This window comes from Phyllobates terribilis, unplaced genomic scaffold (genome assembly GCF_046119375.1).
Source record: "Phyllobates terribilis strain yellow unplaced genomic scaffold, ASM4611937v1 Scaffold_4__5_contigs__length_816908805, whole genome shotgun sequence".
NCBI classification, from domain to species: domain Eukaryota; kingdom Metazoa; phylum Chordata; class Amphibia; order Anura; family Dendrobatidae; genus Phyllobates; species Phyllobates terribilis.
In genome coordinates, this window is record NW_027362764.1 from 783,599,302 (window position 1) to 783,743,480 (window position 144,179).

A 144,179-nucleotide genomic window follows, 5' to 3' on the forward strand; every position below is an offset into this window, starting at 1 on the left:
GGCAGGGGCGTTTAAGTGGAGCAATAGCGGTGGCGCGCTGATTCGAACGCCCCCACGCCACAATTGCTGGGTACCAAAGAGCGGCCAAGGCAGCCAGAGGTCTGTGCCATACTTGTGCCGACAGGCTCGTCTTAGGAGATCAAGACGCTCAAATGATCACAAGGTCAAGTCCCCAATAAAGAGATAAAAATGTATTATACTCCTCAAAATGGTACAAAGAAAACCAACAGCTCACCCGGCAAAAAAAGAAAGCCCTCATACGGCGAAGTTACGGCTTTATGAAGAGGGGAAAAAGACGAAAGCGGAAAAATTAAAATTGTCCCTATTTTTGCTTTTAGGAAATTGTCTCTTCAGGTAAATTTACCTAATGATTCACCCTGTGATTTTGCCTTAAAGGGGTATTCCCATCTCCAAGATCCTATCTCAATATGTAGTACAGTCATGGCCAAAAGTATTGAGAATGAGACAAATAGTAATTTTCCAAAGTTTACTGCTTCATTTTTTGTAATGGCAATTTGCATATACTCCTGAATGTCAAAGAGTGATCAGCTTAACAGCAATTACTGTACTTGCAAAGTCAATATTTGCCCAGAAAATGAACTTTAACCCCCAAAACACATTTCAACATCATTGCAGTCCTGCCTTAAAAGGAGCAGCTAACATCGTTTTAGTGATTGATCCATTAACACAGGTGTGGGTGTTGATGAGGACAGGGCTGGCGATCAATCAGTCATGATTAAGTAAGAATGACATCACTGGACACTTTAAAAGGAGGCTGGTTCTTGGTATCATTGTTTCTCTTCAGTTAACCATGGTTATCTCTAAAGAAACACGTGCAGCCATCATTGCACTGCACAAAAATGGCCTAACAGGGAAGAGTATCGCAGCTACAAAGATTGCACCTCAGTCAACAATCTATCGCATCATCAAGAACTTCAAGGAGAGAGCTTCCATTGTTGTCAAAAAGGCTCCAGGGCGCCCAAGAAAGACCAGCAAGCGCCAGGACCGTATCTTAAAACTGTTTCAGCTGCGGGATCGGACTACCAGCAGTGCCGAGCTTGCTCAGGAATGGCAGCAGGCTGGTGTGAGTGCTTCTGCACGCACTGTGAGGCGGAGACTCTTTGAGCAAGGGCTGGTTTCAAGGAGGGCAGCAAAGAAGCCACTTCTCTCCAGAAAAAACATCAGGGACCGACTGATATTCTGCAAAAGGTACAGGGAGTGGACTGCTGAGGACTGGGGCAAAGTCATTTTCTCTGATGAATCCCCATTTTCAATTGTTTGGGACATCTGGAAAACAGCTTATTCGGAGAAGAAGAGGTGAGCGCTACCACCAGTCTTGTCTCATGCCAACTGTAAAGCATCCTGAAACCATTCATGTGTGGGGTTGCTTCTCAGCCAAGGGAATCGGCTCACTCACAGTCTTGCCTAAAAACACAGCCATGAATAAAGAATGGTACCAGAATGTCCTCCAAGAGCAACTTCTCCCAACCGTCCAAGAGCAGTTTGGCGCCTAACAATGCCTTTTACAGCATGATGGAGCACCTTGCCATAAAGCAAAGGTGATAACTAAATGGCTCATGGAACAAAACATAGAGATTTTGGGTCCATGGCCTGGAAACTCCCCAGATCTTAATCCCATGGAGAACTTGTGGTCAATCATCAAGAGACGGGTGGACAAACAAAAACCAACAAATTCTGGCAAAATGCAAGCATTGATTATCCAAGAATGGACTGCTATCAGTCAGGATTTGGTCCAAAAGTTGATTGAGAGCATGCCAGGGAGAATTACAGAGGTCTTGAAGAAGGGGCAACACTGCAAATATTGACTTGCTGCATTAACTCATTCTAACTGTCAATATAACCTATTGGTACTCATAATATGATTGCAGTTATATTTCTGTATGTGATATAAACATCAGACAAACACTAATAAAAACCAGAGGCCAGCAGATCATGGGAAAATATCATTTTGGTGTCATTCTCAAAACTTTTGGTCATGACTGTAGGTGTAATAATAATATTAGCAAATATATACAGTTAGAAATGTAGTATAGTAGTTTTGATTCGCTGTCTCTTTCCTCATGTGCAGGCATTGCAGGACCTTAGGTATCCATGGATACGTCCACAGATAAAGTGAGTTAGCTAGCTGCTAGTGGTCGTAACCGTGGATACCTAAGGTCCTGCAATGCCTGCATATGAGGTAAGTGGCATAGCAAATCAAAAATACTATCCTACATTTCTAATTGGAGATATTTGCTAATATTAGGATAGGATCTTGGAGATGGGAATACCCCTTTAAGCTTCGCCCCCTTTCTCCTTGTTCTCTCATATTTACCTCTTCCCCCTGATTTTACCTCATGATTCACCCACTTTACCTCATCATTCGACTCTTTCCCCCTTTTACCTAATAATTCGTCCACCTTCATGTTACCTCATGACTTACTCCCTTATCTCATGATTCTCCCCGTTCCCCCATGTTACCTCATGATTGGCCCCTTCCCCTCCATTTTACCTCATGATTCGCCCCTTCCCCCCTATTTTACCTCATGATTCGCCCTGTTCCTTCCATTTTACCTCATGACTAGCCCCCTTCCCCCCATGTTACCTTATTATTGGCCCCTTCCCCCATTTTACCTCATGATTCTCCCCGTTCCCCCCATGTTACCTCATGATTGGCCCCCTTCCCCCCATGTTGCCTCATGATTCGCCTCATTTCCTCCATTTTACCTCATGATTGGCCCCCTTCCCCCCATGTTACCTTATGATTGGCCCCCTTCCCCCCATGTTACCTTATGATTGGCCCCTTCCCGCATTTTATCTCATGATTCTCCCCGTTCCCCCCATTTTACCTCATGATCCGCCCCCCATTCTACCTTGATTTGCCCCCTTCCCCCATTTTACCTCATGATCCGCCCCCCATTCTACCTTGATTTGCCCCCTTCCCCCATTTTACCTCATGATTCGCCCAGTTCCCCCATTTTACCTCATGATTCACCCCCATGTTACCTCATGATTCGCCCCATTCCCCATTTTACCTCATGATTCGCCCCTTTCACCCCCATTTTACCTCATGATTCGCCCCTTCCCCATTTTACCTCATGATTCGCCCCATTCCCCCCATGTTACCTTATGATTGGCCCCTTCCCCATTTTACCTCATGATTCACCCCATTCCCATTTTACCTTATGATTGGCCCCTTCCCCATTTTACCTCATGATTCTCCCTGTTCCCATTTTACCTCATGATTGGCCCCTTCCCCATTTTACCTCATCATTCGCCCAGTTCCCCCCATTTTCTCATGATTGGCCCCCCCTTCACCCCCATTTTACCTCACGATTCGCACCATCCCCCCTCAGATTTTCATGGCCACCAATATTTGGCGCTAGCATTTCACAGCAGTGAAACAGTGATCACCGTCCGGACTGAGAATGTTTTCTCACAGGATCACACCAGGACGGACGCGATCACCCTACCCACCCTTCATCCCTCGGCGCCATTATTGCACCGTGATCCCCTCTGCCCAGCTCTTGGCAACAAGCATTACTACGTCATCCTGTGCACCGGCTGTAACCCCGCCCAGAGAGCTCACTAGTGACCAATCAGCGTTTAGTACCTGACGTTGCCTCCTCCCCCCTCAGTATAGACGGTTACATATTATCAATAGTGTGCACCGGCTGTAACCCCGCCCACAGAGCCCGCCGGGCGACCTATCAGAGGTGAGCTTTACATCCGCCCCACCCATCCCGTACACTGCTGCATATTAATGAACTGCGTCAACGGAAGGCCGAGGTGTCGGGAGAGGAGGCCGGTGTCCAGCTCCGCCTTCACGGGATCTACACTTGTCAGCTGGCCGAGCCCTGCCTCTCGCTATATATACCGGGGACACCGCGCCTGGGCGGCCTGACTGCTGGGGATCCCGGTGTGTGTGACCTGCCCTCCCCAGACAAGGCGGAGGACACCCCTGTAACCCAACCATTTCTTGGCAGCGGAGCCCCCAGGTAGGAGCCTCCATTACTCCCCCTCCCCTCAGCTGAGCTCTGCTGCTGCTGCTGTCTCTTGTCTTCGGAGCTCGCACTCTTTCTGCTGCAGAAAATCGTCTTTTATTTTTTTTTCTAGCAGATCTTGTGATCAGATCACCGGCTGTAGCGGGAGACCTGGAGCACTAATCTCCAGCCATTGCACTTGTCTGCGGAGCTGGCAATCTAATAGCTGCCCCTGTGATGGGTGCAGAGCCTGTCCTCCACTGACTGATGGACCTGGTCATTGGTGCTTGCCATCAGTCTGCAGAGCTGGCAATCTAATAGCTGCCCTTAGACTTATCTGTAATGCTTTCAGGGCGATCTGTGCGCTTGCCTCCCGGGGTGCTGGCTCTTGCCTCCAGGGGCGCTTGCCCCCTGGGGCGCTGGCTCTTGCCCCCCCCCCCCCCGGAGCGCTGGCTCTTGCCCCCCCCCCCGGAGCGCTGGCTCTTGCCCCCCCCCCCCCCCCGGAGCGCTGGCTCTTGCCCCCCCCCCCCCCGGAGCGCTGGCTCTTGCCCCCCCCCCCCCCTGGGGCGCTGGCGCTTGCCTCCTGGGGTGCTTGCCCCCCCTGGGGTGCTGGCGCTTGCCTCCTGGGGTGCTTGCCCCCCCTGGGGTGCTGGCGCTTGCCTCCTGGGGTGCTTGCCCCCCCTGGGGTGCTGGCGCTTGCCTCCTGGGGTGCTTGCCCCCTGGGGGCGCTTGCAGTATATACCATGACCTTGCTCTTTGTTTGCATTCTAGTCACACTCCTGAGCTGGTCTGCAGAGCTTGCAGTCTATACTGCCATTGCCAGTACTTGTCTGGCACTTGGGCTTTTCTACTGCTTTTATCCTAATTGTTGCATTTACACTTGTCTGCAGAATCTACTCTATTGCTTGCTATTGCACCTGTCTGCAGATCTTGCAGTTCATTGTAAAATGATGAACTTGTCTGCACTGCTTGCAATCTATTTCCTCTGCATCGCTTCTGATGCCATTGTGCTCGTCTGCGGAGCTTGCTCTCCAGTTGAGTTCAGCCTAATCATTGCCCTTGCGTTTCTCTGCAGAGCTTGCACACTAATCCCTGCCAGAGCACTTGTCTCCAGATTTTGCAGTTTATCTGTGTAGCTTCCCATCTCCGATGCCATTGTGCTTGTTTGCAGTGCTAGCGCTCTAGTCTAAAATCCCACTGTAGAGCTTGCATTGGGTAAGAGCCTTCTTGCTATGTGCCTTGTACAAAGATTATGCTCAATTATTACCATTAGTGCACTTGTCTGCAGAGCTTGCAGTCTAACCTACAGGTGACCTTGTGCGTAGTACCTCTTACCTGGCGCTGATGCCACTAGTACTGCTACCTGCACTGAGCTGAATTGGTACCGCATTTCTCTAAGGATACAGATGTACCATGTCCAGTGAATGGTGCTCTCCAGCTGCAGGGAACCAGCTGTCCCGGCATGCTGGAACTTGTAGTGTTGGATCACCTGCAGGGCCACAGATGCAGATGGCTCAGTGGTTTCCAGTTGAGGTCAGCTCTTATCTTTCATTGGGAGGTGCTTTATAAGGTGTAGGTGCCTGGGTTTGCCAGCAGAGCTTGCAATCAATTGGGTTGTGATGACTGCGGAGTCCAGAGGTAACCCGCAGCTTGTGAAATGCGTTGCATCACACGTGCTATTCTTGCCATAAAACGGGGCCATTCTTTCATCAGTCCCAGGTTCATGACTATGTGGTTCTCCCATATATGTGCTTCTATTACAGCTGGCAGATACTGTGGATGGGGCAAATCCAAGAAGCCGGGTGCAACTGGTGACCAACTTCTTGGATTATTTTCTTACCTTGTTGATTTTTGTTGCTTTTCTCATAAAGAACATGGCTTGAACTTGATCCAACAAGTATCCCGATTTCACTTTTGCTTTTAGCGCCGGATTTATTATTGTTCTGTCCATTATTTATGTGGTGCTGACATTCCCCTGCGAGGCTATGCCCCCAGGAGGGTCACCGGCCAACCCGGGGCCTGCTATAGGATCTATTGCTCCGTGATATCTTGCCCTGGTTGGCATCTCTATAATGTCTTTGGGATGACAATCTCTCCTTTTCACTCCCTATAGGTGTTTTATATCTTAACCTCCTTGAACAGACCACCCCAGTGAAGCCCAGGGGTTTGGGTATTTGGTGCTGTGTTCACACAATGCAGGTTTATACCAAGAGTGCGGTAAACTCGACACTTCTGGAAAATTGTGGCAAAAAAAGCCACGTGTGAACACCAGCCTTAAACTTCTTGCTGATTGACCATAAGGATGGAAATGTATCTGTACCTTGTGTTGGGTCCACTGCAAGGTCTCATGGGATGAAAGCAGTGAGTTATGCACCCCTTAGATTTAGGGCACTTGGTCCACCCTGATGAGTGGTCCATACAGGGGTCCTACACCACCTGCTTTCCCTTGTGGCTCCTGACATAATGTGTCGTTTCCCTTTAACCAAATCTAAAAACTTGCGGGAGCTGAGTTTATGCCCTGGGTATATACCTGGCGCTGATTTGCCTCTGACCACTGGCTAATTATAGACCCTGCGGTCAGAGGTTTTGCTTAGAAGTCGCCACTGATCCCCACTCTTATTCCTGGACAGCCGGGTGGAATGACCCTACATTGTCCCAGTGGATCCTCTTTACCTGTCGGACAGTTTGGACCCTTCAGAACCTTCCCGGATCAGTATTTCTCGCTGCCCCATGGAGCAGAGCCCTGCTATACAGCGGTGCGGTGGTCCATGTCCTCTTCTCATTGCTGTGTCAATATTGATACGTTGTTGCTACATTGTTACATTCTTGTTACACTGAATCTATTCACTATCTAGTATCTAATGCGGTTGAGTTTGTCATTGTGCACATCTCGCGCTAATCCCATTGATGCCCATTGCATAACCCCCCCCCCACCCATCGAGATTTAAGAATGTAATTCAGCTCTGCTGCATCCACACGTGTCTGTGTGCGATGCTCTGCGTGCCGTATTGTCGATTGCCTATGCTCTCGGCAGCCCCTCTGTTTATATGGTGGGTACGTGACGGCGCACCTCCTCTTTGCAGCAGCGGCTGCACGAACATCGCCGGTGTAAGTGCTGATTCAAGGTTATACACGGCTCCAGCTGCGATTTCTGCATTAACCCCGTAAATGACGTGCCCATAGTTCTGCTTCATCACCACAGCCGGTCGTACTCTTCGTGCCGTCTGTATACCGAGGGCTCCGGTGTGAATCCCTCCAGTGTCCACAATGACCTTGACGGTGTGATCTGCACCGTCCCGCGGCTCCGGTCCTACGTCAATGGCTTTATTACAGCGGATGTTAAGTTGCTGCCTATAAAGGGCTGAGATGATGACGGCTCTGCGGTGCGCTGGATGCTGAGGAGCTGTACTGACCCTACTAACGACTCCGCTCCCGCTGCTCAATGTGTCAGCGAGGCACGGGGCTCAGGATGCCTCTCGTCATTTACTGCCTTTCAATGACTGTATCCCAGTCATCCACTGGGAACCAGTCTGGCCTCATTCCTCTGTGACTCAACCCCCCCCAGTAAGCGCGATTACTAAATCATGCATTGCTACGTAAAGCCTGAGATCAGACTGCCGATGTGCGGATACTCGCACTGGGGAGCGGAGTTCATGGGCCACAATTTAGAAAAAAAATTTTCCCCCCTTTTCCAAAAGTCCTCATCCCCCAAGAACATCTACAGATAAGTCTGAAAAGTTTATGGATTTGGGAAACCACTACTACTTTCTTCCAAAAAACAGCTCCACGCCGGTCTACAGGATGTCACTGGTACTGCAGCTCGGCTCCACTGAACGGAATGGGGCTAAGGTGCAACACCGCACCTGACCTGGGGGCAGAAGTGGCGCTCTGAAAGCAAATATCTAGTCTTATACTGCATTGAGGGTTCACTTTATTTTTTTTGCAATCTGGTTTTGGTCAGGAAAAAAATTAGAGCTCCCCACCCCATCAACCATATATAGGGAACTCTGATGTAACTTATGGTCTCGTCAATATACCATTTTGCATGTTCAGGAAGCTGAGCGATGAGATGCTGTAGGGGGGTCCCCACACTATAGGGTCCACTATAGGGTGAGGACATCACACCTACAGCTTCCTGGATCTGCAGTAACTGTGTGCTCACATGTCCTTGTGATCAGCACATTTTCACGAGGATTCTCTCCATCAGAAATGGACGTGACGCTTATTGACTGCAGAGTTTTCTGATCCGTGTGAATAAGGCTGCACAGGATGGGGAGGTAGGAGGAACATCTGCACCATAAAGAGTGGGGACCTGGAGAAGCGGAGGGCACGGACCTTGCTCACTCCGCTCCCCTATAACCTGCGTCCTCGGCATGCCTCTCTTCAGGCCCTGGGGGTGGGGAGTGGGGGGGGGGTGGGCTGGATGTCGATGTACTCTCAGCTGGTGACGTCACTGGACATGTGAAGGACGACTTCTCATCCTCCATCAGATATGATGCTCTGGACATCAAACCTCTGCAAGGACCACGTGCCCCAGCTCCTAGCATGGGTCTGTTTTGTAGGAGGATGATGGGTATAGTTGTAGTGGTAACAATGAGGACCACAGCACAGTGCCAGATCTTATAACCAGCGAACCCCTTTGACTTTTATAATGGCGTCTGTTGGGTTCAGCTGCGGCGTACGTTGCAAGGACTGTAAGAATAGTGCCGCATGTTGCACTAATCGTCCTGGCAAATACGACAGAATTTATGATGGAGGATTGTAATGGCACCTAAGACCACATTGGGAGTTGTAGTTTCGGCTGGCCCCGTCCACACTGGATTAGATTACAATATGTCCGCCTGCTCCGTGCGCAGGTGACTGTGCACTTGAAGACTTGCTCCGGCCGTCTTCGCTCTTGCTTAGTCATTTCTTGTCTGGCGATGACGACTCTTCCCAGAACGCTGTATAATATATGGTTGCTGCTTTTTGTTAACACTTCGGCACGTCTGCACCCGGCTGGCACCTTGTCCCTCTGTGTGCCCCTGCTCACGTCGTATACATCGCATTGCTATCATAACTTCCAAAAATACAGCGAGCTTTGCCGACTTTTCCAGTTGTGGCGTAATCCAATCTCTGCAGAAGTAGGTCACTAGACGAGCGGCCGGTGGGGATGTTGCGGCTTTTTCTTCTTGGTTGTTTGTTCTGGCAGTCTGTATTATTCCGGATCGGCTGCTGATAGCTGGCATCTTGCCAGAGCCAATACATGGCCACTTAAAGGGCATCTCCACCTTGTGTGAAAAACTCACTAGTAAAATAGTACTTTGACATATTTATCTCCTCTCATAGATAGAAAATCTGCAAATCACTTAATGTTTTACCCCTGAAAAATCCCTCCAAAGTGCCGGCCACTAAGGGGGGTCTCCCTTGTGTGTAACATGGTGCCCAGTGCCTGAGTGGCATCCACGCTGTCCGCAGAAATGCCTAGAAGGATAATGAAGACGAAGCGGTTTATCCTCTCTGCTCCTGCGCTTCTGTCTACAAACCTAACAGAGGCCATTGGAGACCCAAGGCATGTTTGGGGAAAGTTCCAGCACCTATAGTGCAGGGAGAATGTTGGTAAAAGTAAGCAGAAAGCTAGACTTTTAAGTCGGCAATGTCATTTCAGTAAAGTTTGACTCGTCTTATGCCCAGTGCAGAGTACTTTATTTGCCTAAAAGGTTTTGAACGTGAGAAATCTCCCCAAAGTCCCAACAACTCCTTACTGTTCCAGTGCAGTCTGTCCCTAGCAGCAAAGATGCCAAGATGGAATATACAAAGTGGTAGCTGGTCCTTATCGCTCTTGCTCTCCTACCTGTCAGACTACATGCAGGTATAACCGAGAGGCTGGCATTCAGTGGCAGGAGCAGTGACTACTGGGATCTAAGGGAGAGGAGGTCTCGGCACCTGTAGTACTGGTGGAATGTTGATGAAAATGAACCGCCCACCCATAGAATGGATGGCAAGATACGGAGCAGCCGCAGTTCTTGGACTTATTAGACTAGTATGTGCACCAAAATCAGTTTTAACGAACGGGTAATGTGAACAAGGCCATTCTTTTCAGGATTGTTGTGCTTCGTATCACCGGGGGGGGGGGGAAGGAGCGACAAACTCCAGATTTGTTTGGATTTGAACACCGGACAAGAGCATTGTAAGGTAATCTACCCACTGAGCCACTGTGCTGCCCACAGGACTCCACTCCCCTCTAAATGACCCCTGAATGGTCCACAGATATCTCAGTAGGACTGGTGCTCCCTTGTGCTTGCGCCTTGCGGTCATTGGATTGTAAGTTTCTGGGGCCGAGGCTAATGTCTGTGACTACTTTCCCTGTATTATGTCCCATAAAGATCTAAAAGGATCTTTTATATTAACCTTCATACTTGAATAAACTACTGTGACCCTCCAACTGCAGACAGTGCCTTAGTCTGTGCGGGTTCATCTTATTCTGGTTCACACCGGCAGTAGCCTCGGTGCTGTCTGCTTTGGCACGGCGGCGGTTAATACTTGAAATGCTTTTGTAATGCTGCTTTTTTAGCAAAAAAAAGTGAAGGAGTCATCGGTTTCTGTCATCCCGCCGGCCGGCACATGACTGCACACAGCACAGTTCCCCTTCTCTCCAGCCAGTACCCACGGATGAAGATTGTGACAGAAGGGGCTTGGGAAGAGCAGCCGTCACCCCCCCCCCCCCCAAATATGCAGAATCGGATCCTGGTACTAGTCATTCTGTCCTTCATCTGCACTGAGCAAAGAGGAATCGGGAAAGAGGTGACACGCAATCTACAGCCCGAAACGCGTCATTGGGGTTCAAACACCTGTTTGTTTTTTTGTTGTTGTTTTCCAGAAGGTCTATACAGCAGGATGTGAGTGGTGCACTTGTCCTCTATAGCCTTGAGGGTAGTTGAAATTCGCTAGTACGACCCAAAATGCGTGAGTGCTGCACGGACATCTGGTTGCTTAGTGATCTTTTCTAGAAGGCCTATATAGCAGGATGTGCTGCACCTGTCCTTTATAGTCTGGAGGGTAACTGGAATGTGATATGCAGCCCAAAATGCATCAGTGGCTCAATGTTTTATTTTTTTTTACGAATTTTTAGCCTGTAAATTGGATATGCAAATGCAGAACATATCCCTTATGCCCCCAGTCCGCACTATAACGCATTTTACATCAATATTACATCGGCAGAACTTGCATTCCCTACAGTTCGGCTGAGCCGTAATTGGATCATCATAGAACTATAGATGTGCTACTAGGACCATGGGGGTCCTGTGTATTAACTCTGCGGTAAGAAAGCTAAAATGCACTCCTATGATTGATCTGTAAAGCAGGCTTTAGAGCTGGTGCAGCCCAAAACGCGTCAGTTGTCCACCATGATGTGGATCAGGAGCTCTGAGTATCTGTAGTGCAGCCATTTTCAGTTTCTCTCATCCGCTTTTGTATCTGGATCTTTAATGTTACATCTGCAGAGTCATAGGGCTGATGCCAGCGAGGGAGCTGATTAGGCCTCTTGTTTTTCCTATCTATATATCACAGCCCTGAGCCTCCGCAGCTACAAGTCCCAGCGTGACCTGCGTTAGACGCAGTGCCAACGCCTGAAGAGCCAAGACGTGCCGTGCAGCGTCCTGGGATGATGGGATTAGTGGTCCCCGTGTACGCAGGATGCATGAGACGTGCCGATTTCATTTATTTTGCACTACTTTATAATATCCCTTTTAAATGACCGGTTCAACACTGCTACATACAAGATCTCTGCTACCTGTCAGTGTCTCTAGCTCCTCTCGCAGGTGCACCCGTGGACCAGGGCTCTCTTCTGCTCACATGTCTGCTTTCTAATGTGGATTTTTGCATCACAAATCTGAGGCTGACACCGGATCTGTGCGTCTGCTGTGCAGCACGTGGATTAGCCCGATTATCATTCGGCGAGGCTAAACGTTGCTTTTTTTTTTTTAGTAGCGCTCTACTCAATTCTGCAGCATTTGTTTTCTGCGGTACAGATCCTAATCCGGTCGGGTTTTAGAAACCCCTATCACATGGGTGGGATGTGACATCCAAGCTTACATGTATACCATGGCGTAGCCCTGTTGATGGATCAAGCTCTGCGCACTGAGGCCCAAATCGATCGCCCAGACTACGGAGCAGGAACTTTCCCTATGTTCGAGCCTGCTGAGCGGTGTCCGGACCCCCGAGACGTTCTCCTGAGCCCCTTCACCACTTGGTGTAAATGGCGCTCTTCTCCTAAATCGGCGCTGTTTTCTCTTGATCCTGCTCCTCTCCATTCCTGTGATATGGGCCTTTCTTCCCTATAGAGAAATCTGCTCTCTCTAGCCAAATGGGTGTGATCATCTTGCAGAGAAATTGATCACCACACCCATTTGGCTAAAAGGACTCCATTTTTGTACAGCAAAGAAGGGACCATAACTCTGGAACGGAGAGGCACTGTAGAAAAAGAAAAAGTACACCGGATTCAGGAGAACAGCGACATTTACACAAAGTCAAAAAAATAAAATATATTTATGGCAAGTGACCCTATCCTATTAAAAAGGGCAAACAGGAGTAGAACAAAAGCCGTTTCTCTCCATACCAGCCCCACACTTGTCCACGGGTTGTCTGGTGTTTTGTAGCTTCTGTGGAGCTGACTTGTAATACCAGACACAACCTGTGAGCAGGTGTGGTGCTACTGGAAGAAAGTAGCTATGTATTTGAGACTTGGGGAACCCATTTTGACCTACTGGTGTGTCAGGTGATTGGCGTGCATGATGGATTGGTTTCCGGGATCGATAATCGGTGCCACCTGTCCCGCATGGCAGCTTGACATCTGTCGGGGAAAGCTTGTTGCCTGCGTAATGGCAGACGTGCAAATGGGACTGATTCCCATGGTGGCCTCCTGGTGTTTGGCCTGTGTAGAGATGGGTTTTATACGGGGTGGGGGGCATCACTCCAGGGGACGGTCCTGCTTCAGCTATCCGAATATTATCAGCTGACGGACATTAACTCTTCCCATTCCATTCCTGTAGTGACAGGTGGCAGTGTTGATCATGACTGGCTACACTACTCCAAATTATTTTTTTTAATTTTTCAACCTTTTTACAATCTCAATCTCCGCTTGCTGCCAGCAAATGAGAGCTTTTCTTGCTGACCTAGAGCTTAAACCCTGTCCTGACAACTCTTGCCTGGACTAAAACGTCAGGCACTTGGATAATGAAGGTTTTTCTTTAAGGAAATTCTCACGAAGGCCACCCCTTTATTTTTTATAAAAGGAGTCGGTGGATGACAGAAATCTGGCGATCAGCTGGTGTCGCTAAGAGTGGCTGCTTCTAGGTGTACGTTTATCCAGCAGTGGCCACTGCAGGTGAAATGTGGTATTACAGCCTGACGAGTGCAGGTCTACTAAAGCGAGTGTGCTTTCTGGTACATGGGTTCTTCTCAGGACTCTCTGAGGCCACGGCCCCACTATCGGTATTCGGCCCCACTATCGGTATTCGTCCAGTATGTTGTTTTTTTTTCCTCAGGAGTGGGAGCCAAAAACTGGTGAGGAACAATCCGAGAAAAGGTATAATGGAAACAAGTCACCAATTCTGCATTTATCACCCACTCCTGGTTTTAGCTCCCACTCCTGAGAAAAAATACTGATAGTGGGGCTGTGGCCTAACAGGCAATGAGGACTGAGAAACCTGTACTAGTGCCCCTCCAGTTACTGGGTATATTCCTATTTGGAAAAGGGGTCCTTGGGTCCCTACAAGCCTTCTGGGAGTGGATGCCCCCCAATATCTACACTAGTGGCACAATGCAGTCAGCTGCCAATAGGGGGTCCGTTATCTTGGTTTGGGGTCTGTGATCCTCGCATCATCCTGACACGGTGCTGTTTTCTCGCTCATGTTCAGGCTCGCTCGCCGGTTTGTCATCTTATTGTTACAGGCACACATGTCTGTCCCATGTCATTGCCGAAGAATGCAGCTGCTGGATCGGACACCGGTGACTGTGCCGCATTGGACTCCCCGGGGCGACTGACCTCATGTAGTCAGCAGTTGCCTGCGATGTGTCGGGATGACCCCAGCGCTGTGTGGGCCGGGCTTCCTGGTCGGGGTACAGCTGGGTGATGGCCGTAACGGGCGGTGACCCGGCTTCCCCATGCTACTTGAGGGTTAGTAATCCAGCAATAAACCAGTAATTTTTTCACAGAGAATCTGCAGCTTCTTTCCGGTGTGTACATGCTGTAAGCCTTCGCTCCCATATGACTTTTTTCCATTGTGACACTTCCGCACAAAATCCGCGACGGGGAATATCACGGCAGATTTGTCGCACATTTACCCGAGTGAAATTTACATGTTCGCTTTTCTTTGTGGACTTTCTTGGCAGCAAATTGAAATTTTTGTGAAACCTCAAATCCACAATGGAGAACGTTGATGCCCGTTTCTCCTGTCAGCTGCTGTTGATTTCTGGAGGGCAAATCTACCTCTGTAGTGAGTGATACTGTCGGCTACACCTGTATATTGCCTCCCCGGTGCTGGTGTATGCTGGTGTCTGCAGCTCTGGTGCTGTGCGCAGCTGGTGGTGCTGCAGTGCAGATGTCCTCGCTGCACTTTCCAGGCGACGCTCTGCCGACTAAGTATTATTACACCGGCTCTGCAGCCTCAGATCCATTCATTGCTGCGCCGCATGATCACAGGTTCACCTGGAAAAATAAAACGCCTGTGTGCAAGAGGATTTTATCTGCATTATTGCACTATTTATTGAAGCCATTAGTGCACTTAATTCTGCTTTCCAGAATGACAAATGCACTTGTTTCTTCCCTGCACCCCTCCTCTAACTGGGTGTCAGTCTTCACTGTTTTTGGCTCTTCTATTCATGAACCCGGGAGAGCTGGATGAACACCTCTATGGATGCTACAACCTTTTCACCTTATGTTGCCTATACTATTGTGACTATTAACTACGGATCTCTAAAATCCGTCACTGTACAGATTATCCAGTGGTCCCCAACCTTTTTTGCACCAGGGACCGGCTTGAAGCAAGATCATTTTTCCATGGCCCAGCAAGGAGGGGGTGGGGTGGGCGGGGCTTTGGTCATATGGGGGCGGGGTAATGGAGGGATTTGAAGTTTAGTGCATACTTATCATATAGTGTAGACCAGGTCCCCGCCAGGAGCTATGCCAGGAGCCCCACATAATGTGCTGTGCCAGGAGCCGCATCACTGAGGCCCCATCACGCCCTGCAGCAGGACAGGGCAGCTGTCCTGACAGCTGCTGTTCAGCTGCATTTACTTCATCCCAGGGGCGGACACAGACTGTAGTGGGCCCCTGTGCAAGAAATTTTTGGGGGCCCCCCCCCCGCCCTTCATAAGGCAACAAAGTTATGTAAACATAACCCCCCCCATGTGCATCTCTCACCCCCCCCATGTGCAGCTCACCCCCGTGCATCTCTCATCCACCCCCCGTGCATCTCTCATCCACCCCCCGTGCATCTCTCATCCACCCCCCGTGCATCTCTCATCCACCCCCCGTGCATCTCTCATCCACCCCCCGTGCATCTCTCATCCACCCCCCGTGCATCTCTCATCCACCCCCCGTGCATCTCTCATCCACCCCCCGTGCATCTCTCATCCACCCCCCGTGCATCTCTCATCCACCCCCCGTGCATCTCTCATCCACCCCCCGTGCATCTCTCATCCACCCCCCGTGCATCTCTCATCCACCCCCCGTGCATCTCTCATCCACCCCCCGTGCATCTCTCATCCACCCCCCGTGCATCTCTCATCCACCCCCCGTGCATCTCTCATCCACCCCCCGTGCATCTCTCATCCACCCCCCGTGCATCTCTCATCCACCCCCCGTGCATCTCTCATCCCCCCCCCGTGCATCTCTCACCCCCCCCCCCGTGCATCTCTCACCCCCCCCCCCGTGCATCTCTCACCCCCCCCCCCCGTGCATCTCTCACCCCCCCCCCCGTGCATCTCTCACCCCCCCCCCCGTCCATCTCTCACCCCCCCCCCCCCCCCGTCCATCTCTCACCCCCCCCCCCCGTCCATCTCTCACCCCCCCCCCCCCGTCCATCTCTCACCCCCCCCCCCGTCCATCTCTCACCTCCCTCCCATGTGCATCTCTCATCTCTCCCCACTCCTAGTTAATTGTATTTAAAAAAAAAATAAAACTTGTTATACTTACCCCCATGCGATCCCTGCAGAATCCTGGCGCTCGTCCAAATCGCTGACACCAGGTTCTCCTGACTTCCGGCCATGTGACGGCGCCGTCACATGACCGGAAGTCAGGGGAATCATGAAGGCGCTGCTGCAGCAGCGCAGCGCTAAGATGTCCCGGACCCGGCGCCTAGCATGCGGCCGGGGGCCCCATGAGGAGAGAGACTCACAAGAGGGGGGCTCCGAGGGGGCTCCTACCGGCCGGGCCCCATACTGGAGTCAGGGCAGTCATGCCCTGATGGCGGCCCTGCTGGAGGCTGGAGGGGCCCCCTCTCCCCGCGGACCGGCTGAAAAACCCCAACGGCCCAGTCCTGGTCCGCGGACCGGCGGTTGGGGACCTCTGGATTATACAATGTAGAAAATGTGACCTTACGACTTATACCTGGCACTCTAGTCACATTCAAAGCTGCATCGAGGTTTGATTTAACGTGCCTTTTCTATTCTCCTCTTTGACCTGTCTGAGCCCTTTATTACAAATCGTCCTACATTGTCTGATGTGAAAATCTTTTATTACCCATGATGCACTGCTCCAGCACGGCCGTGTTCAGACACAATGGACTTGTGCGGCTGACGGTGCGATCTGGTGTTCTGTTTACTGGAGATAATTATACTTTAGAAGATGATAACCGCGTGTCACGTGTCTGCTTAATACACTTCAGGCCACATGCGTGTTTTACAAGACTGCAGCAATTATACAAGACCGAGCCTGCAATGGCGGGTTTTTTCTTCTTCCTTTTCTGGGAAGGAAGGGTGAATGTGTGGTAATTATAATGGTGCAGTGATGTCAGTCTGTGATTTGGATGATGTCACAATGAGTGTTGTGAGGTCACTCAGTCTGATTGGCTGGTGATGTCACTGAGAGCAGTGAGATCAATCTGATTGGATGCTGATGTCACAATAGGGGTAGTAAGGTCACAGCCTTTGATTGGATGGTGAGGATGTCACACTGAGAGCAGTGAGGTCACAGCATGTGATTGGATGGTGAGGTCACATTCTGGATGGTGATGTCACACTGAGAGCTGTGAGGTCAGTCTGTGATCGGCTGGTGATGTCACTGAGAGCAGTGAGGTCACACACTGTAGGTGACCTCTGACGTTCTTATCTAGATGACCCTCACCCATATGGTAAATGTCAGCAGAGACGCTCCTGAGCCGCCTTTGTACCTGGGGTGTTTTGGGCTCATCGGAGGGGTTTCTCCTCTCACGTGAAGCGCTTCCTTTTTTTCTGAGAAATCTTCCAATGTGCAGCGAGCCAGAAGAGATCTGGAATAATTGCGGAAACCTGACTCTGTCCTGGATTTGTAAGACATTTGTAAACCACAAGCCCTGGCAGACGTTCCTTTATTTGCTCTGGTCGATTCTTGGGACTCATCACAGATTGTGTTGCGAGCCTCTGGCCGTGTCCCATCCTCTGGCATCTGGTCTTGGCTCACCTGCACGTCGGGCCGCTCAGTAATGCTGCGGGTTAATGAAGCTTCATCGTTTAATGTGAACATGATTGTAGAATAGGCAAATATTATTATTTCATTACTTTTTGCTGTTTTTTATATCTGGATAACTCCTTATGTTTATTCACCTAAACCTGTAAAACCATCTTTAGGGTTGTTTACGTGTTTTTGCCTTCAAACTTTTTTAAAGAATTTTTTAATTGTGCAGGGTCCTCAGTACAGGACCCTCCTCTATTATCCAAAATGCAGAGCGGCTGCAAAGTGTCTTTTCTCTTATGTCCTCTTGTTGTAGCGATCGATGATCTAACTAGCATCTACGTCATTTCCATCTTTTGGGTTCCCCTATGTTGAGTACGGGGTTCTGCCGTTTCTGTAACTTTCATACAAATGGAATAGAGGAATAGAGAGAGACATGAAGTTGAACAAAAACCTTCCCAGGAATCTGGTCCATTGGCCACGTGAAGAGCCATCTCTGGAATCCTCGTGGTGCCCATCTTTTCTGCCATGGAGGACCATTAATGACTGAAAAGTCCCATATTTTATTTTTGTTTGTTTTGCATGTGGCAATTTTTGTTGTACCCATAGAAATGGAGAGCCATGTATGTGTGTCCACCTCAATATCTGACCGTCCCCGTCGGGGGCCCGTTTTCGAGATTGACATGGCCTATTGACGAGAGTTTAATGGTCCAGATACGATATTTGTGAATGTCGCCAATCCCTTTTGCCGCAGCCCCTGGCACCCTGACAGGCATGTGCCCGGCACATGATGAATTGCCGGAGTGAGCCGGTTATTGGGGATATAATCAGAAGGGATAACGCTGACTCTTCCCATCATCAGGTTATCTGGTTGTGTAATAGTCTGAAAAGCTCCACACAAGCCGTCCTGACCCCGAGAAGAAGATCCTGGCATTTTGGTGAACTCCATGTGCCCTCTACTAAATTTAACCCTCTGATACACAGCAAATATAAGCACCTTCTTGTCTCCGCACCTGAGTTTTTTTTTTTTTTTTTTTTTTTCTTCATTATTCGGAAGCTTTTAGCAGACGCTCAGCAGACGTCCGAGAGCTGCTATCTGCCGAAGACGAATATTCAATTACTTCAGATGGAAAGCGATGACCTCATACAATGCAAGAAATGATTTCCAGTGCGCGGCACCGGCACGGACACTGCAGCGTTCAACTGATTGCCCTTGTGTGCAACCGCTCACCTAAACGTAGATTGTCAGCAGATTTCTCCCTATGAAACCTGTAACCGTGCCGGGTGATAAAAATTTCTTTTCACGTAGATAAAGTCTGTTTTTTTTTTTTTTTTTTTTTTTGGGTCCTGCTGAACAAACTGTAACTAATTTTTTTTATTCTTCATACAAATTGGATTGGGCTGGTTCCTAATTGGGCAATGCAACACTGAAAACCCACTACTGCGCGGTGCAGTCTGAAGTGGCGCATGCGTAATGACTCTCTACTGTGGGCAATGGCCTCGCTGAGGTACTGGACATGCGCCACTCCAAAATACCTGGGGTATATCAGTGTGGCTTTGCACTCCCATACCTACACAATGCAGTCTGAAAATGGTGCATGCGCAGCACCTCCTCATTGCCCCCAGCAGAGAAAACCGCTGCGCATGCTCCACCTCTCCTCATGATGGTGCTCGGTACCACTGACTGACACTGGTGGGAGTCGGGGAGGGTTTAGTAAGGAGGCAGAATATTGCTTGGATTCACCCTATATCCCCTCCACTGGGTACTTGTGAGCAAAGTGCATGAAGGAATTTTCTTTTCAAAATATATCTGCTCTGAGAAAAGATTTAAAGGAAATTGACAATTTTTTTTTTCTCCCTTAAATATGTATTTGGGGCTAAAACTTTTTTCGCAATTGGGTTACATTAAAAACTTCACACCGTTTGCCTTCTGTAGCCCATGTGCTGCAATAACTACTGCTGGCTGCAGAACAAGTTATCTGCGAATCTGTCAGTGAGTTTGTTCTGACAGTAGTTTAAATATTGTCTGTCCCTTTTTTTTTTTTTTTTGTTGGTCTTCTTCTTCTGAGCTTTTCTGTGATTTCTGACCTCCAGAAAACATCAAGGTTGAGCTGCTCTTTGTGGTCATAAATCAGCAGAGAGGAGCTCTGAACCGTCCATCAGAAGGGGCTCACTGATGAATTCTCAGTTACTTCATTCTACAGCCAGAATTTTTACCCTAAGATGCATGGATTTAAATGGGATCTATGATTTCAACAAACTTTGCAAAAGTCAATAGTACAAGCGATTTTTATATGTTTGTAATATATCTCATCAGAGAAATGTTTTCTCCACTTATGAGTCTCTTCGTCTTGGGTTTTACCTAATAGCTCTCGCACAACCCTTCTGAAGTCATTGAATTAAGGAACAAGGGTTACTCTCCCATGAGGACTGATATGGATGAAGATCTTCAGAGCTTTAATGCCTGCTATATCTTGCCATCATGCTCCATGACTGTGTACCTCCTCATGCCTGTGTTCTTCTGTCTTGCATAGCCTCCTACTGTCATTTTCCAAAACCATTTTTTAAAACCATATATTGCAATCTGCCTTTTCTTTTTGACTCCCCACGTTTTTTGATCTGATATGTGCAGAAGTGGAGCCTTATTTCGATCCACGGTCTGCATACGTTGAGAACTTTCCCAATTCCCACAATGCAAAAAATTGCAGTTCTAGCAAACTCTGCTTCCTGACCTCACTACAAACTAATATTTATCTGAGGAAATATCTTAAAAATGCCAGAGCAGGGCTTTCCCGCAGCGAACTCCATTCCTGTGTGAAAGCCCTCTATTGTCCGCTGGTAAGCGGCGGCTTTACCGCTGGTAATAGCCGCATTGTGCTCTCGGCTTCGGAACTTTTCATTCAAGAGTTGTTTTTGTCAACAGATTAATTGTTTGGATTATTCTTGTAAAGGCCTCTTTTCACACATGTTGGTTTTGGATCTGGGTGTTGGTATTTGACTACTAAGAGGAGTGGGAAGATTAAAAGAACTTTCCAAATGATCTCCGGAGAGGTCGCTGTCCTCTTGTCAACAGTCCTTCACTTCATTATTAGGTTTAAAAAATACATCTATTAGGACCTCAAATAGAAATGTTTTTACAACCTCCATAGAAATGGAGCAGAAACCTCAAATTGCCAACGAAGGGCTGTAATGGCCACTCCAGAATCTGAGGTTGATTTCTTAACCCCAACCTTTTGGTCACCACCTTTGGACTTCTCCATCATGGTATTGTGCTCATCCTTTGGTCTGTGACTTCCATCATTGGTGCTCTGCAGAAACTTTCAAATAAGGGCTTATATTGTAAAGGCAACCTCTGTCCATCTGCCAATTTGGTTCCTTTACATATCCTTTTATAAGGGGATCCATGCTCCGCAACCTTCCCTCTAAAATTAGAGGTAAACATGGCTCCTGTGTCTCGCTAGGTGTGGGAAAGACTATCTAAATGCAACGCGAAGGGAAGAGGGAGAGGAAGCCCAAACACTAGGGCAAAAGGGAGAGTGGAGACACCTAGGCAGATCTAATATCACCCTGCCTACCCTACGTCCCTATATCTGTTCCACACTTATCGCCAAGCGGGACCCTAAACCCTGGATGACTCTAGCACTTGGGCCTAGATAGGGAAGGGGAGGGGTGAGCACTGGTCAGGCCCCACTAAAGACAACAAGATAGACAGACAAACAAAGAGGATTAACTTGGCTTGAGCAGACACCAGAGGAGTAACGCCAACTGTCCTCCAAGGGCACCAGAGAAGATGCCAGCCGACTGCTAGTTCTCCAAGCCTGTACATAGAAATATCACCGGCGATTGCCTGGAGCAAACTGAGGGTTTTTAATTCCCATGCATGGGTGTGTCAATCAGCTGCAGGAGGGAGGTTGCTGCTGGGTCTTAAAAGAAGGATTAAGAAGGTGTCTGCAATTCCAAGCGCAGTGACCTTCTACAGCTAGATCCAGAGCGACTGTCTATTACACCTGTGACATCCTGTTCGGGAGGGCTTCAGTGGCTTTTTTTTTTTTAATACATGGACAGCCATACTTTTGCATGGCTTGTCGTGACTTTCCCTGGCAAGGCCAGTTAAACACAATTAATGCTAACTAATAGAAATCCATAGGTTAGACCCGAGGTACTGCAAAAAAAGAGATCTACATGCTGCTTCGGCTTAAGATGACCGTACCCTCCTCACACATTAGATCATTGGTGGTCTAACTTGTCGGTTGACCATCTGATTTATATGGGGCTGTGAGTATCAGAAGGTCTAGCGATTGGTCCTGCTTTAGCACAGAAATTCTCTCTAGGCTGATACAACGGCCATACCCTCTGGTGGGAAATCTATTCCAGCTTTGTTCTAGTCTCAAAGTTTCTTTTCATTTTCTGCATTGCAAAATATTGCATATCATCCACCGGAAGTGTCGCGGGCCGTTCCGGCTTGTTGGGACTCCTCACCTGGTCGGAGGTGTTCAGCAAGAACCCGTAGTGAAATGTTTGATGGTAATGAGACCTGACTCGGCAAATGGGCTGGAAATAAAATATTGTGATTAGCAGAGCCCTCCTGGACAGGACTCGCGCCCCCACTATGAGGCTTGTGCCGCGGCCTGGAGCTGGTTCCCAGATGCTCCGTGCATATCAAGCCGTCACATAAGGGAGGAATTGGCTGATAGCTGTGCGTTATAATGCAAAGAAGGTACAGAGGAAGCCTGCCAGGGGTGCAACATTTCTTCATGAATAAACTCAATTTTATTTAAATTTTTTTTTTTTTTTTTCCTTTGCCTTAAACTGATTGTACAAAATTCTTCTACAACCTCTGAATGATTACTGAAACTTAAAACTTAAGAGTAAGAAGTCCCAGGAGTGTGGGGACAATTCTGCTGATCCTTGCAGAGAACGGCGCAATGGATGGACTTTTGGAGACTGGAGACCATTTTAGCCACATGGGACCGTAAGAGGCTATGTTCACACTAAGCGTTTTTTTTTTTTATGCATATTTTCTGCTGTATCTTACAGTACCAGCAAAGTCTGAGATTTCAGAAATCTCATGCACACAGCTTGGGTTTTTTTTTATCAGGATTTTGTGCTTTGCGTGTTTTTTTTTTTTTTTTTGCAGAATAGAGCATGTCCCTTCTTTCAGTGTTTTTCGCCCATTGGAAGTAATGGGTGGTGAGAGAATGCACCAAAAAAACCGCAGGTGTCAGGTTTTGCAGTGTTTTTATTGTGCCAAAACCTGATGGAATAGAAATGAGAGGTGTTTTTTTTTTTTTTTTTTTTTCACTAAACTTTATGTACATGCATAAAGAGACAAAAGGACAGTGGAGGGGGGAAAAAAAACGCAACAAAATCCTGAACAAACCTTCCTGGCAAGAGATCAGGTTTTGCTGCTGAAAAAAAACGTGAACATGGCCTAAGGCTGCTTGCAGATGGAAATGCTACCTGTCCCTTATTACACTTGTCGGGTGGACATGTGATAAAGATTATATTTCCTGCCCAAGTCTGGACCCTCAGATATTGTAATGTTTGTCGGAGCAGCCATAAAGGGGGAGCGGTGTGGGGTAATTATTTCTAGATTATTTTCTTTACTACTTTGGAACTTGTGTATTTTGAGTCTCATCGCAGAACACTATCTGTGAGCACATTATATTTTTTATTTTTCCTCCGTTCTTTAGCAGCACAGTGACAATCGCCCTTGAGTCGTTCCTGCGCGTTGAGTCCTGGACTGCGTTACATGAATCTGTTTCATGCCCGACCTCCTGTGTCTCGTTTCTGCCTTATTAGACAAAACTTAATTACTGCGCTGTCATATTGTCTGCTGGAAGCAGAGGAGCCGGCACAGAATGTTCTCTTCCTTTGTGAAGGCGCACATCTCATGCTGCTGATTATTTGTTTTTTTTTTTGTGGTCATTTTATCAAATGGTCGCAAACACTTGAGGTTTAACTCGCATCTTCATTTTCTACAGTAGTGGTCTCCAATCAGAGAGGCTTACTGAGAATTGTATTTTTTTTTTTTTTTTGCAACCACAGGTGAACCTTGGGTTGGAGACCACCACCTTAAAGAGTGCTGTTTAGCTTCTCTCTACCATTTGCTCCTTGACTCTTCAGCCCAGTACGAGTATATAGAGGGAAAATTTGGACACGTAGGGAGGTGGTCTAAGGGGTAACGTTTCTCCTTGTAGAGCGTGAAGAGACTTCTAAGCCGTGCAATGCTACTCTGGGAAATTAAATATGCAAATTGTCTCTTCAGAGAGGAAGAAGACTAGAACTCTAGCGCCACCTATCTGGAAGCAGCGATCCTAAAAGTCAATATCGACTTTTTAACGAGGCTTACCACATGTCTTCGGATAAAAGCCAAACCCGAATCTCAATTTGCAGACAGTGTTCCCCTCATCAGTGCAAAGTATAAGATCTGATTGGCTAGGTGAGAGACTCTGGACTGGGGTCTAAGGGGTAACTTTTTTCTTTGTGGAGAGTGACAAGCCAAGCTTGGCATGTCAATGAGGAGATGTCACATAGGGAGACAAACAAACAAACATACTAAACTTGTCTACAAATTGAAGACTGAGCCAGACTCCCCGTTGACGCCATTTCCCCAATTGGTGACATTGGTGTCCTGTTAACAGTGGAAATGGTGACCGCACATGCTCAATGGTCATTGTTTGATGCTCAAATCCATGTAAGGTGCAGGATCTACTGGAAGGTTCAAAAAACGTCTGCGAAATGAAGCCAAGTCCATGCCAGCGTCGCCTCGGCTGTTAGTATTTAGATTTGTTGCAGAACTTTTTTCTCTTTTGCAGATCATTATTTGGTCATTTTTTGAACATCTACAATTACAGGAGATTATAGAAGAGAACCCAAGTTCTTGTGAGACCAGCAGTCGGGGGCCTAAGGGACAAACTAGGTCCTAAGTGAACTCATTATAGGGCTAGATAGAAATGTAACCGTTGGTTAATCTGTAATGAAGGCAAAATAAGTCAAAAAATGTTCAACTTTTTCAGAAAACTGATCTCCAACTGCTCAAAATAAAGGCTGGGTTCTCTTCCACCCATTCTCTCCTTGCATTGATTTGTTGTAAATTGGCTGTAAGCGGCATTTTAAGAAAACGATGCATAAGGATTTGGCGCTCCCCTGACCATTTTCTATTTTCTACGCTGTCGTGTTTGCATTCATAATTCAGCCACAGCTCACTCAGCCGTGATCGGAGACGCTGGTCCCTTGTGGATCACCCTCAACAAAGCTTCTCTGCACAGCGAATATACACAAGACCTGCTGTATTGCATGTCCTTCTACACATACTGAGAACTGAGCCCACTATACTGACGTCCTGCTGTCCCCCATCATTGTTCTGCGGTATGCTTGTAGTAATATGGGGCGATTAATACTAAATACCTGCAGCAGAGATTACCTAGAACAATAATGCTCTCTTCCTAAAACCTCTTTCTATTACTGGGGATAGGATGGCATTTTGCCCCCTACTTGGCAAAAGAACTGAAAAGTTCATGTGTATATGGTTTGGCAGGACTTCATCTGTATATTAAACTGGATATGTCACCTGCGGGCTTGTGCGGTCGACAAAATGTAAATGCATGTATGATCAAAGGGAAGTTACAATTGGTACACTTGCCACAAAAATCCATTTTAGAAGTCCTGAAAAGCTAAACTTGTTACTACAATAGAACTCTACTACCCTATGGCATAGACAAACTACAACTATAAGGATAACGTACAGAGAAACGGCAATATACTCACTATATAAATGTGTACACTGGTATAATCCATCTTCAATGCTGCCCATATAGGACTAAATAACCGGATCATCATATTACAATGAACAGAGGGAGAAGGCCAAAGGCCAACAAGGATGACCCAAAAGGCTTGTGGATGTAATAAACAAACATAGAACATTTTTATTAAAATTCAGTAACAGGTATGGAGGATATACGAAACATACAACAATACAAATGTGAAAAAAACGAAGCACATGGCAGTTCTTGATAGATAATGGACACAAACCAACCTCTCTAAAAAGAGGGTATAAGTAAACCATAAGACCACTAGTATATATGTATGTAAATGGTAGCTAATCTATATTGTAGGGCAAAAAGCAGGAAAAAGCACCTATATTAATATGCACTATATTGTCCAGGTGGTGGCCATATGGTGACATACCTGTATTGTATAGCTGCCACTATAGCGTTAACAGCACCCACGCTCCGACGCGCGTTTTGGCAATGAGCCTTTGTCAAGGGGCAAAGAATATAACTACTATAATACTGCTCCTATGTCCAAGAATATAACTACTATAATACTGTCCCCTACGTACAAGAATACAACTACTATAATTCTGCTCCCTGTGTACAAGAATATAACTACTATAATACTGTGCTCTATGCACAAGAATATAATTATGATAATGAGGAAAGACTATTAAAATAATTTCAATCATTCTTGAAAAGGGATGTTTGTGGGGGGTGGGGTGGAGCATGATTAATGTATACAATTACAAAAGTAGTGTCATGTAGTTCCTCCTCCAAAAGACAAGGTATCACTCCATCCACCTGGAGAAAGACAGGTTCAATCTCCAGAAGGGACAAGGCTTCTTTATCATGACCTCTATTAATCTGTGGAGCAGTCGACCTCAGGAGCTGCTCACAGTGGGAACCATTGATGGTTTCCGAAAAGACATTCACTAGCCTTATTTATATACAGTCTAAACCAGAAGTTTCCATACACTATATAAAAAGACACATCTGCATGTTTTTCTCAATATCTGACATGAAATCAGAATAAACCTTTCCTGTTTTAGGTCAGTTAGGATTACCATAATGTTTAATGAGAGAGGAGAGAGATTGATTTAAGGCATTTTTATTACTTACTGCAAAGTCAAAAGTTTACATACACGAATATTACTATGCCTTTAAACAATTCTGGACTGCCCATATGATGTCATGTGTTTGGAAGCTTCTGAGTTAGCGACACACCTGTGGATGTATTTTAATGCACACCTGAAACACACTGCTTCTTCATCACTGCTACTTCATCATGGGAAAGTCTAAAGAAATCAGACAAGATATCAGGAAGAAAATTGTGGACTCTGGCTCATACTTGGGTACAATGTCAAGATACCTGCCTTTTTAATGGTAACTAAGTGGCTTAAGGATCACAAAGTCCATGTTTTGGAGCGGCCATCACAAAGCCCTGATCTCAATCCTATTGAAAATTTATGGGCAAAGCTGAAAAGGCCGCGAGCAAGGCGACCTACAAACCTGGATCAGTTACACCAGTTTTGTCAGGAGGAATCGGCCCAAATTCAGACCAACTATTGTGAGAAGCTTGTGGAAGGATATCCCAAACATTTCACCCAAGTCATTCAGTGTAAGGGCGATGGTACCAAATACTAATGACATGTATGGAAATGTTTGACTTTGCAGTAAGTAATAAAAATGCCTTAAAACATTCTCTCTCTCTCTCATTATTCTGGCATTTGGCAAATATCAAAAATTATGGTAATCCTAATTGACCTAAAACGGGAAAGATTTATTCTGATTTCATGTCAGATATTGATAAAAACATTCAGATGTGTCTCTTTATATAGTGGATGGAAACTTCTGGTTTCATCTGTATATATTTGTATGCATATAATTTTGTTTAAGAAAATAACTTTTTGTAAAGGTGTTTTTTTTTGCGTTTTTTTCTTTTTCTAAATGTTTGATCCAGTGGATCGATATCTGGGATCAGGCGGGATAGGCGAGCTCTTCTGGGGCGGACCGGCCGTTGTACTTGTGCATAAACCCCTTCCTTTTATCCTTTCTCATCCCTCCATTGAACTTTATGGACATTTGTATTTTTCAGGCTTATTACCGATGTCACTAATATGTACAGTAATCCTAGATGTGAATGAACCGTTTCGGGTCTGTGTAGGGTTATTTCCTTGTGTACAGGACATTATTGGATGGTTTTCAGGCTTGTTCTGCCTATTATATGACGGATGTGATGAGCTGCTGCTGTCTCCTAAGGGGTTAACCCTGCTGATCAGCAATCACGTCTTGTTGTTGCGCCTTGCACGTATTCGCGAGCATCCTCCCCTCGGTGAGAAATGTCCCGCAGGCTCCCAGCAATGATCGGCTGCGGCCTCTATTCATTGTATGACTGATCTCATTCATCGTCATTGTGCAGCGTGTCTCTTGTTTTTCACATGGCATGTCCTGTGCGGCAGAGGTAGGAGGGCAGTGCGGACCTCCTGGCCACTCCAGACCCTCCCTTTAACCAACAGCCAATGAGCTAGTGCGCTCTCTGCAAACAAACAGGGGTCCAGATCAGGACCTGGGGCTGGACAGTGGGACCACTAGGACCCTTTTCCTGCTGGGATCGGATGCTGCCGGGCTGAGGTGTCGGGGACTTCCTATTCTGCGGCCTGCTTCCTGATGGTGGATCGGTAAGATCTGCACGTGTCTCGCTCTTTCATAGGGTTTATGAGACAGATGTTCTTTGTAATTGGACCCACGATTCCCCGTAAGTGACTTTTTTTTTTTTTTTTATCCGTGCAGATGGCGCAGAGCTGAATTTGTCATTTAACTCCTTGCTCGCGTACGGTGGGAACTGTTTAGGTAATAAAGCAGGTCTACCTGCAGTCCTATGTAAGCCACAGATATTATATGGTTTGGATTATTGACTAACCTGCAGTCCTACGCAAGGCCAGATACACATGACATGCACTGCTCTGCTACATCTGCAAGTTTTGGATTGCAGAATCCAAACTACATGTTCTCACATTTTTAATTGGTTCATAAGTGGGTAATATCCATAGGAAGTAAATCCCATGGCGCTTCCTCCCCTCTGAGTGATCTAGTAACCCTGCAATCTCATCTACCTGCTTAATAAGTCCACAGAAGTGAGTTGACTGCAATGATATGTGGACTGAGTGCAAGGTTGCTCTTTTCTGCTTTTCTTTAGCACCATTTCATCACAATTTGGCTGACATCCTTGCATTAGAGCAAGATTTTCTAACTCAGAGGACCAAAATAAAAACTTGGACAAAGTCGCAGTCCATCCAGTATGCAGAATAACGGGCCCCACGTAGCCCTCGGTGCAGAATAACGGGCCCCACGTAGCCCTCGGTGAAGAATAACGGGCCCCACGTAGCCCTCGGTGCAGAATAATGGGCCCCACGTAGGGGTGGTGGTTCTAGTGGTGGTTCTACTGTCGCAGGCAAATAAAACCACCCTATGGGCCAGATTTTGACATGTATGCTCTAACGGGATTCTCCGTGTTAAAGGGCCAGAAACAACAATTCACAATATCTGAAGTATATAAAGAATTGTGACTAAATGTGTTACATCCCCTTTTCTAAATCGTGATATGTAGCTGATCCGCTCGATAGGGATCCAACAGCCAAACTATTCCCCTCCACCTTCCACTTATCATTTTGCATGGTGTCCTATACAGTGCCTACAAGTAGTATTCAACCCCCTGCAGATTTAGCTGGTTTGATAAGATGCAAATAAGTTAGAGCCTTCAAACTGCAAACGAGAGTAGGTTTTATGAACCGAAGCATAAATCTTACAAACCAAAAAGTTATGTTGCTCAGTTGAATTGTATTAAATTTTAAACATAAAAGTGTGGGTCAATTATTATACAACCCCTATGTTTAATATTTTGTGGAATAACCCTTGTTTGCAATTACAGCTAATAATCTTCTTTTATAAGACCTGATCAGGCCGGCACAGGTCTGTGGCGTTATCTTGGCCCACTCCTCCATGCAGATCTTCTCCAAGTTATCTAGGTTCTTTGGGTGTCTCATGTGGACTTTATTCTTGAGCTCCTTCCACAAGTTTTCAATTGGGTTAAGGTCAGGAAACTGACCTGTCCACTCCAACACCTTGACTTTTTCCCTCTTGAACCAGGCCTTGGTTTTCTTGGCTGTGTGCTTTGGGTCGTTGTCTTGTTGGAAGATGAAATTACGACCCATCTTAAGATCCTTGATGGAGGAGCGGAGGTTCTTGGCCATCTTCCCATGGATGCGGACCAGATGGCCAGGCCCCTTGGCTGAGAAACAGCCCCACAGCATGATGCTGCCACCCCTATGCTTGACTGTAGGGATGGTATTCTTGGGGTCGTATGCAGTGCCATCCAGTCTCCAAACGTCACGTGTGTGGTTAGCACCAAAGATCTCGATCTTGGTCTCATCAGACCATAGAACCTTGAACCAGTCTGTCTCAGAGTCCTCCAAGTGATCATGAGCAAACTGTAGACGAGCCTTGACATGACGCTTTGATAGTAAAGGTACCTTGCGGGCTCGTCTGGAACGGAGACCATTGCGGTGGAGTGCGTTACTTATGGTATTGACTGAAACCAATGTCCCCACTGCCATGAGATCTTCCTGGAGCTCCTTCCTTGTTGTCCTTGAGTTAGCCTTGACTCTTCGGACAAGCCTGGCCTCGGCACGGGAGGACACTTTCAAAGGCTGTCCAGGCCGTGGAAGGCTAACAGTAGTTCCATAAGCCTTCCACTTACGGATGATGCTCCCAACAGTGGAGACAGGTAGGCGCAACTCCTTGGAAAGGGTTTTGTATCCCTTGCCAGCCTTGTGACCCTCCACGATCTTGTCTCTGATGGCCTTGGAATGCTCCTTTGTCTTTCCCATGTTGACCATGTCTGAGTGCTGTTCACAAATTTGGGGAGAGTCTTAAATAGTCAGAAAAGGCCTGAACTACTTCTTAATACTTTAGGGGGACCAAACAGAATTCTTGTGGTTTGAGGGGTTGAATAATAAATGACACTCTGAATTAACTTTTAACGTTTTAAAAAAAACAAAAAAAAAATTTGCTGCAGTGCATTTCCCACTTCCAGGCTGATCTACAGTACAAATGTCACAATGCCAAGTTAATTCCACATGTGTCAACCAGCTAAATCTGCAGGGGGTTGAATACTACTTGTAGGCACTGTAAATTGGTAGAGCTGTGGGCACCCTCTGCATTGGCTTATGGAGAGACGGTCCTAAGCAGGGGAGTTCCTGTAATGACATACACGTACCATATTAGGATATGTGGGCAGGAGTTAACACTCTAGGACAACCCCTGAGGATTATTTTTGTAGAACTTCATGTTTTTATCTTTTTTAATGGCTGCCTGGAGATCCGCACATCACACTGATTGGTTTCTTTTTTGTAGGACTGTGTTTTATAAGAGATGCGAATGCTCTAGGCCAATTGGCCAAACTGGACTCAATTATTCCCTAACTCCAGGGGATCAGTGTGCTACCTCCACGCATGGAAGACCACTTAATCCAACCTCAATCTGGAGAGCAGTTATGAGCCACTGTAAATGGCCTAAAAAATAAAATCCGGACATGTTGGGATTATATTGTGCATGTCACCATGCAAAACTGCAATGCACCCGATATAGGCCAATCTGGCTGCTTCCTTTATGGCTGTAGAATTGGTTCCGAACCAGCTTGTGACCTCGTAGACCATTGGTATTTGTGCATTGCTTTAGTTTTCCATTGACTGCACTTAGCCTTGTTTTATAGTCTATTTGCCCTACAGCATCTGTGCAAAATGATCACTGAGGGGTCTCTGCATTAGCCCCTTCCTTTGTTTAGTAGACCAGCAGCCAAACCAGTTAGTCCATGGACTCCATGGCTCTGGCCCTGTTCATCACCTTCCCTGTAGTAGTGGATGTCTTATGTCTCGCACTCCTTTTTACTAGTCCCTACAAAGTCCAGACAAATGTCTTGCCGTAAACCAATGACCCCAGAGTAGCGAGACTCTGAAGTATGGCATCTGGATTTCTTGCCGCCCGTATACTCGGTGATGTTGGTAATCGCCAAGTTATTAGCGACTGTTGAAACTCTCGTATACTCTACATGAATATTGTATGATCAGTGCATTAGAAGACGTGGACTACTAAAGTGCTTTTTATATACAGCGTTCACAAAGCGTTTTCCATGAACCAACAAAATCGTAGTCATCAAATGGTGCTCTGAGTGTTGTCCAAGATTTCCAGCGACAAATCCTTCCAAACGTGGTCCAAGTGGGAAAATGGGTTTGATACATCAGGGTTCCCCAACTCCAGTCCTCAAGGCCCACCAACAGGTCATGTTTTCAGGATTTCCTTAGTATTGCACAGGTGATAATTCCATCATCAGCACAGGCAATAGTTACATCACCTGTGCAATACTAAGGAAATCCTGAAAACATGACCTGTTGGTGGGCCTTGAGGACTGGAGTTGGGGAACCCTGTGATACATGACCCATTTCCATCTACAATTATCACTGAACTGATAGACCGACCAGAAGAAAATTAATAACCATCTACGTCTTTGCAAGCGTAATAAACTTGCAGGCCGAAAGCCTGAGGCTACATTACTGAGAGATGTAGACTTGTTCCGGTCTAGGGCTTTTTTTAACTCCAAATCACCATCTGTCAATTTTCATACGTGGCTCAAGCCAACCGCACTGCCATTGAGATTTGTCCTTGGGGCCTTGCTGGAGGACCACACCTTGAGGCTGCACTACTGAGACTTTATCTCTTACCCAAGCAAGATAATAGTCTTCACAGTTTCAGCGTCTACTTTGTACCTGGTTAAAAGATTTCAATTCTACATTTTTGTCATCACTAGCCGAATTCTCCTTCCCCCGAAAATAAAAAGGTTTGCAAATTTGTTCTCCTTCGAGAGTTCTGTTTGGATAGTATTAAAGAAAAATGCCCACCAACCGTACCATCAGGATTCATTGCCTCCCAAGGATGTGGGGGGGGGGGGGGGGGGTGAATTGTTCTGGGGCGAAGATGCTCCAAAGAGGATCGATTTGGCTTTTCCAGCTGACCACTTCATTGCTGGTGCTTCTGTGAATTATGAAGCCCTGGAGATGCTTCATTCTGGACGCCAGGTCATGGGTCCTCACCACTCTCTTGTGTGGTGTCTCAGACCCTTCTCCCATGTTAGTTGGCTTATTTAAAGTGTTCTTGATGTGAGTTTGGATCGCAGAATGGTCCCTGATCCAGAGTTGCGTTGTAGCGTGACCCACTCTCCAGTCTGACCCCCTAGATCCCCCTGTTGAGGTTATATGTACATTTCGGAACTTCCCATAGACGTATAGAACTTGTGACTTGTCCTCAGCGTGACTTCTTACCTCCGCTCACCAGCTAGGTCTTTAAGTTTCTACTGCATTTTTTTTTTTCTTATATAAAAAAAAAAAAAGAGCATTTTTGAAATATTTTTCCCTTTTTAGCTCTTTGTGCTGTAGACACAAACAGAAGCAAATGCTCTCTCTTCCTTGTCGTCCTTCTTCTGCTCGGACAATTTACTCTGATTTAGCGATTACATATTCGAGCCCCCTTTCCACGATGATTACAATTACCCATACTAATTCTCTACAGTCGGCGACCATGTCCACTGCTGGTTCTACCTTCCCTGGAGCCTAAGATTGGAACAACCAAAAGGCAAAGGGGGCACATTGCCAGTCTCGAAGGAGGAATAATTCAGAAGAGGATTCAAGGTTGCTCTGTCTCAACATTTTGCTTCTTGTAGTAATTGGATGTTCACTTGGGTCCTGTTGCCAACAGGAAATGGGGGGGCTTGTATATCTGCTCTTATAAGGAAAAATAATTATATTATGTTAATAAATCTATAATATAATATATTTCTCCCTCTGGGGTTCTAAAGATGGTCCATGGTCAGCAAGCAATTGGTCCAATGTTAAGCTTAAAGGGGTATTACTGTCTCAAAGATCTGATCCCAATATGTAGTTAGGTGTAATATCAAACACCTCCAATTAGAAATGTAGTATAGTTCTGATTTGCGATGTCTTTCCTTATGTGCAGGCATTGCAGGACCTTAGGTATCTATGTCTGTGACCGCTAGCAACTAGCTAACTGTCACTATATCTGTGGTTGTGACCATGGATACCTTAAGGTTCTGCAATTTCTGTACATTAGGAAAGAGACATGGCAAATCAGAAAAACTATACTACATTTCTAATTAGAGGAATTTGCTAATATTTATTAGTATTATTATATTGGGCTCAGATTTTGGAGATGGGAATACCCCTTTAATACACATAATATAATAAAAGCAGAATGAGCTTCATAGACCAATTAGACTAGATTACACTTTTTGGGTTATGCTAAGAGCATAGCGCCCATCGGAACTTGGCAAAAAAAAAACAACCCCAAAACTAATCAACAGCATAACTTCCACTCTCCGATATCCCGTTTTAGTTTGATGGTCAATGATCCAATAGGCAATAGAAGAAAAAAATAAGAAATGTAATGGGCAGTGCCAAAGTATTCCTAAAAGAGGGCTTCTTTATTATAGGTGCAAATTGATCAACGCATTTCAGAGACTAACTGTTGCCCATAGAAGTTACAAACACCAACCAATTGGTGTTTGTGAAAGACGAAGAGGACAGTTTGTCCATGAAATGCGTTGGACGAATTTCCCCTAGAATAAAGGAGCCCTCTTTTATGAATGTCTGTCTTGACTCTCTTTGGATCTGGGTCTGCCCGTCAAATTTTTCATCGTTGAATTGCTGATTGAATCAATGGTAAACATTTGGCTTTAGTCTACCTCCCATACACACTAGACTGTCAGCCACACCAGTCATGTCTGTCTAGGGGTTCGACTGATACTGTGTATGGAGGTGCCAGCCAACTGTTTGTCAGGTGAGATGTTGATCGGGCATGTCTGATTCCGGACTGCCGATCGCTTTATTCTGAGATAAGCCGTCGGCAGAGATTTCACATTTGCATTCAAGGGTCCAGTCTGGGAGAAATGGCTTGCTACTCTAATATTCAAGAACAAATGACTGAAAGCCACAGACCGACTGTGGGAAGTCAGTAAAATCCATCTGGCACATGTGACCTGTCCGTACAATGGAATGATCCTGAGCCTAAATACAACCAAGTGCGAGATCTGCTTACAGTATTTTTTTATATTTTTCCTATTTTTGCAAGGGTTTTCTCCAATGGGTAACTTATTACCCTTAGGTCCCAATCTACAGATTTTTCTAGACTGTATAGGCCAGTTAGACTCCTCCAGGCACTAGTTAATTTTATTTATTTATTTTTTCACTAGACCGACAATATACCAAAGTTAGACCCCAGCACCAAAGCAGTAGTCCTCCAGTGCACACTCCCATTGTAATACGATGGCACCCGGAGCCCCAGCTCTGTGCTGGACCGGGCAAATTTACTACCTGGCTTGCAGGAAGTGGTCTACGCTGTTCTGTATATGCCATGTCTAAGCGGCATGTTGTGGTCATCCCCTCTGACACTCCCTGTCATTCCAGTAAGAAATGCTCGCTCTGGGGTCCGTTGTCTCAGAATTGAATGACGCTTATTGCCTTGGGTGTCCAGCCTTCCTCTGACCATCACGGCTTCTGAATTGCCATGAATATAGATGTTTTTTTTTTTTTTTTTTTCCTTCTTAAAGGCTCCTTTCACCAGGATTCCTGATGATGGGTCTGATTCGGCATCATGTAAAAGATGCAAATTATTGACGGTGTATCGTAAACCATGACCTATAGTTAATGCCAAGATTAAAGGAAGACTCCAACAGTGGCCAAATGGGAGACCCCTCTTGTAGGCGACGAGCCTTGATCGGGCTTCAATCTTGTAGAATGGGGGAAGTGCAGACGCCTTCCTTATTTTTATTGTCCCATGATGCATCATTTATAGGCACATACGGCCATGTGACAACTGACACCTGCAGAGGAAGACTAGCATGACACAATGATACGGAGAGTTGTGGGCATGCTCCGTAACCTGCGCAGAGGCCATCATTGATTGTGAATGGGTTTCTCATATCATTTCTCTTTTTTATTTTTTGCATCTTGCCTGTGATGGCTGCGGAGAAGTGATCTCTATGGAAGTGTCTGTGGCCAGCGTGACGGCTGCAAATTCATTTCAGAATAATATATAATTTTTTTTTTTTTTTTTGAATAGTGAAATGGATTAAATTCTTAACACTTTTTTTTTTTTTTTTTTTTTTTTGCCATAAAAACTTGAAATCATTTGTCCTTTTTATGATAATCCATTTGTTTAACTGCACTTATACCATAACCGTGACTAACTGCGATTCCCCAATGTGTGCCGATTATCAGATTTACACTCATTACAAGGGATTGGGATAAGATGTCGATACCACAGCGAATTCCTATGACTGTTCCCTGCTGTCACCTGTCAAATCCATCAACCGGATAAGTTCCGCTATAAATGACAGCTGATGAGTTTTTTAAAAATAAATAAATTAATAAAATAAAATTCTAAGACTTTGTCCACATTGAGTTTATTTTTTTTTTTTTTTAACAGATCCTTTATAAAATCTTCCTCAAAAACCTTTTCATAAGACTTGGGAAAACTTTTCCTATTCTTTTTTTTGTGTGAAATCCACTTTGCTCTTCATGAGGATTTAAAGCGGATTGTGATTGGAACCTTTACCAAAAGGCACTGTCCAATCAAAAAGCTGCAAAGAACGTATCCGGGGGAGGGAAGGTGGGGGGAATTTTTTAAAACAATTCTTTTGGGGAAAAACTCCCCAAAGAAGCAGCGGTTTCTACTAAAAACAAACAAAAAAAACTCCAACGGTGTATACCCTAAACCTCTTTAGAAGACTTTCCTTCTGTTTTTTTTTTTTATTTTTTAAGCTCTGCCCCTTCCGCACGCAGCTAATATCAGTGACTCCAGATCAGCGGCTTTCTCTGTTGGAGACTGAGGTAGTCTGAAGCCTAGGCTATTGGTTTGTCCTCCATGCTTTACACTGTAGCTCTGCTTGTTTAGCGCACACACAGCTGTATCCATTCCGGCACCTTATCCTATCACTTCATACACAGTAGCGCACCTGCTGGACCACCGCTCCATTCATACTCCTCCTTGCCAGCAGTCAGACGCCCCTATACAATGGATAAGGGGGTTCATATTTGCGCCAGTCTCTTTAGAGCCTCGGTGCTGTGCGGGCAGGACGAGGTCAGAATTAAATGAGAATTCTGTCATTCGTTGAAAACAAACAGGGATTTTGACCAAAAGTGAAAAATTAACACACTAGGCCTCGCTTATCTGAATAGTTGCCTATAGCAACCAATTGGAGCTCTTCTTTCATTTTTTTTAAATGGCTCTGGTAAAATGAAAGCTGCTCTGTGATTGGTTGCAATGGGCAGCAACAGACAGATTAGAAAGATGGAGGCCTAGTCCTGTGACCGGACTCAAAAATCAGCAGTAATTTTACTACATACTGCAATGTTATAGTTTATAGTACAGTCACTAAACCTACTGGAGTAAAGGGGTGGGCTAAAAAATTATAGTAAAAATTACTAAAAAAAAGTGTTTAAATCGCCCTCTTTCCAAATTCAAGAAAAAACTTATTTGGTCTCGTCTGTAAATGTCCGAAGTATGAAAATTGAAAATGTAAAATTAATTAACATGTATAATAAACACCATAAATTTATACATTATTTAGTTTTATCGTTGAATATAAAATGACTGCGCCATTTAATTAACATTACTATCTGCCGCCTCTGTCCCTCTTGTAATGTTGACCCCCAGGCGACAGACTTTATCACCCCCTCCCCCCCCAGATGCCGGACATTTGAGATATTTAGCCGGGTCCCCATAACCTAAGAAGGCCTGATTCCCGCCGTATTTCCATGTGCTTACAGCTTGTAATTAAATCGGAGAGCTAAGCGGCTTTTAGAAGAAAATTTTGCTCTGTTAATGAGCTGAGCAGATTAAGAAACGTTCTGCATTTGTGCCCTGCTAATAAGCGGAATATTCTGCAGAAAGTGTATCGAGGCTCCGATCATACCGCCAGCCACGTGTGAGCGCTGACCTCCAGGGCCACATACAGGGATTAATCCCCCCCCCCCCCCAAAAAAAACACCCTTCAAAAGCATTAAGGCTTAAAGGAGTAATCGGTGAGGATTTGGCCCCCAGGAGCCCCTCAGCTGACCGTCAGGCTGTGCCCCTTCACTGTACACGACTCTCATCATGCTGGTACAGCAGATTGGGCCCCAGTGGTTGAGCCTCCACCTCCTCCAGTAAAATGGACAATATACACCATCTGAAAACTCATTCTATAGGCGCTGGAGATGCTCCTCTACTAAATGGCTTGGGGACCCTTATTAATTTAGTATTCCCCCTCTTTTTTTTTGGCTCTTTATTACTGCAGTCTAAGGAGACTGTAGCATCTTTACATTTAGGCGATCTCCTAAGAGCGGACGTGCTCTGGAGAGCCCTACATGTCCTCGTAGCACAAAGATGACCCTTTAAAGGGGTTGTAGAATGAAAAGTTTTCACCTTTCCACAGGATGGGTGATAACTTGCTGATCGGTGGAGGTCCCACCATTGGGATCCGCACAGATTGGGAGATCAGGGAATTTTAATCCCTGACAGAACTTTTATTTCCGTTAAGGTATGAAGCGTCGGGTTGGACGCCTGACCACCGATCCATTGGCAATGAATGCAGCCGCTTTAGTCGGTCATTCTCCGGTCTAATGGGGATAAAAGTTCCCTTATTCTGCCAATCGATGTAGGTCCCAACGGTGATCCTCAGACAATCTTTTTAAGTTATTTAGGTACTATAGAAGTTTTATTTTCTTTTTGTCTTTTTCAGTGTGTCAGACCGTTGTCCCTCAAAATTATCAGCTGATCCTGGGTAGTCTGAGAATCGGCCACTACAGGACTAAGCATCCTGTCCAGAAAACCTAGGATGCAAATTGCAGTTCTTCCAGGTCTCATGGATCTGTTCTTAATGATCAGTTTGGATATAAATTGAACTGGACGGGGGGGAATGACTCCTAGGAGAGGTGTGTTTTTTTTTTTTTTTTTTTTTTTTTTTTTTTTTATATATATTAGCTAGGAAACATTCCTTCAATAAGTCAGTTTCTCGTGGATGGTAAAATTTACACAAATGTGTGATTGTAGCCTAAGAGGGGCTGCCAGGAGATTAAAAAAAAAAATAGTATTTTTTTTTTTTTTAAAAGATCTCTTAACTGATTGGCAAGAAAGTAGTAGTATTTCCCCCCATCAATCCCACATTTGATACTTGTCATCTTCTCTACTTCCTGATCCCATCTCTGTACACTGAAAAAAGGCCACAAATGCCAGTTTGGCCAATCAAGGGCCTCCACAGTGGCCCACATCAGCCAGTAATAGGCCGAATGGGCATTTCCTATGTGTTGAGATGGGAGAAGTAGAGACCAGAAGGAATTGGGAAAACCATGGAACAGTAATGCATTTCTGTGCTGTTTTTGGTTCTCTTTTATACATTTCTATCCCCCTGAGAACCTTTTGGGATTTGCTTTTAAGGATCCAAGAATGATTGATTCATTGGTTCATGCCCAACATACTAGTACTGCAGGGACCTTTTATAGACTTGTAAGGTAACAAAGTTAACCACCTTTTTAGGGACCCAGCTAGCCTCGTAGTAATTGGACATTTTTCTTTCCTTTCTTTGGCCCCCCTCCCTAGAAAAAAAATTAATCAGTTGATCATCGCAGAGTCGTAGAATCGAGCTTTACTACGAACTATGAAAATTCAACCATAATTCAGACTGTTGAAGTTGAGCTGATCCTTGATCACCCTTTCTAATGCTTACTCGGTCCTCATTGATTGTCCCTTTCCTTGCTCGGCTCATTACCGATTCCCTGCAGCTCCAATTGTCTCAATTTCTGTTCCTGTTTTGACACGCGGGAAATGCCCACTCGTGATTGGCTGAACCAGGTAGTGAAGATCAGGGGATGGGGTAAGCATTAGAAAAGGTAATTGGGGAGGGTATTACACTTTATTTATTTATTTTTTTTAAATCTGAGCCATTTAAGATATTGGGTTTTTATTGCCTGGGCTACCCATTTAAACTTCTAGGGTTTCAGAATGATTGGTCCATGTCCAACAAAGTTATACTTCTGTAGGGAACTTTGCAGACTCTTTGACTGTTTAGTATCTGAATGAACATGGCTACCTCTTCTTCGGTTTGGAACTGAGACCACTGGAAACTAACTGTTCTTTGGAGACCACCTTAGGGCCACCTAAATTTTGGCTGCTAGGTCCATTTTATAATGACAATTTGGTGAATGAAAATATTCAGGATTGCTCAGTGGCTTCCTTTAAGGGAAGCATGTATGACACTTGGAGTACATTAGAATCTATCCTGAGACCCACATACTTGGCATTTTGGAGGATATGTAATATACCCTTTGTCCACCCACGCTTCACCGTTACAAAGATGGCTCATCCTATGTTCATTGGAGATCCTGGCCATGACATTTCTCCATAGTCTTGGTAGTGAATAGAGTTTTTTAATGTGCTGAAATGTCAAGTAACCTGAAGACGCTCACTGATAACTGCCCTCCATTCTAATGAAATGCCAAGAGCAGCCAATGTCATTCAAGGGCGAGCACTTAACCTTTGCGGCATTGTCTAGGGAAGACAGTAGGAGCATAGACCTGGTATAACAATGAATGGCCGAGACCGTCACGTGGATCGGTAAAATTGCCATTATAAAAGGTGGCACTAATAAGTAGCAGGTATTTTGGCTTCCAATCGGCCCCACTCCTCTCTCTCGGCATATGGAGGTGCAGTATAGCCATGGCATGGGTAAGCCGAATGTCTCGTCCCTCAGTTTAAATGCCAGTGGTTGGAAATGGCATTGGTGCCTCTTGTATCTTTAGAGCTGCTTGTTTTCCTGGCCACATAATGGACCATAAATGGTGGCCTTGATCCTGCAGAATGGAGGACATGTTATACTCCTGATAATCCAGGAGAGAGAACATTAATTATTTTAAGGGACATTTTTAAACTTGCAGATATGTCTCCTAGATTACACTCCAGATCTGCAGTGATTAGTCGGTAGACTTCAGAGCCTAAATGTATCCACGTCCCAACTTGTTCTGTGCCTCAAGTATCAGCTTTAGAGGTTGAGGTCTCTATTAGCAAGCTTATATGATTTCCAATGGCAATGTCTGAGTGCAGCTCTGAGGTATAATACAGGACCAGTAATGTATGTACACAGTGACTGCATCAGCAGAATAGTGAGTGCAGCTCTGGAGTATAATTCAGGATCAGTAGAGGGGAAGTATTTATTTAGCATGTGGTCTATGTACGGCACACTAGAAATCTGCTTATCCTCTATTTTACTTATGGAGACCTGACTTATACCATCATTGCCCTCAGTTTTTCCGATATTTATACCTATAACAATAGGGGTCATATAGAGTTTGTGCCCGTCCTGCATTACAGAAACTTTAAATCCACTTTCCAGGACCTTAAATATCTATGTAGTCATTTAAAATATGGAAATCGTGCCGTGTAACCAGAGCCTCAGGTCTGCGCTCCTGTGCATGCATTGTTTATGTAGCCGCACGAGTTTTGGCAAGAAGCAGCCGTCTAATATCATATAATCAATTCCCAGAGGAGCTCGGCGTATAAGACTGCTGTACTGTAAATTGCGCATGGTGGGGGAGGGGAGCGCCTCTTACACTGGGTGTAGCGCTAGGTAATAATCCACGTTGATATCTGTATTAGAAAGATGCACTGACCTGCAGGTCATCCTGTTGGGTTGGTGCAAATTTACACAAAGAATGTAGAGGGGAAAAAATCCAAATATAGAGCATGCAGCACACTTTCAGAACCTCTGCATCCTCAATGTGTTGGGAGGTTTTATTTTTCCTGCAGCTTTCACCCTTTGCAGCGCAATCTGCTGCTAATGCCCAATATTACTGATGTGCATATAGCAGAACATGGTACACGGCTCGTTATTCCCAAGCTGCAATTACGTGGGAGAACTCTGCCTGACTCAGGAACGCTATGTACCAGACATCTCAGCCCTCCAACCAACGCCGCCATTATCTGACACTACCTTCCTACATTGTTTAAATGTCAATCATTTAATGCCGCTCTCGAATCTGCTACAGTCACAACCGGAGCAGCTTTAACTGTTAACTTCACATATTGGGAGTAACCCTGTAAACTCTCTGATCACCTATCCATAATAAAATGAGGGACAGCCTTACTTGTATGGGTCTGCAGACATGGCTGTCAGTCACTCGTTAGCACCGCCCACTGGACTCCTACAGCCAGAATTTGAGAACTGGTCTTACAGAACAGTTATTTAAAGCACATTGGTCCCAAATACAAAATTTGTAATGGGTCTCTAAATATGGAGGCCTGGATATGTTGGGCTCCACTCCGGGACCAGAGTAAAGACACAGCCTTTGCACCCCTTAGCACCTAGCCCATGTCACAGTATGGCAGAATCCCTAAAAAAAACAGGACCATGTTGTGTGCGCATCTGATAGATGACCACTGCCAGGAAAGAGGGGCCAGACTGTGTCCAGAGTGACTCCATCGGCCTCTTAATGGTGAATGGATCTGTTCGGATTCCTTTTGGAACCCTGTTTTTTTGAGGATTCCGTCAGAATCCTCCTAATGTAAAACTGCGTGATGAACACTGGATGTGTGTAAACCTAGGCTTACAGTTTGAGCCTAAGGCCTCCTACTTCTCACAGCTCAGGATTTTAGTCATATCAAGCATATGGAAGCTTCAACAGCTGCACGCATCTAATCTTCTATTCTGGTAGTTTGTTACAATGTGTCAGTGCAAATAAAATGTGGAAGCCTGGAGCATAGCTTGCTAACCCCAGAATCTAATACATAACGCCGCTCTGCTGTAGCGCTACACAAGATCAGTGAGGAGAGGAGGGCGTGTTTTTTTTTTTTTTTCTCCCTGTATGTTGCTGCCTGCTTATGATTGGTCAGCCTCATGCAGGGGAAGAAGTACACGCCCCCAGTGACAAATCTCTAATGCCCAGTTGAATCATAGCATAAATTGTAATCTGAACTTTACAAGCTAATATTTCCACAATGGAGACAAATAAAAAAAACAAAAAAAAAACTGTTTTACTCCATCTGACCGCATCATGGAATAGTGGCTGCAGAGCTAACTTGCTCAAACTGGTGAAAGGTCTTCTTTAAAGTCAAGATCCCCGTTAGCAGAAACAACATCTTAATCCCATTTTTCAAGGCTTCAGACGGAGCCACTGAGAAGTGGAGAAGACTTGATGTGAACATAGCCTTACAGTTATGAGTCTGATCCTTCACACAGCTGAGGGTTTGCAACAGCTGTGGCAAGTGAGGGGTCCCATTTTGCTGTGATCCCCCTCCAGGCCGCACACTGCCATCCACCATATTCTGGTTTTGTGCAGGGACGCGGAGGGAAGTCATGTGGGTTGGCAGCTGTGATGGTCATATTAATAAACCGGACAATAGAGGAAGTCGTTTATTTCAGTGCTCTGGTTTCATGTGTTATAATGGTAACATCCTAATCTTCCTCTGACCTCCCATAATCATCAAGACTCCTGGAGAAGCGGAAGACATTATTCATGTTTTATAGATGACCCTGGTGTCTTCAGCGCTGCGTCTTCTTATCTATGGCTTACAATAAGTGTAATGCATACACTAATAATGTGTTAGCATTTTTAGGAATTTCAGTGGTTCTGCATCTTCATGAATTACAATGTGCTAATTATTCTTAAAGAGAAGCTCCTGGAGGAGGCAACCACATAGAAATGTTTTCTATAGGTTTTAAAGGAACCGCTACTTTCACTATTTGAAATTTGGGGTCAAATGCATTTAACATTGACAAGTCCAATGAGAGTTGGTATAATACTGCCCCTATGTACTATAATATTACTATAATAATGCTCCCTATGTACAAGAATATAACTACTATACTACTGCTCCTATGTACAAGAATATAACTACTATAATACTGCCCCTATGTACAAGAATATAACTACTATAATACTGCTCCTATGTACAAGAATATAACTACTATAATACTGCTCCTATGTACAAGAATATAACTACTATAATACTGCCCTCTATGTACAAGAATATAACTACTATACTACTGCCCCTATATACAAGAATATAACTACTATAATACTGCTCCTATGTACAAGAATATAACTACTATAATACTGCCCTCTATGTACAAGAATATAACTACTATAATACTGCCCTCTATGTACAAGAATATAACTACTATACTACTGCCCCTATATACAAGAATATAACTACTATAATACTGCTCCTATGTACAAGAATATAACTACTATAATACTGCCCTCTATGTACAAGAATATAACTACTATAATACTGCCCTCTATGTACAAGAATATAACTACTATAATACTGCCCTCTATGTACAAGAATATAACTACTATAATACTGCCTCCTATGTACAAGAATATAACTACTATAATACTGCCCCCTATGTACAGGGATAGCACTACTATAATACTGCTCCCTATGTACAAGAATATAACTACTATAATACTGCTCCTATGTACAAGAATATAACTACTATAATACTGCTCCTATGTACAAGAATATAACTACTATAATACTGCCCTCTATGTACAAGAATATAACTACTATAATACTGCCTCCTATGTACAAGAATATAACTACTATAATACTGCCCCCTATGTACAGGGATAGCACTACTATAATACTGCTCCCTATGTACAAGAATATAACTACTATAATACTGCCCTCTATGTACAAGAATATAACTACTATAATACTGCCCTCTATGTACAAGAATATAACTACTATAATACTGCCCTCTATGTACAAGAATATAACTACTATAATACTGCCCTCTATGTACAAGAATATAACTACTATAATACTGCCTCCTATGTACAAGAATATAACTACTATAATACTGCCTCCTATGTACAAGAATATAACTACTATAATACTGCCCCCTATGTACAAGAATATAACTACTATAATACTGCCCTCTATGTACAAGAATATAACTACTATAATACTGCCCCCTATGTACAGGGATAGCACTACTATAATACTGCTCCCTATGTACAAGAATATAACTACTATAATACTGCCCTCTATGTACAAGAATATAACTACTATAATACTGCCCTCTATGTACAAGAATATAACTACTATAATACTGCCCTCTATGTACAAGAATATAACTACTATAATACTGCCCTCTATGTACAAGAATATAACTACTATAATACTGCCCCCTATGTACAAGAATATAACTACTATAATACTGCCTCCTATGTACAAGAATATAACTACTATAATACTGCCCCCTATGTACAGGGATAGCACTACTATAATACTGCTCCCTATGTACAAGAATATAACTACTATAATACTGCTCCTATGTACAAGAATATAACTACTATAATACTGCCCTCTATGTACAAGAATATAACTACTATACTACTGCCCCTATATACAAGAATATAACTACTATAATACTGCTCCTATGTACAAGAATATAACTACTATAATACTGCCCTCTATGTACAAGAATATAACTACTATAATACTGCCCTCTATGTACAAGAATATAACTACTATAATACTGCCCTCTATGTACAAGAATATAACTACTATAATACTGCTCCTATGTACAAGAATATAACTACTATAATACTGCCCTCTATGTACAAGAATATAACTACTATACTACTGCCCCTATATACAAGAATATAACTACTATAATACTGCTCCTATGTACAAGAATATAACTACTATAATACTGCCCTCTATGTACAAGAATATAACTACTATAATACTGCTCCTATGTACAAGAATATAACTACTATAATACTGCCCCTATGTACAAGAATATAACTACTATAATACTGCTCCTATGTACAAGAATATAACTACTATAATACTGCCCTCTATGTACAAGAATATAACTACTATAATACTGCCTCCTATGTACAAGAATATAACTACTATAATACTGCCCCCTATGTACAGGGATAGCACTACTATAATACTGCTCCCTATGTACAAGAATATAACTACTATAATACTGCCCTCTATGTACAAGAATATAACTACTATAATACTGCCCTCTATGTACAAGAATATAACTACTATAATACTGCCCTCTATGTACAAGAATATAACTACTATAATACTGCCTCCTATGTACAAGAATATAACTACTATAATACTGCCTCCTATGTACAAGAATATAACTACTATAATACTGCCCCCTATGTACAAGAATATAACTACTATAATACTGCCCTCTATGTACAAGAATATAACTACTATAATACTGCCCTCTATGTACAAGAATATAACTACTATAATGCTGCCCTCTATGTACAAGAATATAACTACTATAATGCTGCCCTCTATGTACAAGAATATAACTACTATAATACTGCCCTCTATGTACAAGAATATAACTACTATAATACTGCCTCCTATGTACAAGAATATAACTACTATAATACTGCCTCCCATCTTGGTGTACCCAAGTCTTTGCACAGTTTTTTCCAGAATGTGGCTGGCTTTTCTGTAATGAATCTGTCAGCGCTGGGTCTCCTCTGAATACCAGACTTGACTTTCTCGCCCTTCCTACAATAACTGATAAAATAATTCTCCGCTTCCTGAACACACCGACTTAGGAAAGAACAAGGCGGGTAGAATTTTTAGACAGCAATGAGTCCCAGCGGAAAATGGTGTATAGCTTCTATTTTGAGAGATTTTCACTCCATACGTCAGAGCTTTGCGCTCAGGAAACTGGTAATGCTGCCCTCCACGCTCCTCCTTGCGATTCTGTAGACAATGGTGACGTCACCAGGATTGCTGTATATAATGGTGGCACATTCAGGCGTCGCTCACTCTGGAGGACCTGTCCTGCATTACACAGATACCTCATTGATATGAATGGACACTCTGCAAAGCTTCATCTCTCCTGTGGTGGCGCTGCAGGGAAATGTTAGTTACTCGGAGGGTTCTCCATAGATTACAAGTGATCGCTGGTGTTCTCCTTACTGTCGAGGGACCCGTCGACCAAGTAGGGATTCTCTAAAGAGAAAGATCCTTTTAACCTTTTCCTGTTTTTGGACTTGTATGATCAGCTTAATGATTCTGAAAACAATGCGCCACCAGACTAGTATACATCTAGAAACCCTGCAAGGATACACTTATAAAGGTGTGGAGCGTGTTACTAAACTTACTAATATGAGCAAAGCATAGAAGGGGTCTGGCTTAGCGAGAGAAATGAACAGTCTCAGACAGCCCCCTTAACTCAGTTTGCTGCTTCTAGTTTCCTGTTTTTGCATCTGACAAATGACTCCTGGCTGAACTACCCGTAAGTTATACACGAATGAGAATTATAAAGTAATCTAGTAGTATAGATTGCTGATATCATTCAGTCACTCTGGTGCCCTGATCGTCAGGTTGCCATGCTGGTCATAGGTCCTGATAGTCCCTTCTGGTCCTGTGCCTTATACAGGACAGCATTTCTTAAGTTGATACAGGACCAGAGCGATGTGTGAAGAAAGCATGCATGCACATACATACAGAGGCATGCATTTCACAGGCACATACATATATTATATATAATTTATTTATATTCTATTTACCAGCCACCTCTTCAGTTCTTCTCAACTCCTGCACAGTACAGGACCTGTAGTGACATCAGTCACATGATCGTGATGTCACCAAAGGTCCTGAAGTCCTGCAGAGTACAAAAGCTGAAAATCCCCCTAACCATTAATGAGCGTGGATCGCAATTATGGAAATCCCTGAAATGGCGGGGGATTGTCTTAAGTTCTGATGCTTCGGTCACTTGCCTGGCAGCGCGAATGTCTGACATGTTCGTGGACTCTGAGCTCTGGAGGTGAGCCCCACATAAATGAGTTGGCAACCACATGTGACGTAATAGATAACGTTAGTACTAACACATGAAATCCAATGTTTGGTTTTAAACTGGCGCTCACCCCCAGCAGAGTCAAGTCTTACAGCGAAGGACATTGGCGCATGCCAGGCAGTGACCGCACGGGAAACACCCCACTGTGGGTGTGAAAAAAGCCAAAAAAGTATTATTGACTGGAACATAATGGCTCCTAACAAGAAGATCACTAAGATTGCGTGAACTCCTTGGTGTCATAGACGGTTTGTCTCCTAGTAGTGGATACAGCGAAGGTTCCATACTGAGAATGGACCAATGTTTCATTAGAATTGATCTCATTGTGTTCCACTCTTTGTATGTGGAGATGAACCCAATCTTATTGTCACCCATGTCCTCTCGCCCACGTGGGTACAAGAGTTGTGATCTCTAAGTTCTTTTTGCCCTAGTGTATCCTCTTTTGATAGCCCGCCAGCTATAACCCCACTGTATGAAACGGGTCCGAAGATCCCTAGCCTGTGTCTCAAACCGTTGGCTAGAGGAACAAATCCGCCTGACCCGGAGAAACTGTCCGACCGGGACGGCCCTAATGGTAGCGGGCTCATGGGCAGACGAGGCATGGATCTATGCGTTGACTGCAGTTGTCTTTCTGAAGACGTCAGTCTGGACGGCCGACGCTGAGTCCACCTCCAGACTGACGTCCAAGAAGTCAATCCTGGTGGTATCACATTTGTAAGTGAAGCGAATATTTTTATCATTACAGTACAGGACCTTTGGTGACATCAGTCACATGATCGTGATGTCACCAAAGGTCCTGCAGAGTACAAAACCTGTGGTCACATGACTTCGATGTTACCAAGGGTCCTTTAAGCAGTTTCTTTATCTTAAATTTGATTCATAATGGCTCTCTATTATCAATCTCCTTTTTGCTGGGGGCCCTGGGCAATTGCCCTGCTTTCCGTTCCCTAACACTTACCCTGGTTGTAGTAATATATAGTTCATTTACCCAGGCACCTTGATCATCAGGTTGTGGGTCCCGTCAGTTTTTGTTCTGGTCCTGTGTTGGCACGTGAAGGGGGCTGGCTGACCGCTTATTATAATAGAAAGGAAAGGGTGGTTGACTTTAGCTAGGTGTAGGACATTAGACCTGAGACACTTATTTTCTTTTCCCTATGTTTATGGTGTGACGGAGAGGGATTTCTACCGTCTGCCACTTTCTATACCAAGGTCCCAAACAAATTGTATTTCTATGACTTTGGATTTTTAACTGCATCCCACAAAGGCCGGTCTGATTTACCCCGCAGCTTCCCATCAAATGTTTTATTTTTTTTATGTCATCGTAGATTGTAAATGATTATTTCTGCATTTTCTCCGATACGATCATAGATTGTTTTCATTTTTATGAAATTCACTAGTTCCGCGTTTCTTCCGCCAACAGCCCGGGGCGTCCCATCGGGACAACGCCCTCTCGCCCCTTTACCCGCTGACACGTTGTGTTTTTTGTCTTTTTTTCAGATTAATCAGCCACTCGATGGGGATTAACAGTGCATCACCTATGTGTGTCGCCTTCCCAGCCTGCAAGCACCAGACCAAGAGTTTTACCACTTCTTCTATAGAAATTATGAAACTGGTATTAACTGAATGGCAATTATGGATTTTTAACTCTAATTCACAGTAAAGCCATTAAGCCATATGATTGAATTAGCACCAAATAGCGTTCTCTCCTGCGCACCCTCCCGAAGCTGCGGAGACACCTACACAGCGGAGCCTAAAGTATTAACGCGTGGAGAGCAGAGCGCACAAGAAGTCTTTATTTATCTTTGCAGATATATAGTATTAATATTTATATAGAAGCTCTAAGAATATAGGTATATTATATAAATATATATTTTTGTGGTGATGAAGATGGCACCCCAAAATGCCGACTCGGATACTATGCAAGTCCAGGACCTTCCCTTGGCCAAGCTGAAGACAGGCGAGCCCAAGGAGAACGAGAGCCGGGATGAGACAATCAGCGAGGGCTCTATAGACCGCATCCCGGTGCGCCTCTGGGTGATGCACGGCGCCGTTATGTTTGGTAGAGAGTTCTGCTACGCCATGGAGACTGCCCTGGTGACCCCGGTTCTGTTGCAGATTGGTAAGTGTGTGTTTGTTTCCTTGTGGACTTTTATTTAGAAATTAAATGGGGGGGGGGGGGGGAATGTTGGTCGTGTGGATTGAATAATCCTGATTTTATTTTAAGGTTCTCGTGAATATTTTATGGTTAATAAAGAGCACCAGTAACTTGCTATAAACCTGTAATGTTTTTATCTGGTGTTAACGCCTCTCTTCTCCTGAATCCGGCTTTGTTTTTCTTTTGTTCCTACACCTCTCCATTCCTGAGATACGGCCTGATCTTTCCAGGGTGAAGAGCTAGTCTTTTTAGTCAAGTGGGATGATCCACAACTATTTTGTGGGTGTTTCTTTAAATGACCATGCCCTCTTGGCTAAAAAGACTAAATTTGTGTAGAGGGAAGACTAGGCCATATCTCAGGAATGGAAAGGAGCAGGAACAAAAGGAAAACCTCTCCAGATTCAGGAGAACAGCAGCGTTTATACCAGGGGTGGAAATACATATTTATGTCAAGTGCCACGTCCTCTATAAAGGGAATGTCCAGTATAGAAAACCGGTTTCTGTACACGCCTATCTGAGGGGGCTCTCTGTTCAGGATCCTCATCTTTTTGGCCAGAATGTAATGGTTGTAACAAGTGTCTTTTGGGGTCTCATCAGTTGGCATTGAGGTTGGATGGGGGCCAAGTTGTTATGCATCTCATAGATGGATGGATGATAACTTTAAAGGGAAAGTGTAATCCCAAAATACCCTGTTTTCAATCAGCGTTGTTAAATATATATTTTTTGTACAGTATATAGAGGTGTTATCAGTCATTGTACAGGAGGAGGTGAGCTGTGACATAACATAAGATCCACCATTCTCAATAGGTTATCAGTCACTGTAATTCTTGTCTAATGTGTGGGATTCCCCCCCCCCCCCAGTATAGAGGAAAAATATTTCAATTGTTAAAAAAAAAAAAAAAAATCCTTCTCCATAAAGACCTAACTTAAACGCTAATTCTCTGATTCCCTTTAAATGCTGGGAATCCTTCTGTATCTGTTCCCTTTAATGATTTCTTGGGGAAGGAGCTTGCCCAGCACTCCTTGCCTGCCCCCTTCTCCCTGAGCGGTGATAGTCTGTGCTGGCACCACATTATTTTATCACCATCAATAACTCAGGTTATCTGCTCTGTCAAGGCCAAAAAGCCTCTCCTGCTGAATAGGTGATCTGTTATTACTATATATCCCTCCTGGCAGCGCTCCATTTAATAAGTTAATAAGTTGCTTTCATTATCCGGTGTGGAAAATGCTGGAAGGAAATTCGTCAGTTTAGAAGAGCCAAGAGGGAGACCTGATACCCTGTGTACTGGCATCCGAGCCCTGAATGTGATACCCGCTGGTGCTCATTACATGGGGGCGTGCGGGGGGTGGTGTGTGCGCCAGTCACTGCGGCCTCACTCCCCTGGTATACCAACTGCTGGGACTTTAGTAATGTATGTACACAGTGACTGCAGCAGCAGAATAGTGAGTGCAGCTCTGGAGTATAATACAGGAGGTAACTCAGGATCAGTACAGGATCAGTAATGTAATATATGTACACAGTGACTGCACCAGCAGAATAGTGAGTGCAGCTCTGGAGTATAATACAGGATGTAACTCAGGATCAGTAATGTAATGTATGTACACAGTGACTGCACCAGCAGAATAGTGAGTGCAGCTCTGGAGTATAATACAGGAGGTAACTCAGGATCAGTACAGGATCAGTAATGTAATGTATGTACACAGTGACTGCACCCGCAGAATAGTGAGTGCAGCTCTGGAGGATAATACAGGATGTAACTCAGGATCAGTAATGTATGTACACAGTGACTCCACCAGCAGAATAGTGAGTGCAGCTCTGGAGTGTAATAGATGATTACAGGTGGAGTTCCTGTTTGCTGTCATGCAGTTGCACTATGGTGGACCTTTGTCCTGTCCTTCGCTATGACTTGTGCTCGCTGATGGCGCCGGTCACCAGTGATCGGATACTGGGCCTGTTGTGATCACGTTCAGTGTTGCAATGTCAGATTTGTGTCATCCAGAAGACAATGAGTCACGATCGCGTTCTCCGAGCCTTGGAATTTTCCGCTGTCGCACATTCTCTTATCAGGTGCCTGGAGATTCTTTCATCTAGAGCACTTTTCCCCTCCCCCATGACAGCACACCTTGAGAGAGAGGATCCGCCCCACCAAGGACAGGAAACCGTCTGAAATAAAAGGGCGGTACCTCTCCCTCGCTTCAGTTGGTTTCCTGTCCTTGATGGGGAACCTGTCTGGAAGAAAGAAGACTTACCTGGGGCTGTCCCGGTGTGGAAGAGCGGGCACTGGCCTGTGCACCGGGTTCAGTATCCCAGACGCGCCGTCCGCAGCTTCCCCTGGGGTCTCTGCGCCGAGCGGGGCGCACGCGGTGAGGCAGGCTCTGTCCTCCCGGAGACCGCGGCGCCGTCCTCCCCCTGCAGTGTGGAACGCTTCCGGGTGTGACGCGCCTGACGTCACAGCGCAGGGCACGCTGGGAGCGGCGCGCTGGGTGACGTCAGGAGGCGGCGCCGATCCAAGATGGCGGCGCCCATCGGAGCGTCCCAGGCCGGTTTTTTATTTTTATTTATTTTTTTTTTTTTTCTCAACGGAGCTCCGGCCTGAGGAAGGGGGAGGGCCCACAGACCGGAGGAGGCTGGATGGCCCTATATTTAAGGGGGGGGGAGCTATCCTGGAAGCGTGGTGCGCTTCTGAGACATGGCTGATCCAGATAGCCAGGAGCAGCAGCAGCTTACCCCCCCCCCCCACCTCAGCAACAGAAAAAGCAGAGGGATGCATCGTATACAGACAGCCGCTCGAGTAATCGTAGTGGCAGCCGCAGGAGTAAGGCTTCGAGTGCCTCGGGACCATCCAGAATGGAATCATCGGTTCTGCGACAGCCTCCGAATCCGGTACCCGTTTGTGACCTCCGAGGGTGAGTGAGCTTCGTGAATATCACTGGTTAATAACGGGAAGTCTCTTATGTGCTTCCTTTTTTTAGGAGCCTAAGAAGAGTAGTGCCAAGCAAAAGCATAGAATGTGTGCCCTTTGCCAAGCTTCTCTCTCAGTAGAGTGGCAGAAACCACTTTGCCAGGGCTGTGTGACCAAAACCATAGCTGAGAATTCCCGGGATTTTGCTGCAGATTTAAAGTCCATAGTACATGCAGAAGTTCAGGGGTCCCTGAAAGGGTTCCTTAGAGGGAAGAAAAGGCCCCGTAGAGAGGTTTCCCCCGTCTCTGATTCCTCCCAGTCCGAGGAGCAGTGGGATTCATCGTCCTCTTCCTCATCGGGGGGCGGTAGACCCTGCTTCCCCATTGAGAATACAGACAGACTGGTTAGGGGCGCCACACGTGGGAGGCGGCGGCAGGTGGCCTAAAACCAGCGGTGGCTAGCACCTGTGTGGCGAGGTCCTTGATGGTGTGGCTCCAACAGCTGGAAGACCAGCTTAAAGATAAAAAGGTCTCCAGACAGGCAATACTTGCAGAGCTACCTCTAATACAAACAGCATCGGCCTTCCTGGCCGACTCTTCAGCTGACTCGGTCAGACTGTCAGCTAGGGCAGCGGGACTATCCAATGCAGCCAGGCGGGCCTTGTGGCTCAAAGGTTGCCCAGGCGACCTACCTTCGAAACCGAAACTGTGCTCCCTCCCATGTGATGGTAGACTCCTGTTTGGCCAAAAGTTAGAAGACCTGTTGGAAAAAGCAGGCGATAAAACCAAAGGGTTCCCGGGATTTTCGGGGGAACCAAGAAGATTTAGTTTTCGGAGGAGAAAATTTAACCGGGGTCGTCCTCCGGGAGACAAAAAGAAATGGGAAGCCAAGTCCAAAAAAGAATCGGGCTACATGTTTGGAGGACCATCCTCGAGTTCGAAGAGATCCTCCCAATGACGCCAGGCTGGAAGTGGGTGGAAGGCTTTCCCACTTTCTTCCAGCTTGGGATGCGATAACAGCAAACCCCTGGATTCTGAAAATTATCAGTGGGGGCCTGAAGATCCGGTTCAGCCAGACCCCCTGGCGGACCTTTGTGGTTACCCCCCTACGAAAGGTCCAGGAAGAACAATTAGCCCTGGAAACAGAAGTGTTAGAGTTAGTAGGAAAAGCAGGTCCTTCTCGAAGTACCAGCAACACAGAGAGGGAGGGGGTTCTATTCCCCACTATTCATGATAAAAAAAACAAACTGGTCCTTAAGGACCATCATCAACCTCAGGAGTCTGAACCAAGTAGTAGAAAACCAGACTTTCAAGATGGAGTCAGTAAGCTCGGCAGTGAAGCTCTTACATCGCAACTGCTTTATGGCTGTAATAGACTTGAAGGACGCATATTATCACGTCCCAATCCATCCGGAGTATCCGAAGTATCTGAGAGTAGCCCTGTTTATTCAGGGGAAGCTGAGGCGTTTTCAGTTTGCTGCCCTACCCTTTGACCTCTCCATTGCCCCGAGAATATTTACGAAACTAATAGCAGAAGTGACAGCCTTCCTACGGATCAAGAATGTAGTGATCGTGCCATATTTAGACGACTTCTTGATAATAGGGAAAACAGAAGCCCACTGCTCCAGTCAGCTCCTAGTGGTCACGGAAGTGTTGCATCAGCTGGGGTGGTTAGTAAATTTCCAAAAATCAAGACTAACCCCCTCCAGGACTCAGACCTTTCTGGGTCTAATCCTAGACTCTCGTCGCCAAACCTGCTTCCTCCCAGAGGACAAAATCTGCAGGTTGATTGCCTCTCTCAGAGACATCTCTGGAGCTTGAATGGCCTTCGAGACTAATGCAATGTCCCTCCTGGGTTCTATGACGGCCTGTCTCCCAGCAGTAATGTGGGCCCAGGGGCATATGAGGCGGCTTCAGTGGGAGGTCCTGTCAGCACAGACGTCCTGCAACGGGCATTTAGAAGGCAGGCTCTCTCTCCCCACAAGTAGTAGATTCCCTTTCGTGGTGGACAGTCAGGGGAAATCTAACCGCAGGCGTTCAATGGTCCAGACCAGTAGATCGGGTAATTACGACCGACGCAAGCAGTTCCGGATGGGGGGGTCATCTGGCAGAACTCGCAATACAGGGTCACTGGGCTTACCACGAGGGGGGAGCATCCTCAAACTTAAAGGAGCTTTGGGCCGTAGAAAGATCCCTCAGGGGCTTCCTCCCTCACATCCAAAATCACCATGTCCAGGTCAGGTCCGACAACCGGACCGCAGTAGCCTATGTGAATCCCCAAGGAGGGACAAGGTCACGCCCTCTGATGGTGGTGGCAGACAGGATCCTTGGTCTAGCAGAGCGAAACCTCCTATCCCTCAGCGCCCTTCACATAAAGGGGGATAGAAAACGTGAAAGCAGATTTTCTAAGCCGCCATACCCTAAGACAGGGGGAGTGGGGGTTGAACCCGGAGGTCTTCCATCAGATTGTCCAGTTATGGGGGCAGCCAGACATAGACCTGTTCGCCACAAGGGCAAACAGAAAGGTGCAGAGATTTTGCTCCCTAAATCCGGCAGAAAATCCCCATGCCGTAGATGCCCTCCAGATTCCTTGGGGGTTCAGGAAGGCCTACGCCTTTCCGCCATTAGTGATTCCAGTAGTGGTGAGGAAGATCCGGGAGGAAGGCGCCAGGGTGATTTTGATAGCCCCTTTTTGGCCCAAGAGGCCTTGGTTCTCTCTGCTTCGGCTAATGTCGGTGTCAAATCCCTGGATTCTACCAGAGAGGCCGGACCTTCTCATGCAGGGACCAGTATTCCATGCCCAGGCCAGGGGGTTCCATCTTTCGGCATGGAATTTGAGAGGTCGCTATTGAGTAGCAAGGGGTTTTCACCAGGCTTAGTTTTTACTTTATTGGGGAGCAGAAAACCAATTACAACTAAGATTTATAGCAGGGTTTGGGGTAAATTCCTAGAGTTTATAGATATCCCGCTATCGAGCAAACCTCCGATCAGAGGGATCCTGGAATTTCTGCAAAAGGGGCGGGACCTGGGTCTAGCTACAGGGACCCTTAAGGTTCAAGTTTCAGCTTTGGGAGCACTCTACTATTGTAATCTGGCTGGGAATAGGTGGATCTCGAGGTTTATCAAGTCCTGTGCCAGAGCAGGACCGGTTAGATCCTTGGGTGTTCCTCCTTGGGACCTGAACTTAGTCTTGAACGCTCTTACTAGTGAACCATTTGAACCTCTACACAAGGTTTCTCCAAAAATTCTCACCCTTAAGACCATCCTCCTAGTGGCCTTAACGTCAGCCCGTAGGGTGGGTGATCTGCAGGCCCTTTCGGTTAATCCTCCTTACACACAAATCTTTGAGGATAGGGTCACCTTGCGGCCAGATCCAGCATACCTTCCCAAGGTGGTATCTAGATTTCACCGTAGTCAGGAGATTGTGCTACCCTCGTTCTGCAGCAATCCCAAGAACTCAGGGGAAGTCAGGTTCCATAACCTAGATGTTAGGAGGTCCCTGCTACAGTACATTCATATGACTAGTCTGTGGAGGAAAGACGGTTCTCTGTTCCTGGCCTTTCAAGGGTGTAGGAAAGGTCACGGGGTGTCCAAGGGTACCATCTCTAGGTGGCTCAGGGAGGCCATTTGCTTAGCCTATACGTGCACAGGGGTTCCAGCCCCGGACAATGTGAGGGCTCATTCCACCAGAGCCGTTGCAACCTCCTGGGCAGAGAGAGCAGACGTCTCGATCGAGCAGATATGTAGGGCTGCTACTTGGTCTACACCATCCACCTTCTTTAAGCACTATCGGTTGGATCTATCCTCTTCTGATCTCACCTTTGGGAGAAGGGTACTTCAGGCGGTGGTCCCTCCTTAGGGTGCTCATAAATTCTCCAAAATTCTCTCAAGGTGTGCTGTCATGGGGGAGGGGAAAACACCAAGGTTACTTACCGGTAGCCGGTTTTTCCTGAGCCCATGACAGCACCCGTAGTTTCCCCCCCTTATTTTTTCTATGTTTCTCACACCCTGTTTGGGGTGGTGTGTATATGTATATTGTGGTGTTGGTTATGTGCCTAACCTGTTTAGGGAGGTCCTCTCAATGCTCTGTAAACAACTGAAGCGAGGGAGAGGTACCGCCCTTTTATTTCAGACGGTTTCCTGTCCTTGGTGGGGCGGATCCTCTCTCTCAAGGTGTGCTGTCATGGGCTCAGGAAAAACCGGCTACCGGTAAGTAACCTTGGTGTTTTCGGCTGGAAGCCCTGAAGCTGCAGGCGGTGTTAGGCCCGGTACTAATGATGCATAATAAGAAGCCTGGACTGAGCTCCTCCCAGCAGTGCGCCCCCATCTGGCCGAGGCTGCCATGACACATGCCTAAATGTGACCTGTTCTGGTCAGAACTTTTATTGGAAGCGTTTTATAGTTTTGTTTTATAACTTATCAATTGTTTGTGTTCTACTACAATTGTAACAATTTGGGGATCGGAACAAAAGTCCTTTAATGATTTGTCCAGAAAATTCTGCTAATCCAGCATAACTCTTGTCATCTCCTACTGGAGTACAGGAAAGTCCTGCGGAGATCTGGCAATGACAGCAAAGGACTTTGAGCCTAGAATGACTTCTCCGTACCGTCAAGCCGCCTTAAAGGGGTGGTTCCATCTGGCAAACTTATGGTATATCAGCCATACACACTACATGGTCGCCCAGCCTCCTTTTGTGAATCCTCAGAATGATCCCAATCACTTAGCCTGACATACTTGTCCTGCAGGAGTCCAGGAAAGCTGGGTGAGATGTCTGTTGGGAGCTGTAGCGCCCCCTATGGGTTGTCACCCAGCTTTTCAATCTCTTTTCTCTCCGGTCCTTACAGGGTGACTCGGGACTTGTGATCCGGGCTCTCGTTTCTGCGGTTATTTTTGCAGCCTCCTGACCTGCGGCGACATCTTTCCTCGTTCTCTTATCTCTGGTATGTTGTTTTTGTTTCCACAGCCGCCTCTTTCCCAGTTACACCATTCGCTCTCGGCACTGGGGCAATTTTTCTGCCCAGATCTAAATCGGTAGCAGATATGCCCGTTATGTGAAGTGTATCGGTCACAGCCTGGCACATAGTCACTTGGAATTAATTCCCTGGGCGCCAGGACGTCGTCCCCTTTAACTTTTTTTTTGTTTGTTTTCTTTCATCATCTCTGCTTTCTGTCAGTGAATGTGAACAGTTTTCTGTTTTTTTTTATCTTTAAAACCGTACAAACTAAGGCTGTGTGCCCACGATGCATTTTTTAAGCCTTTCCGCAGTGGCAAAAACGCTTAAACGCATGGTAGAAGGCCTGCCATGTTCCCCAATGATAAGCCGCATGTGCTGTGCTCATGCTGCGGAAATTTCCACTGCGGATTATCATTGTGGAAAAGAACGCAGCACTACCAATTTTGCGGAAGCGCTGCGTTTTCACCGCCATTGACTTGCATTAGACCGCATGGATTACGTATCACTGTATATGTAGATGGGCATTCCATGCGTTCCAATGTGCGGATGGTACCCGGGTGTAGAGATGAGGAGACTCTCCTCCAGACCCGGGTACAATAGAAACTGTGAAAAAAAGACTAAAATAAAAAATAAAATGTTATACTTGCCTTCTGGCGGCCCCCCGGTGCGCTCGTCCTCCCATGCTGGCAGCTAGCGATCGACTGAAGGACCTGCGCTGACGTCAGTCATGTGACGGGTCACACGTCCGCTGACATCGGCAGGTCCTTAAGTGTACGCGATCTGCTGACAAGGGAGAACGGAGGGAAGCAAAACTCTGGGGGCCATCGGAAGGTAAGTATAGATCTATTTTTTTAATTTTTAACCATTCTTTGGGATCACACTATATAAATCCATGCCGGTTGCCGGTTGCATGGCTTTATATAGTGTGACCGAGTTGTCAAGCACTTTCCAAGTGATGCTAAAATCACTTGTCAACCCGCATGCGGAAATGCAAGTGAACGCTTCACATCCGTATGTCCCTGGCAGGAAAACGCATGTACAATCCGCATGCTTTTTTTTTGCCAGGGAGATGCAGAAACACTCAGGGAAAAATCCAGAGCATTTCTGCATCGTGGGCACATAGCCTAATAATACTAGTTCTCACAGCTGGGGGTTTGTTACAGTTGAATGTAAGCTCAGCATTCCCTGCAGAGATGCACTGTATAGAGCGATTTGTTCCTGGCTGTGCAGCTTGGATACAATTGTGACAAACCCTCTTGTCTGAAAAGTAGGAAGTCTGGTTTACACCCAGAGCTTGAAAACCTGAACATTCACATTAACGGACCGCAAGCAGAGGACCTGATTATAGGGTATTCCCACCTCCAAGATCCCATTCCAATATATAGTAGGTGTAATAATATTAGCAAATTCCTTCAATTAGAAATGTAGTATAGTTCTTCTGATTCACTATGTTGCTTACCACATGGGCAGGGCATTGCAGTAGCTTAGTTGCTAGTGGTCGCAACTATGGAAATCTAACGGTCACTAGATAAGTAATTGTAACCATGGATACCTAAGCTACTGAAATGCCCTGCACATTGAGTAAGCAACATGGCTTATCAGAAGAGCTATACTACGTTTCTAATTGTATTTGATAATAATATTACACCTACTACATATTGGGATAAGATCTAGGAGGTGGGAATACCACTTTAAAGGTACATAAGACCACCCACTAGTAATTCCGCCACCTTGTATGTTCTTGTAATGAATCTCTCTGACGGAGGCCCCTGGCTGGCAGGAGACTGGCATACCCCACATGCCTGATGCCCGGCCTCGGCCATGTTTACTATGGGTATATCTTACATGTTAATTCCTGGCTGGTGGCGGTGTCGGCTGTGCAATGCTATAGGGGGTTTATTGACCTTGTCGTGTATGGTGGCGGCTTTATCTGTAGCGGGGGCAATGCTCTTGTTTTTTTGTTTTTTTTTAATTTATTTTTTTTATTTAGCTTTTATAGACTCTGGTGCTCGGGGGTCCACAGCTGGGTACCCCTCTGCATTCCCAGGTCTCATGGCCCCTTTCATAGTTTCCTATTTTGGGCAGTGCTTTTAAGGCAAAACTAGGGGTGACTCCAAAACACAGGGATCGCGCCTCTTCTGTCCTATATCTAAGATTTTTTTTTTTTTTTGTTTTGGCTGATGTGAAATAAGGAGCACAATTCATCTGGGTGAGATGAGCCCAGATATATACAGTGTGTGTGTATGTACAGTACAGACCAAAAGTTTGGACACACCTTCTCATTTAAAGATTTCTCTATTTTCAGGACTATGAAAATTGTACATTCACACTGAAGGCATCAAAACTATGAATTAACACATGTGGAATTATATACTTAACAAAAAAGTGTGAAACAACTGAAAATATGTCTTATATTCTAGGTTCTTCAAAGTAGCCACCTTTTGCTTTGATGACTGCTTTGCACTCTCTTGGCATTCTCTTGATGAGCTTCAAGAGGTAGTCACCGGAAATGGTTTTCACTTCACAGGTGTTCCCTGTCAGGTTTAATAAGTGGGATTTCTTGCCTTATAAATGGGGTTGGGACCATGAGTTGTGTTGTGCAGAAGTCAGGTGGATACACAGCTGATAGTCCTACTGAATAGACTGTTAGAATTTGTATTATGGCAAGTAAAAAGCAGCGGAGTGAAGAAAAACGAGTGGCCATCATTACTTTAAGAAATGAAGGTCAGTCAGTGTGAAAAATTGGGCAAACTTTAAAAGTGTCCCCAAGTGCAGTTGCAAAACCCGTCAAACTGGCTCACATGAGGACCGCCCCAGGAAAGGAAGACCAAGAGTCACCTCTGCTTCTGAGGATAAGTTTATCCGAGTCACCAGCCTCAGAAATCGCAGGTTAACAGCAGCTCAGATTAGAGACCAGGTCAATGCCACACAGAGTTCTAGCAGCAGACACATCTCTACAACAACTGTTAAGAGGAGACTTTGTGCAGTAGGCCTTCATGGTAAAATAGCTGCTGGGAGACCACTGCTAAGGACAGGCAACAAGCAGAAGAGACTTGTTTGGGCTAAAGAACACAAGGAATGGACATTAGACCAGTGGAAATCTGTGCTTTGGTCTGATGAGTCCAAATTTGAGATCTTTGGTTCCAACCACCGTGTCTTTGTGCGACGCAGAGAAGGTGAACGGATGGACTCTACATGCCTGGTTCCCACCGTGAAGCATGGAGGAGGAGGTGTGATGGTGTGGGGGGTGCTTTGTTGGTGACACTGTTGAGGATTTATTCAAAACTGAAGGCATACTGAACCAGCATGGCTACCACAGCATCTTGCAGCGGCATGCTATTCCATCCGGTTTGCGTTTAGTTGGACCATCATTTATTTTTCAACAGGACAATGACCCCAAACACACCTCCAGGCTGTGTAAGGGCTATTAGACCAAGAAGGAGAGTGATGGGGTGCTACGCCAGATGACCTGGCCTCCACAGTCACCAGACCTGAACCCAATCGAGATGGTTTGGGGTGAGCTGGACCGCAGAGTGAAGGCAAAGGGCCAACAAGTGCTAAGCATCTCTGGGAACTCCTTCAAGATTGTTGGAAGACCATTTCCGGTGACTACCTCTTGAAGCTCATCAAGAGAATGCCAAGAGTGTGCAAAGCAGTCATCAAAGCAAAAGGTGGCTACTTTGAAGAACCTAGAATATAAGACATATTTTCAGTTGTTTCACACTTTTTTGTTAAGTATATAATTCCACATGTGGTAATTCATAGTTTTGTTGCCTTCAGTGTGAATGTACAATTTCATAGTCGTGAAAATACAGAAAAATCTTTAAATGAGAAGGTGTGTCCAAACTTTTGATATGTAGATAAAAAAGTTCTCCAACTTCTCATGGTATCAGCGGAGACGTGGATACAATTGTATCCAATGAGCTATACATGTCTCTGCTAGCTTGTTACAGTGTGTCAGTCTGGAGTCCTGCTTTAATAAATGAGAGCTGCTTCAACTTTTTTAAAGGGGTTTACTGGGACCTTTATTATTGATGCCCTGTCTGTAGAGTGACATCGCTGGAGCGCCCTCTCCTGGCTCCAGTATCGATCAGCTGCTTCACTGTGTAGTGGTCATGACTGGTACTGCACGCTTTCTCCCATTCACTTGTATGCAGAATGTATGCAGTACCATTCACGGCCACTGCATCATGTGCTGTGGGGGTACCAGGAGGAAGACCCTCCCCCGTCCACCAATTAACTATGAAGGATGGTTCATCAATTACAGTCCGGGACTCCTTTCAAGAGGCGAACAAAAACCCTTAAAGGATATGTGTATATTGTATGGGGGAAATCTTTTTGCAAAAATTATGTTTAGCCCAAAATACATTCAAATAAAAAGTTAGCTTAGTTTGCCCACTCTAGCTGCCTTGTTTATGCTGCTCTTTGGTGGCTGCAGAGTGAGTTAACTGAGAATCTGTCAGTGAGCTCAATCTCATGGAGATTTTCGGTCCTTTCTCTTACTGAGCTCCTCTCTGCAGATTTATGATCATACCGCAGTTTAGCTCCTTTCATACGGACCGTAGTCATAAATTTTGGACAGAGGATCACAGAAAAAGACAGTGAAAACTCTCTAAGGCTATGTGCCCACGATGTAGAAAATTTCTGCAGCATTTCTGCATCTCCCTGGCAGAAAAAAAGCATGCAGATTGTACATGGAGATTGTGCATGCATTTTTCCTGCAGAATACATGCGGATTTAAGAAGAGAAAAAATTTCCACTAAAGTCTATATCCTTTAGCAAATCTCAAAACTTTTTAATTATTTTATATTGATCAGTGTTTTTTGGGAATTTATAAAATAAAAAACCAATAAGCCCATTGCCTTGGTTTCAATACGAGCGATCTTTTCATCACTGCTTGCTGTCAGTGAATGGCCAAGTGCTTTTTTGCATTCACCATTCTCAGACTGAGCTCGTACCTCACAGCTGAAGGGTTGATACAGTTGTATCCTGATTTATTATGGCAGAGCAGCTTTCTTAATGAATAGAATACTACAGAAAGGCGGTGAAGACTGACACAGCTGGTAAGAGGACAATATACTTGAAGAATGAATTTCACATGTTTTTATGGACCCCTGGAAGCAGCGAGTGGTTAATGTTGGGGCGTCCAGACGGTTGACCCCCAGTGACTGCAGCAGCCGCCTCTCTAACTGTGCAAAACACTGATCGTCTTTCACCAACGCTCGCTCACAACAAACTGATCAGATCTCAAAACTGTGGGGACGGAGCAGCGAAGGCCTGCGCCACATGGCGGGGGCTGGGATCAGCTGCAGGGAGGAGGCTCTGCACCCCCCCCCCGGCCGCAGCCGCCTCCATAGCTTCACCTGGATTCACCTCCTTCAAGTTCAATTCTATGTCAATAAAGTTTTATCATATAATGAAAAGTTTAGTTGACTTGCTAATATCCTGCAGCCCCGAGTCACTGTTGCATTTGTGCCTTTTTTTTGTTGAGATTTTAGACTTTTTTGTTATATGCAATATTCATCTTTGCATTTGTGTGTGTTTTAATTTTTTTTTTTTTTTTTTTTTTTTTTAGGATTTCCAGATATTTTCTGCTGATTCTTGATTAGCTACTTTTCGGATAGTCATAAATGCATTTCAGGTCAAACACTCCCCCCACCCGCAGTGATTTTTTTTTTGTGTTCCCAAAATCTCTGTGCATTTATTGCCATTTTGCAGAAAGTGCAAAAAATAAATTTGCACTAAAAGTCACAACTAAGTTTAAAAATAAAAACCTAATAAACTAGAAACAAATACCCCCAAGACAAAAAAGGGGCCTGAGCATCTGTACTGACATAATGATTTTCACAGCGGAGGGTTTGTTAGTTTTACCCGGTCTAGACACTCATCTGGTGGCTGTGGGACCCCAGCAGCAGCACCCATCTTTGAGTTCTGTTTCAGTGTGTCAGTGCAGATTTCCTCAGCTTATTTTTTATTTTTTTTTCTCTCTCCTGCCCTATTAAAAAAAAAAAAGCAATTTTTTTTATTTGCATTTTTTTTTTCTTTAATTTTTGAGTCATTTTGCAGGTTTTTGTTTATGTTGTATCGACAGACAAAATAGTGACTAGGATGTTTTTTTTTTTTATAGCGCTAATGTATGTACATTTTACTCTTTTGGGGGGTGGGTTTCAATGCATGCACCATCGGCATAGCCGCTACATACCTCCTACATTTCTGTGACCCGTTATTTACCCTACAAAGTGTCCTATTGGAATCCGTCGGGCTTGTACCATTGAGGCCTATGTGCAGTGAAACGCGTGGCATAAACCGTAGTCTGATGTAAGCCAAGAACCACATTGCACCAAGACATTGCAGCGGCTTCTACTTTTAATTTAGTTGGGAAATAAAGTGAATTTTTCTTAGATTAGGAGGACACAGAGGGTTTGGCGTCTCCTCTTCACATGTTGGTTTGCAATCCCACAATTCAATCACAGTAAAATGACTGTGACAAATGTGATTTTTCCCGGCAGCAGCTCCGCAGACACTTATCATTGCCTTACTCAATAGATCGGCCGGGCTGCGCTTGTCTCCGTGTAAAGTGGGGTGTGAAACTAGGAACAAAACAAAAAATCATATCTGCGGACCCCCCCCCCCCACCGGGTCCTTGTCTCTGTGGGAAGCGGGGGAGGGTCAGTGTCTCTACGGGAAGCTGGGACAGGTCCTTGGCTCTACGGGAAGCTGGGACAGGTCCTTGTCTCTATGGGGGGCGGGTCCTTGTCTCTATGGGAAGTGGGGATGGGTCCTTGTCTCTACGGGGGGCGGGTCCTTTTCTCTACGGGAAGCAAGGGCTGGTCCTTGTCTCTATGGGGGGCGGGTCCTTGTCTCTATGGGAAGCGGGGGTAGGTCCTTGTCTCTGCAGGAAGTAAGGTGGGCCATTGTGGTTCAGCTCTACTCTGTCACACTACATACAAGTAGAACAGAGGGGCGGCTTTCAGTTCAGGGAAAGAAAATGTGAGAGAAAGGAAGTTCATGCACTTCTAGTTCTGTCAGAATGCTGATAAACAGGAACTGCCCACTGAAAGAGAGTGGCCAGCAAGTTACAGAGCAGGAGAATCAGGATAGTCCCCAGACATATTATACTGGTATGTGTACCAAAACCAGTTGTACATTTTTGGTAAAAATGACATCAAGCCCGTGCTAAGAGTATAATCCAGTGAGTTATTAGCCAGCAGCTCCCTGCTTAGAGGACAGCTGAGACCTGCAGAGCCCACCACTGCGCCCACCACGGCCTCCACCTTGGATGATTTTCTGATCAGGACACATCGCTGTTTCCCCTGCAGAATATGATTTTATAGGATGTGTGTTGTCAGATTTAGTAACCTTATTAACGCTTAATCGAGGCTTGTACCGATTCTGGTCCGCTTCCCCTTTTAAGGCTTAAAGGCGTTGTCTAGTTTTATGTGCATATAGTTTAATCATTGATGAAACGTTTTATAAATCACATTATACTTGAATCTTTCCATTCCTCATCCTGTGGCAGGCTGCTTCCTGCTGGCAGTACCTGCCTTGTGCTAGTACTTCTCACAGCTGGGAAGTTTGCTACAATTGCATCCAGTCTGTGGGCTAATTTCTCTCCTGTTCTGATAGTTTGCTACAATGTATTATTCATACAAACTATCAGAAGTATTAGACCTGATAAATAATGGAGATAAATAAGAATGGTTTCATTTGCTGACAGCAAGCAGAGATCTTGAAAAAGGAATGAAAGAGTCACAGAACTTTGCACTAAAACAATCTCACTAGATGGATCCCGGGACGCTCCAAGCTGTCACGGTTCCCCTCCAATTTTGCTGTTGTAGCGTCGCTGCTGAGAACGGCCCCGTGTGGCTCGGACTCTGGGCTTTTGGCCGCCGTCCATAGGTAGAAGCTGTGTGAAGATCTGAGGAAAGGTCACCCGCTCTGCCGCCCTCTGAAGATGTGACCCGCATACACTATTCATGGCCACCCTCCTCCTGACACCTCCGTCATTGATATCCAGCAGCACGCCGCGATTTGATTGGCTGAAAGCTCCTCTGCACGACCTTAGCGATGCCTAGTGACCCCAATATACAGTACAGGGCAATCCATCAGTGTCGGGGGCTTTTTATGTTCTTAGGACGCTCCGACCGAGACTGTGACTTTGTTAGAGATGCGCATATCACGAGGATCTGGGGAAATCTATCAGCCGCATTTCTGATTTAATTTACAGCAAATTTAAAGGGAAAAATGTCACCATGACGGACCGCTTTACGGTACCGCATCCATCTAATACCCTAATAGAGAAAGCGCCATCTAATCTAGAGAGAGGTATAGAAGCCTCATTTCAGTGCAGAAGTCGAGACATTTAAACCCTAGGACACGCCCACTTCTGAGCGTTTTGATAAGCTCCTCCCCTTTTGTGAACCATTTCGATAAACCGTTGGCAAGTATAGCAGTGGATTGTAAAATTTGCAGATCGATGATGATGATAGATTTGCGGTCCGGCCGGGTTGGAATTTGGCCTTTTTATGTTGGTGAAGAAAAGAGGAGGAAGAGCTTTTAAAAAAAACTTCCTCGCTGAAAAGGATCACATCACTTATCTGTGTCACGTGATCCTTTTCAGAGCTGCTCACTGGCTGAGAGAGGTCATGTGATACAGCACATAACTTCAGAGACACAAAGCGCTTTCTTGTCTGACCTGCGTTATTTTGGGGGGCTCCTTACGGGGGTGTCATTGTAGCCACTAGGTATAACTTTCTGATGCCCTAATTAGTAGATCTGTAGGAAGGTGGGGACGATGTGTCTTCACAGATACAGTGTGACAGACCCCATTAGCAGTCATGAGCCCCAATTTTAGGTGGGGTATTTCCGAGCTGGGAACCTCTGCTTCCTTTCTTCAGTCCAAAGCAAAAAAGGAACTGAGCGAAGAATGGTCAGTGAGGACTGACACTACTGAAACCACACTTCTTTTTATCCTGTACAAAGGTGTAGTTCCCCTTTAAATCCATAAACTGTGCAGACACAGAGCAGCATGGAGGCTGCGGCGTGCAGCTTGTTCTCTGCGGCGTGCTGCTTGTTCTCTGCGGCGTGCTGCTTGTTCTCTGCGGCGTGCTGCTTGTTCTCTGCGGCGTGCTGCTTGTTCTCTGCGGCAGACGCCTCCCGTCTTTTCCCCACTGTCACCGTGTTGCTTTTTTCTCAAGGACATGGAATCAGCGGTAACCTGTGAAATGCGTCGGTTCTGATTCCTGCCGCATCTTCTGCATCGTTTCCTCTATTGCTTCCAGGGCTGAATTCATCAGGAGCGACCTAGATGTTCCCACCGGGGGCCACACGTTACTATAGAGGAGCAGGCACGTTATAGGGGCAGGTAGAAGAGGTGAGGAATTTCAGAAAAGTGCAGAACTAACAATTCCCTAATACACCGGCCCCAATATGAGCCGCCACCGAAGAAAACATGTCGGCTCACTTGGATTTACCGGGATTCGCCCTATTCTTAGCCCCCTCATCCTGTGCCCAGTAATGTAGAGTTTTCAGCTGGAGACTAAAAGTCGTATATAGTCCGGTCTGAGTCAGAATATATTTAAGGCTCTGAATATGTGTGGGGTCAGGGATGTGCCTGAAGTTCACGGTATGCAATACTGGGTTAAAATAGGGGTCTGATATTGATTTTGAGGGGTCTAAATATGTTTAGGTGTCTGGTCATGAGTCTAAATATGTTTTGGGGGCATTTGGTATAGGGTCAGGGGTGTGATATTAATATAGGGGTCTTGTCTGGGCTCAGACATTAATATAGGGGTCTGATATTAATCTAGGGTTCTGGTCTGGTGTCTGATATTAACATAGGGGTCTGGTCTGGGGTCAGATATTAATATAGGGGTCTGATATTAACATACGGGTTGTTCTGGGGTCAGATATTAACATAGGGGTCTGGTATGGGGTCAGATATTTAATATAGGGGTCTGATATTAATATAGGGGTCTGGTCTGGGGTCTGATATTAATATAGGGGTCTGGTCTGGTGTTGGATATTTATCTAGGAGTCTGGCCTGGTGTTGAATATTAGTATAGGGTCTGGTCCGGGGTCTGATATTAATATAGGGGTCTGGTCTGGGGTCTGATATTAATATAGGGGTCTGGTCTGTGTTCAGATATTAATATTGAGGTCTTGTCTGGGGTTAGATATTAATATAGGGGTCTGATAATCATATAGGTATCTGGTCTGTGGTCACATATTTATATAGGGGTCTGGTCTGGGGTCTGATATTTATATTGTGGTCTGATATTTATATTGGGGTCTGGTCTGGGGTCTGATATTAATGTAGGGGTCTGGCCTGGGGTCTGGTATTAAAATAGGGGTCTGGTCTGGGGTCATATATTAATTTAGGGGTTTAGTCTGGGGTCTGATATTAAAATAGGGGTCTGGTCTAGGGTCTGAATATATTTAGGTGGTTCAGTTCAGAGTTTGATATTTATTTAGGGGTCTGGTCTCGGGGGTTGATATTAATATTAGTAATCTATTTGGGTTTGAAATGAATATAGAGGTTTAGTTTAGGGGTCTGATATTATTGGGGGTCAGATTATATTAAAGGGGTTTGATCTGGAAATTTGAAATTGAATATAGGGGTTCGGTGTGGGGTCAGCGATTATTGAGATGTGATAATAATATAGAGGGTTTAAATATATTTCTGGAGGGCCGGCAGCTTTTATTTAGGGGTCTAGTCTGAAGTTTGGGGTGTCTGGATGTATTTAGGAGGACGGTCTTGGGTTTGGATTGTGCTCTCTGGTTAGATATTAATTTACAGGTCTGAATACATTGTGGGGTCTGAAATTAATATCGAGGTCTAAATATGTTTTGGGGGGGGAGATCTGATATTAAAATAGGGATCCGGTGTATTAATCTGCATGTAGGCGCTTCCTTTTCTATAGGCCACGTTGACCCGCTGCCTAAGAGCAGGACTGTCTCAGGGACCCACCGTCGCTCTGTTTGTGGAGTTGCCCTCCATGCAGTTGTCCACTTCTGCCCGATCTGATTTCCACTGCGTCTTCCAGGAATAGTGCGATAGCGCTGCCCCCCGTGACCTTGCGTACCCTCACACGCAGTCAGCACTTCCTGTGAAACACGACCGGAGCGGCTCTCACTATTGTTATGCGACGTTTCATTGAAGAGGGAAAAAATTAAAAAAAAAGCAATTATTTACTATGAGCGGTGTCCTGTTTGTTTGGGACTGGCTGGGAATCACCAGCCCGGCCGAGTCTCAGTGGTCGCGCCGCAGACTTCTAGTAATGGCCATTGGACAGGGGGGTGAGACTTCAGAGCAGGTAAACAGGATCAGAGGTGCCAGGGAACGGGTCAGAGAGTCTGATAAGTCCCGGAATAATAGCAGCTTCCTTGGGAATGTTGTCAACACGATCTGCATGGCGGCCGCTCACTTTGTTTGTTCCTGTTCCGCTCGGCTTCCGGACGCGCGGTGGAAGGTGCCGGGCTAAGAACGCAGACCAGACTTGGCTGACAAGGTGAAGGGAAGAGAAAAAAAACCCAAAATCTTCACACACTGCCTCCATCCAGACGTCTCCGAGAGTGGAAACGACTCGTACAGGAATTCTCCATGTCCGACGTGATACAATGCTACAATGTTATTTGTTTTGATGCAGATTCCGCCTCTGGGAAAGGTGATTGCCCACCAACGTGAATGTTATTACAGATTACACACGTCACACAAGTAACATCTACAGCCAGGAGAAAAACTAAGTACACCCTCCTTTTGGATTCAATGGTTTTACACATCGGGACATAATAAACATCTGATCTTTAAAAGGGAAATATGACCTGAGATCCAAATTTACACCGTGCCATTATTTATTTACCAAAAGACTAGGACAAGTACAGAAGCAATGTGTGAATAAATAAGTACACCCCTTAATAGCAGCAATAAAGTGAAGTAATGGTTTTCTGTATGACTATTCCTTACAGTGTTGCTTCAGTTCATTTGTGTAGGCCAAGCTCTCTTAAAGGGATTATTCCCATCTTCATAAATGGGTATTGTTGGACAGTGCTTGTAAATACAAGCAATTTTGTAATTTACTGCTTGTTCAAATTTTTATCGGTTCATGAGATATTTAACGCTTTTGTATTAGAGCTCGTTGCCTCGGAGACCGACCACCGCTGCTAGACAGCAGAACGTGCTCAGTGACAACAAGAGCTTTCCTATAGAGCTTGTAAACACTGCTATGAACCTGAACAGGATCTCTGGAAAACAATATTACCTCCTAAACCTGGCCAGCTTTAGCGCAGCACTTACAATCTAGAAAGCAGCAGTGGTCGGTCTCCTAGGCAACAAATTGTAAACAAAAGAAAAGCATTAATATCTAAAAAAATGGCTGCAAATTTTAACAAGCAGTAAAGTGCTTATTTTTACAGGCCTTATCCAACGTCACCTGTCACAGCATGTCTATTGGGTTGAGGTCGGGACTGTGACGGAGACATTGCAACATTTTGATTTTTTTTCAGCCATTCTGATGTAGTTTTGCTCCTGTTTGTTCTGTTACATGACCCAGTTTTGGCCAAGTTTCTGCTTTTTGATAGATTTTGATAGCTATCCATTTGACTCTGGTCTACGAGGGGCTCATGGTCTGCAATTATGTCACATTTGGCAAAAAATATAGTTTTTTTAATTTGTAACAGTTCACATTTAAGCGCTTTGTGGAATAAATCAGCAAGGTCCAGCCACAGAAGTCACATAGTGCATCTATACCAATGTTAATGTCTGTGATCACACAGTGCATTTGGAAGCAGTAACTATCAAACACAAGTTGCTCGACCTTGCTTCTCTATTCCACATACCAAGCGCTAAAAGACGACCTGTTACCAGGTCAAAAGTGTCCAGTTTTTCTTATTTTGATGTATTTGTATGGCCTTTACAAAGAGGGCGTGGCTTACAGGATCCTCGGAGGCGTGTCTTTAGAGTGCCGCATAATTATAAAGACCATTAAAAGTAGCAGTAAATAAAATGGCTCTCATCTCTGGATCTGTATGGCAGATTTACAAAAAAAAAAAAACACAACATTTAGGGACGCAGAGGGGATAAACTAAGAGCAAAAACTGTCTCCTTTAGTTGCCCTTGATGCTGCCCAATCACCACTCGGCAGCATTTGAACCTGGCTGAACAGCGCGATTGTGCGACTTTACGCTCTTCCGCCCAAGTTCAGATGCTGTCGAGTGGTGATTGAGCAGCACCATAGAGGGGGATGACCACACACCCCAAGAGAAAACACTTGTGAAACGGCCTATATGACTTGGCGCCCAAAAAATAAAAGTCAAGGGAACAAACTCATTTTTTTGACACTTGACAGGTCTATAAGTAAACGAATCATGTGACTCAGGATAGCGGTTTTTAGGAAAAAAAATTGTTTCGTTGTTTTAGGCTACAAGTAAGGACTTGTCTGAAACGAGTAGGACTCCGGAACTTTCATGTAAATTGCATGAACTGGATGTTTTATAAGGATATTTTTTTTTTTTTTTGCTGCTGCAAGTTTAATCCACCCGAGTCTCGGATGTCTGTGCCCAGGAGTTCCCGGAGCGGAGACTCAGCTTACCGCTGACTGCTTCTTTTGTTTTCAGAAGTCTTGTGGTTTGTTCAGATGCAGCTTTTCAGACTTTAGCTATGCTGACATGTTCTTTTTTTTTAGAAATAAGAGGCTTTCTCCTGGCAATCCTATATAAAAAAAACAGACTTTGTTCAGTCTTTTTCTAATTATACTGTCACAAACTTCAACATTTAACGTGCTGAGGCCTTTAGAGTCCGAGCAGTAGCTCTTGTTTTTGCTTTTAGAAATTTCTCCATGCATTGCCTGCTCTGAATGTGGGGTGAGATTTCCACTCCTGAAACTTTCTTGAATGTTTTACTCTTCGGAATAATCTTTCTAACTGTAGAATCATGGATTCCAAAGTGTTTGAAAAATGCTTCGTAACTGTTCCATGATTGATGGGCAGCAACAATTTTCCTCTCTGAGATCAGTGCTGATTTTCTTGCTCTTGGGCATTGTCTTAATACACAGCTTGAATGCTCCAGACCAGCAAACTACACAAACTTCTGCTCTTATAGAGGTGGTCACACTTACTGATGAAACAATTTATCAAGGGCATTTGATTAGCAGCACCTGGCTGCTACTTTCCTTCTTAATTCCTTTGAAAAATTAAGTACACCCTTACTTTTCCAAACATTGCTTCTTCAATTTGACCTAAGTTTTGGTAAATAAAGAGCGACACAATGTAATTTGCCATGTGCTGTTGTTCATTTGAGGTTGCATTTATTTAATTTTAAGACTTTCTGAGGGCCAGATTTATTTTTTTATCATGTCCTGATACATAAAATCATAGCATGGAAAGAGGATGTACTTAGTTTTTCTCATGACTGTTTGCTAGGAAATGCTCAATGCATCCACTACATGTACTCGGCCGTTCATCAATAATTGTGACTGGCACCCATGTGCCATAGAAGGCGATTGTGCTGCCAGAATATTTGGAGTAGTCATTCTGATATTATTATTCGGGGGTCTATCTAGCTGCTAAAGTCCAACGGGGAACTATCTGAGCACCCTTTTAACTTTTATAGGGGCGCATTAGTCATGAGCTCGCCTTCAGGAGTCCGTCTAGGTAACCGTTCCACTAAAATCAATCTTTTCTCCATTATTGTGATGCTTTACATGCAGACCAAAACGTACTCTTGCCCTTAACCTCCGCCCGTCATGTGACCGCGTCTTATGACCGAGAATTGCAGATCCTGAATATCTCACTTGTGCTATCCGCCGAGCCCAACAATGTCAGCAGAGTTCATCGTCTTCTTGCCTCCAGGCTGCAAATCTTCCAAATGTCAGAGACAAAAACACATTTCAGCTTTTCCCAACTTGTTGACTTTTGCATTAACTCTAAACATTAGAGAGAAGAGTCTTCAATCTCAGCTGTGTTATAGGATGTGTTTCTCTTTATTTGAACTATATACTAAAGTTTAGAGCTTTAAAGGAGATCGGTCACTTACCGTAAATATGTCATTTTCTTACCTGGTGTAAATGCCGCTGTTCTCCTGAATCCGGCGCTGTTTTTCTTTTGCTCCTGGGACTCTCCGTTCCTGAGATAAGGCCTCATATATTTTTTTTTGTGCATAATTCTAGCCTTGTTAGACAATTGGGCGATGCCCACAGAGAAGAGCTGAGGACTACGCCCACTTAGCAACCAAACTAGATTTGCATGCAGATAAAAGGGGTCATATCTCAGGAACAGAGAGGCGCAGGAACAAAAGAAAAACATCGGCGGAATCAGGAGAACAGCGGCGTTCACACCAGGTAAAAAAAAATATAATATTTATGCTGCGCTTAAAAAAAAATATTTGCATTGTTTTATGTATACAACTCTAATGCAAACCTGTGCGTCTCTATGGTTATGGGCTAAAAACAATATAATTTTTGATCAATTTTTCTGCATCTTACAAAATCTGTCATATGACAGGGTCCGCAGTTGGAATGTTGTACGGTGACACATGGGAAAGCGATAGATACCACACGCGTTTTACAATCAGGCGAAAGATAAAGCAAATATTTAGTTTATGGCTTTAGTGTTTTTCCCAGGCCGGGATAATCCGCACAGTCCTTACCTTGAAATACCTCCTAGGACAGGTCATCGGGATTTACACAATGTGATGACATCCTACATAGCAATGAGGTGACAGCAGCGGCAGCAATGGAGCAGCGAGCAAGTGCCGCACTGCAGCTGATCAGGACATTCTCCGGGCTCATTCATCTATCGCTGCCCGCGTTCATTCACACCAATAACAATGGACGGGGCTTTTTATCCGCATCCTTTTTACGGCTAAATAAATCAAAGATGATCCAGCCGCTGTTTATCTAGAATTTCCTGGAAGCCGCACACAATCAGGGGCCTCATTCCAGCGTAGGATGTGGAGCTTTGCTTATTGACAACAGGTTTAGTGCATTGTCCATGTGAATGTGCGGCCGGCTTATCCAGAGAATGGCCTCCCGCAGGGAGATCACTGTCACTGGCCTCCACACCATCGCCTGCCACGTGCGGATGTCACCATGTGACAGTGCCGAGAAACACATCTACTGGCCTGAAAACACAAAGCAGCATTCCATTCACTGATACAGAATATCTCCACTGACAGTGTACCCCGCCTGTATCAAGCTCACAGCTATTACTGCTATAATACCCTATATACTAGTATTGAATTACCATAATACTGCCCCTATGTGCTAGAATATAACTGCTATAATACTGCCCCTATGTACAAGAATATAACTACTATAATACTGCTCCTACGTTCAAGAATATAACTACTATAATACTGCCCTCTATGTACAAGAATATAACTACTATAATACTGCCTCCTATGTACAGGAATATAACTACTATAATACTGCCTCCTATGTACAGGAATATAACTACTATAATACTGCTCCTATGTACAAGAATATAACTACTATAATACTGCCCCCTATGTACAAGAATATAACTACTATACTACTGCTCCTATGTACAAGAATATAACTACTATAATACTGCCCCCTATGTACAAGAATATAACTACTATAATACTGCCCCTATGTGCTAGAATATAACTACTATAATACTGCCCCTATGTGCTAGAATATAACTACTATAATACTGCCTCCTATGTGCTAGAATATAACTACTATAATAGTGCCCCTATGTACAAGAATATAACTACTATAATAGTGCCCCTATGTACAAGAATATAACTACTACAATACTGCCCCCTATGTACAAGAATATATCTACTATAATACTGCTCCTATGTACAAGAATATAACTACTATAATACTGCCCCCTATGTACAAGAATATAGCTACTATAATACTGCCCCTATATACAGGAATATGACTACTATAATACTGCTCCTATGTACAAGAATATAACTACTATAATACTGCCCCTATGTACAAGAATATAACTACTATAATACTGCTCCTATGTACAAGAATATAACTACTATAATACTGTCCCTATGTACAAGAATATAACTACTATAATACTGCTCCTATGTACAAAAATATAACTACTATAATACTGCCCCCTATATACAAGAATATAACTACTATAATGCTGCTCCCTATGTACAAGAATATAACTACTATAATATTGCCCCCTATGTACAAGAATATAACTACTATAATACAGCTCCTATCTACAAGAATATAACTACTATAATACTGCCTCTATGTACAAGAATATAACTACTATAATACTGCCCCTATGTACAAGAATATAACTACTATAATACTGCTCCTATGTACAAGAATATAACTACTATAATACTGCTCCTATGTACAAGAATATAACTACTATAATACTGCTCCTATGTACAAGAATATAACTACTATAATACTGCCCCCTATGTACAAGAATATAACTACTATAATACTGCCTCTATGTACAAGAATATAACTACTATAATACTGCCCCTATGTACAAGAATATAACTACTATAATACTGCCCCTATGTACAAGAATATAACTACTATAATACTGCTCCTATGTACAAGAATATAACTACTATAATACTGCCCTCTATGTACAAGAATATAACTACTATAATACTGCCCCCTATGTACAAGAATATAACTACTATAATACTGCTCCTATGTACAAGAATATAACTACTATAATACTGCTCCTATGTACAAGAATATAACTACTATAATACTGCTCCTATGTACAAGAATATAACTACTATAATACTGCTCCTATGTACAAGAATATAACTACTATAATACTGCTCCTATGTACAAGAATATAACTACTATAATACTGCTCCTATGTACAATAATATAACTACTATAATACTGCCCCCTATGTACAAGAATATAACTACTATAATACTGCTCATGTGTTCAAGAATATAACTATTATAATACTGCTCCTATGTACAAGAATATAACTACTATAATACTGCTCCTATGTACAAGAATATAACTACTATAATACTGTCCCTATGTACAAGAATATAACTACTATAATACTGCTCCTATGTACAAGAATATAACTACTATAATACTGCTCCCTATGTACAAGAATATAACTAGTATAATACCGCCCCTATGTACAAGAATATAACTAGTATAATACCGCCCCTATGTACAAGAATATAACTACTATAATACCGCCCCTATGTACAAGAATATAACTACTATAATACTGCTCCTATGTACAAGAATATAACTACTATAATACTGCTCCCTATGTACAAGAATATAAGTACTATAATACTGCCCATATGTGCTAGAATATAACTACTATAATACTGCCCCCTATGTACAAGAATATAACTACTATAATACTACTCCTATGTACAAGAATATAACTACTATAATACTGCCCCCTATATACAAGAATATAACTACTGTAATACTGCCCCCTATGTACAAGAATATAACTACTATAATACTGCCCCCTATGTACAAGAATATAACTACTATAATACTGCTCCTATGTACAAGAATATAACTACTATAATACTGCCCCCTATGTACAAGATTATAACTACTATAATACTGCCCCTATGTACAAGAATATAACTACTATAATACTGCTCCTATGTACAAGAATATAACTACTATAATACTGCTCCCTATGTACAAGAATATAACTACTATAATACTGCCCCTATGTACAAGAATATAACTACTATAATACTGCTCCTATGTACAAGAATATAACTACTATAATACTGCCGCTATGTACAAGAATATAACTACTATAATACTGCTCCTATGTACAAGAATATAACTACTATAATACTGCTCCCTATGTACAAGAATATAACTACTATAATACTGCCCCTATGTACAAGAATATAACTACTATAATACTGCTCCTATGTACAAGAATATAACTACTATAATACTGCCCCCTATGTACAAGAATATAACTAGTATAATACCGCCCCTATGTACAAGAATATAACTACTATAATACCGCCCCTATGTACAAGAATATAACTACTATAATACTGCTCCTATGTACAAGAATATAACTACTATAATACTGCTCCCTATGTACAAGAATATAAGTACTATAATACTGCCCATATGTGCTAGAATATAACTACTATAATACTGCCCCCTATGTACAAGAATATAACTACTATAATACTACTCCTATGTACAAGAATATAACTACTATAATACTGCCCCCTATATACAAGAATATAACTACTGTAATACTGCCCCCTATGTACAAGAATATAACTACTATAATACTGCCCCCTATGTACAAGAATATAACTACTATAATACTGCTCCTATGTACAAGAATATAACTACTATAATACTGCCCATATGTACAAGAATATAACTACTGTAATACTGCCCCCTATGTACAAGAATATAACTACTGTAATACTGCTCCTATGTACAAGAATATAACTACTATAATACTGCCCCCTGTGTACAAGATTATAACTACTATAATACTGCCCCTATGTACAAGAATATAACTACTATAATACTGCTCCTATGTACAAGAATATAACTACTATAATACTGCTCCCTATGTACAAGAATATAACTACTATAATACTGCCCCTATGTACAAGAATATAACTACTATAATACTGCTCCTATGTACAAGAATATAACTACTATAATACTGCCGCTATGTACAAGAATATAACTACTATAATACTGCTCCTATGTACAAGAATATAACTACTATAATACTGCTCCCTATGTACAAGAATATAACTACTATAATACTGCCCCTATGTACAAGAATATAACTACTATAATACTGCTCCTATGTACAAGAATATAACTACTATAATACTGCCCCCTATGTACAAGAATATAACTACTATAATACTGCTCCTATGTACAGGAATATAACTACTATAATACTGCTCCTATGTACAAGAATATAACTACTATAATACTGCCCCCTATGTACAAGAATATAACTACTATAATACTGCCCCTATGTACAAGAATATTACTACTATAATACTGCTCCTATTTACAAGAATATAACTACTATAATACTGTCCCTATGTACAAGAATATAACTGCTATAATACTGCTCCTATGTACAAGAATATAACTACTATAATACTGCCCCTATGCACAAGAATATAACTACTATAATACTGTCCCTATGTACAAGAATATAACTACTATAATACTGCTCCTATGTACAAGAATATAACTACTATAATACTGCTCCCTATGTACAAGAATATAACTACTATAATACTGCCCCCTATGTACAAGAATATAACTACTATAATACTGTCCCTATGTACAAGAATATAACTACTATAATACTGCTCCTATGTACAAGAATATAACTACTATAATACTGCTCCCTATGTACAAGAATATAACTACTATAATACTGTCCCTATGTACAAGAATATAACTACTATAATACTGCTCCTATGTACAAGAATATAACTACTATAATACTGCTCCCTATGTACAAGAATATAACTAGTATAATACCGCCCCTATGTACAAGAATATAACTACTATAATACTGCTTCTATGTACAAGAATATAACTACTATAATACTGCTCCCTATGTACAAGAATATAACTAGTATAATACCGCCCCTATGTACAAGAATATAACTACTATAATACTGCTCCTATGTACAAGAATATAACTACTATAATACTGCTCCCTATGTACAAGAATATAACTACTATAATACTGCTCCTATGTACAGGAATATAACTACTATAATACTGCTCCTATGTACAAGAATATAACTACTATAATACTGCCCCCTATGTACAAGAATATAACTACTATAATACTGCCCCTATGTACAAGAATATTACTACTATAATACTGCTCCTATTTACAAGAATATAACTACTATAATACTGTCCCTATGTACAAGAATATAACTACTGTAATACTGCCCCCTATGTACAAGAATATAACTACTATAATACTGCCCCCTATGTACAAGAATATAACTACTATAATACTGCCCCTATGTACAAGAATATTACTACTATAATACTGCTCCTATTTACAAGAATATAACTACTATAATACTGTCCCTATGTACAAGAATATAACTGCTATAATACTGCTCCTATGTACAAGAATATAACTACTATAATACTGCCCCTATGCACAAGAATATAACTACTATAATACTGTCCCTATGTACAAGAATATAACTACTATAATACTGCTCCTATGTACAAGAATATAACTACTATAATACTGCTCCCTATGTACAAGAATATAACTACTATAATACTGCCCCCTATGTACAAGAATATAACTACTATAATACTGTCCCTATGTACAAGAATATAACTACTATAATACTGCTCCTATGTACAAGAATATAACTACTATAATACTGCTCCCTATGTACAAGAATATAACTACTATAATACTGTCCCTATGTACAAGAATATAACTACTATAATACTGCTCCTATGTACAAGAATATAACTACTATAATACTGCTCCCTATGTACAAGAATATAATTAGTATAATACCGCCCCTATGTACAAGAATATAACTACTATAATACTGCTTCTATGTACAAGAATATAACTACTATAATACTGCTCCCTATGTACAAGAATATAACTAGTATAATACCGCCCCTATGTACAAGAATATAACTACTATAATACTGCTCCTATGTACAAGAATATAACTACTATAATACTGCTCCCTATGTACAAGAATATAACTACTATAATACTGCTCCTATGTACAGGAATATAACTACTATAATACTGCTCCTATGTACAAGAATATAACTACTATAATACTGCCCCCTATGTACAAGAATATAACTACTATAATACTGCCCCTATGTACAAGAATATTACTACTATAATACTGCTCCTATTTACAAGAATATAACTACTATAATACTGTCCCTATGTACAAGAATATAACTACTGTAATACTGCCCCCTATGTACAAGAATATAACTACTATAATACTGCCCCCTATGTACAAGAATATAACTACTATAATACTCCCCCTATGTACAAGAATATAACTACTATAATACTGCCCCTATGTGCAAGAATATAACTACTATAATACTGCCCCTATGTACAAGAATATAACTACTATAATACTGCCCCTATATACAAGAATATAACTACTATAATACTGCTCCCTATGTACAAGAATATAACTACTATAATACTGCTGCCTATGTACAAGAATATAACTACTATAATACTGCTCCTATGTACAGGAATATAACTACTATAATACTGCTCCTATGTACAAGAATATAACTACTATAATACTGCCCCCTATGTACAAGAATATAACTACTATAATACTGCCCCTATGTACAAGAATATTACTACTATAATACTGCTCCTATTTACAAGAATATAACTACTATAATACTGTCCCTATGTACAAGAATATAACTACTGTAATACTGCCCCCTATGTACAAGAATATAACTACTATAATACTGCCCCCTATGTACAAGAATATAACTACTATAATACTCCCCCTATGTACAAGAATATAACTACTATAATACTGCCCCTATGTGCAAGAATATAACTGCTATAATATTGCTCCTATGTACAAGAATATAACTACTATAATACTGCCCCTATATACAAGAATATAACTACTATAATATTGCTCCTATGTACAATAATATAACTACTATAATACTGCCCCTATGTACAAGAATATTACTACTATAATACTGCTCCTATTTACAAGAATATAACTACTATAATACTGTCCCTATGTACAAGAATATAACTACTGTAATACTGCCCCCTATGTACAAGAATATAACTACTATAATACTGCCCCCTATGTACAAGAATATAACTACTATAATACTCCCCCTATGTACAAGAATATAACTACTATAATACTGCCCCTATGTGCAAGAATATAACTACTATAATATTGCTCCTATGTACAAGAATATAACTACTATAATACTGCCCCTATATACAAGAATATAACTACTATAATACTGCCCCCTATGTACAAGAATATAACTACTATAATATTGCTCCTATGTACAATAATATAACTACTATAATACTGCCCATATGTACAAGAATATAACTACTATAATACTGCCCCTATGTGCAAGAATATAACTACTATAATATTGCTCCTATGTACAAGAATATAACTACTATAATACTGCCCCTATATACAAGAATATAACTACTATAATATTGCTCCTATGTACAAGAATATAACTACTATAATATTGCTCCTATGTACAATAATATAACTACTATAATACTGCTTACTATAACAAGATACCTAGAATTGTATTGATCCAAGTACATTTTGGGGTTGCTGATAGAAGGGGGTGTACATGTAGCACTAAGGCTCTAGCCTGGGATAGTTCTCTTTGCCTCAGTTTCAGGCTGTCAGATATTGCTCCGCTTGGTAATACTAATCATTTTTCTCTCATTTTTGAGGGACAACTTCTTTAAGCTGGGACTAAATCTGTTGAGGGCTAATTCCCCCCTTTGTTCTGCATACAATGTTAGATCTGACCCTCACTACTATAGATGTAATCTACAATGTAGGTGCACAGATCGCTGCTTTATTTAAGAACTAAAATTGATACGAGTAAATAATAAATTTTCTTTTCTTTTTTTTTAATTGAAATAAATGAATAAACTAGACCTCGTCTCCCTCTCACCCTCTGACTAGTTGTGTCCTTGTCTTTCCCAGGTCTTCCTGAACAGTACTACAGCCTGACCTGGTTCCTGAGCCCCATCCTCGGTTTGATATTTACCCCTCTCATTGGTTCAGCCAGTGATCGCTGTACACTTCGATGGGGCCGCCGGCGGCCCTTCATCCTCGGCCTCTGTGTCGGGGTTCTGCTGGGTGTTGCACTTTTCCTCAATGGCTCTGTGATTGGTAAGAAACAAATTCTCAATGTTTGGCATATTATTGTTTATGATGTGTATACCGCTTTAAATGATAACGCTCTGATTATTTACAGTCACCACTAGAGGGATCATAAAAGATGGATTTATTATTTAATGGGAGTATGTAAATCTGTGAGATTCCCCTAGTGGTGGCTGCAGACAGAATCTTATCATGTATCTCTGTATACAGGGAGCTCCCCTAGTGGTGGCTGCAGACAGGATCTTATCATGTATCTCTGAATATAGGGAGCTCCCCTAGTGGTGGCTGCAGACAGAATCTTATCATGTATCTCTGTATATAGGGAGTTCCTCTAGTGGTGGCTGCAGACAGGATCTTATCATGTATCTCTGAATATAGGGAGTTCCTCTAGTGGTGGCTGCAGACAGGATCTTATCATGTATCTCTGAATATAGGGAGCTCCCCCTAGTGGTGGCTGCAGACAGAATCTTATCATGTATCTGTATACAGGCAGCTCCCCCTAGTGGTGGCTGCAGACAGAATCTTATCATGTATCTCTGAATATAGGGAGCTCCCCCTAGTGGTGGCTGCAGACAGAATCTTATCATGTATCTCTGAATATAGGGAGTTCCTCTAGTGGTGGCTGCAGACAGGATCTTATCATGTATCTCTGAATATAGGGAGCTCCCCTAGTGGTGGCTGCAGACAGAATCTTATCATGTATCTCTGAATATAGGGAGTTCCTCTAGTGGTGGCTGCAGACAGGATCTTATCATGTATCTCTGAATATAGGGAGCTCCCCCTAGTGGTGGCTGCAGACAGAATCTTATCATGTATCTGTATACAGGCAGCTCCCCCTAGTGGTGGCTGCAGACAGAATCTTATCATGTATCTCTGAATATAGGGAGCTCCCCCTAGTGGTGGCTGCAGACAGAATCTTATCATGTATCTCTGAATATAGGGAGCTCCCCTAGTGGTGGCTGCAGACAGAATCTTATCATGTATCTCTGAATATAGGGAGTTCCTCTAGTGGTGGCTGCAGACAGGATCTTATCATGTATCTCTGAATATAGGGAGCTCCCCCTAGTGGTGGCTGCAGACAGAATCTTATCATGTATCTGTATACAGGCAGCTCCCCCTAGTGGTGGCTGCAGACAGAATCTTATCATGTATCTCTGAATATAGGGAGCTCCCCCTAGTGGTGGCTGCAGACAGAATCTTATCATGTATCTCTGTATACAGGGAGCTCCCCTAGTGGTGGCTGCAGACAGAATCTTATCATGTATCTCTGTATATAGGGAGCTCCCCTAGTGGTGGCTGCAGACAGAATCTTATCATGTATCTCTGAATATAGGGAGTTCCTCTAGTGGTGGCTGCAGACAGGATCTTATCATGTATCTCTGAATATAGGGAGCTCCCCCTAGTGGTGGTTGCAGACAGGATCTTATCATGTATCTCTGAATATAGGGAGCTCCCCCTAGTGGTGGTTGCAGACAGGATCTTATCATGTATCTCTGAATATAGGGAGCTCCCCTAGTGGTGGCTGCAGACAGAATCTTATCATGTATCTCTGAATATAGGGAGTTCCTCTAGTGGTGGCTGCAGACAGGATCTTATCATGTATCTCTGAATATAGGGAGCTCCCCCTAGTGGTGGTTGCAGACAGGATCTTATCATGTATCTCTGAATATAGGGAGCTCCCCCTAGTGGTGGCTGCAGACAGAATCTTATCATGTATCTGTATACAGGCAGCTCCCCCTAGTGGTGGCTGCAAACAGAATCTTATCATGTATCTCTGAATACAGCGAGCTCCCCCTAGTGGTGGCTGCATACAGAATCTTATCATGTATCTCTGTATACAGGGAGCTCCCCCTAGTGGTGGTTGCAGACAGAATCTTATCATGTATCTCTGAATATGGGGAGCTCCCCCTAGTGGTGGCTGCAGACTGAATCTTATCATGTATCTCTATATGCAGGGAGCTCCCTCTAGTGGTGGCTGCAGACAGAATCTTATCATGTATCTCTGTATACAGGGAGCTCCCTCTAGTGGTGGTTGCAGACAGAATCTTATCATGTATCTCTGAATATGGGGAGCTCCCCCTAGTGGTGACTGCAGACAGAATCTTATCATGTATCTCTTTATACAGGGAGCTCCCCCTAGTGGTGGCTGCAGACAGAATCTTATCATGTACAGTACAGACCAAAAGTTTGGACACACCTTCTCATTTAAAGATTTTTCTGTATTTTCTTGACTATGAAAATTGTACATTCACACTGAAGGCATCAAAACTATGAATTACCACATGTGGAATTATATACTTAACAAAAAAGTGTGAAACAACTGAAAATATGTCTTATATTCTAGGGTCTTCAAAGTAGCCACCTATTGCTTTGATGACTGCTTTGCACACTCTTGGCATTCTCTTGATGAGCTTCTAGAGGTAGTCACCGGAAATGGTCTTCACTTCACAGGTGTGCCCTGTCAGGTTTATTAAGTGGGATTTCTTGCCTTATAAATGGGGTTGGGACCATCAGTTGTGTTGTGCAGAAGTCTGGTGGATACACAGCTGATAGTCCTACTGAATAGACTGTTAGCTGCTTTTTTCTTGCCATAATACAAATTCTAAGTAAAGAAAAACGAGTGGCCATCATTACTTTAAGAAATGAAGGTCAGTCAGTCCGAAAAATTGGGCAAACTTTGAAAGGCTGAGTTCACACGATGCGTTTTTAATACGTTTCCGCGGCGGTTTTGCAGCTGCGTAAAACGCCGCGGAAACGCATTAAAAACGCATGGTAGAAGAGCAGCAATGTTCCCCAATTGAAATCCGCATGTGCTGTGCCCATGATGCGGATTTTTCCGCAGCGTTTATGCTGCGCTCAAAAATCCGCAGCATGTCAATTAATTTTGCGTAAACGCAGCGTTTTCGCCGTCATTGACTTGCATTAGAACGCGCCAATTCCGCAAGACTGCATCTGTACTTGCGTTATTGGCGCGTTCTAATGTGCGGATAGTACCCGAGTGTGGAGGAGAGGAGAGTCTCATCCACACCCAGGTACCATTAAAAAAGCTGTAAAAAAAGTATAAAATAAAAAATAAATGTATTCTTACCTTCTGGCGGCCCGCGCTGCGCTCCTGCTTGGTTCCCGGCACTTTGCAGTGAGTTGAAGGACCTGCGCTGACGTCAGAGTCATGTGACTGGTCACGTGACGCTGACGTCGGCAGGTCTTTCAATTCAATGTTGCCGGCAAGGGAGAACGGAGTGTAAAGCAGGACACCGGGGGCCATCGGAGGGTAAAGTATACATTTATTTTTTATTTTTACCATTCTCTCGGGTCACACTATATAAATCCATGCCGGTTGCCGGTTGCATGGATTTATATAGTGTGACCGAGTTGTCAAGCACTTTTCCAAGTGATGCTAAAATCGCTTGTCAACCCGCATGCGGAAATGCATGTGAAGAACGCTTCACTTCCGCTTGTCCCTGGCAGGAAAAACGCATGTACAATCCGCATGTGTTTTTTCTGCCAGGGAGATGCAGAAATGATGCAGAAATTTTCTGCTTCATTTCTGCATCGTGTGCACATACCCAAAGTGTCTCCAAGTGCAGTTGCAAAAGCCATCAAGCGCTACAAAGAAACTGGTTCACATGAGGACCGCCCCAGGAAAGGAAGACCAAGAGTCACCTCTGCTTCTGAGGATAAGTTTATCCGAGTCACCAGCCTCAGAAATCGCAGGTTAACAGCAGCTCAGATTAGAGACCAGGTCAATGCCACACAGAGTTCTAGCAGCAGACACATCTCTACAACAACTGTTAAGAGGAGACTTTGTGCAGCAGGCCTTCATGGTAAAATAGCTGCTAGGAAACCACTGTTAAGGACAGGCAACAAGCAGAAGAGACTTGTTTGGGTAAAGAACACAAGGAGTGGACATTAGACCAGTGGAAATCTGTGCTTTGGTCTGATGAGTCCAAATTTGAGATCTTTGGTTCCAACCACCGTGTCTTTGTGCGACGCAGAAATGGTGAACGGATGGACTCTACATGCCTGGTTCCCACCGTGAAGCATGAAGGAGGAGGTGTGATGGTGTGGGGGGGCTTTGCTGGTGACACTGTTGGGGATTTATTCAAAATTGAAGGCATACTGAACCAGCATGGCTACCACAGCATCTTGCAGCGGCATGCTATTCCATCCGGTTTGTGTTTAGTTGGACCATCATTTATTTTTCAACTGGACAATGACCCCAAACACACCTCCAGGCTGTGTAAGGGCTATTTGACCAAGAAGGAGAGTGATGGGGTGCTACGCCAGATGACCTGGCCTCCACAGTCACCAGACCTGAACCCAATCGAGATGGTTTGGGGTGAGCTGGACCGCAGAGTGAAGGCAAAAGGGCCAACAAGTGCTAAGCATCTCTGGGAACTCCTTCAAGATTGTTGGAAGACCATTTCCGGTGACTACCTCTTGAAGCTCATCAAGAGAATGCCAAGAGTGTGCAAAGCAGTCACCAAAGCAAAAGGTGGCTACTTTGAAGAACCTAGAATATAAGACATATTTTCAGTTGTTTCACACTTTTTTGTTAAGTATATAATTCCACATGTGGTAATTCATAGTTTTGATGCCTTCAGTGTGAATGTAAAATTTTCATAGTCATGAAAATACAGAAAAATCTTTAAATGATAAGGTGTGTCCAAACTTTTGGTCTGTACTGTATCTCTGTATACAGGGAGCTCCCCCTAGTGGTGGCTGCAGACAGAATCTTATCATGCATCTCTATACAGGGAGCTCTCCCTAGTGGTGGCTGCAGACAGAATCTCATCATGCATCTCTGTATACAGGGAGCTCCCCCTAGTGGTGGCTGCAGACAGGATCTTATCATGTATTTCTGTATACAGGGAGCTCCCCCTAGTGGTGGCTGCAGACAGAATCTTATCATGTATCTCTGTATACAGGGAGCTCCCCCTAGTGATGACTGCAGGCAGAATCTTATCATGTATCTCTGTATACAGAGAGCTCCCCCTAGTGGTGGCTTCAGATTGGATCTTATCATGTATCTCTATATACAGGGAGATCCCCCTAGTGGTGGTCCCAGACAGGATCTTATCATGTATCTCTGTATACAGGGAGCTCCCCCTAGTGGTGGCTGCAAACAGAATCTCATCATGCATCTCTGTATACAGGGAGCTCCCCCTAGTGGTGGTGGCTGACAGGATCTTATCATGTATCTCTTTATACAGGGAGCTCCCCCTAGTGGTGGCTGCAGACAGAATTGTATCATGCATCTCTGTATACAGGGAGCTCCCTCTAGTGGTGGCTGCAGACAGAATTGTATCATGCATCTCTGTATACAGGGAGCTCCCCCTAGTGGTGGCTGCAGATTGGATCTTATCATGTATCTCTGTATACAGGGAGCTCCCCCTAGTGGTGGCTGCAGACAGGATCTTATCATGTATCTCTGTATACAGGGAGCTCCCCCTAGTGGTGGCTGCAGATTGGATCTTATCATGTATCTCTGTATACAGGGAGCTCCCCCTAGTGGTGGCTGCAGACAGGATCTTATCATGTATCTCTGTATACAGGGAGCTCCCCTTAGTGGTGGCTGCAGACAGAATCTTATGTATCTCTGTATACAGGGAGCTCCCCCTGGTGGTGACTGCATGCAGAATCTAATCATTGGGTCGTACCCGAGATGCAGTGCAGAATGCAGACTTGGCTTTGATGGTAGAGCATGTGTACATCTGTCCTACAGCTTTGGATGTGACTGGAGTATAAGACGTGATGTGTGTACACTCTCTAGGTGTCTGTGTTTGCTCTCGCAGAGTGTTGTGTGACTCAGTGGAGGGAATCGCTGCCAGCACTTGGCATGAGAAACCTCTAGGAACCTGTTCACAGGGGGATGTTTCCTGTTGTGAGCCGTTTTCCCTTTATTGCATATCTCACAATGCATCCTGTTTCCAGTATTATTTCATATATTATCTCCTTCCACGCTCTCTGTTCTTTTCTGAGCCCGCTGTGGGAAGAAGTGACTCCTTCCCAGCAAATAAATAACCACCAGCACAGAACACCCCCATTCCATGGGTCCCCATAGAGGACCACCACCTAGACAGGGGGACATTCTGAAAAATCTGGTAGTGCTGTTCAGCCTGGACCTCCTGGTTCATGAATAGAATACTAAAACTGCAGTGATGACTGACACAGGCAGTGAAGTGATGAGTTGGATACAATGCTGCTTTTAGGCACTCTCCTTTTTAGCTGGCTCTTAAACGGTGTTCAGACGCAGCCCCCTAGTTCCTACATAGAAGGCTGATGATTGTCAGAGTAGTGGATCTGTGGCTGATGATTGGCAGAGTACTGGATCTGTGGATGATGATTGGCAGAGTAGAGGATCTGTGGCTGATGATTGGCAGAGTAGTGGATCTGTGGCTGATGATTGGCAGAGTACTGGATCTGTGGCTGATGATTGGCAGAGTAGTGGATCTGTGGATGATGATTGGCAGAGTAGTTGATCTGTGGCTGATGATTGGCAGAGTACTGGATCTGTGGCCGATGATTGGCAGAGTAGTGGATATGTGGCCGATGATTGGCAGAGTACTGGATCTGTGGCCGATGATTGGCAGAGTACTGGATCTGTGGCTGATGATTGTCAGAGTACTGGATCTGTGGCTGATGATTGGCAGAGTACTGGATCTGTGGCTGATGATTGGCAGAGTACTGGATCTGTGGCTGATGATTGGCAGAGTACTGGATCTGTGGATGATGATTGGCAGAGTAGTGGATATGTGGCCGATGATTGGCAGAGTACTGGATCTGTGGCCGATGATTGGCAGAGTACTGGATCTGTGGCTGATGATTGTCAGAGTACTGGATCTGTGGCTGATGATTGTCAGAGTACTGGATCTGTGGCTGATGATTGTCAGAGTACTGGATCTGTGGCTGATGATTGGCAGAGTAGTGGATCTGTGGCTGATGATTGGCAGAGTACTGGATCTGTGGCTGATGATTGGCAGAGTAGTGGATCTGTGGCTGATGATTGGCAGAGTAGTGGATCTGTGGCTGATGATTGGCAGAGTAGTGGATCTGTGGCTGATTGGCAGAGTAGTGGATCTGTGGCTGATGATTGGCAGAGTAGTTGATCTGTGGCTGATGATTGGCAGAGTAGTGGATCTGTGGCTGATGATTGGCAGAGTAGTGGATCTGTGGATGATGATTGGCAGAGTAGTGGATCTGTGGCTGATGATTGTCAGAGTAGTGGATCTGTGGCTGATGATTGGCAGAGTACTGGATCTGTGGATGATGATTGGCAGAGTAGTGGATCTGTGGATGATGATTGGCAGAGTAGTGGATCTGTGGCTGATGATTGTCAGAGTAGTGGATCTGTGGCTGATGATTGGCAGAGTAGTGGATCTGTGGCCGATGATTGGCAGAGTAGTGGATCTGTGGCTGATGATTGGCAGAGTAGTGGATCTGTGGATGATGATTGGCAGAGTAGTTGATCTGTGGCTGATGATTGGCAGAGTACTGGATCTGTGGCCGATGATTGGCAGAGTAGTGGATCTGTGGCTGATGATTGGCAGAGTAGTGGATCTGTGGCCGATGATTGGCAGAGTACTGGATCTGTGGCTGATGATTGGCAGAGTAGTGGATCTGTGGCTGATGATTGGCAGAGTAGTGGATCTGTGGCTGATGATTGGCAGAGTAGTGGATCTGTGGCCGATGATTGGCAGAGTAGTGGATCTGTGGCTGATGATTGGCAGAGTAGTGGATCTGTGGCTGATGATTGGCAGAGTACTGGATCTGTGGCCGATGATTGGCAGAGTACTGGATCTGTGGCCGATGATTGGCAGAGTACTTGATCTGTGGCCGATGATTGGCAGAGTACTGGATCTGTGGCTGATGATTGGCAGAGTAGTGGATCTGTGGCTGATGATTGGCAGAGTAGTGGATCTGTGGCTGATGATTGGCAGAGTAGTGGATCTGTGGCTGATGATTGGCAGAGTAGTGGATCTGTGGCTGATGATTGGCAGAGTACTGGATCTGTGGCTGATGATTGGCAGAGTAGTGGATCTGTGGCTGATGATTGGCAGAGTACTGGATCTGTGGCTGATGATTGGCAGAGTAGTGGATCTGTGGCTGATGATTGGCAGAGTACTGGATCTGTGGCTGATGATTGGCAGAGTACTGGATCTGTGGCTGATGATTGGCAGAGTAGTAGATCTATGTCCACCTTGCAGATACTTGTTTCATTCATGGTCTCTGGAAAGCTGGGTGCTCCTGTGGGCACTGCAGTGCATTGGATAGTCCACCATCTGTTGCCACCTGTAGGATTGTTCATCCTGAGGCCCCTGGTTCATGTCTGTTGCATTGTGGGTATTCTGTGTAATGTATATAACCATATATCGTTGTCCCCAGGTCTTGCCATCGGAGATGTCCCGGAGAATCAGACTATTGGGATCGTCCTCACAGTTCTGGGCGTCGTGGTCTTAGACTTCTGCGCCGACGCCACAGAGGGGCCGATCCGCGCCTATCTACTGGACGTGGCGGACAATGAAGAGCAGGACATGGCGCTAAACATCCACGCCTTCTCCGCCGGTACGTGCACGACCTAATCACCTTTTTTGTTGACTCTTTGGTTCAATTGCTCATCGTTTTGAAGATTCTCTGCTTGCTGTCTGGAGACGAGTGTGTGCTAATACACAGCAAGCAATCAGAGAAAGCTGTGCTGCAGTGTAAAGCACTGGTGACGAACACAGGAATACACTGCTCAGACTCCGGTAGACGATGCTATGGTAATACACAGTAATCAATTTAATTAAGCAGTGCAGCAGCAGCACTGGTGAAGAACACTGCAATAAACTGCTCAGACTCCTTTAGGTGAGGTTATGAAAATGCACAGCAACGAATTGACATGCTGTACATCCATGTTACCACTGCAGCCAATCACTGGCTTTGCATGTTGCTTGCATTCACGGCAGTCCACCTTTTCTAGAGTCCGTATGATTGGTGATTAAATACATTGGTCTAAACATACGGCACCGACAGGGGGCATAGAGGCCGTGGGGTCAGCAGGCGCCATCCCGTCTGTGGGGATCACAGCAGTCCGTCCTTCCTGGGGTAATCCCTTTTAAAGGATTATTCCCAGCATTAAAAATTAACTACTGTTAGGACCCCCAAAGATTCAGAGAATGGGGCTTTAATATGCCCTGTAAGAATTTGGCGTCTTTCACTAATTAGGGATAACTTACTGATCGCCGAGGGTCCGACCACTGGGACCACCAGTGATTCGAAGAAGTCCCTGCAAACGCACCGTGAACGGAGGAGCTGTGCACAAACGCAGCCTCCGCTCAATTCATTGTCTATGGGACTGACGGAAATAGCCGAGCACCGAGTCCCAAAAATGATGACTGGAGCGGAGGCTGCACATGCGCCGTCCGATCCATCCAGCCCCGTTTTCATGATCGCCGGGGGTCCCTTATATGCTGTGGATAACTTGATTTTTTGAGAATAACCCCATAACTAATGGTTGACTTGTTTTCTCTTCCTCTCCGCAGGCCTCGGCGGGGCCATCGGTTACATGCTCGGCGGTCTGGACTGGACTCAGACTTTCCTCGGATCTATTTTCAAGTCTCAGCAGCAAGTCCTTTTCTTTTTCGCAGCCATCATTTTTAGCGTATCTGTCGGCCTTCACCTCTTCAGCATCGAAGAAGAGCAGTACAGCCCTCAGCAAGACCGGCTGGACGACGAGGCCGACACGCTGTCGAGCGTGAAGCTGAACAGCACCCTGGCGCCCATGTCCCGGCTGAACGTCATCAACGAGGACGAACCCTACTCCACGTTTCCGGACGAGGTCCAGTCCGAGAACGATCTCAATCTCGACTTCCTGGAGGTGGATATCGTAAGGAGCAAAAGCGACTCTGTCCTGCACATGCCCGACGCCACGCTGGATTACGAGTCCGAGTTCCTACATTATATCGAGCCCTCCATTTTCCAGGACTGTTCCTATCCCAACACGCCGCGCAGCACCAGCCAGGAACTCCTCAAATCCAAATTCAATCGCCTGTCCGCTTTCCTCAGGGAGAACGAAAGGGAAGAGGAGATGTTGCTCGATAATCACATTAACGAAGCTAAAGTTCCCAACGGCGGAGACGTCCTACAGAAGGAGAACATGAACGGACACGCCAGGATCGGCATGAAGCCGTCCTGCACCGCCAGCTCCATGCGCCGCCGCAGGCACATGTTCTATCGCCAGCCTTCTTACACCTTCTCCTATTACGGCAAAGTAGGTTCCCACCGATATCGTTTCAGGAGAGCCAACGCCATCCTGCTGATCAAGTCGTCCCGCAGCATGAATGACATCTACGACATGCAGAAGAGACAGCGGCAACGGCAAAGGCACCGGAACCAGAGCGGCACCACCAACTCCAGCGGCGATACCGAAAGCGAGGAAGGGGAGACGGAGACCACCGTCAGCCTGCTGTGGCTCTCCATGTTGAAGATGCCCAAGGAGTTGTTACGTCTTTGTTTGTGCCACCTACTGACCTGGTTCTCCATTATTGCGGAAGCGGTATTCTACACGGACTTCATGGGTCAGGTCATCTTCGAAGGTGATCCTAAGGTAAGTCATCTTAAGGCTGGCAGGGTGGGCTACTTTACTAGAAGAGTAGGTGGTCTTCTGTGAATAGTGGGAAGGTAAGGGGCTTCTGTAACTTCTGGGGATGTAGAAGACTGCTGTGACTACTGTAGGAAGTAGTACGGATACTGTGACTTTTGGGGAGGTGGGGGCTGCTGTCGCTACTGGAAAAGCTGCTGTGTCTAGTGAGGATCTAGAGGCTGCTGTGTCTAGTGAGGATCTAGAGGCTGCTGTGTCTAGTGAGGATCTAGAGGCTGCTGTGACTAGTGAGGATCTAGAGGCTGCTGTGACTAGTGAGGATGTGGAGGCTGCTGTGTCTAGTGAGGATCTAGAGGCTGCTGTGTCTAGTGAGGATCTAGAGGCTGCTGTGACTAGTGAGGATGTGGAGGCTGCTGTGTCTAGTGAGGATCTAGAGGCTGCTGTGTCTAGTGAGGATCTAGAGGCTGCTGTGACTAGTGAGGATGTGGAGGCTGCTGTGACTAGTGAGGATGTGGAGGCGGCTGTGACTACTGAGGATGTGGAGGCTGCTGTTACTAGTGAGGATGTGGAGGCTGCTGTGACTAGTGAGGATGTGGAGGCTGCTGTGACTACTGAGGATGTGGAGGCTGCTGTGACTAGTGAGGATGTGGAGGCTGCTGTGACTAGTGAGGATGTGGAGGCTGCTGTGACTAGTGAGGATGTGAAGGCTGCTGTGAATAGTGAGGATGTGGAGGCTGCTGTGACTAGTGAGGATGTGGAGGCTGCTGTGACTAGTGAGGATGTGGAGGCTGCTGTGACTAGTGAGGATGTGGAGGCTGCTGTGACTAGTGAGGATGTGGAGGCTGCTGTGACTAGTGAGGATGTGGAGGCTGCTGTGACTAGTGAGGATGTGGAGGCTGCTGTGACTAGTGAGGATGTGGAGGCTGCTGTGACTAGTGAGGATGTGGAGGCTGCTGTGACTAGTGAAGATGTGGAGGCTGCTGTGACTAGTGAGGATGTGGAGGCTGCTGTGATTAGTGAGGATGTGGAGGCTGCTGTGACTAGTGAGGATGTGGAGGCTGCTGTGACTAGTGAGGATGTGGAGGCTGCTGTGTCTAGTGAGGATCTAGAGGCTGCTGTGACTAGTGAGGATGTGGAGGCTGCTGTGACTAGTGAGGATGTGGAGGCGGCTGTGACTAGTGAGGATGTGGAGGCTGCTGTGACTAGTGAGGATGTGGAGGCTGCTGTGACTTCTGAGGATGTGGAGGCTGCTGTGACTAGTGAGGATGTGGAGGCTGCTGTGACTTCTGAGAATGTGGAGGCTGCTGTGACTAGTGAGGATGTGGAGGCTGCTGTGACTAGTGAGGATGTGGAGGCGGCTGTGACTAGTGAGGATGTGGAGGCTGCTGTGACTAGTGAGGATGTGGAGGCTGCTGTGACTTCTGAGAATGTGGAGGCTGCTGTGACTAGTGAGGATGTGGAGGCTGCTGTGACTAGTGAGAATGTGGAGGCTGCTGTGACTAGTGAGGATGTGGAGGCTGCTGTGTCTAGTGAGGATCTAGAGGCTGCTGTGACTAGTGAGGATGTGGAGGCTGCTGTGACTAGTGAGGATGTGGAGGCTGCTGTGACTAGTGAGGATGTGGAGGCTGCTGTGTCTAGTGAGGATCTAGAGGCTGCTGTGACTAGTGAGGATGTGGAGGCGGCTGTGACTAGTGAGGATGTGGAGGCGGCTGTGACTAGTGAGGATGTGGAGGCGGCTGTGACTAGTGAGGATGTGGAGGCTGCTGTGACTAGTGAGGATGTGAAGGCTGCTGTGACTAGTGAGGATGTGGAGGCTGCTGTGTCTAGTGAGGATGTGGAGGCTGCTGTGACTAGTGAGGATGTGGAGGCTGCTGTGACTAGTGAGGATGTGGAGGCTGCTGTGACTAGTGAGGATGTGGAGGCTGCTGTGATTAGTGAGGATGTGGAGGCTGCTGTGACTAGTGAGGATGTGGAGGCTGCTGTGACTAGTGAGGATGTGGAGGCTGCTGTGACTAGTGAGGATGTGAAGGCTGCTGTGACTAGTGAGGATGTGGATGCTGCTGTGTCTAGTGAGGATGTGGAGGCTGCTGTGTCTAGTGAGGATGTGGAGGCTGCTGTGACTAGTGAGGATGTGGAGGCTGCTGTGACTAGTGAGGATGTGGAGGCTGCTGTGACTAGTGAGGATGTGGAGGCTGCTGTGATTAGTGAGGATGTGGAGGCTGCTGTGACTAGTGAGGATGTGGAGGCTGCTGTGGCTAGTGAGGATGTGAAGGCTGCTGTGTCTAGTGAGGATCTAGAGGCTGCTGTGACTAGTGAGGATGTGGAGGCGGCTGTGACTAGTGAGGATGTGGAGGCGGCTGTGACTAGTGAGGATGTGGAGGCTGCTGTGACTAGTGAGGATTTGGAGGCTGCTGTGACTAGTGAGGATGTGGAGGTGGCTGTGACTAGTGGGGATGTGGAAGTTGCTGTGATTAGTGAGGATGTGAAGGCTGCTGTGTCTAGTGAGGATCTAGAGGCTGCTGTGACTAGTGAGGATGTGGAGGCTGCTGTGACTAGTGAGGATGTGGAGGCTGCTGTGACTAGTGAGGATCTAGAGGCTGCTGTGACTAGTGAGGATGTGGAGGCTGCTGTGACTAGTGAGGATGTGGAGGCTGCTGTGACTAGTGAGGATCTAGAGGCTGCTGTGTCTAGTGAGGATGTGGAGGCTGCTGTGACTAGTGAGGATGTGGAGGCTGCTGTGATTAGTGAGGATGTGGAGGCTGCTGTGACTAGTGAGGATGTGGAGGCTGCTGTGACTAGTGAGGATGTGGAGGCTGCTGTGTCTAGTGAGGATCCAGAGGCTGCTGTGACTAGTGAGGATGTGGAGGCTGCTGTGACTAGTGAGGATGTGGAGGCTGCTGTGACTAGTGAGGATCTAGAGGCTGCTGTGACTAGTGAGAATGTGGAGGCTGCTCTGTCTAGTGAGGATGAGGAGGCTGCTGTGACTAGTGAGGATGTGGAGGCGGCTGTGACTAGTGAGGATGTGGAGGCTGCTGTGACTAGTGAGGATGTGGAGGCTGCTGTGACTAGTGAGGATGTGGAGGCTGCTGTGACTAGTGAGGATGTGGAGGCTGCTGTGACTAGTGAGGATGTGGAGGCTGCTGTGATTAGTGAGGATGTGGAGGCTGCTGTGACTAGTGAGGATGTGGAGGCTGCTGTGACTAGTGAGGATGTGGAGGCTGCTGTGACTAGTGAGGATGTGGAGGCTGCTGTGACTAGTGAGGATGTGAAGGCTGCTTTGACTAGTGAGGATCTAGAGGCTGCTGTGACTAGTGAGGATGTGGAGGCTGCTGTGATTAGTGAGGATGTGGAGGCTGCTGTGACTAGTGAGGATCTAGAGGCTGCTGTGTCTAGTGAGGATGTGGAGGCTGCTGTGACTAGTGAGGATGTGGAGGCTGCTGTGACTAGTGAGGATGTGGAGGCTGCTGTGACTAGTGAGGATCTAGAGGCTGCTGTGACTAGTGAGGATGTAGAGGCTGCTGTGACTAGTGAGGATGTGGAGGCTGCTGTGATTAGTGAGGATGTGGAGGCTGCTGTGACTAGTGAGGATCTAGAGGCTGCTGTGACTAGTGAGGATGTGGAGGCTGCTGTGACTAGTGAGGATCTAGAGGCTGCTGTGACTAGTGAGGATGTGGAGGCTGCTGTGACTAGTGAGGATGTGGAGGTTGCTGTGATTAGTGAGAATGTGAAGGCTGCTGTGTCTAGTGAGGATCTAGAGGCTGCTGTGACTAGTGAGGATGTGGAGGCTGCTGTGACTAGTGAGGATGTGGAGGCTGCTGTGACTAGTGAGGATCTAGAGGCTGCTGTGACTAGTGAGGATGTGGAGGCTGCTGTGACTAGTGAGGATGTGGAGGCGGCTGTGACTAGTGAGGATGTGGAGGCGGCTGTGACTAGTGAGGATGTGGAGGCTGCTGTGACTAGTGAGGATGTGGAGGCTGCTGTGACTAGTGAGGATGTGGAGGCTGCTGTGACTAGTGAGGATGTGGAGGCTGCTATGACTAGTGAGGATGTGGAGGCTGCTGTGACTAGTGAGGATGTGGAGGCTGCTGTGACTAGTGAGGATGTGGAGGCTGCTGTGACTAGTGAGGATGTGGAGGCTGCTGTGACTAGTGACGATGTGGAGGCTGCTGTGACTAGTGACGATGTGGAGGCTGCTGTGACTAGTGAGGATGTGGAGGCTGCTGTGACTAGTGAGGATGTGGAGGCTGCTGTGACTAGTGACGATGTGGAGGCTGCTGTGACTAGTGACGATGTGGAGGCTGCTGTGACTAGTGATGATGTGGAGGCTGCTGTGACTAGTGAGGATGTGGAGGCTGCTGTGACTAGTGAGGATGTGAAGGCTGCTGTGACTAGTGAGGATGTGAAGGCTGCTGTGACTAGTGAGGATGTGGAGGCTGCTGTGACTAGTGAGGATGTGGAGGCTGCTGTGACTAGTGAGGATGTGGAGGCTGCTGTGACTAGTGAGGATGTGGAGGCTGCTGTGACTAGTGAGGATGTGGAGGCTGCTGTGACTAGTGAGGATGTGGAGGCGGCTGTGACTAGTGAGGATGTGAAGGCGGCTGTGACTAGTGAGGATGTGGAGGCGGCTGTGACTAGTGAGGATGTGGAGGCGGCTGTGACTAGTGAGGATGTGGAGGCTGCTGTGACTAGTGAGGATGTGAAGGCTGCTGTGACTAGTGAGGATGTGGAGGCGGCTGTGACTAGTGAGGATGTGGAGGCTGCTTTGACTAGTGAGGATGTGAAGGCTGCTTTGACTAGTGAGGATCTAGAGGCTGCTGTGACTAGTGAGGATGTGGAGGCTGCTGTGATTAGTGAGGATGTGGAGGCTGCTGTGACTAGTGAGGATCTAGAGGCTGCTGTGTCTAGTGAGGATCTAGAGGCTGCTGTGACTAGTGAGGATGTGGAGGCTGCTGTGACTAGTGAGGATGTGGAGGCTGCTGTGACTAGTGAGGATCTAGAGGCTGCTGTGTCTAGTGAGGATGTGGAGGCTGCTGTGACTAGTGAGGATGTGGAGGCTGCTGTGATTAGTGAGGATGTGGAGGCTGCTGTGACTAGTGAGGATGTGGAGGCTGCTGTGACTAGTGAGGATCTAGAGGCTGCTGTGACTAGTGAGGATGTGGAGGCTGCTGTGACTAGTGAGGATGTGGAGGCTGCTGTGATTAGTGAGAATGTGAAGGCTGCTGTGTCTAGTGAGGATGTGGAGGCTGCTGTGACTAGTGAGGATGTGGAGGCTGCTGTGACTAGTGAGGATGTGGAGGCTGCTGTGTCTAGTGAGGATCTAGAGGCTGCTGTGACTAGTGAGGATGTGGAGGCTGCTGTGACTAGTGAGGATGTGGAGGCTGCTGTGACTAGTGAGGATCTAGAGGCTGCTGTGACTAGTGAGGATGTGGAGGCTGCTGTGACTAGTGAGGATGTGGAGGCGGCTGTGACTAGTGAGGATGTGGAGGCTGCTGTGACTAGTGAGGATGTGGAGGCTGCTGTGACTAGTGAGGATGTGAAGGCTGCTGTGACTAGTGAGGATATGGAGGCTGCTGTGACTAGTGAGGATGTGGAGGCTGCTGTGACTAGTGAGGATGTGGAGGCTGCTGTGACTAGTGAGGATGTGGAGGCGGCTGTGACTAGTGAGGATGTGGAGGCGGCTGTGACTAGTGAGGATGTGGAGGCTGCTGTGACTAGTGAGGATGTGGAGGCTGCTGTGACTAGTGAGGATGTGGAGGCTGCTGTGACTAGTGAGGATGTGGAGGCTGCTGTGACTAGTGAGGATGTGAAGGCTGCTGTGACTAGTGAGGATGTGGAGGCGGCTGTGACTAGTGAGGATGTGGAGGCTGCTGTGACTAGTGAGGATGTGGAGGCTGCTGTGACTAGTGAGGATGTGGAGGTGGCTGTGACTAGTGAGGATGTGGAGGCTGCTGTGACTAGTGAGGATCTAGAGGCTGCTGTGACTAGTGAGGATGTGGAGGCTGCTGTGACTAGTGAGGATGTGGAGGCGGCTGTGACTAGTGAGGATGTGGAGGCTGCTGTGACTAGTGAGGATGTGAAGGCTGCTGTGACTAGTGAGGATGTGGAGGCGGCTGTGACTAGTGATGATGTGGAGGCTGCTGTGACTAGTGAGGATGTGGAGGCTGCTGTGACTAGTGAGGATGTGGAGGCTGCTGTGACTAGTGAGGATGTGGAGGCTGCTGTGACTAGTGAGGATGTGGAGGTGGCTGTGACTAGTGAGGATGTGGAGGCTGCTGTGACTAGTGAGGATCTGGAGGCTGCTGTGACTAGTGAGGATGTGGAGGCTGCTGTGACTAGTGAGGATGTGGAGGCGGCTGTGACTAGTGAGGATGTGGAGGCTGCTGTGACTAGTGAGGATGTGAAGGCTGCTGTGACTAGTGAGGATGTGGAGGCGGCTGTGACTAGTGATGATGTGGAGGCTGCTGTGACTAGTGAGGATGTGGAGGCTGCTGTGACTAGTGAGGATGTGGAGGTGGCTGTGACTAGTGAGGATGTGGAGGTGGCTGTGACTAGTGAGGATGTGGAGGCTGCTGTGACTAGTGAGGATGTGGAGGCTGCTGTGACTAGTGAGGATGTGGAGGCTGCTGTGTCTAGTGAGGATCTAGAGGCTGCTGTGACTAGTGAGGATGTGGAGGCTGCTGTGACTAGTGAGGATGTGGAGGCTGCTGTGACTAGTGAGGATCTAGAGGCTGCTGTGACTAGTGAGGATGTGGAGGCTGCTGTGACTAGTGAGGATGTGGAGGCGGCTGTGACTAGTGAGGATGTGGAGGCTGCTGTGACTAGTGAGGATGTGGAGGCTGCTGTGACTAGTGAGGATGTGAAGGCTGCTGTGACTAGTGAGGATATGGAGGCTGCTGTGACTAGTGAGGATGTGGAGGCTGCTGTGACTAGTGAGGATGTGGAGGCTGCTGTGACTAGTGAGGATGTGGAGGCGGCTGTGACTAGTGAGGATGTGGAGGCGGCTGTGACTAGTGAGGATGTGGAGGCTGCTGTGACTAGTGAGGATGTGGAGGCTGCTGTGACTAGTGAGGATGTGGAGGCTGCTGTGACTAGTGAGGATGTGGAGGCTGCTGTGACTAGTGAGGATGTGGAGGCTGCTGTGACTAGTGAGGATGTGAAGGCTGCTGTGACTAGTGAGGATGTGGAGGCGGCTGTGACTAGTGAGGATGTGGAGGCTGCTGTGACTAGTGAGGATGTGGAGGCTGCTGTGACTAGTGAGGATGTGGAGGTGGCTGTGACTAGTGAGGATGTGGAGGCTGCTGTGACTAGTGAGGATCTAGAGGCTGCTGTGACTAGTGAGGATGTGGAGGCTGCTGTGACTAGTGAGGATGTGGAGGCGGCTGTGACTAGTGAGGATGTGGAGGCTGCTGTGACTAGTGAGGATGTGAAGGCTGCTGTGACTAGTGAGGATGTGGAGGCGGCTGTGACTAGTGATGATGTGGAGGCTGCTGTGACTAGTGAGGATGTGGAGGCTGCTGTGACTAGTGAGGATGTGGAGGCTGCTGTGACTAGTGAGGATGTGGAGGCTGCTGTGACTAGTGAGGATGTGGAGGTGGCTGTGACTAGTGAGGATGTGGAGGCTGCTGTGACTAGTGAGGATCTGGAGGCTGCTGTGACTAGTGAGGATGTGGAGGCTGCTGTGACTAGTGAGGATGTGGAGGCGGCTGTGACTAGTGAGGATGTGGAGGCTGCTGTGACTAGTGAGGATGTGAAGGCTGCTGTGACTAGTGAGGATGTGGAGGCGGCTGTGACTAGTGATGATGTGGAGGCTGCTGTGACTAGTGAGGATGTGGAGGCTGCTGTGACTAGTGAGGATGTGGAGGTGGCTGTGACTAGTGAGGATGTGGAGGCTGCTGTTACTAGTGAGGATCTAGAGGCTGCTGTGACTAGTGAGGATGTGGAGGCTGCTGTGACTAGTGAGGATGTGGAGGCTGCTGTGACTAGTGAGGATGTGGAGGCTGCTGTGACTAGTGAGGATGTGGAGGCTGCTGTGATTAGTGAGGATGTGGAGGCTGCTGTGACTAGTGAGGATGTGGAGGCTGCTGTGACTAGTGAGGATGTGGAGGCTGCTGTGACTAGTGAGGATGTGGAGGCTGCTGTGACTAGTGAGGATGTGGAGGCTGCTGTGACTAGTGAGGATGTGGAGGCTGCTGTGACTAGTGAGGATGTGAAAGCTGCTGTGACTAGTGAGGATGTGGCGGTGGCTGTGACTAGTGAGGATGTGGCGGCGGCTGTGACTAGTGAGGATGTGGAGGCTGCTGTGACTAGTGAGGATGTGGAGGCTGCTGTGATTAGTGAGGATGTGGAGGCGGCTGTGACTAGTGAGGATGTGGAGGCTGCTGTGACTAGTGAGGATGTGGAGGCTGCTGTGACTAGTGAGGATGTGGAGGCTGCTGTGACTAGTGAGGATGTGGAGGCTGCTGTGACTAGTGAGGATGTGGAGGCTGCTGTGACTAGTGAGGATGTGGAGGCTGCTGTGACTAGTGAGGATGTGGAGGCTGCTGTGACTAGTGAGGATGTGGAGGCTGCTGTGTCTAGAGAGGATGTGGAGGCTGCTGTGACTAGTGAGGATGTGGAGGCTGCTGTGACTAGTGAGGATGTGGAGGCGGCTGTGACTAGTGAGGATGTGGAGGCGGCTGTGACTAGTGAGGATGTGGAGGCTGCTGTGACTAGTGAGGATGTGGAGGCTGCTGTGACTAGTGAGGATGTGGAGGCTGCTGTGACTAGTGAGGATGTGGAGGCTGCTGTGACTAGTGAGGATGTGGAGGCTGCTGTGACTAGTGAGGATGTGGAGGCTGCTGTGAGTAGTGAGGATGTGGAGGCTGCTGTGACTAGTGAGGATGTGGAGGCTGCTGTGACTAGTGAGGATGTGGAGGCTGCTGTGACTAGTGAGGATGTGGAGGCTGCTGTGACTAGTGAGGATGTGGAGGCGGCTGTGACTAGTGAGGATGTGAAGGCTGCTGTGACTAGTGAGGATGTGGAGGCTGCTGTGACTAGTGAGGATGTGGAGGCTGCTGTGACTATTGAGGATGTGGAGGCGGCTGTGACTATTGAGGATGTGGAGGCGGCTGTGACTAGTGATGATGTGGAGGCGGCTGTGACTAGTGAGGATGTGAAGGCTGCTGTGACTAGTGAGGTTGTGGAGGCTGCAGTGACTAGTGAGGATGTGGAGGCTGCTGTGACTAGTGAGGATGTGGAGGCTGCTGTGACTAGTGACGATGTGGAGGCTGCTGTGACTAGTGACGATGTGGAGGCTGCTGTGACTAGTGAGGATCTGGAGGCTGCTGTGACTAGTGAGGATGTGGAGGCGGCTGTGACTGAGGATGTGGAGGCGGCTGTGACTAGTGAGGATGTGGAGGCTGCTGTGACTAGTGAGGATGTGGAGGCGGCTGTGACTAGTGAGGATGTGGAGGCTGCTGTGACTAGTGAGGATGTGGAGGCTGCTGTGACTAGTGAGGATGTGGAGGCTGCTGTGATTAGTGAGGATGTGGAGGCTGCTGTGACTAGTGAGGATGTGGAGGCTGCTGTGACTAGTGAGGATGTGGAGGCTGCTGTGACTAGTGAGGATGTGGAGGCTGCTGTGACTAGTGAGGATGTGGAGGCTGCTGTGACTAGTGAGGATGTGGAGGCAGCTGTGACTAGTGAGGATGTGGAGGCTGCTGTGACTAGTGAGGATGTGGAGGCTGCTGTGACTAGTGAGGATGTGGAGGCGGCTGTGACTAGTGAGGATGTGGAGGCGGCTGTGACTAGTGAGGATGTGGAGGCTGCTGTGACTAGTGAGGATCTGGAGGCTGCTGTGACTAGTTAGGATGTGGAGGCTGCTGTGACTAGTGAGGATGTGGAGGCTGCTGTGACTAGTGAGGATGTGGAGGCGGCTGTGACTAGTGAGGATGTGGAGGCGGCTGTGACTAGTGAGGATGTGGAGGCTGCTGTGACTAGTGAGGATGTGGAGGCTGCTGTGACTAGTGAGGATGTGGAGGCTGCTGTGACTAGTGAGGATGTGGAGGCTGCTGTGACTAGTGAGGATGTGGAGGCTGCTGTGACTAGTGAGGATGTGGAGGCTGCTGTGACTTCTGAGGATGTGGAGGCTGCTGTGACTTCTGAGGATGTGGAGGCTGCTGTGACTAGTGAGGATGTGGAGGCTGCTGTGACTAGTGAGAATGTGGAGGCTGCTCTGTCTAGTGAGGATGTGGAGGCTGCTGTGATTAGTGAGGATGTGGAGGCTGCTGTGACTAGTGAGGATGTGGAGGCGGCTGTGACTAGTGAGGATGTGGAGGCGGCTGTGACTAGTGAGGATGTGGAGGCGGCTGTGACTAGTGAGGATGTGAAGGCTGCTGTGACTAGTGAGGATGTGGAGGCTGCTGTGACTAGTGAGGATGTGGAGCCTGCTGTGACTAGTGAGGATGTGGAGGCTGCTGTGACTAGTGAGGATGTGGAGGCTGCTGTGACTAGTGAGGATGTGGAGGCTGCTGTGTCTAGTGAGGATGTGGAGGCTGCTGTGACTAGTGAGAATGTGGAGGCTGCTGTGACTAGTGAGGATGTGGAGGCAGCTGTGACTAGTGAGGATGTGGAGGCTGCTGTGATTAGTGAGGATGTGGAGGCTGCTGTGACTAGTGAGGATGTGGAGGCTGCTGTGACTAGTGAGGATGTGGAGGCTGCTGTGACTAGTGAGGATGTGGAGGCGGCTGTGACTAGTGAGGATCTGGAGGCTGCTGTGACTAGTGAGGATCTGGAGGCTGCTGTGACTAGTGAGGATCTGGAGGCTGCTGTGACTAGTGAGGATGTGGAGGCTGCTGTGACTAGTGAGGATGTGGAGGCGGCTGTGACTAGTGAGGATGTGGAGGCTGCTGTGACTAGTGAGGATGTGGAGGCGGCTGTGACTAGTGAGGATCTGGAGGCTGCTGTGACTAGTGAGGATCTGGAGGCTGCTGTGACTAGTGAGGATCTGGAGGCTGCTGTGACTAGTGAGGATGTGGAGGCTGCTGTGACTAGTGAGGATGTGGAGGCGGCTGTGACTAGTGAGGATGTGGAGGCGGCTGTGACTAGTGAGGATGTGGAGGCTGCTGTGACTAGTGAGGATGTGGAGGCTGCTGTGACTAGTGAGGATGTGGAGGCTGCTGTGACTAGTGAGGATGTGGAGGCGGCTGTGACTAGTGAGGATGTGGAGGCGGCTGTGACTAGTGAGGATGTGGAGGCTGCTGTGACTAGTGAGGATGTGGAGGCTGCTGTGACTAATGAGGATGTGGAGGCTGCTGTGACTAGTGAGGATCTGGAGGCTGCTGTGTCTAGTGAGGATCTGGAGGCTGCTGTGACTAGTGAGGATCTAGAGGCTGCTGTGACTAGTGAGGATGTGAAGGCTGCTGTGACTAGTGAGGATGTGGAGGCGGCTGTGACTAGTGAGGATGTGGAGGCGGCTGTGACTAGTGAGGATGTGGAGGCTGCTGTGACTAGTGAGGATGTGGAGGCTGCTGTGACTAATGAGGATGTGGAGGCTGCTGTGACTAGTGAGGATGTGGAGGCTGCTGTGACTAGTGAGGATGTGGAGGCTGCTGTGACTAGTGAGGATGTGGAGGCTGCTGTGACTAGTGAGGATGTGGAGGCTGCTGTGACTAGTGAGGATGTGGAGGCTGCTGTGACTAGTGAGGATGTGGAGGCTGCTGTGACTAGTGAGGATGTGGAGGCTGCTGTGACTAGTGAGGATGTGGAGGCTGCTGTGACTAGTGAGGATGTGGAGGCTGCTGTGACTAGTGAGGATGTGGAGGCTGCTGTGACTAGTGAGGATGTGTGACTATAGGAGTCAGTAGTGGGCAGGTGTAGTAATTATAAGAGACCTGCTGTGACTGCTGGGGTAATAAGAGACCTGCTGTGACTGCTGGGGTAATAAGAGACCTGCTGTGACTACTGTGGGTAGTAAGAGACCTGCTGTGACTACTGTGGGTAGTAAGAGACCTGCTGTGACTACTGTGGGTAGTAAGAGACCTGCTGTGACTACTGTGGGTAGTAAGAGACCTGCTGTGACTACTGTGGGTAGTAAGAGACCTGCTGTGACTGCTGGTCGTAGTAGGAGACCTGCTGTGACTACTGGTCGTAGTAGGAGACATGCTGTGACTACTGGTCTTAGTAGGAGACCTGCTGTGACTACAGGGGGTAGTAAGTGACCTGCTGTAACTACTGGTCGTAGTAGGAGACCTGCTGTGACTACTGGGGGTAGTAAGAGACCTTCTATATCTGCAGGGGGTAGTAAAAGTCCTGCTATAACTACAGGGGGTAGTAAGTGATTTTCTGTGACTACTGGGGGTAGTAAGAGACCTGCTGTGACTACTGGGGGTAGGAAGAGACCTGCTGTGACTGTTGGGAGTAGTAAGAGAACTGCAGTGACTACTGGGAGTAGTAAGAGGCCTGCTATGACTATTGGGGGCAGTAAGAGGCCTGCTATGACTACTGGGCACCACTGCAGCTGCGTTCATCCTTTGCCCCCGCTGCTAGTTTAGGAGTCCTGTAACCTCTTACTCTCTTTTAGGGCCTCTCTAATTCTACAGAACTCCATCAGTACAACGCCGGGGTGCAGATGGGCTGCTGGGGTCTGGTCATCTACGCTGCTACCGCCGCCGTCTGCTCAGGTGAGGCTTTCCCCGGCTCTGGTATACGGGGTCTTCTCTCTGTACCAGTATGTACACACTGTGTAGGGATACACCGTGGGGAGATACGTGAGCGGCCCCTGACTGCGGGTCAGACGGAGGGAGCAGTAATTAAGTGCTGTATGATGCTGGAGCGGGATAAGCTGCAGCAGATGTTGCTGCTTTCGTCCTCTCCTCTTTGGCAGATGAATAGGGTTTATGAGGAGCTGCGGCGGCCGTGAGCCGGTGACTGTACGTGGACGTCCACGTGTTACCGGAAACAGAGCAGGAAGTATGACCCTCATCATCACCAATGTGTCACTGATTTATAACATTCTCTATAAAATGTCCCCTCCAAGCCTCCGTATCTGCACACAGAGGACGCACGTTCTTGTTCTCTACCCTTTTTGTCCTAAAGATGCATGATTTTCTCTGCATTCCTCTCATGCTTCTTACTATAAGGGAGCCAAAAAACAAGTCTGTGCAGCAAAAAGAGGCAGTATATTGTACAGCAGACCGAACTTCTAGTGGCTCCTCCAGAGCCTGAAGTTACATGACCTCACATAATGGTCATCCATATAGGAAGACTGGTAGCTGCTAGTCAACCTAAATGACCTCCGCCACGGTCGTGGGTGGGGGGCTGGCCATTGTGTCATCAGTCCACTTCATATAAAATAGTCATTGGCTGCGGTTACATGTACAAGTCAGGCTGTTACCCATCCTAACTCACTGCATACTAGTAAAGACCACTGCAACAAAGTATGGTTTCAGGGGGCACAAACAAAGGAGGAACCTGTGCACAGACCCCCTTTCACAAGGAAACCTGGCGACAAAATAATTGAGATACCTTCCTTTATGAATTTTGGAAATTATGGAGTTTATTGTTACTACTAGAGCAATGACATGTTAAAGATAACATCCCTGGTGGCCCAGAGCAGTGGAAGGGTTAATGGTAACATTCCTGATGGTCCAGAGCAGTGGAAGGGTTAATGGTAACATTCCTGGTGGTCCAGAGCAGTGGAAGGGTTAATGGTAACATTCCTGGTGGTCCAGAGCAGTTAAAGATTACTTTCCTGGTGGTATAGGGCATTGGTTGGGCTAATAGGTACATTCCTGGTGGTCTAGAGCAGTTAAAATACCTTTAACTGCTCTAGACCACCAGGAATGTACCTATTAGCCCAACCAATGCCCTATACCAACAGGAAAGTAATCTTTAACCTTTAACTGCTCTAGACCACCAGGAATGTGCCTATTAGCCCAACCAATGCCCTATACCAACAGGAAAGTAATCTTTAACTGCTCCAGACCACCAGGAATGTTAATATGCCTGGTGGTATAGAGCAGTTAAAGGTAAAATCCCTGTTGTAAAACGTACTTTCCTGGTGGTCTAGGGCAGTAAAGTGGTTGATGGTACATTCCTGGTGGTCTAGGGCAGTAAAGTGGTTGACGATACATTCCTGGTGGTCTAGGGCAGTAAATTGGTTGGTGGTACATTCCTGGTGGTCTAGGGCAGTAAAATGATTGATGGTACATTCCTGGTGGTCTAGGGCAGTAAAGTGGTTGATGGTACATTCCTGGTGGTCTAGGGCAGTAAAGTAGTTGATGGTACATTCCTGGTGGTCTAGGGCAGTAAAGTAGTTGATGGTACATTCCTGGTGGTCTAGGGCAGTAAAGTGGTTGATGGTACATTCCTGGTGGTCTAGGGCAGTAAAGTGGTTGACGGTACATTCCTGGTGGTCTAGGGCAGTAAAGTGGTTAATGGTACATTCCTAGTGGTCTAGGGCAGTAAAGTGGTTGATGGTACATTCCTGGTGGTCTAGGGCAGTAAAGTGGTTGATGGTACATTCTTGGTGGTCTAGGGCAGTAAAGTGGTTGACGGTACATTCCTGGTGGTCTAGGGCAGTAAAATGGTTGATGGTACATTCCTGGTGGTCTAGGGCAGTAAAGTGGTTGATGGTACATTCCTGGTGGTCTAGGGCAGTAAAGTGGTTGATGGTACATTCCTGGTGGTCTAGGGCAGTAAAGTGGTTGATGGTACATTCCTGGTGGTCTAGGGCAGTAAAGTGGTTGATGGTACATTCCTGGTGGTCTAGGGCAGTAAAGTGGTTGATGGTACATTCCTAGTGGTCTAGGGCAGTAAAGTGGTTGATGGTATATTCCTGGTGGTCTAGGGCAGTAAAGTGGTTGATGGTACATTCCTGGTGGTCTAGGGCAGTAAAGTGGTTGACGGTACATTCCTGGTGGTCTAGGGCAGTAAAATGGTTGATGGTACATTCCTGGTGGTCTAGGGCAGTAAAGTGGTTGATGGTACATTCCTGGTGGTCTAGGGCAGTAAAGTGGTTGATGGTACATTCCTGGTGGTCTAGGGCAGTAAAGTGGTTGATGGTACATTCCTGGTGGTCTAGGGCAGTAAAGTGGTTGATGGTACATTCCTAGTGGTCTAGGGCAGTAAAGTGGTTGATGGTATATTCCTGGTGGTCTAGGGCAGTAAAGTGGTTGATGGTACATTCCTGGTGGTCTAGGGCAGTAAAGTGGTTGACGGTACATTCCTGGTGGTCTAGGGCAGTAAAATGGTTGATGGTACATTCCTGGTGGTCTAGGGCAGTAAAGTGGTTGATGGTACATTCCTGGTGGTCTAGGGCAGTAAAGTGGTTGATGGTACATTCCTGGTGGTCTAGGGCAGTAAAGTGGTTAACAGTAAATTCCTCAGTGGTTTAGGGCAGTGAACTGGTGAAATGGGTTTTCCACTTCCAGCTGCTCCAGTACTGCCTCCCCCGATGCTGCCCCTAGTCTTTCTTGACATGGCTGCAGTGATGATGTTATAACCACAGCAAGTGACCACTGCAGCCAATCACTGGGTCCAGCAGTGTTGTGTGAGTCCAGTGATTGGTTGCGTGATGTAGTCATGACATCCCCTCTGGAGCATTGTCAGCACAGATCGGGGGCAGCACCGGAGAAGCAGGTGGTAAGTAAGGTTCTTGCCCCCTGAGGCCAGACCGGGCCCCGTCCCCCTCAGGGTCCCTGGAATGATGGATCAGTTCTGTGTTTCTTCTTGCAGCTTTGCTTCAGAAATATCTGGACAATTACGACCTGAGCATCAAAATCATCTACATCCTGGGGACGCTGGGCTTCTCCATCGGCACCGCCGTGATGTTCATCTTCCCCAACGTCTACGTGTCAATGGTAATGATCAGCACCATGGGGATCGTCTCCATGAGCATCTCCTACTGTCCCTACGCCCTGCTCGGACAATACCACGAGATGAAAGAGGTGAGAGGAAGTCGCATTAGTAAAACATGGCTGCCTTTTTCCCAAAACAGTGCCACACCCGCCCACAGGCTGTGCATGGTATTGCGGCTTGACCCCATTCATTTTGATGTTTCTAATTGAACTTTTTCTAATCCTTTTTTCTTTCTTTTTCCCATACAGTACATACACCACAGTCCCGGGAACTCCAAGAGAGGTTTCGGCATAGACTGCGCCATCTTATCGTGCCAGGTCTACATCTCGCAGATCTTGGTGGCCTCCGCCCTCGGCGCGGTGGTGGATTTTGTGAGCACAGTCCGAGTCATACCTCTGGTGGCGTCCATAGGATCCTTCTTGGGATTTCTCACAGCTGCGTTCTTAGTCATATACCCCGAAGTCCCAGACGAGAGTAAGGAGGAAGCGAAACGTCAGCAGGTGGCGCCAGAGGCTGCCGTCAGTAACGGAGCGAGTCCCGAGAAGCCTCTGGTGTTGAAACTCTCCCCCAAAGGGCAAGCGGCCATTACTCCGGAAGTAGAAAGCGAATCCGCAGTTTAGAAAAAAAAATAATAATCCCGACACATTCCAGACCCTACAGACCCGACCGTAGCGGCAAAACCGCAGACTGCGCTCAACCCACGACCCGAAAGCTTCACGTGTGAAAAAGAAGTGAAGTCCGCGGTCGCTTCCAAATCCAAACCTCAAAAATTAGATGAACATTTTTGACGGAAAATTCATATTTTTACGGATTTCCTTTTTTTTTTTTTCCTGCATGTTCTGCGAAACACTTAGGTTTGCGGTTGTTACGGCACTCGATTAATTAAGTATTTTACTATAGATTTTCTGTCTAGATTTTAAAACCGCGCTGATTTACGAACGCGCCCATTAAAGTGCATCTGTCGGCGGCACGCACAAACCTTTGCGGCAACAATTTTAGTTCGTCGCCAAATATTTACTCTATAAAAATAAATATAAATAATTTTAGGAGAAATCTAGGTTGCACTTTCATCCTTGTACTTATGAATCAGACAGCTCTGGATGAAAAAGCTGCGGACAGATTTAGGAAGCTTTTTGAGAAGACGCGTAGGTAGATCCATGGCCGTTGCGTGCCGGCGGCAGATGCACTTTCATCTCAGAGTTTCCTTTAATAGTTGCAGCTTTTACTCCGCGTCCGAACACCTGACAAGTGAAAAAAAAAAAGCGTAGACTTTATTTTATTTTTTTTCTGCTTTCTAAGTTCTATACGTTTTGCGTGCGAATGTTCCAGTTGTGACAATTCCGTCCGTTTGCGGGACGCGTTGAGAATGCGCTTGCGATTCGAGTTTTCGTTCCTTTTTTCACTTGACATCAGGCGTTCAAGATTTAAAGCAATACCGCCCCTAATTCCTCGGTCCAATCATCCGTCAGGAAATTATTGGATCTATTACATTATATCGTTATATTGCACCAGAAAAGAAATCTGCTTTATATCCATAGCGGTTACTGTAAAGAAGTTTGTTTTGTTTTTTTATTATTATTTGCACCCTTTATTTTTTCAAAACTTATTTTGGGGTTGATTGTGTCTTTTTTTTTTTTTTGCATCTTAAAGGTTAGTTAAGGAACTCATTCACGTTCCCATCGACACTGACGCGTTTCAGGCATCTGGGTTCCGCTTAGGCCGGATTCCGACAGGGGGAGGGGAAAAATAGTTGAAAGCATTTTATTAAAATTATGTTTTCTTAAAGGAACAGAAAATTGAAAATGCGGTCAAGAAATTTTCACGAAAACGTAAGAAACGCCCTGTGTGAAGCCGGTCTAAGCGCATATTCACACTGCCGTATTAATGGTCTTTGAGCTACTTTTGGGATCTTATCAAAATCATAGCAGATCTGAAAAGTTTTAGCCCCATAATTTTTTTTTTTTGTTGTTGCAATTGGCCACCTCTACCTTCATATATGGAGCTGTAGAGGAATTCTACCCAATGCCAGTGTGCTGCACGTAAGCCCAAATTAATGCAGAGTTTTATGTGTTTTGTATGGCACAGAATCTTCAGTTTTTTGGCACATGCATTGGAAATTTTTCGCTCCAAGCATCAAATTTTTATTTTTTTTTTTTCCTCTTCTTCTTTGCACTTTGTGATAATCGATCATCAGTCTGAATCCTCAGTAGTTGTACTGAAATGCATGGTTTATAATCTGTATATAGTAGATTACTGGCATGTGAAAAATCTTTTTCTTTTTTTTTTTTTGCCTTAATTACATCTTTTTTTTTTTTTTCTAAGAATGTAAACGCTGTACCGCCGCCGGTCTATCGCTGCCGGGTGGGGGGGGAATTTACCGAAACTTGAAGGAACAATAGATTGGATAGAAAAAAATAATAAAAAAAACAATATCTATATATTTTTTATCTTCATAGCTGCACGGTACAATGCCGTTAATCCACGTCCGGATTTATAAACATTCCGGATTGTCGGATGATAATAGATCCATAATTCTAAAATATAATATTGTCAATTTTTTTTGTAGTATTCCTATTGGTTATTGCTTCTCAGTCTTCCATTTTCGGGTTTTTGTGAGATTCCGAATCAGGTGGTTCTGGGAATAAAATGAAAAAAAAAAATGTTCTGAATGCTGAGAAATGCTGGATTAAAGGAATTTTACTGTACTTAGAGGACCTGTCGCTCCATTTCTTTTTGTACCTGGTGTAAATGCCGCTGTTCTCCTGAATCCGGCGTTGTTTTTCTTTTCTTCCTACGCCTTTCCTTTCCTACGATACGGCTTCTTCTCCCCTGTAGGTAAATTTAGTCTTTTTTTTTTATCCAACTGGGTGTGTTCTTCAAGGAGACGTCCCCAGAGGAGTCAATGATCACGCCCTCTTGGCTAAGAAGATTAGATTTACATGAATGGAAGAAGAGCCTGTATCTCCGGAACGGAGAGGCATAGAAACAAAAGAAAAACTGCGTTGGATTCAGAAGAACAGCGGCGTTTACACCAGGTGAAAAAAATACATATTTTTTGACAAGTGACAGGTCCTCTTTAAGGTAAACTGTTCACCAATTTGCAACTAATATATAAACATGTTGTGTGACTTTACAAATGTTTAGGGTATACTCTAGTCACATCCAGAGCTGCATCCAAGGCTGAGCTTAGGATGCTGTGCAAAGGATGAAAATAGAGATTGGGTCGCTGTGCAAGGCCAGTAAGGAAAAAAAAAATTGTAAATGCAGCTCTGGTTGTGACTGTAGTATAACCCTGAGAGGTAGAATGTATCTAAGCTGATAAATGGCGTGGAAGGGAGAACCTAGGCCTTAAGGAGACTTTCCGAGCCCGCTCCCTGGCGATGCAATAAGAATCTATATGCAGAGTGTAATAATGTATTACCGTTCTATGCGGACAATAATCATGTGATGCCTGAACTAAAACACATCTGGCAGGTTTTTTTTTTTTTTTTTTGCAATACTAAAATGTTTCAGAAACTTTATTTCAACATTACTTGTTCCACAATCCGTCAGGAATGTGATCGATCCCCTTATGGAGGGTTGATGGCCCGTGCATCATCCAGGACATGCAGAGTCATGCGAGTCTTAGCTGCTGATTTTACATAACTATAAGACAGTGATCATCCAGACTACTGAGCTTCCTGCAGTTACAACCATAAAGCAAGCTGCTGCAAAGTTGTGATCAGTGAGATCGGCAATCGTAACGCAGCTCTTAGGAATCGCCCTGAATCCCTCCATTTGTCTGTGTTCACGCTATACTTAGGGTTATAGACTGTGGTGGAGTCCCCGTCCTACAGGTTCACCGTAAGTCCCTGTTCACTTGTTCTGTCGCCAAATCAGCAATTAGTCAGCATCCAGTACATGGGAAAGGGGTTTCCGAACCCGGTTCCCATGCTATGGAATATTTGTGCTCAGAATTATGACTGCATGGTGGTGATCAATAGTATGCAATTTATTATCATGGATGCCATAGAAAAAAAAGCAGACGATTATGCTGCACAAGAGACTGACTCTCCATGCTGCACAAGAAATTAACTTTGTGCTGTGCTGCCACACAAGAGATTGCCTCTTTATGCTGTGCTGCTGTATAAAAGATTAACTCTCTGTACCTGGCTGAACAAGAGATGGCCCCTCCGTGCTGTGCTGCTGCACAAGAGATGGCTCCTCCATGCTGTGCTGCTGCACAAGAGATGGCCCCTTCGTGCTGTGCTGCTGCACAAGAGATGACCCCTCCGTGCTGTGCTGCTGCACAAGAGATGGCCCCTCCGTGCTGTGCTGCTGCACAAGAGATGGCCCCTCCGTGCTGTGCTGCTGCACAAGAGATGGCCCCTCCGTGCTGTGCTGCTGCACAAGAGATGGCCCCCTCCGTGCTGTGCTGCTGCACAAGAGATGGCCCCTCCGTGCTGTGCTGCTGCACAAGAGATGGCCCCTCCGTGCTGTGCTGCTGCACAAGAGATGGCCCCTCCGTGCTGTGCTGCTGCACAAAAGATGGGCCCCTCCGTGCTGTGCTGCTGCACAAGAGATGGCCCCTCCGTGCTTTGCTGCTGCACAAGAGATGGCCCCTCCGTGCTTTGCTGCTGCACAAGAGATGGGCCCCTCCGTGCTGTGCTGCTGCACAAGAGATGGCCCCTCCGTGCTGTGCTGCTGCACAAGAGATGGCCCCTCTGTGCTTTGCTGCTGCACAAGAGATGGGCCCCTCCGTGCTGTGCTGCTGCACAAGAGATGGCCCCTCCGTGCTGTGCTGCTGCACAAGAGATGGCCCCTCCGTGCTGTGCTGCTGCACAAGAGATGGCCCCTCCATGCTGTGCTGCTGCACAAGAGATGGCCCCTCCGTGCTGTGCTGCTGCACAAGAGATGGGCCCTCCGTGCTGTGCTGCTGCACAAGAGATGGCCTCTCCGTGCTGTGCTGCTGCACAAGAGATGGCCCCTCCGTGCTGTGCTGCTGCACAAGAGATGGCCCCTCCGTGCTTTGCTGCTGCACAAGAGATGGGCCCCTCCGTGCTGTGCTGCTGCACAAGAGATGGCCCCTCCGTGCTGTGCTGCTGCACAAGAGATGGCCCCTCCGTGCTGTGCTGCTGCACAAGAGATGGCCCCTCCATGCTGTGCTGCTGCACAAGAGATGGCCCCTCCGTGCTGTGCTGCTGCACAAGAGATGGGCCCTCCGTGCTGTGCTGCTGCACAAGAGATGGCCTCTCCGTGCTGCTGCTGCACAAGAGATGGCCCCTCCGTGCTGTGCTGCTGCACAAGAGATGGGCCCTCCGTGCTGTGCTGCTGCACAAGAGATGGCCTCTCCGTGCTGTGCTGCTGCACAAGAGATGGCCCCTCCGTGCTGTGCTGCTGCACAAGAGATTGCCTCTCTCTGCCGCTCAGACTTGTTTTCGGTCCCTCCCATTATGAAGCATGAGATTGATCATGCTGCTAAACCTTTCTTGTGGACAATCATGTTTTCTGGCTGCTCATGACCATAGTGGAGGAGAGATTGCGCTCCTATACGGACCAGTATGTGACCTTTCATGGTCCACTACAATAGATGCTGACAATGTCCAGGACTCTCTAAACAATCACGAGCCCTGGTAGCCAGATATGTGCAATCAACGGAGGCTTAATGTTTCTAAACCGTTGATTCAAGAGATATTTGATTAATAATAGACTTAAAGGGGTTAGAATAATATGGCTGCTTACTTTTGAATAGCACCCCACCCATCTACAGGCCATGTGTGGTATTACAGCTCAGCCCTATTGACTTCAATGAATGCAATTTCACATTTGCCGAGTGCAGGACTTTGTAGCCGGAATTTGGGCGTAGAGAAGAGGGGTTTTTTTTTGGAAATTTTGATAGAGCATCCTGTAAATTTCAGTGCACGACGAACACCATGGAGTCAGCATATTGTAGATTTCTAAATGCCCAATGTCTCTACATGTAAAGTCAGATATTGAGTTGTCCCCTCCGCCTGCAATGACACATTGTCACAGTATGGTGTCTACATTGTAGCAGCTTGTGGCTTCCTCGCATGTTCCCACACGAGCCGGCTCCGTTCTGCCCCCCCCGTTGGCTACGACACAGCCATGTGTTCCACCTAAACTCCCGCCCGCTCCAAACTAGAGCTGTATCCCCATTTTTTGACAACTGGAGTTGTCCTTTCAGCTTTCGCTAGTGCCTACTGCTTGGTGATGAAGTATTAATGGTTGATGCGAGGTGAAGTTGCAGTGTTATTTTTTTTATGCCGATTGTGACATTTGAGGTTTTTTAGCCGGGTGCGCCCCCGGGGAGCTCGGTTTATACATGCTTTATGACGTGCTTCCGTGCAAACTCTCACCTTTCTCATCCTACCATCGTACATCCACTATGGGAACATCAATGAATACTGTAATTGCCGGGCGTGTCATAATGAGAGATGGACCTTCCCCTGCTGCCGATTTGGAGATCATTTTGGCACAAGGATGAATCTCTTTTTATATAGCCCACAGATTTCGGGGCATCGGTTCCCGTTGGCTGTTTTGGTGCTGATTATTTTGGCACCTGATATGTCAAGTCCTAACCACTTGCTTCTAGGGCCGGGGTCAGGAGAAACCCTACGTTGAGGTCTGTCCTTCGGTGATGCCCAAACTTTAGCTACCACTTGTGATACTGGTGCTAATCAATAGGTTTGATCCTTTTCGATTTCTTGGCGACGGGATATTGAAAGTCAACCATATGCAACAAGCTTGGTCCTCCTTTCACCAGCAGTACCGGTGATTAGGTGCATCTCAAGGGCTTTGGCACCAGGTATGCCTCACTCCTCTAAAGTCTCGTGGTGCCCCGAGAACCTGTAGATCTTCATCACCTTTCATTCTTCCTCCAATCTCCTGCGAGGGTCCATCGCACCGTACGGTGCCGCGCGGATTCTGTTTGGCGTCAGACGTAGCTCAATAAATTGGCAGTATGGGGTCTCATCGGTTGATCTGTCGTTGGCCACACTACTGGGTTTGGCTTGCCAAAAGGGATGATGGAAGCGGTAGTAATAGTTGACCATTCGGCGACCTGGATCGTAGTATTTTTTAGTTTTTTTTTTGGCATACGCCATAATATAAGAGCAATATAATATCCCTGACAGTGTGGCGCTCAGGGAAGAAATGGATGATTTATGTAAGATACGTAGGTGACTGATTGACCACTGCATGGCGCCATGTCCCAAAGAACGGTCTCAATAGTGCCCTTATTCACTGCAATATAAAGATGGGAAGGTTCACGTGCCCTTTATACCTGGCTATTTCCTACACGATGGGCCCCTGCAGTGGTGACTGCTGTTATTTTTGCTTTTTAAACGATAGCCCCCATGAGAAAATAAAGCCGGCGCGCATCACCTTGCTGATATTTTTTATCTGAAAATGTTGTAGATTCGTCCAGTGACGTCTGCACATCTGCGGTGGCCGGACATTGCACAAAGTCTGACGAGGGAACTGGCGCCAGTGTAAATTCAGAGACCAAAGGGAATGTGTCATCGGAAAATGACCTAATCTTTACATCAGGTTTTTGAGTTTAATGTATTTTTAAAAATGTTTGCCAATTCTTTTTAGTTTTTCCGTATCGTAATTCTTTTAAATTAAAGTAAGATCTCTCGCAATTCTCACACAGGCCACCGAAGCTTTTATTTTTAGACTTTAACTTCCTGTTGTTTTAAGGAAATGCACATGTAAATTAGCTGCACTGAACCTATCTTTTGTATTGAAGCATCAAATGAGCGTGTGCAAAGGTCATGGTGAAGGGAAAGGGAGCTATGAGATCGCCTATTGTCATTGGTGGATCATGTGTTATCAGCTGTATATAGAGGTGTTATCAGTCATTGTACAGGAGGAGGAGGAGGTGAGCTGTGATATCACCTATTGTGAATGGTGGATCCTGTGTTATCTACTGTATATAGAAGTGTTATCAGTCATTGTACAGGAGGAGGAGGAAGAGGTGAGCTGTGACATCACCTATTGTGAATAGTGGATTCTGTGTGTGTTATCTACTGTATATAGAGGTGTTATCAGTCATTGTACAGGAGGAGGAGGTGAGCTGTGACATCACCTATTGTGAATAGTGGATCCTGTGTGTGTTATCTGCTGGATATAAAGGTGTTATCAGTCATTGTACAGGAGGAGGAGGTGAGCTGTGATGTCATCTATTGTGAATGGTGGATCCCGTGTTATCTACTGTATATAGAGGAGTTATCAGTCATAATTCTAGAGGAGGAGAAGGTGAGCTGTGACATCACCTATTGTGAATGGTGGATCCTCTGTTATCTACTCTATATAGAGGTATTATCAGTAATTGTACAGGAGGAGGAGAAGGTGAGCTGTGACATCACCTATTGTGAATGGTGAATCCTGTGTTATCTACTGTATATAGAGGTGTTATCAGTCATTATACAGGAGGGAGAGGAGGTGAGCTGTGGCATCACCTATTGTGAATGGTGGATCCTGTGTTATCTACTGTATATAGGTGTTATCAGTCATTATACAGGAGGGAGAGGAGGTGAGCTGTGGCATCACCTATTGTGAATGGTGGATCCTGTGTTATCCGCCTTGTATAGTGATGTTCTCAGTCATTGTACTCCTGCCTCTGATGATAAGGAAACTGCTGAAAACACTTCCTGAAAGGACTTCTGAAAATTGCAAAATTACTAATTTTGGTATTTTTTTAATGCAAAAAAAAAAATAAAAAAAAAAATACATGTAATACAAAACCCATATGTAAACAGTAGTTCACCTTCTGACGATACATCCCCTCCATGTGGATCGTTACACTGGCAGAGAAAAATCCGGAGAATATTTCTGCTGCTCGGCACCAGTTGCAGCAGACTCCTAAGCTTAATTTACAGTCATGTCTGTATACCTGGTCTATAGTGGGGTCTTGTATTCTATATGTTATATGTTATGTAAATGTCTTTATAAAAAAAATACAACATTTCTAATCTTGATTTTATGGCCTAGACCCAAAGCCCACATAAGGCTGTAAGCTCCAGCATGGTGCCCTAGCGCCGGAGCCTGGGACTTTTTATTACCTCCAGTCACTTTTTTTTTTTCCATTTTTTTTGTTATAATGGAAGTAATGAAACTTTATTCTTAAGTTTCATAAATGTTATTCTTATTTGTGTCTTCTGGGGAGGAGATGGGGACATGTCCAGTGCTCATTGGCTGCTCCGCTTGGCGCCAGGTTATATTGGAAGCGTAACGTTAATTCTCAAAGTTGCAGAAATACAAAATGTATCTACCCTCCTTTCTCCCCAATTTTCCTGCTTCGGGGTCCAGTGATGCCTCGATCCATGATACGTTGGGGTTCCCCAAGGTGCAGACATGATTCTCGCAAATGGACCCCTACCGAAAAGGCCTCCGAGTCAGGGTCCTGTATGGCTGATACTTCTGCACCGCCCCTGAGGAAGGTCGCCCACTGTCTCCATAGAGCTCAATCAGCCGTGAATCCGCACTTTTTGTTAAACGTTTAACACTTTCGCTCCCAAAATGATTCCTCTAGCACATGGTAGCCACTGATCATGGGCCACTAATGGGGACATCAATTTTTGCTTTGTGTATAAAGTTTGGACACAGGCCTTAATAGGTGTAGTGTTACCTTTATAATACACCAAAAATGACGTTACTGCGGACGGCAGAGACAGTGGCCCTCCTCGCTGGCCCCTGTAGAGCTCTATCTGTAAAAGCCTACATATATATATATATATATTTATACCTTCCAAAATTGTATGAAGTTTTATTTCACATTCATTATGTGCCTCTTTTATGGTGAGTTATGTATTCGCGAGCTGCCTATATGCCTATAAGACCCTAATCCTTCCCCCCGAGGTTCAAATGAACCATGCCAAGATCACCACAGGACCCCATAGTGATCTAAACTCGGTTCACTGTGACGGCGGGGGTGTCCGGATCTTAAATATGGGCTTCTGAATGACACCTAAGGTTTCAATGGGCACCTGCTTTACTTTCCGCTTGCACTAATTTTAATGAATCTCCCCTATAACATGTATCAACCTACTTTTTTGGATACGGTCACCATGTGGAGGTAGACAACACGAGGCCCTCTGGCAGCTCCGAAAAAGTTGTCTAGATTTTTAACGCCTATGTTTTTTGAGATTTTTTATTTTTTCAAAGTTTTCTTTCCTACCCCACCACCTACTTCCCTTTATATAGAGAAATTCAGTTTTATGAAGAGTTGACTATTTTGGTATGTGGCATTTAATACAGAGAAACGTGTTGGAACTCTTATCAACGTACACAAAGAAATATATGCGAAACGATTTACACATTGGTTACAAAGCGCGACCGCCGTTGTAACGAAACACTGAAATGACACGCAACTTTTTTTTTTATTTTTAATGCCTGGAAAGCTGCACTTTAGGCATCTCATAATGAAGAAAAAAAAAAAGATTCTGGTTCTATAGTGAACTGCCCGTATAAGCAACTACTTTTTTATCAACTTATTAAGTTGAGCACTATCGTAGCTCTTGCTGAGTTTAGCAGATCTTTATAAGCGTGTGTTAAACACATGAAGTCGTTTTGTTTTTAAAAGAGGGTGAAAAGGGATTAAGCGCGAGTGACGTCACGAGCGACCGATCGCCGAGTGATTTGGTTTTGTCGTTTTACTATTGTTTTTGATTTGTTATTACACTGTGGAGCTTGTATTATTATATTCTTTTTTTTTTCTTTTTTTTTTTTTTTCCTGTTTTGATCATTTGCATGATTTTCTTTTTTTTTTGCTGTAATATGATTGAAGCCATGTTCTTTGTTATTTTCTGTTCGATTTATATGATCTGGTTTAATTTAAAAATAATATTGATAATAATAATAATAATAAAAAAAATTAAAAAAAAAATTGGGGGATTTTTCCCGTTCTGTATTACAGTGTTTTTCCATACGTTGTTCAACAATTCGATCTTAATAAACATTTCAGTAACTGATTGCACTCGCTGTTCGCTCCCGTTATTTACACCTTCAGCAATGCTTCTTTCCTTCTCTTGTATTCAGTGTTCTTTCCATAAATAGCTGCCATGTAACGCTATATCCTGAAGTATCTCGCAGCCATCTTGATCAGAATAATGACCTTCAGGGGTTCATATTCATCCAGGCTGACCACTGCTCTAAAAAGTTTTGTAGTTAGTCAAAATTATTCAAACTTTCTGCTGTTTGTTCTTGTTTCATTGGTTTATTGCAATATTAATAGCATAGTGGTTTCTACAAATCTAGTACAACATGCCATTTTTACTGACTACTGCAGTCTTTGTTTTATTCATCCCTTCATGACAAACGTCTTTAGTAATTAGTAGAGCCCCATCTGACTGTCAGGACCTGCTGCCTCTCTGGCTGTCAGGACCTGCTGCCTCTCTGGCTGTCAGGACCTGTTGCCTCTCTGGCTGTCAGGACCTGTTGGCTGTCAGGACCTGCTGCCTCTCTGGCTGTCAGGACCTGCTGCCTCTCTGGCTGTCAGGACCTGCTGCCTCTCTGGCTGTCAGGACCTGCTGCCTCTCTGGCTGTCAGGACCTGCTGCCTCTCTGGCTGTCAGGACCTGCTGCCTCTCTGGCTGTCAGGACCTGTTGGCTGTCAGGACCTGCTGCCTCTCTGGCTGTCAGGACCTGCTGCCTCTCTGGCTGTCAGGACCTGCTGCCTCTCTGGCTGTCAGGACCTGCTGCCTCTCTGGCTGTCAGGACCTTCTGCCTCTCTGGCTGTCAGGACCTGCTGGCTGTCAGGACCTGCTGCCTCTCTGGCTGTCAGGACCTGCTGCCTCTCTGGCTGTCAGGACCTGCTGCCTCTCTGGCTGTCAGGACCTGCTGCCTCTCTGGCTGTCAGGACCTGCTGCCTCTCTGGCTGTCAGGACCTGCTGCCTCTCTGGCTGTCAGGACCTGCTGCCTCTCTGGCTGTCAGGACCTGCTGCCTCTCTGGCTGTAAGGACCTGCTGCCTCTCTGGCTGTCAGGACCTGCTGCCTCTCTGGCTGTCAGGACCTGCTGCCTCTCTGGCTGTCAGGACCTGCTGCCTCTCTGGCTGTCAGGACCTGTTGGCTGTCAGGACCTGCTGCCTCTCTGGCTGTCAGGACCTGCTGCCTCTCTGGCTGTCAGGACCTGCTGCCTCTCTGGCTGTCAGGACCTGCTGCCTCTCTGGCTGTCAGGACCTGCTGCCTCTCTGGCTGTCAGGACCTTCTGCCTCTCTGGCTGTCAGGACCTGCTGGCTGTCAGGACCTGCTGCCTCTCTGGCTGTCAGGACCTGCTGGCTGTCAGGACCTGCTGCCTCTCTGGCTGTCAGGACCTGCTGCCTCTCTGGCTGTCAGGACCTGCTGCCTCTCTGGCTGTCAGGACCTGCTGCCTCTCTGGCTGTCAGGACCTGCTGCCTCTCTGGCTGTCAGGACCTGCTGCCTCTCTGGCTGTCAGGACCTGCTGCCTCTCTGGCTGTCAGGACCTGCTGCCTCTCTGGCTGTCAGGACCTGCTGCCTCTCTGGCTGTCAGGACCTGCTGCCTCTCTGGCTGTCAGGACCTGCTGCCTCTCTGGCTGTCAGGACCTGCTGCCTCTCTGGCTGTCAGGACCTGCTGCCTCTCTGGCTGTCAGGACCTGCTGCCTCTCTGGCTGTTAGGACCTGCTGCCTCTCTGGCTGTCAGGACCTGCTGCCTCTCTGACTGTTATGACCTGCTGCCTCTCTGGCTGTCAGGACCTGCTGCCTCTCTGGCTGTCATGAACTATTAAAGACAAGGAGATAAATTGGCATGCACTCTTGTCATTAGACGAGGTGGTGATGCAATGGACTGGTGAGCCCAAGACAATGTATTAGCGTTAATTCATCGCACTCTCTTAGTTGTGATAAAGTGTAATTTATTGATGCAGCATAAATCAGATTAATCAGACCAGTGGTGGGTGGCGACTATATATTGGGACGTTTCGGCCTAAATTGGCTTTATTCAATCCAGTCGCTACTGCAAAGAGAGGATAATTGTATGAGTACAACGTGAAAATGATAAACAATAAATCGTGAAATTATATAGGAAAATAACACATTAAACAATAATTAAGCAAATCATACAAAATCATAGAAAAAAAAATCCAAGTTTGTTAGGTGGACGTATAGAGCACCAGGAACTCCTACAAGAAAGATATAAAGTAGTCATGGTACAGAGTGCATAGAGATTCACCAGAAAACCTTACTTGCTGCTGGCTGATGCAGGGGTCGAGGATTTAGGCTATCCTTAAGGCCAGGAGTGAGATCTCTGTAGGGATAGACTGAAAGAATATAGGTGTTATGGTATAATAGGAGCTGGATCTGCTGCTGTAGGTTAGGTAATGGAAGGAGGGTACCTCTTAGTGGTCCAGGTAATGCTGGTTTCAGTAGTTCTAGAGAGGAAGGGGATGGTGGCATTAGGTGTCACTCAAATTGCACTGTGCAGATGATGTATCGTAAATCCTTCAAACAGGTGTACTTACTAGTAGAAGTCAGTGACTGGCCGACGGCAGGGCCGAGCTGGTAGTGGTGGGTAGTGGCGCGGGATGCGCCTTGCTTATGGGAGGCCGCGCTCAGGGACTGTGACTGGCGCCCTTCTTAAAGCCCGCAGTGTGATTGAACAGGAAGAGGCGGGGCCGCTGGACAGAAGGGGCGGGGCCATGGAGACCAATCAGACAATGTGTACTGTGGTGCCTGTGCAGTGTGGGTAATAGCGCTATCAGATGGGCTCTTATGCAGGATGCTTGCAGGGGTGGTCGGGCCATAGAGAAAAGAGTGGGATGGCGTGTAGTTACAGGGGTATAATAGATGGAGGTACCAAAGATTTTTAGGTATGATTAAAGGGGTGGTTATAGATAGAGGAGGGGCATATGGTCAGTAGACACAGTACAGGGGCGCGTTAGTAAGGAGAGGGTTAGTGTTAGAAAAGGGTTAATGTTAGTAAAGGGACGGGGTAACCTTGGCTACTTACCCCGGTGAGGACACGGATTAGTGTGTCTGAAAAGGAGAGATTCATATGATTAAACTTTAATAGATCCAATCTATTTCCCTATTCAGACCTTTAGGAGCGAGTGTCTGTAAGGTATAAGTCCAGTAAGCCTCACGATCCTTCAGTAACCTGATACGATTACCCCCACTCCTTGGTCTAGGGACCTGTTCAATGACCTGATATCGTAATTGCGCTACGGTATGTTTATGCTTAGAGTAATGGTCTGGTATTTGGGAGCCAGTTTTTTCCACAGCGAATCGTGGACTTGTGTCTAGCAATGCGATCCCTTATATGTTGCGTGGTTTCTCCTACATAAAGCAAGCCACATGGGCATTTGATTACATATATGACAAAGTTTGAATCGCATGTGAAAAACCCTTTAATATGGTAGCTTTTACCCGTCCTGGGGTGCGTGACAGTATCAGACTTCGTGATATTTGAACAAGCTGCACAGAACTATTAAGACGTCACTTCTGCCGACCCAAAGAAAAGTCTGCTCCAATATGCTCAAAACTGTAGAAATTATTATTATGGGATTCTATTATGTAGATTGGTGTAAAAAAACCTGGGACTTTTTGGGTCTATAGATAAGCAGTATGTCTAGAAGAGATGGAATGAAGTAGACACTAAAAAGAACACCCTGCTTACAGTGTAGCATGGTGGTGGATCAGTGACTTATACAACGAAGCATGGAGGTGGCTCAGGGATGCCTACAGTGGTGAAGCATAGCAGGGGCTCGGTAATGCCTACATTGAAGCATGGTGGGGGTTTGGTGTTGCCTACAGGGAAGCATGGCAGTGGCTCGGTGATGCCTATAGTGAAGCATGACAATGCAGGGATCTGTGGATGATGTACTGTTATGGGGGATCTGTGGATGACGCACTGTTATGGGGGATCTGTGGATGATGCACTTTTAAAGGGGGTCTGTGAATTATGCACTGTTAAGAGGGATCTGTGGATGATACACTGTTATGGGGAGGATCTGTGGATGATGCACTGTTATGGGGAGGATCTGTGGATGACGCACTGTTATGGGGAGGATCTGTGGATGACGCACAGTTATGGGGGATCTGTGGATGACGTACTGTTATGGGGGATCTGTGGATGATGCACTGTTATGGGGGATCTGCGGATGATGCACTGTAATGAGGAATTTGTGGATGATGCACCGTTATGGAAGATCTATGGATGAGCAGTTGGCTGTAGTATAGGGGTATTCAGGAATTATATCCATCTATAGAACAGGCACATCTAGAAAGACAGCAGAAGTTGGCACCAGAGGGACCCCGCAGAATCCCACTGTCGCTACCACTTGTGATGGATCCATACCCTGCCACCTGCCTGATGTCACAATTACGTCAGACAGAGCACATGGTACGGACCTGCCCTCTGCATCTATGTGACGTTCCACACCCCCTCGAGGACGCGTAAGGTCAGATTGATACAGTTCTACACGGACACCCCATGTCCACACGGGTACAGGAAGGCACCAGGGACTGAGAAGTCACTGATGTGGCACCACACTCGCCCACAACCTGACAGGCTGAGAGGCCCCTTCACTAACTCCAGTGAAACAGAGCCTGATCGGCCTGGGAGAGCTTCCACCAGTTTCACTTAGATATAACGGACTTATATCGGGCTAGAAACCCTCCCGGTATCGTGTTCGTTGGAGCGAACAGTAGATGAGGTTCGTGGATCGAGATAAAAGAACAGCCCAAGGTTAAATTATATATTTAATCGCCTTAGGGGTGCACTAAACGAACGCTATATAGACAAGGGTTATACATACACAATGGTCAGAGTTGCAAGTACAATAGTAGTGGTACAACAAGTATTAGCAGCACTTAAGAGTCAATTACCAGTCAGATGAAAAGGCCTGGATTGTGGGAAAGGGCTGCCACATGGGAGGCTGTGGGCCCTCTCTTGTTGAACGGACTCCTTCCATACGACGTGATGTCATGGCCTCCCCAGGAAAAAGACACTGGGCTCTGGCAGCAGGGACTGTTAAACTCTGGATCATTCCCACTCCGGCCTCCTGGCTGTGCCCAAATCTCCTCCCCCTGGTATCTCTCAGCTAAAACTCCCAAAAACTAAAGTGGGCCATATCTCCTCCAGTCCTAGGGAGCCGGTTCTGGTGTCATCGGACCCAGCCGGGCCCCTGCTATGCGTGGATACCAAGCACCGGGGCCCTAAGGGCCCCCGCAAGGCTCTGCCGGGTATCTCCTTTTCCCTACATGCTAGACTGTGTTGAAAGCCTTGGTGACATTCTCCCGTTTCGTGTGTTTCCAAAAATCTAGTTTGTTTGTCACAGGGATATATCATATTCCCATAACTCGATGTTGAATTATAGTACCTTACATAAAAGAAGCACATGGCTGGGGGAGGGGCCGCCCTGTGCCATTCACAGCTGCTGAAAGGTAATTTTCACTCACTGTCCCTCAGCCCCCTCCCTTCTGCTTTCTGCAAAAGGTGTCGATTTACGCTGCATTGGAGTTCTCTGTAAAATCTCCCAAACATTGCACAGTGATTGACATGGGATTATCTTGAATATTCTTCATACCTCCCCCCTTTAGAGGGCGTTAGGGGGTAGCATCACCCGGTGTTCCCCGCGCGCCCGTCTGCAACTTCTCCTTGTCAGGATAAGCCATCGGCATTCCCATGTTCGCAGCCCTTTTTGTGGCAAATGGTGAAATGGTACTGATGGAGCACGAGGCTCCAGCGTAGCAGCCTCCCATTCGTCCCGGATATGGTGTGTAACCAGTTGAGGAGGTTGTGGTCTGTGCAAAATGGGGTGTTCGGGCCTTTAGTGTCGACCTGGCTGAGCACAGCACCGAGGCCAAAGTCACTGGCGTTGGTCTGCACTACAAACAGCCGCGTGAAGTCCGCTGCCTGTAGTACTGGGGAGCTAGAAAGGGCGGTCTTCAGCGCCCGGAAGGCCATTTCATAGTCATTTGTCCAATCGACTGCGGAGGGCAGCTTCTTCTTGGTGAGGTCCGTCAGGGGCTTCGCCAGGCTACTATAGTGAGGGACGAACCTCCTGTCAGTTCCCCGGGACCTGTCTCCTGGCCCCCATCTGACCCTGCAGCCACTTTGTCGGAAGTGGAGAAGCCGTCGGACTCCCGAGGGGCCCCCGGGGCCCGGGTGCCACCTCTGCGCGTGACAGTGCTGTGACCACGGGTAGCACCTGCTTCTCCACTTCTGACCAAGCCTCCAGTCTAAACAGACTACTCTGGCTCTCTGACATCCCGGTTGTGGAGGAACCCTGCATTACCTGGGAGCCTTACCTCTCCTGGGACTGCCCCGCCCCCATGGCATGCTCCTCCTCCTCCGCTGTTTGCCCCCCCCCTGTCTGTCCCCTCTGTGACGACCTCACAGGACAAAGTGTTCCAGCGTGCCGGCTGGCCACACTCTAGGGCCTTATCACAGCCGACTTCATTAATCTCGCCCCCCTAACCTGAGGGGAGAGGGACACAGTACATCACCCACCCCCACATCCCCATCAGTAGGCATGTTAATAACATTACCAGCAACAGGGGTGGACTTGACGTTGTCTGGAGAGTTACGCCTTGGGGGTTCAGTGGCCACATAGTGGGACACTAGCCGCCCGAAGTCTCTCCCAAGTAAAACACTCGTGGGAATGTTCAGAGTTACCCCCACCTCCCGCACTCCCCTCCCGGCGCCCTAGTCCAAATACACCTTAGCGACGGGCAGAGCCGGCTTGACGCCGCTAATCCCGGAGATGGCAAGAGTTTTACCAGGTATCAAATCCTGGGGTGACATCAGTTCGGGCCGCACAAGGGTCATCTCAGCGCCAGTGTCTCTCAGTCCCATGGCCCCGGCATGGCCTCCCACCACCCCCACTCGCACACAAAACAGTGGATGGTTTCTGGGATGGGGATGGGCCCATCTGTTGCTGGGGACACATGGCTTTGAAGTGGCCCAACTGTCTGCAAAGGTGACACAGCTGGGGTTCCCCTACCAGCTTGGAGAGGTAAGCATAAGTAGGTGGCCCCTTGGGGCAGGGACAGCAGGCACCGCGTTCGTCTTACTCCCTCTCCAGCCGGCAAGTTTCTTGGCCTCTGGAGTCATGTTGTTTGAGTACTCATCGGCAAGTGTCGCTGTTGCAGAGGCCCCCTTCGGCTTCCGGTCACAGAGGTACTGTTGGAGGTCCTCCGGGCAGTTCCACAGAAACTGCTCAGTCGCGATGAGCTCCTTCAGCTGCTGGACGGTGGTGAGCTCAAGTCCTGTGGTCCACTGATCAACAGCTCTCAGTAGGGCCCGCATGTGATCGACCCAGCTGGCTGCAGGACCCCGCTGCAGACTCCGGAGCTTCTTCCAGTACGTCTCAGGGGTCAGGTTGTACTGCCGGACCAGAGCCTGCTTGATGTCCTCATAGCTCACGGTGGTCTCACTGAGCAGGTGCCCAAAGATTTCCAGGGCCTTACCCATAAGGCGAGGGGTTAAGAACCGGACCCTCTGGTCCTCAGGCAGATGGTACTGATGGCAGGTTTTTTCAAATGCCAGCAAGAAAGTGTCCAAGTCCCCTCCTTTGTCTAGTAGGGGGAAGTCCTCCGCTCGTAGCTTCGGGACTCGGATCTCAGGGGACTCTGGACTGCCTGGGACCGGCAGCCGGAGCTGGAGCCGAAGCATATTTTCCTGTTGCTCGCTGCGGCTGTTGCCTCGCGACGTTCCACTGCAGCTGTGAGGGTCTCAGAGGTGGCCTTGTCTCCAGCCATTAGACTGGCCAGGGCAGCTCACACAAGGTCATCCAAGCCTGCCTGCCTGCCTGGGTGGATGGTCAGGTGGTGGGCGGTCCACTGTGGGACTGAACGCCCGCGACTCTATCTCTGGGGGGCTTGAGTTGGACTCCCCTTCTCTTAGAGCGACATCGTCTTCCACCTCCTGAACATCATTTGTAGCATTGGCCATCTTTTTGGTTTTGGCCCTGGTGCCACTGGCCATCCTTGCACTCTATGGTCACTGACAAGGAACTGCAACGTGATGCACCCACACACCTTACAGTATTTGCACTCTGACTGTATAGTGCTGAGCTGATCTTAAGATCCCAGCAGCAAAAACTACTACTGGGAGTCTTTAGTGTTTGTGAGTATGCGTTCCACACTCACACTATTATCTCGATCCCACACCGCTTGCCACCAATGTGAAGAAATGGCACCAGAGGGACCCCGCAGAATCCCACTGTCGCCACCACTTGTGATGGATCCACACCCTGTCACCCGCCTGACTTCACAATTACGTCAGACTGAGCACGTGGTACGGACCTGCCCTTTGCACCTACTTAACGTTCCGCACCCCCTCGAGGACGCGTAAGGTCAGATTGGTACAGTTCTACACGGAGGACACACCCTGTCCACATGGGTACAGTCAGGCACCAGGGAGTGAGAAGAGGAGGCCCAATCAGTCACTGGTGTGGCACCACACTCACCCACAACCCTGACAGGCTGAGAGGCTCCTTCCCTAGCTCCAGTAAAGCAGAGCCAGGTTGGCCTGGGAAAGCTGCCACCAGTTTCTATTAGATATAACGGAGTTATATTGGGCTAGAAACCTGCCCTGTAGCACGTTCGTTGGACCGAACAATGGACGAGGTTCGTGAATCGAGATAAAAGAACAGCCTAAGGTTAAATTATATATTTAATCTCCTTAGGGGCACACTAGACAAACACTATATACATAAGGGTTATACATACACAATGGTCAGATTTGCAAGTACATAGTAGTGGTACAACAAGTATAAGCAGCACTTAAGAGTCAATTACCAGTCAGATTAAAAGGCCTGGCTTGTGGGGGAGGGCTGCCACATTGGAGGATGTGAGCCCTCTCTTGTTGAACTGAATCCTTCCACACGACGTGACGTCACGGCCTCCCCAGGAAAAAGACACTGGGCTCTGGCATCAGGGACTGTTAAACTCTCTGGATCACTCCCACTCCAGCCTCCTGGCTGTGCTCAAATCTACTACCCTGGTCTCTCTCATCCAGGCTGACCACTGCTCTAAAAGGTTTTGTAGTTAGTCAAAATTATTCACAAACTTTACAAACTTTTTGCTGTTTGTTTTTATTTCATTGGTTTATTGCGATATAAATAGCATAGTGGTTTCTAGAAATGTAGTACAACATGCCACTTTTACGGACTACTGCAGTTTTTGTTTTATTCACCCCCTCATGACAAACGTCTTTAGTAATTAGTAGAGCCCCATCTGGCTCTTATGACTGCTGCCTTTCTAGCTGTTATGGCCTGCTGCCTTTCTAGCTGTTATGACTTGCTGCCTCTCTGGCTGTTATGACCTGTTGCAGACCTGATGCATAGCCAGACACCAGCTTCTTCCAACGTTACTGAGGAATCTTAGCCCATATCTCATGGGCAATGGCCTTCAGGCACTAATATTCTTAGGTTGTCAAGAGAGTGGTCCAAAAAGGTAGGAGAAGAAATAATTGCCTTGTACACACTAGGAAAAAATGACAAAGACAATGATTGTCCCTAGACACATCTAGAGGCAGAATTCACATAGGAACACCGGCTACATCAGTTGGACGTGACAGAAAGTGGAAGCTGCCACCGGCTGTCACTAAATTTCTGAGGAGGAAAGTGGTCAAAAAACTCTGGAGTGACTGCAACCCTGCAGTGGCAGCAGTGACTGTGGTTTCAGTGTGCACAGTATGGCTTTTTAAACTCTGCAGGTCTCTATGTCTGAACTCTAAGACGTCACCTCTGCCGACCCAAAGAAAAGTCGGCTCCAATATGCTCAAAACTGTAAAAATTATCAACAGAAGTTTTGGGATTCTATTATGTAGATTGATCTAAAAAAACTGGGACTTTTTGGGTCTATAGATAAGCAGTATGTCTAGAAGTGATGGAATGAAGTAGACACTAAAAAAAACACCTTTCTTACAGTGGAGCATGGTGGTGGATCGGTAACTTATACAATGAAGCATGGTGGTGGCTCAGGGATGCCTACAATGGTGAAGCATAGCAGGGACTCGGTGATGTCTGCATTGAAGCATGGTGGGGGTTTGATAATGCCTACAGGGAAGCATGACGGTGGCTCGGTGATGCCTATAGTGAAGCATGACAATGCAGTGATCTGTGGATGATACACTGTTATTGGGGAATCTGTGAATGATGCACTGTTATGGGGGATCTGTGAATGATGCACTGTTATGGGGGTTTGTGGATGATGCACTGTTATGGGGATCTGTGGATGACGCACTGTTATGGTGATCTGTGGATGATGCACAGTTATGGGGGATCTGTGGATGACGCGCTGTTACGAGGGATCTGTGAATGACGCACTGTTATGGGGGAACTGTGGATGACGTACTGTTACGGGGAAACTGGATGATGTACTCTTATGGGGGAACTGTGGATAGCGCACTGTTACAAGGGATCTGTGGATGACACACTGTTACTGGGGATCTGTGGATGACGCACTGTTATGGGGAAAGTGTGGATGACGGACTGTTATGGGGGGATCTGTGGGTGATGCACTGTTATGGGGGGATCTGTGGGTGCCGACTGTTATGTGGGGATCTGTGGGTGACGCACTGTTATGGGGGATCTGTGGATGATGCACTGTTATGTGGGATCTGTGGATGACGCACTGTTATGGGGGGATCTGTGGGCGACACACTGTTATGGGGGGATCTGTGGGTGATGCACTGTTATGTGGGGATCTGTGGGTGACTCACTGTTATGGGGGATCTGTGGATGACGCACAGTTATGGGGGATCTGTGGATGACGCACAGTTATGGGGGATCTGTGGATGATGCACTGTTATGGGGGATCTGTGGATGACGCACTGTTACGGGGGAACTGTGGATGACGTACTGTTACGGGGAAACTGTGGATGATGTACTCTTATGGGGGAACTGTGGATGATGCACTGTTATGGGGATCTGTGGATGACGCACTGTTACTGGGGATCTGTGGGTGACATATTGTTATGGGGGATCTGTGGATGACGCACTGTTATGGGGGATCTGTGGATGACGCACTGTTATGGGGGATCTGTGGATGACACACTGTTATGGGGGATCTGTGGATGATGCACTGTTATGGGGATCTGTGGATGACGCACTGTTATGGGGTCTGTGGATGACGCACTGTTATGGGGGATCTGTGGATGACGCACTGTTATGGGGGATCTGTGGATGACACACTGTTCTAGGGGATCTGTGGATGACGCACTGTTATGGGGATCTATGGATGATGCACTGTTATGGGGTCTGTGGATGACGCACTGTTATGGGGGATCTGTGGATGACGCACTGTTATGGGGATCTGTGGATGACGCACTGTTATGGGGTCTGTGGATGACGCACTGTTATGGGGGATCTGTGGATGACGCACTGTTCTAGGGGATCTGTGGATGACGCACTGTTATGGGGGATCTGTGGATGACGCACTGTTATGGGGGATCTGCGGATGACGCCCTGTTATGGGGGATCTGCGGATGACGCCCTGTTATGGGGGATCTGCGGATGACGTACTGTTATGGGGGATCTGTGGATGATGCGCTGTTATGGGGATCTGTGGATGACGCGCTGTTATGGGGGATCTGTGGATGATGCACTGTTACGGGGGAACTGTGGATGACGTACTGTTATGGGGGATCTGTGGATGATGCCCTGTTATGGGGGATCTGTGGATGACGCCCTGTTATGGGGGATCTATGGATGAGCAGTTGGCTGTAGTATAGGGGTATTCAGGAATTACATCCATCCATAGAACAGGCACATCTGGGCAGACAGCAGAAGTTGTAGGAAATTCCAGTCTCCTTGGAGAAGGTGATAATTTTGCATTTTATTCCTGATGATAGTTTGATCTTCCCTCCCTTACAGGAGGAAACAGTGAGTGAGCGCTGGAGAGTCAATGCTGCAACAGGTCGGTCAGATTGCGATATAACCCTACTGTGGGAATTCACAGTGCAGGGCTATGTCAGAAAAAGGCTTAAAAGAAACATAAAAAAATGAAAATGCAATTTTGTATATAAAAATAAGAAAAAAAGAATACAGGAAAAAAGTAAAATAAAACAACTTTTAAAATGTTCTAGAAATGGTTTTCACGCAATTTTCTTTCATTTTTTTAATATAAAATTTCCATAAAACAAAAACGCCACAGGTCCTGCATGGCCCCATAGTAGTCCACAGGTCCTACATGGCCCCATAGTAGTCCACAGGTCCTACATGGCCCCATAGTAGTCCACAGGTCCTACATGGCCCCATAGTAGTCCACAGGTCCTGCATGGCCCCATAGTAGTCCACAGGTCCTACATGGCCCCATAGTAGTCCACAGGTCCTACATGGCCCCATAGTAGTCCACAGGTCCTGCATGGCCCCATAGCAGTCCACAGGTCCAGCATGGCCCCATAGTAGTCCACAGGTCCTACATGGCCCCATAGTAGTCCATAGGTCCTGCATGGCCCCATAGTAGTCCACAGGTCCTACATGGCCCCATAGTAGTCCACAGGTCTTGCATGGCGCCATAGTAGTCCACAGGTCCTGCATGGTCCCATAGTAGTCCACAGGTCCGGCATGGCCCCATAGTAGTCCACGGGTTCTGCATGGCCCCATAATAGTCCACAGATCCTGCATGGGCCCATAGTAGTCCACAGATCCTGCATGGCCCCATAGTTGTCCACAGATCCTGCATGGGCCCATAGTAATCCACAGGTCCTGCATGGCCCCATAGTAGTCCACAGATCCTGCATGGCCCCATAGTTGTCCACAGATCCTGCATGGGCCCATAGTAATCCACAGGTCCTGCATGACCCCATAGTAGTCCACAGCTCCTGCATGGCCCCATAGTAGTCCACTGATCCTGCATGACCCCATAGTAGTCCACAGCTCCTGCATGGCCCCATAGTAGTCCACAGATCCTGCATGACCCCATAGTAGTCCACAGCTCCAGCATGGCCCCATAGTACTCCACAGCTCCTGCATGGCCCCATAGTAGTCCACAGGCCCTGCATGACCCCATAGTAATCCACAGGTCCTGCATAACCCCATAATAGTCCACAGATCCTGCATGACCCCATAGTAGTCCACAGCTCCAGCATGGCCCCATAGTAGTCCACAGATCCTGCATGACCCCATAGTAGTCCACAGCTCCTGCATGGCCCCATAGTAGTCCACAGCTCCTGCATGGCCCCATAGTAGTCCACAGGCCCTGCATGACCCCATAGTAATCCACAGGTCCTGCATGGCCCCATAGTAGTCCACAGGTCCTGCATGGGCCCATAGTAGTCCACAGGTCCTGCATGGCCCCATAGTAGTCCACAGGTCCAGCATGGCCCCATAGTAGTCCACAGGTCCTGCATGGCCCCATAGTAGTCCACAGCTCCTGCATGGCCCCATAGTAGTCCACAGGCCCTGCATGACCCCATAGTAATCCACAGGTCTTGCATGGCCCCATAGTAGTCCACAGGTCCTGCATGGGCCCATTGTAGTCCACAGGTCCTGCATGGCCCCATAGTAGTCCACAGGTCCTGCATGGCCCCATAGTAGTCCACAGGTCCTGCATGGCCCCATAGTAGTCCACAGGTCCTGCATGGCCCCATAGTAGTCCACAGGTCCTGCATGGCCCCATAGTAGTCCACAGGTCCTGCATGGCCCCATAGTAATCCACAGGTCCTGCATGGCCCCATAGTAGTCCACAGATCCTGCATGGGCCCATAGTACTCCACAGGTCCCGCATGGCCCCGTAGTAGTCCACAGATCCTGCATGGGCCCATAGTACTCCACAGGTCCTGCATGGCCCCGTAGTACTCCACAGGTCCTGCATGACCCCATAGTTGTTCACAGGTCCTGCATGGCCCCATAGTAGTCCACAGGTCCTGCATGGCCCCATAGTAGTCCACAGCTCCTGCATGGCCCCATAGTAGTCCACAGGTCCTGCATGGGCCCATAGTACTCAACAGGTCCAGCATGACCCCATAGTTGTTCACAGGTCCTGCATGGCCCCATAGTAGTCCACAGGTCCTGCATGGTCCCATAGTAGTCCACAGGTCCTGCATGGTCCCATAGTAGTCCACAGGTCCTGCATGGCCCCATAGTAGTCCACAGGTCCTGCATGGCCCCATAGTAGTCCACAGGTCCTGCATGGCCCCATAGTAGTCCACAGGTCCTGCATGGCCCCATAGTAGACCACAGGTCCTGCATGGCCCCATAGTACTCCACAGGTCCTGCATGGCCCCATAGTACTCCACAGGTCCTGCATGGCCCCATAATAGTCCACAGGTCCTGCATGGCCCCATAGTAGTCCACAGGTCCTGCATGGCCCCATAGTAATCCACAGGTCCCGCATGGCCCCATAGTAGTCCACAGATCCTGCATGGGCCCATAGTACTCCACAGGTCCCGCATGGCCCCATAGTAGTCCACAGGTCCTGCATGGGCCCATAGTACTCCACAGGTCCAGCATGACCCCATAGTTGTTCACAGGTCCTGCATGGTCCCATAGTAGTCCACAGGTCCTGCATGGCCCCATAGTAGTCCACAGGTCCTGCATGGCCCCATAGTAGTCCACAGGTCCTGCATGGTCCCATAGTAGTCCACAGGTCCTGCATGGCCCCATAGTAGTCCACAGATCCTGCATGGGCCCATAGTACTCCACAGGTCCAGCATGACCCCATAGTAGTCCACAGGTCCTGCATGGCCCCATAGTAGTCCACAGGTCCTGCATGGCCCCATAGTAGTCCACAGGTCCTGCATGGCCCCATAGTAGTCCACAGGTCCTGCATGGCCCCATAGTAGTCCACAGGTCCTGCATGGGCCCATAGTAGTCCACAGGTCCTGCATGGGCCCATAGTACTCCACAGGTCCAGCATGACCCCATAGTTGTCCACAGGTCCAGCATGACCCCATAGTAGTCCACAGGTCCTGCATGGTCCCATAGTAGTCCACAGGTCCTGCATGGCCCCATAGTAGTCCACAGGTCCTGCATGGCCCCATAGTAGTCCACAGGTCCTGCATGGCCCCATAGTAGTCCACAGGTCCTGCATGGCCCCATAGTAGTCCACAGGTCCTGCATGGCCCCATAGTAGTCCACAGGTCCTGCATAGCCCCATAGTACTCCACAGGTCCTGCATGGCCCCATAGTAGTCCACAGGTCCTGCATGGCCCCATAGTAGTCCACAGGTCCTGCATGGCCCCATAGTAGTCCACAGGTCCTGCATGGCCCCATAGTAATCCACAGGTCCCGCATGGCCCCATAGTAGTCCACAGATCCTGCATGGGCCCATAGTACTCCACAGGTCCTGCATGGCCCCGTAGTACTCCACAGGTCCCGCATGGCCCCATAGTAGTCCACAGATCCTGCATGGGCCCATAGTACTCCACAGGTCCAGCATGACCCCATAGTTGTTCATAGGTCCTGCATGGTCCCATAGTAGTCCACAGGTCCTGCATGGCCCCATAGTAGTCCACAGGTCCTGCATGGCCCCATAGTAGTCCACAGGTCCTGCATGGTTCCATAGTAGTCCACAGGTCCTGCATGGCCCCATAGTAGTCCACAGATCCTGCATGGGCCCATAGTACTCCACAGGTCCAGCATGACCCCATAGTTGTTCACAGGTCCTGCATGGTCCCATAGTAGTCCACAGGTCCTGCATGGCCCCATAGTAGTCCACAGGTCCTGCATGGCCCCATAGTAGTCCACAGATCCTGCATGGGCCCATAGTAGTCCACAGGTCCAGCATGACCCCATAGTTGTTCACAGGTCCTGCATGGCCCCATAGTAGTCCACAGGTCCTGCATGGCCCCATAGTAGTCCACAGGTCCCGCATGGCCCCATAGTAGTCCACAGATCCTGCATGGGCCCATAGTACTCCACAGGTCCTGCATGGGCCCATAGTACTCCACAGGTCCTGCATGGCCCCATAGTAGTCCACAGATCCCGCATGGGCCCATAGTACTCCACAGGTCCAGCATGGGCCCATAGTACTCCACAGGTCCAGCATGACCCCATAGTTGTTCACAGGTCCTGCATGGCCCCATAGTAGTCCACAGGTCCTGCATGGTCCCATAGTAGTCCACAGGTCCTGCATGGCCCCATAGTAGTCCACAGGTCCCGCATGGCCCCATAGTAGTCCACAGATCCCGCATGGGCCCATAGTACTCCACAGGTCCAGCATGACCCCATAGTTGTTCACAGGTCCTGCATGGCCCCATAGTAGTCCACAGGTCCTGCATGGTCCCATAGTAGTCCACAGGTCCTGCATGGCCCCATAGTAGTCCACAGGTCCTGCATGGGCCCATAGTACTCCACAGGTCCTGCATGGCCCCATAGTAGTCCACAGGCCCTGCATGGCCCCATAGTAGTCCACAGGCCCTGCATGGCCCCATAGTAGTCCACAGGTCCTGCATGGCCCCATAGTAATCCACAGGTCCCGCATGGCCCCATAGTAGTCCACAGATCCTGCATGGGCCCATAGTACTCCACAGGTCCTGCATGGCCCCGTAGTACTCCACAGGTCCCGCATGGCCCCATAGTAGTCCACAGATCCTGCATGGGCCCATAGTACTCCACAGGTCCAGCATGACCCCATAGTTGTTCATAGGTCCTGCATGGTCCCATAGTAGTCCACAGGTCCTGCATGGCCCCATAGTAGTCCACAGGTCCTGCATGGCCCCATAGTAGTCCACAGGTCCTGCATGGTCCCATAGTAGTCCACAGGTCCTGCCTGGCCCCATAGTAGTCCACAGATCCTGCATGGGCCCATAGTACTCCACAGGTCCAGCATGACCCCATAGTTGTTCACAGGTCCTGCATGGTCCCATAGTAGTCCACAGGTCCTGCATGGCCCCATAGTAGTCCACAGGTCCTGCATGGCCCCATAGTAGTCCACAGATCCTGCATGGGCCCATAGTACTCCACAGGTCCAGCATGACCCCATAGTTGTTCACAGGTCCTGCATGGCCCCATAGTAGTCCACAGGTCCTGCATGGCCCCATAGTAGTCCACAGGTCCTGCATGGCCCCATAGTAGTCCACAGGTCCTGCATGGCCCCATAGTAATCCACAGGTCCCGCATGGCCCCATAGTAGTCCACCGTCATTCTAACACGGACCTCTACAACACGGACTCATTATATGGGAGAGTACATCACACCTAACACCAAAATACTTATTCCTACATTATTACAATCATCCACAATATTCTTCGGTGGAACTGCTGGAGAAAGCTGGAACCTGATGGACCTCTGTAACTATGTAACAACATTTCATACTATGATGTTCTGTACCTGGCTGGAAACCATCAAGAAGTAGGTTACCTGCTCCAGTCTAATCAAACTGTGGCCCCTGAATGTTCTAATAGCGGAACATCCAAACATTTTCATGATAATGTTTTCTTCCGTTCCTCACACCGTGCATATGCTCCTTCCCTTCCTGAGCTCAGTGATTGGCTGCAGCGGTGATCTGATCTATCATTGTGACGTCATCACTGCAGAGAAAACACTGACACCGGCGAGCCAGCGCTGGACCTGTAGAGGGTGAGTACTATCTGATTTTCTTATTTCACAAAACCGGCAACATTTGGAGTCCACTTTTCTAAAAGTGGAAAATCCCTTTACGTGTTAGAAGTTAACAACTAATTAATATATTTTTATAAAATGCGTTTTGATGCAGTTTTACGTAGGGACCATAGCACAAAAACGTACTGTGATAAGGACATTATAACATAGTTTTTATGTGGATTTTGGAGCGGATTCTGTTTCAGACTCCAAATGAAAAATCTCTGGAAATACTCTTTGGGATACGTGCACACAGGGCTGTATTTTTCCCCATGTAAAAAGAAGAAGAATATTAAAAAAACCTGTGTTCACATGGAGTTTTTAGAGGTGGAAAAATCCAAAATTTTTGTTTTGGTTTTAGATGCTTTTTTTCTCTTGAAGCTTTTTTTTTTTTACGTGTTTATGGAGTTTTTTTTATATTTTTTACATGGTCTTTTTACTTGAGAGTGTCAAGTTTAGAGCGTTTTCCACGTAATTTCTGCCTCAAATAAGCGGTCACTTTTTTTTTTCTGCGGCGAAGTTCTCAAAACTTCATCAGATTAAAAACTTGCAGTGTGAACTTCAAAGTGGATTTTCCATTGAGATGAATAGGAAGAATATTCACAGCGTACTTGAAGTGTTTTTTTTTTTATGTCGATTTTCATGCAGATCCGCTTCAAAATATTTGTCAAATACCGAACATAGAATAAATATGACTATTGCATCAAATGAAACCGAAAAACGCCAAGACTCAAAAAAATCATTATAGTGTTCATGGAGTTTTTTTTATGTAGATTTTGCTCCAGAAACCACATGAAAAAAATAAAAAAAGCAAATACTTTTCAGTTCAGTGGGAAATCATCTGTATAGTGCAAATGTTGCTTTTTCTTCAGCAACGTCGATTTTTTAACACTTTTCTGCTTGAAAAAAGCTCCAAATTTGACTAGTCAATTGAAGAAAAAAAAAACTAAACGGCCATACACAAACTTTTTGTAAGCATACATTTTTCAGCCTGAAAAAAAAAAAAATCTGCAAAAAAACAAAAAAACAAAAACTCCATGTGAACTTACACATGAAGTAAGGTCACAGTATGCAGTATTGTGGCGATAGTACAGTGCAGTACGATGGCGCCATCTCATGGACAAATCTTGAACTGCTATTTTTTTTTAAAAGTTTTATCTCTTGTTCAGGAAACTGCTGGTAAAGATTGACGGGAATTTTATTTATTTTTTTTTTTTTCCTGGAAGTGCGCTATAATTACTTGAGACTGTGGCGGAACGAAAAGGAAAAAAAAAAAGTCACTTATTCTTTCATTTTCAGACACTATTTGTGTACTTTCTTATAATAGATGCATGATAAGGTTATCAGCTTTTGCACATGGAATATTCCATATGACACATTCAGCTCTGCTACATCTGACAAACTTTTTTAAAGAGGACTGAAAAAATATAAGGAAGGGGAGAAAGAAGGGGCTCAAGTTCCAGAAATGGATTTAAGGCTGGAGCAGCTCATTTTCCAATTGGCCACTAGATGGCGCCACACTAGACACAATCTTTTCCAGAAGCCGGATGCAGGTTTAGTTTTCCATGGATAGGGCAGATTTCTCCGGAGCAATGTGCTAAAATATTAAATAATCATCCATTCTTCACTTTACCCTGGAAAAGTCTAATCTGCAGCCTTTCTGCTTCCTCTATTTAAACTGGTGTGAGAAAGTTTGTTAGCCTGTCAGAATTATTCATATTTCTGAATAAATTGCACCTAAAAATATATCAGATTTTCATACAAGTCCTAAAAGTAGATAAAGAACCAAATAAAACAAATGAGAAAAAATTATTATGACTTTGTAATTTTTTTTTTTTTTTTATTGCGGAAAATGATCCAATATCGCATGTCTCTGAGGAGTAAAAGTATGTGAACCTTTAGGATTAACAGATGATTTGACTGTGAAATTAGAGCCTGGTATTTTCAACCAATGGGAAGACAATCGGGTGTGAGTGGGTGACCTGTTTTATATAAAGAGCAGGGATCCATCAAAAGTCTGATCTTTACAACAGGTTTGTGAAAATGTATCATGTCGGGAACTAAGGCGATTTCTGAGGACCTCAGATGAAGAGTTGTTGATGCTCATCAGGTTGGAAAAAGTTACAAAACCATCTCTAAAGAGTTTGGACTTCCCCACTTTACAGTCTGATAGATTTTGAACATCTTGAGGAAATTCAAGACCATTATTACTGTCCCCAGGAGTGGTCAACCCCAAAAAAATAAAGATCACTCCAAGAGAAAAGCATATAATAGTTCATGAGGTCACAAAGGAACCCAAGGTAACCTCTAAGCAACTAAAGGCTTTTCTCCCATTAGCTAATGTTAATGTTCATGCCTCCAGGAGGACACTGAACAACAATGGTGTGCATGTCAGGATTGCAAGAAGAAAGTCACCACTCTCTAGTCCTAGTTTGCTAAAGATCACGTGGACAAGGCAGAAGACTACTGAAACAATATTTTCTGGGCTGAAGAGACCAAATTAGAGCTTATTGGTTTAAATGAGAAGCATTATATTTGGAAAAAAAAACACCACTGCATTATAGGATATAAATGTCCAACATCTGTCAAACACGCTTGGTGGTGGTTACTATCATGGCTTGAGCCTGTTCTGCTGTATCTGAAAGACTTGTCATCATTGATGGAACAATGAATTCTGAATTTTATCTGCAAATTCTAAAGGAAAATGTCAGGACGCCCGTCCATGATCTGTATCTCAAGAGAACCTGGGTCACTGAGCAAAACAATGACCCAAAGCCACAAGTCGTGCTACAAAAGGATGGCTACATAAGAAGAAAGGTAAAGTTCTGGAAAGCCGATTCACAGTCCTGACCTCAGACAAGAAATGTTGTGGAAGGACCTGAAGTGAACAGTTCATGGGAGAAAACCACCAACATAGCAGAGGTGAAGCTGTTTTGTAGGGAGGAATGAGCTAAAATTCCTCCAAGCCGATGTGCAGGACTAATCACCAATTACCGGCAACATTTAGATGCAGTTATTACTGCACCAGGCTATTACACCAGATACTGAGAGCAAAGGTTCACATACTTTTGCCACTCACAGACATGTGATTTTAGATGACTTTCTCGTATATTTTTTTTTAGGAAAATTTAATATTTTTGACTCATTTATTGGATTTGGTTCTTATTTATCTACTTATAGGACTTGCGAGAAAAGTTTGATGTCATTTTTAGGTCAAATTTATGCAGAAATATGGAAAATTCTGAAGCGTTCACAAACTTTCACACACAAAAATAGCTCTCAATTTGCCACTTTCTGCAAGATCAGTACTTCTATTCTAAAATACTCTGTGCTGCTGGAGGCAATGTGCTTTCTACCATGCAACTCTAAGCTGGTGTCCTTTTACAAGATCAGCAAATACCTCTCCTGAAAAACTCTGTACTGCTGGGCACCCTGCTCCTGCTACTATGGGACTCTCAGCTTGTGACCTACGAAATCAGCAAAGTCATTTACTAATATACCTTGTACTGCTGGCGGACATCTCAACTGAAAGATAAGAAAGAGGAACGCTTCATGCTAAGCCAGTACCCTCACCACGCCCGGTCCTTCATACACACTCACACAGAAATAGTTCTCCTCATGAAAATCATTAGTGTTTCCAAAGAGTATGGTACTACTTTTATGGCCCACACAATTCCACACCCACTCACAGTATGAAGTCACCACAGTTCACTCCCCCACACACAGTATGATGTCCCCACAGTACATTCCCCCACACACACAGTATGATGCCCCCACAGTACATTCCTCCACACACAGTATGATGCCCCCACAGTACATTACCCCACACACAGTATGATGTCCCCACAGTACATTCCCCCCACACACAGTATGATGTCCCCACAGTACATTCCCCCCACACACAGTATGATGCCCCTACAGTACATTCCTCCACAAACAGTATGATGTCCCCACAGTACATTCCCCCGCACACAGTATGATGTCCCCACAGTACATTCCTCCACACAGTATGATGTCCCCACAGTACATTCCCCCACACACAGTATGATGTCCCCACAGTACATTCCCCCACACACAGTATGATGTCTCCACAGTACATTCCTCCACACAGTATGATGTCCCCACAGTACATTCTCCCCCACACACAGTATGATGTCCCCACAGTACATTCCCTCCACACACAGTATGATGCCCCCACAGTACATTCCCCCACACACAGTATGATGTCCCCACAGTACATTCCCCCCACACACAGTATGATGTCCCCACAGTACATTCCCCCAAACACACAGTATGATGCCCCCACAGTACATTCCCCCCACACACAGTATGATGTACCCACAGTACATTACCCCCACACACAGTATGATGTCCCCACAGTACATTCCCCCCACACACAGTATCATGTCCCCACAGTACATTACCCCCACACACAGTATGATGTCCCCACAGTAAATTCCCCCACACTCAGTATGATGTCCTCACAGTACATTCCCCCCACACACAGTATGATGTCTTCACAGTACATTCTCCCCACACACAGTATGATGTCCCCACAGTACATTCCCCCCACACACAGTATGATGTCCCCACAGTACATTCCCCCCACACACAGTATGATGTCCTCAGAGTACATTCCCCCACACACAGTATGATGCCCCCACAGTACATTCCCCCACACACAGTATGATGTCCCCACAGTACATTCCCCCACACACAGTATGATGCCCCTACAGTACATTCCTCCACACACAGTATGATGTCCCCACAGTACATTCCCCCCACACACAGTATGATGTCCCCACAGTACATTCCCCCACACACAGTATGATGTCCCCACAGTACATTCCCCCACACACAGTATGATGCCCCTACAGTACATTCCTCCACACACAGTATAATGTCCCCACAGTACATTCCCCCCCACACACAGTATGATGTCCCCACAGTACATTCTCCACACACAGTATGATGTCCCCACAGTACATTCCCCCACACACAGTATAATGTCCTCACAGTACATTCCCCCACACACAGTATGATGTCCCCACAGTACATTCCCCACACACAGTATGATGTCCTCACAGTACATTCTCCACACACAGTATGATGTCCTCACAGTACATTCTCCACACACAGTATGATGTCCCCACAGTACATTCTCCACACACAGTATGATGTCCTCACAGTACATTCCCCCACACACAGTATGATGTCCTCACAGTACATTCCCCCACACACAGTATGATGTCCCCACAGTACATTCCCCCACACACAGTATAATGTCTCACAGTACATTCCTCCCCACACACAGTATGATGTCCCCACAGTACATTCTCCACACACAGTATGAGGTCCCCAAAGTACATTCCCCCACACACAGTATGATGTCTTCACAGTACATTCCCCCACACACACAGTATGATGTCCCCATAGTACATTCCCCCACACACAGTATGATGCCCCCACAGTACATTCCCCCACACACACAGTATGATGCCCCCACAGTACATTCCTCCACACACAGTATGATGCCCCCACAGTACATTACCCCACACACAGTATGATGTCCCCACAGTACATTCCCCCCACACACAGTATGATGTCCCCACAGTACATTCCCCCCACACACAGTATGATGCCCCTACAGTACATTCCTCCACAAACAGTATGATGTCCCCACAGTACATTCCCCCGCACACAGTATGATGTCCCCACAGTACATTCCTCCACACAGTATGATGTCCCCACAGTACATTCCCCCACACACAGTATGATGTCCCCACAGTACATTCCCCCACACACAGTATGATGTCTCCACAGTACATTCCTCCACACAGTATGATGTCCCCACAGTACATTCTCCCCCACACACAGTATGATGTCCCCACAGTACATTCCCTCCACACACAGTATGATGCCCCCACAGTACATTCCCCCACACACAGTATGATGTCCCCACAGTACATTCCCCCCACACACAGTATGATGTCCCCACAGTACATTCCCCCAAACACACAGTATGATGCCCCCACAGTACATTCCCCCCACACACAGTATGATGTACCCACAGTACATTACCCCCACACACAGTATGATGTCCCCACAGTACATTCCCCCCACACACAGTATCATGTCCCCACAGTACATTACCCCCACACACAGTATGATGTCCCCACAGTAAATTCCCCCACACTCAGTATGATGTCCTCACAGTACATTCCCCCCACACACAGTATGATGTCTTCACAGTACATTCTCCCCACACACAGTATGATGTCCCCACAGTACATTCCCCCCACACACAGTATGATGTCCCAACAGTACATTCCCCCCACACACAGTATGATGTCCTCAGAGTACATTCCCCCACACACAGTATGATGCCCCCACAGTACATTCCCCCACACACAGTATGATGTCCCCACAGTACATTCCCCCACACACAGTATGATGCCCCTACAGTACATTCCTCCACACACAGTATGATGTCCCCACAGTACATTCCCCCCACACACAGTATGATGTCCCCACAGTACATTCCCCCACACACAGTATGATGTCCCCACAGTACATTCCCCCACACACAGTATGATGCCCCTACAGTACATTCCTCCACACACAGTATAATGTCCCCACAGTACATTCCCCCCCACACACAGTATGATGTCCCCACAGTACATTCTCCACACACAGTATGATGTCCCCACAGTACATTCCCCCACACACAGTATAATGTCCTCACAGTACATTCCCCCACACACAGTATGATGTCCCCACAGTACATTCCCCACACACAGTATGATGTCCTCACAGTACATTCTCCACACACAGTATGATGTCCTCACAGTACATTCTCCACACACAGTATGATGTCCCCACAGTACATTCTCCACACACAGTATGATGTCCTCACAGTACATTCCCCCACACACAGTATGATGTCCTCACAGTACATTCCCCCACACACAGTATGATGTCCCCACAGTACATTCCCCCACACACACAGTATGATGCCCCCACAGTACATTCCTCCACACACAGTATGATGCCCCCACAGTACATTACCCCACACACAGTATGATGTCCCCACAGTACATTCCCCCCACACACAGTATGATGTCCCCACAGTACATTCCCCCCACACACAGTATGATGCCCCTACAGTACATTCCTCCACAAACAGTATGATGTCCCCACAGTACATTCCCCCGCACACAGTATGATGTCCCCACAGTACATTCCTCCACACAGTATGATGTCCCCACAGTACATTCCCCCACACACAGTATGATGTCCCCACAGTACATTCCCCCACACACAGTATGATGTCTCCACAGTACATTCCTCCACACAGTATGATGTCCCCACAGTACATTCTCCCCCACACACAGTATGATGTCCCCACAGTACATTCCCTCCACACACAGTATGATGCCCCCACAGTACATTCCCCCACACACAGTATGATGTCCCCACAGTACATTCCCCCCACACACAGTATGATGTCCCCACAGTACATTCCCCCAAACACACAGTATGATGCCCCCACAGTACATTCCCCCCACACACAGTATGATGTACCCACAGTACATTACCCCCACACACAGTATGATGTCCCCACAGTACATTCCCCCCACACACAGTATCATGTCCCCACAGTACATTACCCCCACACACAGTATGATGTCCCCACAGTAAATTCCCCCACACTCAGTATGATGTCCTCACAGTACATTCCCCCCACACACAGTATGATGTCTTCACAGTACATTCTCCCCACACACAGTATGATGTCCCCACAGTACATTCCCCCCACACACAGTATGATGTCCCCACAGTACATTCCCCCCACACACAGTATGATGTCCTCAGAGTACATTCCCCCACACACAGTATGATGCCCCCACAGTACATTCCCCCACACACAGTATGATGTCCCCACAGTACATTCCC

General features: G+C 46.3%; 1 protein-coding gene across 1 annotated transcript; it reads left to right on the forward strand.

Annotated features, from left to right (window-relative positions):
- Nucleotides 1–3,731: 3,731 nt before the first annotated feature.
- Nucleotides 3,732–112,247, forward strand: SLC45A4 (solute carrier family 45 member 4). Its single transcript, XM_073679938.1, has 8 exons — nt 3,732–3,998; nt 48,850–49,471; nt 81,115–81,303; nt 89,680–89,859; nt 90,819–91,882; nt 104,436–104,535; nt 107,591–107,802; nt 107,962–112,247. Exons 2-8 carry the CDS (start codon nt 49,234–49,236, stop codon nt 108,331–108,333), a joined length of 2,355 nt encoding a protein of 784 aa, XP_073536039.1. The 5' UTR covers nt 3,732–3,998; nt 48,850–49,233; the 3' UTR covers nt 108,334–112,247.
- The last annotated feature ends 31,932 nt before the right edge of the window (nt 112,248–144,179 follow it).

What these genes read in the sequence shown, in the direction of transcription:
- SLC45A4 (XM_073679938.1), top strand. Translation starts at nt 49,234, where the DNA reads ATGAAGATGGCACCCCAAAATGCCGACTCGGATACTATGCAAGTCCAG. An exon ending in CATCCACGCCTTCTCCGCCG is followed by an intron (nt 89,860 to 90,818) that starts GTACGTGCACGA and finishes TCCTCTCCGCAG; the next exon opens with GCCTCGGCGGGGCCATCGGT. An exon ending in TACCGCCGCCGTCTGCTCAG is followed by an intron (nt 104,536 to 107,590) that starts GTGAGGCTTTCC and finishes TTCTTCTTGCAG; the next exon opens with CTTTGCTTCAGAAATATCTG.